Source organism: Tachyglossus aculeatus, chromosome 5, assembly GCF_015852505.1.
Source record: "Tachyglossus aculeatus isolate mTacAcu1 chromosome 5, mTacAcu1.pri, whole genome shotgun sequence".
Taxonomy (NCBI): Eukaryota; Metazoa; Chordata; class Mammalia; order Monotremata; family Tachyglossidae; genus Tachyglossus; species Tachyglossus aculeatus.
Window position 1 is genome coordinate 102,664,582 of NC_052070.1, and position 144,179 is coordinate 102,808,760.

The 144,179-nt window shown below is 46.9% G+C and overlaps 2 protein-coding genes across 2 annotated transcripts; one reads left to right on the plus strand and one right to left on the minus strand.

Moving 5' to 3' along the window:
* Window positions 1–70,015: 70,015 nt before the first annotated feature.
* LOC119928843 (olfactory receptor 14A16-like) lies at window positions 70,016–78,484 on the minus strand. The gene is made up of 4 exons (XM_038747358.1): window positions 78,138–78,484; window positions 77,815–78,033; window positions 71,025–71,039; window positions 70,016–70,154 (listed from the first exon to the last, which is right to left on the minus strand). Exons 1-4 carry the CDS (start codon window positions 78,482–78,484, stop codon window positions 70,016–70,018), a joined length of 720 nt encoding a protein of 239 aa, XP_038603286.1.
* A 2,691-nt stretch (window positions 78,485–81,175) lies between these two features.
* LOC119928844 (olfactory receptor 14A2-like) lies at window positions 81,176–116,572 on the plus strand. The gene is made up of 4 exons (XM_038747360.1): window positions 81,176–81,288; window positions 92,588–92,659; window positions 115,857–115,982; window positions 116,167–116,572. Exons 1-4 carry the CDS (start codon window positions 81,176–81,178, stop codon window positions 116,570–116,572), a joined length of 717 nt encoding a protein of 238 aa, XP_038603288.1.
* The last annotated feature ends 27,607 nt before the right edge of the window (window positions 116,573–144,179 follow it).

The window sequence follows — 144,179 nt, forward strand, 5'->3', positions numbered from 1 at the left end:
CTATATTTATTTATTTATTTTACATGTACCTATCTATTCTATTTATTTTATTTTTTTAGTATGTTTAGTTTTGTTCTCTGTCTCCCCCTTCTAGACTGTGAGCCCACTGTTGGTTAGGGACTGTCTCTACGTGTTGCCATCTTGTACTTCCCAAGCGCTTAGTACAGTGCTCTGCACATAGTAAGCGCTCAATAAATACGATTGATGATGATCATTGAGAGACGTTAGCAATTAACAATCGATGGGAATAATAAAATAAGCAGACGATGACATCGCAGAGAACAGTTAACAATTAACATGTCGAAGCGACCATGAATTGTCAATAGATCAGTCAAATCAGGTCAAAGAGGTTAATGGCAAGCAGAATCCCGGGGCTCTTGACAACCTTGTCTCGGAGGTGGAGGAGCATGGGGTCCTATGGATGGCAGTTCTAGAGTAGGCTGGAACTGTTAAGGGGGGTCAGGAGCAGAGATGCCTGCAGAGAGAAGTGAACGGCCAAATAACATGGAAGGGATGAGTAGGTGCGAATGAGGTTGTTGTTAATGTAACTTGGTGATAACAAGGGCCTTTTACCCGGGGGCGGGGTTGGGAGGGGGAAATCAGTTAGGTCTGAACCGGGAAGGTGGATAATTGGGGGCTCTTCAAGGATGGTCCCTTAAGCGGTGGGGGTGTGTGGAAGCAGGGGGACACAATTACCCACAGACGAGCAAGGGGATACTATGATTCGTGAACAAGCAGGGGGAAACAATATTCCACTATTTAGTAGCGGGACACAATCTCCCGCGATCCCAGTTGGCTACTTGGACACAGTGGAGGTGGCTTCTAGGGGTGAGTGTAGCGATGATGAGGGGGTGGGGGCCCACGCCAAGGCCCTAGGTGTGGTAGGGAGGGGATGTAGATGCGCGGGTGGGGGGCCGCCAAGAGCACGGCCGCGAGTCATATGCACCCGATAGCGGGCTGCTGGGGGACGGACAGACGGAGGGTGAGGGTGGGGGAGCCCCGGCCCTCCCGGCGGCGTCCGGAGGACAGGATCCTTCCGGGAGCAGCGGGGCTGCGCGTTGTGATGCTGGGCGGGCCTATTGGGAACGGCGTCCCGTGCTTCTATGGCGGCGCTCTGCGGAGAGGATCCTACTGGGAGCAGCAAGGCCGCGCGGTGTGATGGCGGGCGTACCTCTCGGGAACGGAGTCTCGGGCGTCTATGGCGGCGCTCTGAGGAGAGGATCTTTCCGGGACCAGGGCCACGAGGTGTGATGTCGGGCGAGCATCTCGGGAACTGAATCCCGGGCTTCTATGGTCCTCGGAACAGGTTATCTTCAACAGGGAGGGGATGTCACAGAAAAACTGCTGAACAATGTTGGACCCGCAGAAGGACAGGGAAAAGGCCGAAGCTGAAAGCAAGACTCCAAGCAGGCCCCCACTGAGCCACAAGGTGGCCGCCATCTTCCCACAGGCCATTCTGTTCATGATGACCTCGTAGCGCAGGGGGAGGCAGATGGCGGTGTAGCGGTCAAAGGACATCACCATGAGGACAAAATATTCTGTCTTTCCAAAGAAAACCACCGAGAATACCTGAGTGGCACAGCTTAGGAAAGAGATGGATGTACGGTCGTTCAGGGAGGTGTGGATGGATTTGGGGACGGTGACGGAGATGTACCAGACTTCGAAGACCGACAGGTTCCTGAGGAAGAAGTACATGGGGGTGTGGAGGTGCCGGTCGAGGACGGTGACGGCGACGATGAGGAGATTCCCCGACAGGACCGCCAGGTAGACCAGGACGAACAGCGCGGCGTGGACCAGCTGCATCTCCCGGATCTCCGAAAATCTCAGAAGCAGGAATTCCCTCACTGTGGAGTTGTTGGGCATGTTCTGCAAGATGTCCTTGGGCATCATGATAGGACCTGATTTCAGACAGAGATTAAAAAGATTCAGGAAGAAATTCTCAAGGCAAGATAATGCCTTTGTCGGGGGATGAACCTCAATCAATCCATTAATCAATCAATGGTATTTATTGAACTCTTACTATGTGCGGAGAACTGTACTATTAGCACTTGGGAGAGTTCACTACAACAGAGTTGGTAGACACCTTCCCTGCCCACAACCAACTTCACTCTAGAAGGGGAACCTAATTTCGTCATTTCGCCTTGCCTTCTGTCTTAATTCAGGACAAAATGGAAGATTTCCACGTCGATGATGTCTGTTTTATTGTGAAACATCAGCAGAGATTGTGTCCAGTGTTCTGCACACGAACACTGTGTGCAGTCAAAGTGTTCCACTGACTGATTTGGGCTATGAAAATCTAGAATGCAGGGGTTGCATAATCACAAAACGATTTATTTAAGGAAGGCTGGTGCTGAACAATTCACTTTGTCAGACACTTTACACACAAGCCATTTCTTCGTGCAACACAGCACACTGCATCCCAAGAGACTCGTAGTGTAGACTGGAAGTTGGCAAATTCTCAGACGGCTTTCTAGGCAAAACACGTTCCAGCCAAAACAAAATTGAGTCTCTCAACAAGCTATTACTCTCGGAATCATTTATGGTATTTGTTAAGGGCTTACTATGTGCCGGGAACTGTACTAAGCACTGGGGTGGGGGGGGCGGGGGGAATAGAAGCAAATTGGGTTGTACACAGTCCCTGACCCACATGAGGCACACAGTCTTAGTCCCCGTTTTACGGATGAGGTAACTGAGGCACAAAGAAGTTAAGTGACTTGCCCAAAGTCACACAGCTGGCAAGTGGCAGAGGCGGGATTAGACCCCGGTCCTCTTGATTCCCGGGCCCGTGCTGCTTCCACTAAGCGACCCTGATTTTAATTTAGATAAATTGTGACGCTGACCTTGGTCATCCCAGTTCCCCATTGAAATTTCCCTCACCTTTCCTCTGCTCCTCTCCGGACTCACCGGGCCTGTCCTGGGCTGGAGAGCGCCGACCTCTGCTGAGAGAGAGGCTAGCTCCATCTCGTCGGTCCTGGACGAGGGTGGAGGTGACAGGAAGGTCAGGGCGAAGGGTGAGATCTGTCAGGATACTTCCTCCCCCTCTCAGATCTCCGGCTGGCTGCGCTGTCCCCTCAGACGACAGCCGGATTATTTCCTGGGAAATTCCCCGTGGGAGGACGGGCCCAGAGTTCCGCTGAGGCGGCTGACTGTCCGGGGATATCAGAAGCCTGGATCGTGGGCTCCCTTTGGTCCCGGTCCCCACATCTTAAATAACTGACCATTCCCGTGTGGTTCCCGCTCTGGGACTCCTTCCATGACAACATTAGCAGACTACCCATCATTCCCTTTCAGTGATTAATAATAACGTTCTGTTTAAACTCTGAGATTTGGAGCTTCGTCACATTCCAGGGCTTGGGACCATCTAAAATCTGCAGCATCCAACTTAGACATTCCCCTCTAGCCTGTAAACCCATCATGGGAAGGGAATTTGGCTACCAAACCTGTTATATTGTTATATCGTACTGTCCCAAGCGCTTACTACCAAGGTCTGCACATATTAAGCGCTCAATAAATATGATTGACTGTTGTGCATTATTTTCCCCTTCTGAATTCCTATCTGCATTCTCCATTCCTCCCAAACCCACCATCTCACTGTGCCTCGTTCCCAACTCCCCCCATCAGACCCCTACCTCACCACCTTTCCCCCGCTTTGAATTCCCTCTCCCTTCATATCCACCAGACCACAGGATTTCCCATCTTCCAACCTCCTTCCTGAAATTCTATTAAATCCACGGGACCTTCCCTGATTATTTTTTTCATAATGGTACTTGGTAAGTGTTTACTATTTTCCAGGGACCGTCTAAGCACTGAAGTACCCACAAGCTAGTCAGACTGGACAGAGTCCCTGCCCCGCATAGGACTTCCAGTCTGAATCCCCATTTTACAGATGAGGTAGTTGAGGCAAGAATTGAAGTGACTTGCCCAAGGTCACATGGCAGACAAGCGGTGGAGGCGGAATTAGAATCCGGTTCCTCTGACTCCCAGGTCCTTGCTCTATCAAACTGGGCTATGCTGCTTCCTTGTGTTTCCCTGTCTCAGGGTGCTTAATTGTCTCGGTCTGGGCCTGTGTAAAAAGCCCCCCTCCCTTCTTAATAATAATAATAATAATAACAATAAGAATAATGATAATTGTGATACTTGATAAGCCTTTATTATGAGTCAGGCACTGTACTAAACGCTGGAGTGGATACATGTAAATTTGGTCAGACAAGTCCCTGTCCCACATGGGCTCACAGTCTCAACTCCTATTTTACAGCTGAGGGAACTGAGGCACAAAGGAATGAAGAGACTTGCCCAAGGTCACATGGCAGACAGGTAGCAGAACTGGGATTAGAATCCACGACCTCTGACTACCAAGCCCCTGCTCTGGATGGATGGATGGATAGATGAATGGTTGGAAGGATGGACGAATGGAAGGAAGAAAAGATGGATTGATGGGAGACGATGGATTTGACAAGACAGATAGAGTTGCAGTCATCCTTTCTTCCCTTTTCCAACTTTCATTCCCACCAGAGTCATGCTAAATAGCGAATCATTATATTTTCATAGTCATTACTAATAATGATATCATTATTATATTTAGTAAGAGGTTGTGTGCCTAAATTGTTCCACCTGCTGGAGTAGAAACAAAAGAATCAGTTCAGGCACAATTTCATTCCCACAGGGGCTCAGAGTGTAAGAGGAAGAGAGATCCGAGGGATGTTAAGTCACTGCCCCTAGGTCACAAAGCAGGCCAGTAGCAGAGCAGGCATCAGAACTCGTCTCAATCAATCATATTTATTGAGGACTTTCTCTGGGCCCAGCACTGTACTAAGCACTTGGAGAAATTCAATATAACAAAGTCGGTAGACATGTTCCCTGCTCACAGTGATCTTACAGTCTAGAGCGATTCACATTCCTTTAGGCCATGATAAATTTTTTTAAAAATATGGTATTTGTTAAGCACTTGCTATGTGCCAAGCATTGCCCTAAGGACAGTGGGGTATATACAAGGTCATCGGGGTGTCCCAGGTGGGATTCACAGTCTTAATCCCCATTTAACAGATGAGGTAACTGAGGCTTGGAGAAGTTAAGTGGCTCGCCCAAGGTCACACAGAAGAGAAGTGGCAGAGTAGGACTTAGAATCGCCCCCAAACAGGATTTACTAGTTGACGAAGTACTAAACAATTGGGAGAGTTCAGTTTACCAGAATTGTTAAATGCATTCCCTGCCCACAGTGAGTTTACAGTCTTCAGGTACTCCCCTTCCTTTAGGCCATGATGTTTCCCCAAAACTGGATTGTCAGTCCTATTTCAGCCTTGGTCGCCTCCCTCCCAGACTTTGACAATTCATCAACGTCCAGCGTTTTTTGTGAAACCTGTAGGACAGGTAAGTATCTGGCTAGGTCCAAGGGCAATTCATTGGTTAAGTGGTGGGGTGAGATGATTTGCAAAGGAAGGAAACATTTTGTCCTAGAGCAGAGGCCGGGTGAGTGACCCTTTTAGGATCCTGCCCATGGCGGCCTTCATGTCCAGGTTCCTCAGGCTGCAGATGAGGGGATTCAGGGTTGGGGGCACCACAGAGTAGAACAAGGACACCAGCAGATCCACGATCGAAGAAGAGTCTGAGGACGACTTGATGTAGGCACGTTCTGCCGCCGAGATGAAAGCAGTGATGACGGCGAGGTGGAGCAGGCAGGGGGAGAAGGCTTTGGCCCGGCCCTCGGCGGCCAGCATCCTGAGTACGGCCCGGAAAATGCGTACTTACGATACAATGATAAGAATCAAGTAGGCGACGGCTTGCACTACCCCAGCGGTGACGCTCACGTCGACGGCGACGTATTCCTTGGAGCAGATCTTCAATAGGGAAGGGACGTCTCAGAAAAACTTCTGGATGACGTTGGACCCACAGAAGGACAGGGAGAACGTCCCAGCTGAACACATTACTGTAAACAGGCCCCCACTGAGCCATGAGGCGGCCGCCATCTTCCCACAGGCCATTCTGTTCATGACGACCTCGTAGCTCAGGGGGAGGCAGATGGCGGTGTAGCGGTCATAGGACATCAACGCGAGGACAAAATGTTCTGCACCTGCAAAAAGAATCACCAGACTGACCTGAACTTCACAGCCTAAGAAGGAGATTTCTCTATGGTCCGTCAGGGAGTTCTGAATGTATTGGGGAGCAGTGACGGAGATGTAGCAGAGATTGGCCACGACAGGTGCCTGAGGAAGAAGTACATGGGAGTGTGGAGGCACCGGTCGATGGCGGTGGAGGCCACGATGAGAAGATTCCCCATCAGGGCCAGCAGGTAGACCAGGAGGAACAGCTCAGAGTGGACCAGCTGCAGCTCCCGGACCTCTGAGAATCCCAGCAGGACGTCCCTGATTCCTTTTTCCAGATTGCATTTATCCTCCAATCGCTCTGAATAATCAAAAACCGGCAGACTACCAGAAAGATGAACCCCAACACCATTTGCCAGTTCAATAGCAGAGGAGATTTTTCTTTCACGTTGAATAACACTCAGCATGATGGACGGTCGCACATAAAAGAGGCCATAGAGGTAAACCAGAGCTACCCCCCTCTTGGACGCCCTGACCTTGGGCATCCCCCCGGGGAAGCATCCGGGGCCGTGGAGTTGGCAGGGCCGCTCGTGGTTTTCTGTACAGGATAAACACCAAGTAGCGGCTGGGATTAGAACAAAGGACCCTCTGAGTCCCAGGCCCATGTTCTAATCTGCTGTATGATCTTGGTCAAGTCTCTTTACTTCTCTGGGCCTCAGTTACCTCATCTATAAAATGTGAATGAAAACGGTGAGCCCCATGTGGGACACGGACTGTGTCCAACTAAACCGTCTGGTATTTATCGCAGCAGTTAGTACAGTGCCTGGCACATGGTAAGCGCTTACAGATACCATTAAAAATCTATTGAACATTAAAAGTACCTTTTACACTCGAAACCATCAGGTTGAGCATTGAGCAGGGAACAGGCGCTGAGATGTCTTCTCTGTTTTCCGGCAGCTTTGTGTGTCCCGACGAGAGGTGGAAATTCCGATTCTGTGGGAAGAAGAGCAGTCTTGCATGTTCTCAGTGTTCAGAGGGAATCAGGAAGGAAGCAGATTTATTCATGGGCTGGAAAAGCAGAAATCTATCTGTTAATTGTATTTATTGAGCGCTTACTTCATCCAGCTAAGCACTTGGAAGAGTACAATATGAGAGAATTGATAGACATGTTTCCTTCCCAAAAACAAGTGCCTTAATTCATTCAATCGCATTTATAGAGCGCTTATTGTGTGCAGAGCACTGTACTAAGCGCTTTGGAAGTACAAGTCGGCAACATATAGAGACGGTCTCTACCCGACAACAGTCTCACAGTCTAGAAGGGGGAGACAGACAACTAAACAAAACATGTAGACAGGTGTCAAAACTGTCAGAATAAATAGAATTATAGCTACATGCACATCATTAACAAAATAAATAGACTAGTAAATATGAACAGGCAAAATGGAGTAATAAATATGTACAAATATATACAAGTGCTGTGAGGAAGAGAAGGACGTAGGGCGCTGTGGGGGGATGCGGAGGAGGAAAAGAAAATGGGGGCTCAGTCTGGGAGTCCGAATAGCCCTGGGAGTCCAAATCAGTGAGTCGGATTTATTGAGTGCTGAATGTGTGCAGAGCACTGTACTAAATGCTTGAGAGAGTCCAATGTAACAGCAAACAGACATTTTCCCTGCCAGACCTGGGTCCTAATTCTGGCTCCACCACTTGTCTGCTGGGTGGTCTTGGAGAATTCACTTAACTTCTCTGTGCCTCGGTTTCCTCACTTGTAGAACAGGTATTCAATGCCTCTCCTCCCTCACCCTTAGACTATGAGCTCCCTACATGGGGAGAGGGACGATGTTTGACCTGATTACCGCCTATCTACCCCAGTGCTCAGCACAATGCTTGGCTCAGAGTAAGTGCTTAACAAACACATTAATTATCTTCCCTGAAATCAAAACCCTTGGTGTCCCAGTCTTTTGCTTACCGATCTTTATGACCCTGCAGCAGAATGGTGCAGAGAATAGAGCACATGCCTGGGATTCATAAGATCCTGGGTTCTAATCCCCGCTCTTCCGCCTGTCTGCTGTGTGACCTTGGACAAGTCACTTCATTTATCTGTGCCTCTTTTACCTCATCTGTAAAGTGGGGATTAAGACTGTGAGCCCCACATGCGACAGGCACTGTGTCTAATCCAATTTGCTTGTATCCACCCTAACGCTTAGTACAGTAATTGACACATAGTAAACGCTTAACAAATACCATCATTATTATTATGACCCATAATCATTAACCTTTTGTTTACCTCCCACATTGTACCTCTTGCCAATGGATCACATGTTCTTGGGGGACAGAGGCAGGGATTTTTAAAATATTATTTATTAGGTGCTTACTATTTGTCAAACACTCTTCTTAGAGCTTGAATAGATACAAGTCAATTAGGTTGGACACAATCTCTATCCCACATGGAGCTCACAATTTAAATAGGAGGAAGAACGGGAGAAATGAAGCACAGAGAAGTGAAGTAACTTGCCCAAGGTCATACAGCAGAAAAACGATGGAGCTGGGATGGGAACCCAGGTCCGCTGTCTCCCAGGCCTGGGCTCTTTCCACTAGGCCATGCTGCTTATCAAGGTAAAACCTCACGAAAGGCAATGACTATCAAACCCCCATTGACACAAGAGTCATTCGTGTCCACCAATTAGGAAACATTTCTAGCCACTCACTGATTTATTTCAAATGAACGCATTGAGTTAGGGCTGAGATTTAAATTTCAATTGTTTTCAATTTTCAGGATTGAGAACAGATTAAGTGCAAATGAAGTGCTATCTCTCCGTCATTGAAACTTGAGTCTATTAATGAAATCGGTATCGTGAACAATATTATTATTATCATCATCATTAATAAGAAGAATAGTAATATTTACTATTTACCAGCGCTTAGGACAGTGCTTGACACATAGTAAGTGCTCAACAAACGCCATTAAAAATTATCCTGCACTTACTATGTGCTAAGCTCTGGGGTAGTTACAAGGTTACGAGATTGGAAATAGTCCCTGGCTCACACGGGGTTCACAAAATCTATCTTAACCCCATTTTACAGATGAAGAAACTGTGGCCCAGTAAGGAAAAATGACGTGCCTAAGGTCACACAGTAGACCAGAGACTTGAACAAGGGTCTCTTGAATCTCATGTCCACTAGGCAACACTATCAATCAATCAATGAGTCACTGGTATTTATTGAGTGCTTACTGTGCACAGAGCACTGTACTAATTACTCGGGAAAGTCCAGTGGAACATAATTCCTAATATTTTCTGTCGTACTATTTCTACCCTTTCACTGAGTCTCACCACTAGCACGTATTGCCAGGATATTCACCCCGATAGCTACATTTTTAATAATTATAATGATGATGGCATTTGTTAATCGCTTAGTAGGCACCAAGCACTGTTGAAGCACTGATCATTTTACCACTAAGGATCATTTTTCCTAACAGTGGCATATAATAACCTCATCCAGGCTTACCTACTGTAATCAATCAATGATCAATGATATTTATTGAACACTTACTGTGTGCAGAGCACTGTACTAAGCACATGGGAAAGTACAATACAACAAAGATGATAGATGCGTTCCTTGTCCACTACAAGCTAAGAATCTTCAGGGCAAGACAGGCATAAAAATAGGCTGCAGAAAGGGGAAATAGTACAGTATTAAGGGTATTTATAGTAATCAGTTAATCATATTTATTGAGCGCTTACTGTGTGAAGAGCACTGTACTGAGCGCTTGGGAGATCACAATAAAACAAAGTTGGTAGACATATTCTCTGCCCACACCAAGTTTACAGTCCAAAGGGGGAGACAGAAATTAATCTATCCATCAATGGTATTTATTGAATGATTACTGTGTGCAAAGCACTGTACTAAGCACTTGGGAGAATAAAATATAACAGACACATTTCCTGTCCTCAAGGATCCTGCAGTCTAAATGGGGAAGCAGGCTTTAATCATAGCGAAGGTGGGAAAGTTGACTAATACACATCCTGTAGCATAGAGTTTCTCATCAATGGATACATACGTATATGTATACGTAATTCAGGATACGAAGCTTAGGATTCCTTGGCTGTGTGCCCCCGGGGGTATTTTAGAGAAGCAGCCTGGCCTATTGGAGAGAATATGGGCCTGGGTGTCAGAGGACCTGTGTTCTAATCTTGACTCTGCCACTTATGGGTAGTGTGACCTTAGGCAACTCACTTAACTTCTCCACGCCTCAGTTCCTCGATACCTGTTCTTCCTTCTACCTAGACTGTAAACCCTATGTGGGACCTGCTTATCTTGTTAATAACCCAGCGCTTAGTTCAGTGCTAGGAACGTGGTAAGCGCTTAACGGATACCACAATTATTCTCACTGTCTGATTCTTGTCCAGATATCTGTTTTCCTTCAGTGGAGAGTTGCCTATTTTAGCTGTTACCTTTCCCGCCCTTCTCCAGAACTCTAGACCAATATGATTCAAGATGTTAGCCCTTTCTGAACTTTGGTCTTTTCCCAGAATCCTCCTTACCTCCTCCTTCACGTCCTTGTTCCTCAGGGTGTAGATGGGTGAGTTGAAGAGGGTGAGGAACTTGTCCAAAGTCCCAGAGAAGGAACTGTTGGGTCAGATGTAGACCGCCCTGATGGACCTGTAGAAGAGAGTGACCACCAAGAGGTAGGACCCGCAGGTGCCCAGGGCCTTCCTCCAACTCTGGGGCAACTTGATCCTCAGCATCTCCCAGGAGATGGATCTATAAGAGACCGTGATCATGCTCAAGGGCAGGAGATTCAGGACCAGAGTGCCCACGAAGAGCTGGATCTCTTTGGCACGGACGTCCACACAAGCCAGCTTGAGTAGGGCGGGTATCTCACAGGTGAAGTGGGGAAGTAGCTGGTGTCCACAGAGGGGCAGGTGGAAGATGACGGTGGCCTGAATCGCGGTGTCCCCCACCCCACACATCCAGGACCTGGCAGAGCCACGGGTGCATGTACAGTGCTCTGCACACAGTAAGCGCTCAATAAATATGATTGATGATGATGATGGCAGTGGTGTAGTGAAGGGTTCGGCAGATGGCGGCGAGACTGTCCAAGGCCAAAACGGCCAGAAGGATGCATTCCGTCGACCCCAGGACCAGGACGACGTAGAGCTGGACCGCACAACCGACCACGGCGATGGTCTTGGAGGGCCTCCGGTGGTTCCATAGAAGTGGGGGACGATGCCAGTGGTGAAGCAGTGGTCCTTGAGGGAAAGGTGAGACAGGAAGAAATACATGAAGACGGAGATCCAGGCGGTGTTGCCCACCAGGGTTAAGAGAGAGAAGATCAAGACAACCACGAAGAGAATCTTCTCTATCTGGGGCTGAGCAGAGAAACCCACCAAGCCAAAGTCATCTGCAGCAGGGTCATTCGGCATCATCCTCATCCTTGTAGGAAGAGCGAAGGAGGCAGAGAGGGAGAAAGGATGAGAGAAAGAGGGAGATGGGAAGAGAGGAAGGAGGAGAGAAAAAATAATAGAGTGAGGGAGGCAGGGAGAGAGAGAGGAGGATGGGAAAAGGGAGTAGGAAAGAAGAAAAGGAGGGGAAAATGAGAGAGAGGGAGTGAAGAAAGAGAGAGGAAGGAAAAGGTGAGAGAGAGAGAGCGTGAGGGAAAGAGTCCAAAGGAGAGAAAAAGTGAGAGGGAAAGAGAGAGAGAGAGAGAGAGAGAGAGAGAGAGAGAGAGAGAGAGAGAGAGAGGAAAAGGAATGATTGAGAGAAAGTGTGAGGGGAGAAAAGGCCAGACAAAAAGTGAGGGAAAGAGAGCGCGAGGGCGAGAAAAGGCAGGACTGAGAGAGAGAGGGAAAAAGATCATGAGGGGGAGAAAAAACAAGAGAGCAAGGGAGTTTGAAATGGAGAGAAAAAGAAAGAAGTAGGAAACCGAGGAAGTGGGAGATAAAGGTGCGAGGGTGAGAGGAAGAGAAAAACAAGACAGTGAAGGGAAAGGCATAAAGGACAGAAAAAGCAAGTGAGAGAGAGGGAAAGCAAGTGAGAGAGAGAAAACGTATGAGAGAGAGTGGGGGGAAGAAAAACACAAGGGAGAGAAAAATTGAGAGAAAAGGGAAAGAAGGAGAGGGAGAGAAAATGGGACAGAGTGAGAGGGAGAAAACAGTGTGAGAGAGCAAGAGAGAGAGAAAACAAGAGATGGAGAGAGCAAGGGAATAGAGTGGGAGAGGGAAAGAAAAATTGAGAGTGGGAGAAACAGAGCTAGAGGGAGAAAAAAGTGCAAGAAAGAAAGAGAGGGAGAGAAAAACGAGAGGGACAGAGTGATAGAGAGAAAAATAGCAAGAGTACGAGAGAAAAAATGAGAGCGAGCAGGAGGAAAAGAGAGGAAAGGAGAAAATCGTATGAAGGAATGAAAGGGAGAGAAAAACAGGAGAAAGCGAGTGAGAAGGAGAACCAGAGAAAAAGCAAGTCAGTAGTCGCAGTAGTAATAATAACAATAATAATAATGGTATTTGATAAGAGGTTATTATGTGCCAAGAACTGTTCTAAGCGCTGGGGTAGATACAAGGTAATCAGGCTGTCCCACGTGGGGCTCACAATCTTCATCCCTGTTTTATAGATGAAGTAACTGAGGCACAGAGAAGTTAAGTGACTTGCCCAAGGTCACCCAACAGTAACACTGATGGAGCCCCCTGTGCAGATTCAGTGATGTAGTAGGAATGGTATTTGTTTCACTCTTGCTATGTACAAAGCAATGTACTGAGGTCTAGGAGTGAAATAGGTTGGGTCATTGGTCTCCAAGGAGCTCCGATTCTAAGATAATAATAATAATAATAATAATGAAAGTAATATTTGTTAAGCACTTACTATGTGCCAAGCGCTGTTCTAATCACTGATGTAGATACGGGGTAATCAGGTTGTCCTACGTGGGGCTCACAGTCTTAATCCTCATTTTACAGAAGAGGTAACTGAGGCACAGAGAAGTGAAGTGACTTGCCCAAAGCCACACACGTGGCAAGTGGCGGAGCTGGGATTAGAACCCATGACCCCTGACTCCCAAGCCCGGGCTCTTTCCACTGAGCCACGCTGCTGTCCTGAGTCCCCTTCTGGACACCCCGGCTCCAGAGAAAGGTGGTAGGATGTGGAGAGTGGTGAGAAAAGGGGAGAAAATTCGATCTCTCGAAGAAACATGAAACTCTTTGAATACTTACGCTGGAGTGGAGAATCTTCCAAGAGTTCTTCTCAGCTCAGAAAGGGAAGGGCTTTCATTCTGTCTCCTCTTGAGCCAGGATAAGAGTCAGTAGCTGACCCTGAAGCAGGAAGGATTGAGGGTATATTCCTAGAAGGAATTTCTGGTGGTGTAATACTGAAAAGGGAGAAGTAGGATATGGTCTCTGTATCCCAACAGGTTCGAACAGAAATAGAGAGAAACTCGATTTTCTATCCATATTTCCAGCGTGTTCCCTCTCTGTCCCTCCTTCTAATCCTCCTCTGTTCCCTACCTCGTTTTCTGGGGACCAATATGTCTACCAGGTCTGCTATATTGGACTCTCCCAAGCAATTAATACAATGCTTTCTTCACAGCAAGTGTTCAATAAATACCACTGATTAATTTGTTCTAGCTCGTTCGCCCATTCATTCGTTCAATCATATTTGTTGAGCGCTTACTGCGTGCAGAGCACTGTACTAAGCGCTTGGAAAGTACAAGTTTGTCACAGATGGGGACAATCCCTACCCAACAACGAGCTCACAGTCTAGAAGGGGGGAGACAGCCAACAAGACAAAACAAGTACACAGCAGTTGTTATGTGCTTACTATATGCCAAGCACTGTACTAAACGCTGGGGTAGACAAAAGATGATCAGGTCCCACATGAGGCTCACAGTCTAAGTAGGAGGTAGAACATGCATTGGATCCCCATTTTGCAGATGTGGAAACAGAGTCATAGAGAAAAGGAGTGATTTGCCCTAGCATTACACAACAGATAGCAGACAAGTGGCTGAGCCAGAATTAGAACCCAAGTCCTTCTGACTGCAAGCCCACGATACTTCTCACCCCTCAGCACTTCCTTAGCGCCTTCCACCCCTCAGCTCCCCGAGATCGATGGGAAGCTCAGCTCACACTATTTGTTCCCTTAACTCTCTCCCAAGCAACTTCTGGACTTACATTTAGAATTGGGTCATCTCTGGCTGGGTCAGGGCTCGTAATTGTGGGCTAGTGATGGCCTAGGTTTTCTCCCTGATTTATTCAGCATCTGGGATAATAATCTGAATAAGCATCTGAATAATCCACACAGGGAAAACTAAACCATATGATCCTCATGAGTAGGGACCCTGCCCAATGTTGCACTTTCCCCTGCTCTGCACAAAGGAATGCTCAATAAATAATCTAGATTAGTAGCCCATATAACCAAATTCCATTTTCCTAAATACCGTCGAGGCTACAGATTGTCCGGGGTTGGGGGAGTGTGGGGGTCTCTGTTTCACCCCTAATCACCAATCCTGGTGCAAAGAAAAGGCAAACAGATTCTCACTCTGTTTCGGAGAAACGATTCCACTGGATGGGCTGAGTAGGACTCAGTGTTAGAGATTCAATCCTCAATCTCGTGAGTGATAAAGTGAGAAGGAAGCTGAGCTGGAAGCAGCTGAGCTAGGAGGCAGAGAAAGGATTATCTCCCAGCCCCTTTTTCCAAATCTCAGGAGTGGGTGGCCGGTGGAAAGAAGGTCAGGGATCGGGCCGACGTCCGAGGAAATTTAATTCCTACCGTCGCCTCTGCTCTACAGCTCATCATTATTCCAGGGCCCTACTGCCCTTTCTGTAGGATCTTGGGGAATTGAGAGAGGCAATCAGGAGATAAGGACCGGAAAGTCTCTCCAGGTGCTCTTCACATTTGAGGCTTGAGGGGACCAATATTTCTGGAGCACGGGATCGCCCGATTTGTTGGCACAGATCGTGAGGGCCTCCCTGGGATTCTCCCACCCTCCAGATGTAACAATTAGTCAGGCACAGAGGCGACCAGTGCAGGGACTCCTGGGAGAGAGTCTTGGGGAGAGAGATGCCTTAGCTATCAGCTTCTGAGCACTTCAAAGCATTCTCATATTCATTAATACCGGTTCTGCCACTTCAGCTGTGTGACTTTGGGCAAGTCACCTAACTTTCCTGTGCCTCAGTAACCTCATCTGTAAAATGGGGATTAAGACTGTAAACCCCACATGGAACAATTTGATAACTTGGTATCTACCCCAGCACTTAGGTCAGCGCTTGGCACGTAGTTAGCGCTTAATAAATACCATTATTATGATTTATTACTATATATGATTGAGTGAATGAATGAATAATGGCGTGGATAGCGTAACAAGTGTCTTCTCCTTGATCATCATCCTTCATTCATCCATTCATTCAATCGTATTTATTGAGCGCTTAGTGTGTGCACAACACTGTACTAAGCGCTTAGAAATTACAATTCAGCAATAGAGAGAGACAATCCCTGCCCACACAGGGCTTACAGTCTAGAAGGGGGAAGACAGACATCAAAACAAGTAAACAGGCATCAATATAAATGAATAGAATTGCATATATATATATATATATATATATATATATATATATATATATGTATATATAAATTAGAGAAGCAACATGGCTCAGTGGAAGGAGCACGGACCTGGGAGTCAGAGGTCATAGGTTCGAAACCCGGCTCCGCCACTTGTCTGCTGTGTGACTTTGGGCAAGTCACTTAACTTCTCTGTGCTTCAGTTACCTCATCTGGAAAATTGGAATTCAGACTGTGAGCCGCCTGTGGGACAACCTTGTATCTACCCAGCGCTCGGCACATAGTAAGCGCTTAACAAATACCAAAATTATTAAATTATTATTACTATTCCTCTACATCTTTTTGCTGGACCTCAATCTTTCTGAATTCTTCCCCCTACTGCTCCTGCTAGATCACAATTCTTATGGCTGCAGGCTCTCTTTCCCTCCTTGGCTCTTGTTTCAGCTAACATTGGCAGAACTGTGTAGGATGTGTGAAGTTCTGGGTGCACTGCGTAAAGTTTATAGTCTCTCCATTCAATTTATGGCTTTAGTTTCTGCTAAGACAACGGCCATTCTGTTTACAGACACACCCTTGACTGCTTCTGATTCGTTCTCCTGCTTCTTCTTGTTGTTGTTACTAAGCACTTAGTATGGGCCAGACACTGTCCTAAGGGCTAGGGTGGATGAAAACTAATCAGGTTGGATGCAGCCCCTGTCCCACGTTCGGTTCACGGTCTTAATCTCCATTTTTCAGATGAGGCAACTGAGGCTTGGAGAAGTGAAGTGACATGCCCAAAGTCACACAGCGGGCAAGAGGTGGAGCCGGGATTAGAACTCAGGGCCTTCTGACACCACGCCCTGTGCGCTTTCCACACTTCACACTGCTACTCAGGCGTGTATGCATTGCTCTAGAATTACAGGTCTGGGTGGTTTAGTTCAGGGGATTCTGCTTACATATTTTGTGAGTTCTGTGTGGGCGGGGAACGTTTCTACCACAAGGGTTGTATTGTCCCAAGTGCTTAGTACAGTGCTCTGCGCAGTGCGCGCTCACTAAATAGAATTGATACCGTCAAATGGAGTTTGTTTCAGGGTTCCACTAACGAACTGGGAGTGATTACCATGTGGGACAGAGACTGTGTCCAACCTGATGAGTTTGTATCTACCCCGGCGCTTAGTTCAGTGTCTGGCACATAGTAAGTGTTCAATAGCTACCATTAAAAAAATGATAGTTGAATTGAGTGATTGCCTGAACCTTCACTAGACGAAGAGAAGAGAAGAAGCGTGGTTTAGTAGAAAGAGACCGGGCTTGGGAGACAGAGGTCGTGGGCTCTAATCCCGGGTCCACCATTTATCAGCTGTGTGACTTTGGGCAAGTCACTTAACTTCTCTGGACCTCAGTTCCCTCATCTGTAAAATGGGGACTAAGACTGTGAGCCCCACGAGGGACAACCTGATGACTTTGTCTCTACCCCAGCGCTTAGACCAGTGCTTGGCACATTGTAAGCGCTTACCAAATACCAACGATATTATTATTAAGAAGGTGACATGCTTCCTACAGGATTTTCCCCCCAAAGGTACCTGTCCCTAGGATGAACTTCATGTGTCCCTGTTTCTCAGAGCCATCCTCTCACTCCCAGCATCCTCCTCAGGGCGGCATTCACATCCCGGCTCCTCAAGCTGTAGATGAGGGAGTTCAGGGCGGAGGGGCACCACCGCGTAGAGCACGGACACCAGCAGGTCCAGCGTGGAGGAGGAGTCTGAGGGCGGATGGTGGTGGGCGACACTTCCCGTGGAAATTAATAAAATCACCGCAACGTGGTGGGGCAGGCTGGTGTAGAAGGCTTTGGTCCGGCCCTCGGGGGCCGGCATCCTCAGCACGGCCCGGAAGATGTGCACGTGCCAGACGACGATGGAGTCGAGACATGAGATGTTCGGAATGGCTGAGAAGACCGTGACTCCAATCTCCTGGAGGTTCCCACTGGGGCCCGAAAGTTGCATCATTTGGGGAGTGTCACAGAAGGAATGGTGGATCACGTTGGGCCCGCCGAAACCGACGGAGAAGGTGGTGGCCGCGTGCGTGGCGGCGCTAACGGTACCACCCAGCCAGGAGGCGGCGGCCATCTTCCCACAGGCCCCTCGGTCCATGATGACCTCGTAGCGCAGGGAGAGGCAGATGGCGGTGTAGACGTCTTAGGACATCGCCGTGAGCCGGGCCTCCTGGACACCCGCAAGGGTGATTTCTAAAAAACTTGAGAGATGCAACCCGGGACAGAGATTTATCTGCGGCTGGTCAGGGAGTTGTGGATGGATTTAGGGACGGTGATGGAGATGTAGCAGAGGTCGAGGACGGACAGGTTCCTGAGGAAGAAGTACACGGGGATGTGGAGGCGCCGGTCGAGGGCGGTGACGACGACAATGAGGAGATTCCCGTCAGGTCCGCCAGGTTGACCAGGAGGAAATCTGGTCCGTCACCTCCGTGGCGTTGGCCATTTCCTTCCCAGAGATAAGATGTCCTAGCTGTGTAGGAGAAAACGATTTTTAACCATTACAAATGTGTCAAATCATCCCACAGCAAGCTCTTTGTAAATACGTTTACTACTATTCCTACTTCTACTGGTGGACAAGATCATGGTGACACATATTTTACTCTCCCAAGTGTTTAGTACACTTCTCTGTACATGGTCAGCGCTCAATACATGCCATTGATTGATAGCTGGATTAATAAATGGCTGCTTCCCCTTCTAGACTATGAACTCCTTATAGACAAAGGAAAATGTCAACCAACTTTGTTGTACTATACTCTCCCTAGTGCCTAGTACAGTGCTCTGCACGTAGTAAGGTCTCAATAAATACGGTTAATTGATAGCGCTCAATAAATACCATTGATTGATCGATTGATTGATGACACACAGCAAATTTGAGGTTACCCATTTTCTATTAGACTGTAAATACCATAATAATAATACTATGTTCGATTCACCAGATCTGAGTACTATTTGTGGCATTTGTTGAGCGAGCACTGGAATGGATAAAGTCTAATCGAGGCTCCGTGGAAATAGCTCGGGCTTGGGAGTCAGAGATCGTGGGTCCTAATCCCAGCTCTGCCACTTCTCAGCTGTGTGACTTTGGGCAAGTCACTTCACTTCTCTGTGCCTCAGTTACCTCATCTGTAAAATGGGGATTAAGACTGGGAGCCTCACGTGGGAAAACCTGATTACCTTGTATCTATCCTAGTGCTTAGACCAGTGCTTGGCACATGGTAAGTGCTGAACAAATATTATTATTATTATTATTATTATTATTATTATTATTATATTATCATCATTACATCAGATGCAGTTCCTCTCCCACATGGGGCTCATAGTCTAAGAGAAAGGAAAACAGACATTTTAATGCCTATTTTATAGATGAGGAAACTGAGTCATAGAGAATTTAAGTGATTCGTCCAAGATAACACCGCAGGGAAGTGACTCCCAGCCCTCTGACTCCCAGCTCTCTGCTCTTTCCACTAGTATACACCCTTTATCCCCAAATCAATATCGACCAACAAATGGTATGTATTGAGCGCTCACTCTGTGCTATACTAAAGACTTGGGAGAGTACAACAGAATTGATAGACGCATTCCGTGACCTCACTGAGCTTATCTTCCCTCCTACTTAAACTGTCAGCCCTATGTGGGACCAGCACTGCATCCAAACAGATTCACTTGTATCTAAGAGAAGATACAAGAGCCAAGAGAAGCAGCATAGCTCAGTGGAAAGAGCCAGGGTTTCGGAGTCAGTGGTCATGGGTTCAAATCCAGGATCCATCAATTGTCAGCATGACTTTGGGCAAGTCACCTAACTTCTCTGTGCCTCAGGTACCTCATTTGTAAAATGGGGATTGACTGTGAGTCCTCCTTGGGACAACCTAATCACCTTGTAGCCTCCCCAGCGCTTAGAACAGTATTTGCACATAGTAAGCACTTAGTAAATGCCATCATTATGATTATTATCATTACCCTAGTGCTTAGAACAGTGCTTGACACATGGGGAGTGCTTAATAAGTAATGAATGAATAAAAATAAATAGACGATCATGCAGTCTAGAGATACATGGAGACTCTCTGGATACTTTCAGGAAAAATGTATTTTTATGGAATATGTTTAACACTTACTATGTGCCAGGGGCTATACTAAGCGCTGGGGTAGATTCAAGATAATCAAGTTGGACACAGTCCCTGTCCCACATGGGGCTCACAGTCTTAATCCCCATTTTACAGTTAATGTCACTGAGGCACAGAAAAGCCAAGTGACTTGTCCAAGGCAGACAGCAGACAAGCGTCGAAGTCGGGATTAGAACCCAGATCCTTCTGGCTCCCAGGCCCGGGCTCTTTCCAATAGGCCACACTGCTTCTCCGCTGTGGCCGCTATACCCCACACGGAACACTTTTCCTGACAACCTGAAAAGTGATAGAATAGCACATAGGGTTCTCACGTACGGGTTACCAACTGAGACCGGAGGAATTGAGTCGACCAATCTCGTACGCCTCCTCTTCTCCGAGCGCTGGAACCCTAAGAGAAATCTCTCATTTTCACCTCCTCTTCCTTCGACGAGAGGCCGGAACGAACCGAGCCGCGGAAGGTGTGGGATTTTTGATCCCTCTCCTGTTGGGAGGTGTTTCGGGGCATCTTTGTGTCACTATATCTACCCCCGTCACCGCTTTTACTAGTTGGGGTGCTTCTCCAGGGAGAGCCAAGGAGCTCAGAGACAGAGTGAAACCACCTGAAACACTGCACTTCCTGCCAGGCCTTTAATCTCCTGGCACACCTAGAGTTTATTTGTTTGTTTGTCTTTATGGAATTTGTTAAGCGCGCGTTTACGATAAGTAAACGTTTACGTTTATGTTAAGCGCGTGTTTACGCTATAGTCAAACGCTATTCTAAAAGCTATTTGAAGAATCCACTTATCCTGTGGTCCAGGAATTCACGTTCAGGTACATAGTACAAGTCATAATTGCATTCATTAAGTGTTTACTGGGTGCAGAGCACTGTACTAAGCTCTTACTGCAGTGCTCTGCACATAGTAAGAACTCAATTAATACGACTGAATGAATAAGAGAAGTAACATGGCTCAGTGGAAAGAGCCTGGGCTTGGGAGTCAGAGGTCGTGGGTCCTAATCCCGGCTCCACCACCTGTCAACTGTGTGACTTTGGGCAAGTCACATCTTCTCTGGGCCTCAATTACCTCATCTGGAAAATGGGGATTAAAACTGTGAGCCCCACGTGGGACAGCCTGATTACCTTGTATCCCCCAGCGTTTAGAACAGTGCTTGGCACATAGGAAGCGCTTAACAAATGCTATTATTATTATTATTATTGTCATTAATGATAGGAGAATGTACACGGGTGAGTAATTAGCACTGTACTAAGCACTTAATTCCTTAGTAAATACCATTGATTAGCACTGTACTAAGCACTTAATTCCTTATTAGATACCATTGATTGATTGATAGTTGTCCTTCATCCGCAAAGATTCCATAACGACAATAAGAATATTGTGAGTGCTTACAAATGTCATAATAATGACATAGTGAGTGCTTAACAAATGCCACAATAATAATAATATAGTAAGTGCTTAACATATGCCATAATAATGATATAGAGCATGTTTAACAAATACGATAATAATGTAGTAAATGCTTAACAAATGCTTCAAAATAATATTTGAGTGCTTAATAAATGCCATAATAATATTATAGTAATTGCTTAACAAATGCCATAGTAAAGACTAGTGAGTGCCCAACAAATACCATAATAGAAATATAGTAAGTGCTTAACAAATGCCGTAATAATAATATAGTGAGTTCTTAATAAATACCATAATAATGGTTTAGTAAGTGTTTAACAAATACTGAAATAATAATATAATGAGTGCTTAAAAATCCCATAATAATATTAAGATAGTGAATGTTTAACAAATCCCATAAGATAGTGAGTGCTTAACAAATACCATAAGAATAAAGTGATTAACAAATGCCATAATAATGATCTAGTGAGTGCTGAATATATACCATAATAATACCAGAGTGAGTGCTAAACACGTATCATAATAATATAGTAAGCGCTTAACAGGTACAACAGCAATGATGATAATATTAATAATTACGGTAAATCTAGGCGGATAAATCTAGGTGAACCAATCTCTCCCTTCGATTTTGCAATTTTTCTACTTCTAGAGTGTGAATGTAACTGCCCACTGGGAATCCTACCGTCTGTGAGCAGGCGAGATACCCAGGAGATGGGAGAAGATGAGAGTCGTACGTTTTTCAAGAGTTCATGAAACCGGTTCCTCTGTTTCTGCAGCACGTTGTTCTGAAAGTATTGCATCAACCTTCTCCCTTATCTCCCATCCTCCTGTCTCTCCCCACTTCAATCCATATTTCACGCGGCTGCCCGGATCATCTTTGTGCAGAAACGCTCTGGACATGTTACTCCCCTCCTCAAAAATCTCCAGTGACTACCAGTCAACTTACACATCAGGCAAAAACGCCCCACCCTTGGCTTCAAGGCTCTACATCACCTCGCCCCCTCCTACCTCACCTCTCTTCTCTCCTTCTACAGCCCAGCCCGCACCCTCCGCTCCTCTGCCACTAATCTCCTCATTGTGCTTCGTTCTCGCCTGTTCCGCCGTCGACTCCCGGCCCATGTCATCCCCCTGGCCTGGAATGCCCGCCCTCTGCACATCCGCCAAGCTAGCTCTCTTCCTCCCTTCAAAGCCCTACTGAGAGCTCACCTACCCCAGGAGGCCTTCCCAGACTGAGCCTCCTCCTTCCTCTCCCCCACCTCCCCTCCCCATCTCCCCCGACTTACTTGCTTCCCCTCCCCACAGCACCTGTATATATGTACACATGTTAGTACGTATTTATTACTCTATTTATTCATTTTATTTGTACATATTTATTCTATTTATTTTATTTGGTTAGTATGCTTTGTTTTGTTTCTGTCTTCCCCTTCTAGAGTGTGAGCCCACTGTTGGGTAGGGACCGTCTCTATATGTTGCCAACTTGTACTTCCCAAGCGCTTAGTACAGTGCTCTGCACACAGTAAGCCCTCAGTAAATACGATTGAATGAAAGACCATCAAAGATCTAGAGTAGTTTCTGGCGAACGAGAGTGCGGTGGCTGAGACCAGGGCAATTGTGAGAGCTAAGGAGAGAATCCATCAATCAGTGGGTGATTACTGGGTGCATAAGACTGCACTAAGCGCTTGGGAAAGCACACTAGTACAGAGCACGTAGACACGTTCGCTGCCCACTGCCTGTCTACTTGTTTTGTTTTTGCCTATCTACTTGTTATGCTTTGTTGTCTGTCTCCCCTTTCTAGACTGTGAGCCCGTTGTTGGGTAGGGATTGTCTCTATCTGTTGTCGAATTGTACTTTCTAAGTGCTTAATACAGTGCTCTGCATACAGTAAGCACTCAGTAAATACGACTGAATGAATGAATGAACGAGCTTACAGTATAGAATTGGAGGCAGACGTTAGTCAGAGAATCAGTGGTAGCATCCAGCGTTCAGTAAGTGAAGAACACTGAACGAGCGATTGGAAGAGTCCAATATAATAGAGTTGCTGGACCTGATCCTGGCCCAGTGAGCTTACAGTGTACATGGGGAGGCAGACATAAATCAATCAGTCAGTCGAATTTCTTGAGCGCTTGTGTGAAGAACGGTTAATTAAGCTTCTGGAAAAGTATAATATAACAGAATTCGTAATAATAATAATAATAATGTCATTTGCTAAGCGCTTACTACGTGCCAAGCACTATTCTGTAGACACATTCCCGGTCAACAACGAGCTGACCGTCTAGAGGGAGCGAGCAAAGCTCTCTCATTTCATTCCAGACCTGATTCTAAGAAGACGCGTGAGGAAGGTGAACTTGATTTCTCTGATTTTAAAAATAAGCTGAGGAAATTGAGAGAAGCGAAGTGGCGTACCCAAGATCACACAGCAAGCAAGCGGTAGAGCCGGGATTATGCTCTTTCTATTAGACCACGGTCAGGGTACTGTTTACAGAACACGGGTTGACTAGGCTGGGGAGAAATGTTCTGGTCTGAAGCAGGGACTGAGAGCGGAGAGGTTTTTTATGATGATGATGGTATTTGTTAAGCGCTTACTATGTGCCAAGCACTGTTCTAAGCGTTGGGATAGACACAAGGTCCTCAGGTTGCCCTACGTGTGGTTCACAGCCTTCATCCCCATTTTACAGATAAGGGAACTGAGACACAGAGAAGTGAAGTGACTTGCCCAAAGTCACAGAGCTGGCAGGTGATGGAGCCAGGATAAGAACCCAAGACCTCTGACTACCAAGCCCCGGCTCTATCCAGTAAGCCACGCTGCTTCTATATGTTACGATACCATTATCATCATTGCCATATAATTATTCAGCGCTTAGAACAGTGCTTGGCACATAGTAAGTGCTTACAAAATACCATCATCATCATCATGCCTTCCCTCTCCCTGACTTTCCCATTAGTGTAGATGGCACTATCATCCTTCCCATCTCACAAACCCGCAACCTTGGTGTCATCTTCGACTCTGCTATCTCGTTCACCCCACACATCCCATCTGTCACCAAAACCTGCCGGTCTCACCTATACAACATTGCCAAGATCAGCTCTTTCCTCTCCATCCAAACCGCTACCTTGCTGGTTCAATCACTCATCCCATCCCGACTCGATTACTGCATCAGTCTCCTCTCTGATATTCCATCCTCCTGTCTCTCCCCACTTCAGTTTGTACTTCACGATGCTGCCCGGATCATCTCTGTACAGAAACGTTCTGGGCATGTTACCGCCCTCCTCAAAAATCTCCAATCGCTGCCTGACAACCTACGAACCAAGCAAAATCTCCTCACTCTCGGCTTCAGGGCACTCAGTCAACTCGCCCTCTCCTAACCTAACCTCCCTTCTCTCCTTTTACAGCCCAGCCCTCACCCTTCGCTCCTCTGCCGCTAACGTCCTCAATGTACCTCGTTCTCCCCTGTCCCGCCGTCTACCCCCGGCCCACACCCTTCCCCTAGCCTGGAACACCTTCCTTCCACACATCCGCCAAGCTAGCTCTCTTCCTCCCTTCAAAGACCTACTGAGAGCTCACCTCCTCTAAGAGGCCTTCCCAGACTGAGCCCCTTTTTTTTCTTCTCCTCCCAATCCCCCCGCCCTACCTCCTTCTCCCCCCCACATCACCTGTATGTATATTTGTTCAGATTTATTACTCTATTTTACTTGCACATATGTACTATCCTATTTATTTTGTCAATGATGTGCATATAGCTTTAATTCTATTTGTTCTGACGATTTTGACACCTGTCTACATGTTTTATTTTGTTGTCTGTCTCCCCCTTCTAGACTGTGAGCCCGTTGCTGGGTAGGGACCGTCTCTATATGTTGCCGACGTGTACATCCCAAGCGCTTAGTACAGTGCTCTGCACATAGTAAGCACTCAATAAATACGATTGAATGAATGAATGAATCATCATCATCATTATTTTGGTATAATATTACTACTATTATTCTAATTACTGTTCTATTCTACTGTTGTACATTCTGGGCTTTTCCACTGTTCTATTATTACTCTTCTAAGAGGTGGAGTAGATTACAAGTTGATTAGGTTGGAAACAGTCTCTGTCTTGCATGGGGCTCACAGTCAAAGTAAGGGAGAGAAGAGGGGAACTGAGGCACAGAGAAGTTAAGTGACTCGTCCAAGGTCACACAGCAAGCAGTTGGCAGAAGCAGGAGTAGAACCCATCTCCTCTGACCTCCAGGCCCATGGTCTTTCCACTAGGGCATGCTGCGTCTTCCAGGCCCGGTAGTTTGAAGGTCCCTTGAAGGCTGCAGAAACCTTACTCTGAGAAGCTCTCCATCAGCTTGGCTTCAAGGCTCTCCATCGCCTCGTCCCCTCCTACCTCACCACCCTTCTCTCCTTCTCCAGCCCAGCGTGCACCCTCCGCTCCTCTGCCGCCGCTCACCTTCTCACTGGGCCTCGTTCTAGCCTGTCCCGCCATCGACTCCCGGCCCACATCCTTCCTCTGGCCTGGAACGCCCTCCCTCCATACAGCCGTCAAATTAGTTCTCTTCCTCCCTTCAAAGCCCTCCTGAGAGCTCACCTCCTTCAGGACGCCGTCCCAGACTGAGCCCCCCTTTTCCTCTGGTCCTCCTCGCCTCCCCATCGGCCCACTTCCCTCCCTCTGCTCTACCCCCTTCCTCAATAAATAAAACTGAATGAATGAATGAAGTCTTAACCTGCCCTCCATCCTGCCGTGGCCTGTGATATGGTGCCTTGTACCATATTTATTTATTTATATTAATGTCTGTCTCCCCCTCTAGACTGTAAGCTCATTGTGGGCAGGAAACATGTCTGCTAATTCTGTTGAATTGTACTCTCCCAAGCATTTAGCACAGTGCTCTGCAAATAGCCAATAAATACTACTGATAGATTGACTGATTGATTGGCAGGAGCAGCATGGCTTAGTGGAAAGAGCGTGGTCTTGGGAGTCAGATGTCATGGGTTATAATCCCGCCTCTGACACTTATTAGATGTGTTACTTAGGGCAAGTAACTTAACTTCTCCGTGCCTCAGTGACCTCATCTGTAAAATGGAGATTAAGACTGTAAACCCCATGTGGGACTACCTGATTACCTTGTATCTACCCCCAGCCCTTAGAACAGGGCTTGGTACATAGTAAGTGCTTAACAAATACCATCATCATCATTATTATTATCATTATTATGAAAACTGGAGGAGCTTTGGTTCAGCTATAGTTGCAGCTTTCCTCGTTTTGGAGAAAAATTAAAGTTACTGGGATTTTTCTCAAATGTTTCCCTTCCTGGGCAGCGTGTCCCAATAGTCAATCCATCAATCAATCAATAGTATTGATTGAATGTCTTTCATCTGTAGATGTCACGCCCTGGGTAGAGGGGAGCAGAGGAAAAAATGAAAAGGAGGAAAGAGTGGAATTTAATCCTCATTTTACAGTGGAGGTTACTGGGGTCCAGAGAAGTGAAGTGACTTCCCAAGGTCACACAGCAGACACATGGCAGAACCGGGATTAAAGTCCAGATCTTCTGACTCCCAGGCCCGTGCTCTAGTGACTATACCACACTGCTTGGAAAACTTAATATTTTCACCTCCATCCATCCCACAAGACCCTATTTCTCTTTTTCCCACAAGAAAGAAATGGTCAACCACACGTTGGTGAGGGAATTCCTCCTCCTGGGATTCTCGGATGTCCGGGAGCTGCAGCTGGTCCAGGCCATACTGTTCCTCTTGGTCTGCCTGGTAGCCCTTATAGGAAATCTTCTCATCGTCCTCGTCACCGCCCTCGACCGGCGCCTGCACACCCCCATGTACTTCTTTCTCAGGAATCTGTCCGTCCTCTACATCTGCTAAATCTCCGTCACCGTCCCCAAATCCATCCACAACTCTCTGACCTACCGTAGATCCATTTCCTTCCTAGGCCGTGCCGCCGAGGTCTTCTCAGTGGTCCTGTTTGCTGCCTCAGAGGTGTTCCTCTTCACGGGGATGTCCTACGACCGCTAAGCCGCCATCTGCCTCCCCCTGCTTTACGAGGACATTAGGACCGAGGGGTCTATGGGAAGTTGGTCGCCGCCTCATGGCTCAGCGAGGGGCTGAACGGAGGCATCCACAGCTCCGTAACTTTCTCCCTCCTCTTCTGTGACACCAACACCATCCGCCAGTTCTTCTGTGACATCCCTTCCCTCATTCGGCTCTCCTGTTCCAGATGCTACAGTGCCACAGTTGTTTCGTCTGCATCGTCGTCTTGTACGCGCACATTTTGCGGGCCGTGCTGAGGATTCCAGCCGCCGAGGGCCGGGACAAAACCTTCTCCACCTGCCTGCCTCACCTTGTCGTCTTCATTCTGTTTCTCTCTAACTACTTCTTTGCCCATCTCCAGTCTCCCTCAGACTCCCGCTCGACGGTGTTCCCCCCACCCTCAACCCCCTCATCTACGTCCTGAGGAACCGGGACATGAAGGCGGCCCTGGGGAGGGTCCTGAGGTGGAAATATTTCACGTAGAACGGAATGCCTCTTGTCTGTTCAGAAGTGGAAGATCAGCACTGACTCTATCCACCAATCAATCAGTGGTATTTATTGAGTGCTAACTGTATTCAGAGCACTCTGCTAAGTGCAGACCCATTGGAGGACAGAGATATGTGCAATAGGAATATTTTGGCACTTAGATATTCTATTAATCGTATTTATTGAGTAGTTCCATTTTTCAATGATATTTGTTAAGCTCTTACTATGTGCCAGGCTCTACTCTAAGCACTAGGCTAAATGAAGCTCGCAGTCTTATTCCCCATTTGACAGATGAGGTAACTGAAGCATGGAGAAGTTAAGTGGCTTGCCCAAAATCTCACAGCAGACAAATTGCATAGCCGGAATTATAACTCTTGTCATATTTACTGAGTGCCAAGCACTGCACTCAGAATAAAAAATACCCTCCTGCTAGATTAGGATAGATAGAGGTAGACAGGGAACATATGTATCACTTATTTTGCAATGTCCTCTCCTAAGCGTTAAGTACAGTGTTTTGCACACAGTAAGCACTTAATAAATAGCATTGATTGATTCAAGTTGTACAATTTGTGCCTCGATCTTGTCTATCTCACCTCCAACCTCCTCCTCACTTACTGTGTGCAGAGCACTGTATGAGAAGCAGCGTGGCTCAGTGGAAAGAGCGTGGGCCTGGGAGTCAGAGGTCATGGGTTCTAATTCCGGCTCCGCCACTAATCAGCTGTGTGACTTTGGGCCAGTCACTTAACTTCTCTGTGTCTCATTTCCCTCGTCTGTAAAATGAGGATGAAGACTGTGAGGCCACGTTGTACAACCTGCTTTTCTTGTATCTACCCCAGTGCTTAGAACAGTACTTGGCACATAGTAAGTCCTTAACAAATACCATCATCACATCATCATCCCTGTACTAAGAGTGGCTCAGTGGAAAGAGCCCGGGTTTGGGAGTCAGAGGTCATGGGTTCTAATCCCGACTCCGCCACATATCTGCTGTGTGACTTTGGGCAAGCCGCTTAACTTCCCTGACCCCAGTTACCTCATCTTTAAAATGGGGATTAAGGCTGTGAGTCCCACGTGGGACAACATGCACATCTTGTATCCCCCAGCACATAGAACAGTGATTTGCACATAGTAAACGCTTAACAAATGTCATTATTATTATTACTAAGCCCATATCCTTCCTCTGGCCTAGAACACCTTCCCCCTTCATATCCAACAGACTATCACCCTCCCCACCCTCAAAGCCTTATTAAAATCCCATCCCCTCCAAGAGGTCTTCCCTCACTAAGCCCCCATTTCTCCTGCTCCTTCTCCCTTCTTTGTCAATCAATCAATCGTATTTATTGAGCGCTTACTGTCTGCAGAGCACTATACTAAGTGCTTGGGAAGTACAAGCTGGCAACATACAGAGACAGTCCCTACCGAACAGTGGGCTCACAGTCTAGAAGGGGGAGACAGAGAACAAAACCAAACATACTCACAAAATAAAATAAATAGAATAGGTAGGTACAAGTAAAATCAATAAATAGAGTAATAAATATGTACAAACATATATACATATATACAGGTGCTGTGGGGAAGGGAAGGAGATAAGATGCGGGGGATGGAGAGGGGGACGAAGGGGAGAGGAAGGAAGGGGCTCAGTCTGGGAAGGCCTCCTGGAGGAGATGAGCTCTCAGTAGGGCGTTGAAGGGAGGAAGAGAGCTAGCTTGGCGGATGGGCAGAGGGATGGTATTCCAGGCCCGGGGGAGGACGTGGGCCGGGGGTCGATGGCGGGACAGGAAGGCTGAGTAGGTGCGAATGAGGTTGTCGTTAATGTAACTTGGTGATATCAAGGGCCATTTTCCCGGGGTGGGGGGGTCCGGGGAGTCACTCAGGACCGGACCGGGAAGGGGGGTTGGGGGGCACTATAAGGAAGGTCGCTTAAGTGGGTGGGGGTGAAAGCAGGGGGCGTCTATGGCGGCGCTCGGAGGAGAGGAGCCTTCCGGGAGCAGCGGGGGCCACGCGGTGTGATGGCGGGCGGGCGGTTCTCTCGGGAATGGAGTCCCGGGCGTCTATGGCGGGCCTCCCTGGCGCTCTGAGTAGAGGATCCTTCCGGAAGCAGCGGGGTCCATGCGGTGTGATGGCGGGCTGGCCTCTCGGGAACGGAGTCCTGGGCGTCTATGGGGGCGCTCTGAGGAGAGGATCATTCCTGGAACAGCGTGGGCCATGCGGTGTGATGGTGGGCGGGCCTCTCAGGAACGGAGTCCCGGGCGTCTATGGCGGCGCGTCTGAGGAGAGGGTCCTTCCAGGAGCAGTAAGGCCGCGCGGTGTGATGGCGGGCGGGCGGGCCTCTCGGGAACGGAGTCCCGGGCGCCTGTGGCGGCGCTCTGAGGAGAGGATCCTTCCGGGAGCAGCGGGGTCTATGCGGTGTGATGGCGGGCTGGCCTCTCGGGAACGGAGTCCCGGGCGTCTATGGGGGCGCTCTGAGGAGAGGATCATTCCTGGAGCAGCGGGGGCCATGCGGTGTAATGGCGGGCGGGCGGGCGGGCCTCTCAGGAACGGAGTCCCGGGCGTCTAAGCACTGTCATCTATGCACTTGGATCTGTGACCTTTGGGAATTTGATATTCCTTTACTCTGTTGAGCACTGGACTAAAACCCAGCCCACACACTTAAACCCTCTAAGGCCAACCTTCTCATTGTACATGAACCTCGTCTATCGCGCCGATGACCTCTCGTGCACATCCTGCCTCTGGCCTGGAACACCCCCCCTCCTCAAATCCAACAGACAATGACCCTGGCCCCCTTCAAAGCCTTACTGAAGGGACAGGTCCTCCAAGAGGCCTTCCCTGACTAAGCCCTCATTTCCTCTTCTCGATCTACCTTTTGCCTTGCCCTGATTTGCTCCCTTAAATCACCTCTCCCCCAGCCCCACAACTCTTATGTCCATATCTGGAATTTATGTATTTATGTCAATGTCTGTCTCCTCCTCTAGGCTGTAAGTTTGTTGTGGGCAATGAATGTGCGTGTTATTCACAGGAGATGCAGCATGGTGTAGTGGATAGAACACAGGCCTGGGAGTTAGACGGTCATGGGTTCTAATCCCGACTCTGCCACTTGTCTGCTGTGTGATCTTGGACACGTCCCTTACCTTCTCTGTGCCTAAATTACCTCATCTGTAAAATGGGGATTGAGAATGTGAGCCCCATGTCGGATAAGGGATTGCCAATTTGTTTTCATCCACTACAGTGTCTAGAACATAGTAAGCGCTTAACAAATACCATAATTATTACTATTATTATATTGAACTCTCCCAAGATCTGTATACTGTAAACGCTCAATAAATACTATTGACTGACTGAATGACTAAATGCTTGGGAGAGTACCGTTGAAGAAACTGAGGTACGAAGAGGCTAATTAACTTGCCCAAGGTTATAGCAGGCAAGAAGCCAAATTAGGCTTCCCAATCCAGTGCGCCTTCCAGTAGACTGCCCCGCTGAGACCCTCTTTCCCACCCCATAAGGTACAGAGTCCAGAGAGGCCAATCAGACCTTTCAACTTCCCCCTCCTCCCCTACACCAACTCTCCTCACGTCTGTGGGGCTACGGGGACTACCCAAGGTAGTCACCTTGGGCAAGCCACTTCACTTCTCTCAGCCTCATTTCCCTCATTTTAAAATGGAGATTAAAATGTGACCCATATGTGGGACATAGACTGTGTCCAACATGATTAGTTTGTATGTACCCCAGCACTTAGTACAGTGCCTGGCACATAGTGAGTGCTTGACAAAGACAGTAAAATGGAAAAGGACAGCACAATCACTGTCATAACCGTTTCATCCTCCTCATGCATCTCAACACTCTGGGGAGTTTGGAGGCGGTAGAGATCTGAGAGCTGATGTCAACCATTCCCTTCCCCAGTTTCTAATGCCACACAGATATGCATTCTGGGCTCACTCCGGGGATGCCAACCGCCTTGTCCCTGAAGTCTCCTGGGTAATAAAGTCCAAAGACTCCCCCGTGCCTTGAGGCTCCCAAACAACAAGACACATCTACGGCTGTCCATCTTTGACCAGCCACCTTTTCCAAATGGAGGCAGGAGCCTTGCAGAATTTACCCAGCAGAAATAGGTGAACTATAATTTTATTAATTATCGCTAAAATTATATTTATTATAGCTATAATTATATTTAATTCTGACAGCTTTGACACTTGTCTACTTGTTTTGTTTTGTTGTGTGTCTCCCTCTTCTAGACTGTGAGCCCGTTTTGGGTAGGGAGCGTCTCTATATGTTGCCGACTTGTACTTCCCAAGTGCTTAGTCCAGTGCTCTGCATACAGTAAGCGCTCAATAAGTACTATGAATGAATGAATGAAAGGTGAGTCCAGCAAACTGCACCTGCCACCTATCATTGATCATTCGATTGCTTTATTAAACTTTTAATGTGTGCAGGGCACTCTATTAAGCGTTTGGGAGAGTAATAATAATACTACTAAAAATAAATATAATTATAATATAATAATAGAGTAATGATAATAATAATTATCGTATTTGTTAAGTGGTTACTATGTGCCGAGTACTGTTCCACAATATAACAGAGTTGGTAGACGTATTTTCTGCCACAAGTATGCTTATAGTCTAGAAGGAGAGTCAGACATAGACATAAATAAATCAATTCTGGATGTAATCCATTAATTGTAATTTAGTATATAATAAAATACAATATAATGTACTATTATCTAATAAATCTGTGGATATAATGCACTTAGATTTGCACCCTTTATTTGCCCCTCCCTCAGCCCCACAGCATTTATGTGCATAGATTTAATTTGTATGTTTATACCAATGTCTGTCTCCCTCTCTGGACTCTAGCTAAGCTCCTTGTGGGTAGGGAATGTGTCCAACCAACTCTGCTACACTGTACTCTCCTCAAGCGCTTAGTAAAGTGCTCTGCATACAGTAAACACTCAGTAAACATGACTGATTGATTTATCGGAATATACATAGGTGCCAACTCAATGGCACTTAATAATAATGATGATAATTCCACCACTAGATTGTAAGATTCTTTAGGGAAAGGATCACGTCAACTTGTTCTATCGAACTCCCACAAGGACTTAGAACAATTCTCTGCACACAGTAAGCACTCAAATATCAATGACTGATGTATTCTATTTTATTAATGATGTGTATATAGCTATAATTCTATTTATTCTGCTGGTATTGACACCTGTCTACTTGTTTTGTTGTGGGTTTTTTTGGTCTGTCTCCCCCTTCTAGACTGTGAACACGTTGCTGGGTAGGGACTGTCTCTATATGTTGCCGATTTCTTCTTCCCAAGCGCTTAGTACAGTGCTCTGCACACAGTAAGCGCTCAATAAATACAATTGCATGAATGAATGAATGTTGGCCTATGCTAAGTGCCTATTTACTTGGCTGTTTCTCCCAAGCTTCTGGGGGACAGGTGTGGAGATCCAGATCCCACCAAACGTTAGAGTAATTGTATTCTTCTATCATGTCCTTGAAAATGTAGCAGCCTAGGTTTTCAACACTAGCATTGAAATAAAAAATCCGGGACACGTATCGGGAAACCAGCCCATGCGGCCTGAGACAGCACTTTAGAACATCTGGTTATACACATAACAACTAAATAGACAGACTTTTTCCTCATGCGTCCTTATGATACCGTGCCTCGTTCTCGCCTGTCCCGCCGTCGACCCGTGGCCCACGTCATCCCCCTGGCCTGGAATGCCCTCCCTCCGCACATCCACCAATCTAGCTCTCTTCCTCCCTTCAAGGCCCTACTGAGAGCTCACCTCCTCCAGGAGGCCTTCCCAGACTGAGCCCCCTCCTTCTTTACCCCCTCGTCCCCCTCTCCATGCCCCCGTCTTACCTCCTTCCCTTCCCCACAGCACCTGTGTATATGTATATATGTTTGTACATATTTATTACTCTATTTATTTATGTTACTTGTACATATCTATTCTATTTATTTTATTTTGTTAATATGTTTGGTTTTGTTCCCAAGCGCTTATTACAGTACTCTGCACACAGTAAGCGCTCAATAAATACGACTGATTGATTGATTGATTGATTGATGATACACTTATGTCACATTATGTTACATAACAAATGTGATCTAGGGGACACATAAAGACAGAGTGTTCAGGTAAGACAGGTCCATCAAGCTCGGGCTTGGGAGGCAGAAGACGTGGGTTCTAATCCCGGCTCTCCCACTTGTCAGCTTTGAGACTTTGGGCAAGTCACTTCACTTCTCTGGGCCTCAGTTCCCTTATCTGTAAAATGAGGATTAAAACTGTGATCCTCCAGTGGGACAACCTGATCACCTTGTATCTACCCCAAGGCTTAGAATAATAATAGTAATGATGGAATTGTTAAGTGCCTACTATGTTCAAAGCACTGTTCTAAGCGCTCGGGGCATACAAGGTGATCAGGTTGTCCCACGTGGGGATCATAGTCTTAATCGCCACTTTACAGATGAGGTAACTGAGGCTCAGAGAAGTTAAGTGACTTGTTAAGTCACACAGCAGACATGTGGCGGAGCTGGGATTAGAACCCATAACTTCTGATTCCCAAGCCCTTGCTCTTTCCACTTAGCCATGCTGCTTCCCGTGAAACAGTGCTCAGCACATAGTAAGAGCTTAAAATACCATCATTCTTCTTCTTATTATTAATGAGTGCTCACTAAGTTACTAAACTTACTAAGTGCTTACTAAGAGTACAGTACAACAATGTTGGTAGACGCAATCACAGCAATCAGTAGTATTTATTAAGCACTTGCCGGGAGTGCTTGGGAGAGAACAGTACAAGCAAGTTGGTGGACACATTCCCTGCACACGAGCAGCTCCAAGTCTAGAGCGCAGAGACAGTCATTAAAATAAATTACGTCTATAATAATAACGGCATTTGTCACACAGCAGACATGTGGCGGAGTCGGGATTCGAACCCATGACCTCTGACTCCCAAGCCTGTGCTCTTTCCACTGAACCACGCTGCTCCTCCCAAGTGCTATGGAGCTGAAGGTGAGGTGATACAAATCCAAGTGCATATTTGACACAGACGAGGGAGAGAAAGTCAGGAAAAGAGGGCTTATTTGGGGAAGGCCTCCTGGAGGAGATGTAACTTTATTAATGTTTTGAAGGTGGGAAGAGTGGTGGTCTGGTGTATATGGAGAGGGAGAGAGTTCCAGGTTAGGGGGAGGTCTTGAAAAAGGGGTTGGCGGCGAGATAGATGAGATTGGGGCCCAGTGAATAAGTTGATGTTAGAGGAGTGGAGTGGGAAGATTGACCTGTAATAATAATAACAATAATGAAAATGATTCATTCAATCAATTGTATTTATTGAGCACTTAATGTGTGCAGAGCACTGTACCACGCGCTTGGGAAGTACAAGTAGGCAACATATAAAGGCGGTCCCTACCCAAGAACGGGTCTAGAAGGGGAGAGAGACAACAGAACAAAACATGTAGAAAGGCGTCAAAACCGTCAGAATAAATAGAATTACAGCTATGTGCACATCATTAACAAAATAGAGTAGTAAATATGTACAAGTAAAATAGAGTGATAAATCTGTACAAATATATACAAGTGTTGTGTGGAGGTTGGGGAGGAGGAGAGGAAAAAGGGGGCTTAGGCTGGGAAGGCCTCCTGGAGGAGGTCAGCTCTCAGAAGGTCTTTGAAGGGAGGAAGACAGCTAGCTTGGCGGTTGTGTGGATGGTGGACATTCCAGGCAAGGGGGAGGACGTGGGCCAGGGGTCGACGGCGGGACAGGCGAGAACGAGGCCCCGTGAGGAGGTGAGCGACGGCAGAGGAGCAGAGGGTGTGGGCTGGGCTGGAGAAGGAGAGAAGGGAGGTGAGGTAGGAGGGGGCGAGGGGATGGAGAGCTTTGAAGCCGAGAGTAAGGAGTTTTTGCTTGATTCGTAAGTTAACAGGCAACCACTGGAGATTTTTGAGGAGGGGAGTCCCATGCTCAGATCGTTTCTGTACAAATAATAATGATAATAGTGATGGCATTTGTGAAGTGCTTACTATGTGCGAAGCACATTCCTAAGCTCTGGGGGGATACAAAGTGATCATCTTGTACTATGTGGGTCTAACAGTCTTAATCCCCATTTTACAGATGAGGTAACTGAGGCTCAGAGAAATTAAGTGACTTGCCCAAGGTCACACAGCAGACATGTGGCAGAGCCGCTGACTCCTAAACCCGGACTCTTTCCACTGAGCCACTACTCCAGTCAGCGGAATGAAGCGTAGACTGAAACGGGGAGAGACAAGAGGATGGGAGATCAGAGAAGAGGTATTTGTTAAGCGCTTATTATGTGCCAAGCACTATTCAAAGCGCTGGGGTAGATACAAGGTAATCGGGTTGTCCCATGTGGGGCTCACAATCTTAACCCCCATTTTACAGATGAAGTAACTGAGGCCCATTGAAGTTAAGTGACTTGCCCGAAGTCACACAGCTGATAGATGGCAGATTCGGGAATAGAACCCACGATCTCTGAATCCCAAGCCCAGGTGAGGTAATGTTAGGAATTGCCTAGTACCTCAGAAGGCACTATTACCTTCTGAGGTAAGAAGGGAAGAATAAATAATGCCTACAAAGACCTGCATATTACTTGGAAAATAATCCCACTTTACATCTCATTTTCTACTACCCTCTCATCTTACCAGGGTGGATAAAAACATCTTCCAGAAGGAAATGGCCAATCACAGGGAGGTTTCGGAATTTCTCCTGCTGGGTTTCTCGGAGGTTCAGGAACTGCAGCTGGTGCACGCCGCACTGTTCCTCCTGGTCTTCCTGGCAGCCCTGGCTGGGAATATCCTCATTGTCGCCGTCACCGTCCTCGACCGGCTCCTCCACATCCCCATGTACTTCTTCTTCAGGAACCTGCCCGTCCTTGACCTCTGCCTCATCTCCGCCATCGTCTCCCAGTCCATCCACAACTCCCTGACCGACGGTAGAGAAATCATCTCCCTGGGCTGTGCATTCCAAGTGTTTGGGTTCATACTCTGTGCCGGTGCCGAGATTCCCCTGCACACGGCGATGTCTTTTGACCGCTACGTGGCTAACTGCCTCCCCCTGCGCTACGGGGCCATCATGATTGATGGGGTCTGTGGGAAGATGTTGGCCACCACGTGGCTCTTTGAAACACTGAGCGCCATGACGCACCCAATCGCCACTTTCTCTGTCCCCGTCTGGACGTCCAACGTCCTCCCCAAGTTATTCTGTGACATCCCTCAGCTCATCGGTTTCGCGGGACCCAGTGGAAATCTCCAGGAATTTGTGACAATAACCGTCTCAGTCGGCCTCACCTTTAGTTATTTCCTCGCCAGCTTCGTCTCGTACGTCTATATTTTCCCGGCCGTGCTGAGGATGCCGGCCGCCAAGGGCCGGGCCAAAGCCTTCTCCACCTGCCTGCCCCATCTCACCGTCGAGACTTTATTCGTAGCAAATGGCGCCTTTGCCTACCGCAAACCCGTGTCTGACTCCCCCTCGACCCTGGACCGGCTGGTGTTCATGTTCTACACCGTGGTGCGACCCCCATCCCGAATCCCCTCATCTACAGCCTAAGGAACCGGAACATGAAGGCCGCCTTGAGGAGAATGATATCGGGGAAATGCCTCTAAAATGGCGGCAGAACACTCTTCTAGCCCTAATAAAGGCGCATCCCCACTCCTTGGCATCGGTTTCACGGGACTCTCTTGTGGAGAAAAATGGCAGGACTGCTTACTGAGACCTCAGGCTCAAGGTCCTCCATGCCTGAATTAATTACCACGCCAGCCGTCTACAGGCAGTGGTGGCGGTGGAGATTGGCTATTTGTCTGTAGTATTTGTAAAGCTCTTATTACCAATCAATCGATCGTATTTATTGAGCACTTCCCATGTGCAGAGCACTGCACTAAGCGCTTGAGAGAGTACAGTACAACCGTGAACAGACACTCCCTACCCACAACAAGTTTATCGTCTAGAGAGGGAGGTAGACATTACTAAAAATGAACAAATTACAGATACTAACGTAAGTGCAGGGGGGTGAGAGCGGGGTGAATAAAGGGCGCAAATCCAAGTGCAAGGGCAACACAGAAAAGAGTAGAAGAAGAGGAAATGGAAGCTTAATCGGAGAAGGGCTCCTGAGGAGAGGTGTTCTTAATAAATCTCTAAAGGTGGAGAGAGTGAGAGCTCAGAGGAAGGTCGTATAATTACTGAGTTTGTCAGAGTCTCATTCGTTATGGGAATATCTCTAAATTTTAAATTCACTGTGAGCGGTGAATTTGTCTTTTTATTGTATTCTATGCCCCCAAGCTTTTATTACAGTGCTTCACAAGCGCCAAAGACGATTGAGTGAATTTGTGACCACGGGTATTCTCGTGGGCGAGGAAGGTAACATTAGTGGTACAGTCTGAGCCCTGCTGAACGTCGGAGATAACGTCACCTCTGGACTCCTGAGTCTTCCAGCTAACGAGTCCCTCGGGACGATGTCGGGGCTGTTCCGTCCAGGGGAATCCCCTCCCCTCGTCCCACCCAGAACAGCGGCTGCTGTCTTTGAGGAGCCCGGAGCACTGGTTTTATGCCACACTCTTTCCCGTCCCGTTCACAAATCCGAAAGAGGAGACTAGGAGGAGGAACTCAGCATCCCCAACCCTGGACCACCCGGGTGAATCAAAGTCAATCGCTAAATCCATCCATCGTAGTTATGGAGCATTTATGGGGTGCAAAGAACTGTACTGATACAACTGAGTTGATAGACAGGATCTGCGCACACACTAAGTACTTGGGAGAGTCCAGCACAACAGAATGAGTAGACACAATGTCAGCCCTCAAGAGGCTTACAGTCTAGTGTGAGAAATAGATATTAAAATGAATTACCGATAGGGGAAGCATCAGAGTATAAAAATATGTCCATGTGTGAGAAGCAACTGAAAAGTAGCGCGGCCTAGGGGAAAGACCACAAGCCTGGAAGCCAGAGGACATGGCGTTCTAATTCCGGCTCCACCCCTTATTCGCTATGTGACTTTGAGCAAGTCACTTCACTCCTCTCTACCTCAGTTACCTCATCTGTAACATAGGGATTAAGACTGTGACCCCCATGTGGAACATGGACTGTGTCCAACCCAATTATCTTGTATCTATCCCCGCACTTAGTATACTGCCTGGCACATAGTAACCTCTTAATAAATATCACCAAAAAAGGGTAGGTGTTGGAGCTGGGATCAGAATGCAGGTCCGTGCGCTTTCCATTTACGTTATGCTGTATCCCAATCACAGACCAGAATGGAAGATACAAAATACAAGTTCAGGTTGTAAAGAAGGGCTAGATAAAAAGGAACGAAGGCAGAGAAAATGGAAAGGGAAGGCTAGGTGTGAGAGGAGTGGCCAGACGTAGGATGTGGTTGCAAACCAGTCGCTGTGGAAAAGATACTGATCGCCCGAAGAATAAAAGTCTCTGAGTTGGGAGGCGTGGATTAATAATAATTACGGTATTTCTTAAGTGCTTACTATGTGTCAAGCACTATTCTAAGTGCTGGGGTAGATACAAGGTAGTCAGGTTGTCCCACATGGGGCTCACAGTCTTCAACCCCACTTGACAGATGTGTTCACTGAGGCACAGAGAAGTTAAGTGGTTGGCCCAAGGTCACACAGCAGATACGTGGCATAGCCGGGATTAGATGCCCGGGCTCTTTACATTAATCCACGCTGCTAACCTCTAGTTGAAACCGGTCGAGACCAAGCTGCCAGGATCCCAAGAGGTCATAGGACAATGAAACTGAGGTTAGAATAGTCTGGAAACTCGCTGCTGACAGGGATTGGGTCTAGAATCCAGCTGCCTTCCCAGAATTGATTCCCAGTGCTTGGGAATATTGCAATGTAATACTTGGGGTGGTTGGATTATCTAGGTTTCCCTCACCTCCTCCGACCCTATTTATTCACCGTCCCTTCTGGGTTGCCTGGACTCCTAGGTCTTTGCCCCCAAGTACTAGCATACTCGCCCTACCCCAGCCTCATAAGGATTATGTCCAATTGTTTACACTCTTTTGCTTCCTGTCTGTAATTCACATCAATGCCTGCCTCCCCCATAAAATTGCAAGCCCCTTGAGATAGGAATTCTGTTTAACAAACCTAGCGTTTTCTCCAAGGGCTTAGAAGAGTGCTCTGGTAGTACTCACGAAACAGAGAAGCAATATAGTCTAGCAGAAATACCCTGGGCCTGGGAGTCAGAGGACCTGGGTTCTAATCCCCTTTCCACCACTTGTCTGTTCTGTGACGTTGGTGAAGTCACTTCTCTGTGGTTATTTTCTCATCTGTAAAATGGGGATGAAGATTATGAGCCCCATGTGAGACGGAGACTGTTGTTCCATTTGATTAGCTTTTGTGTTGTACAGTTCTTGACACATAGTATTTGTTTAACAAATTCCACAATTATTATTACTATTATTATTATTATTATTATTATTATCTTTAGTGAATAAGAGGACAAAAACACAGACGGAGAGAGGAAAGGGTTGGTTAAGGGGGTATCCTAGATCATAAGGAGGGAATCAAAAAGAGACTCTTGATCACAAAAATGATTCCAGATGACAGAAAACGAACCTCTGAGGAGACATCTTAGAATCTATAAGGAGATAGTACTGATAAAAAAAATCATACAGCCTCCTCCACTTAAGGCCCTCAATCATCAATCATCACCATCAATGGTGTTTATTGAGCTCTAACAGTGTGCAGACCACTATACTGAGCCCTTGAGAGAGTACAGTATGCCAGAGAAGCAGAATGGCATAGCTCTCTTCCTCCCTTCAAAGCCCCACTGAGAGCTCACCTCCTCTAGGAGGCCTTCCCAGACTGAGCCTCTTCCTTCCTCTCCCCCTCCTCTCCTTCCCCATCCCCCCCCGCCTTACCTCCTTCCCCTCCCCACAGCACCTGTACATATGTACATATGTTTGTACATATCTGTTACTCTATTAATTTATTTACTTTATTTGTACATATGTATTCTATTTATTTTATTTTGTTAATATGTTTTGTTTTGTTGTCTGTATCTCCCTTCTAGACTATGAGCCCGCTGTTGGGTAGGGACCGGCTCTGTATGTTGCAAACTTGTACTTCCCAAGCGCTTAGTACAGTGTTCTGCATACAGTAAGCGCTCAATAAATACGATTGAATGAATGAATGAATGAATGGATAGAGCATGGGTCTGGGTTCATGGGTTCTAATCCCTGCTCTGCCACCTGTCTGATATGTAACCGTGGGAAAGTCAATTCATTTTTCTATACCTTGGTTACCTCCTCTGTAAAATGGAGATGGGGATTTTGAGTCCCACGTGGGACAGGGACTGCGTCCATCCCAATTTTCTTGTATTCATCCCAGCGCTTAGTACAGTACTTGGCACATAGCAAGTGCTAAAATAATACCATTTTCATTATTATTATCATTATTTTCATTACAATATAGCAGAGTTGTTAGACACTTTTCCTTCCCACAAGAAGCAACAATTCTAGAAAGGGAGACAAGCATTAATCTAAATAAATAACGTACGAAATATACAATCTATAATTTATAAATATGAAGTTCTGTGGGGTTGAGAGTAGCTTGAGTATCCTCATGGCAAAGCCAGGATGATTCATCCATTCGTTTATTCAATCTTATTTGACAGCACAGTAGATTCTGGGGGCTTTCAGGCACGATGTCCCTCAGAACAAAACAGGAATCCTGCTTTCTCCCGAGGGAAAAGAGAGGACACGTGGGAAAGATTACAAATTGCCGCTCGGGAGGAGCACAGAATGTGAAAGACACCATCTTTCGAGAACCCCTCAACAAGAGAGCAATGTCTCCGCCCGGGTGCAACCAGCAATCACTTAGTGGGATTTATTGAGCGCTTACTATACGCAGGGCATTGGACTAAGAGCTTGGGAGAGTACAACAGAGTTGGGAGATTCGTTCCCTGGCCACAATGAGTTTACAGTCCAGAGGGGGAAACAGACTTTAAATAATCCATCAATGGTATTTACTGAATGCTTTTTATATGCAGAGCTCTGGACTATGAGCTCGGGAGAATGAAACATAAATAACAAGAGACAGGTTCCCTGACCACAACAAGCTTGACGTCTAGTGACAGAGGAGCTGAACAGCAAAAAGGAGAAGCTTTTAAGTATGGGAGAAATGTGACGAGAAATCGCCTGTTTCCATCCATTGGTAAGTGCCAACGTCCATCAGGAAATTCATTTCAGTGACCTTCAACTGTTTCATTGTTCATGTGAGTTCCTGCCTGATCCTTGTCTTCCTCTAGCTTGTTAATCACTTACTATATTCCAAGCACAGGGCTAGGCTCTGGGGTAGATACATAATTGAACAGAGTCCGAGTTCTAGATGGGGCTCACAGTCTAAATTGGAGAGAGAACAGGTATTTTTATGAGTACTTGTTAGGCACTTAGTGTGTGCCTTGTAATAGTAGTAACAATAATAATAATTATGCTATAGGTTATGCACTTACTAGGTGCCAGGCACTGTACTAAGCACTGGAATTGTTCTAAGTGATGGAGTTGATACAAGATTGGACATAGCCCATGTCCCACATGGAGCTCCCAATTCTAAGTAGACTAGAGAACCGGTATTTGTTTTTACTGATACTTGTTAAGCACTTAAGTACGTGCCTAGTACTGTTCTTAAGCACTGGGGGAGATACAAGATAATAATAATAATAATGATATTTGTTAAGCACTTACTATATGCCAGGCACTGTTCTAAGCACTGGGGTAGATACAAGATTATCAAGTTGCCTCATGTGGGGCTCACAGTCTTAATCCCCAATTTTCAGATGAGGTAAGCGAGGCACAGAGAAGTTAAGTAGTTTGCCCAAGATCACATAGCAGACAAGTGGCAGAAGCGGGATTAGAGCCTATGTCTTCTGACTCCAAAGCCGGTGCTCTTTCCACTAAGCTATGCTGCTTCTCTAATAATCAGATTGGACATAGACCCTCTCCCATGTAGGGCTAGCAGTTTACGTAGCGGGAAGAAAAGGTCATTAATCACTATTTGCAAATGCAGGAACTGAGGGGGGAAAAGTTATGTGACTGGACCACAGCAGCAGGCCACACTCCAAGCTAGTAGCAGAGCTATAATTAAAACTCTGTCTCTTGGTCTAGGAGTCTCCTTGAATTTTGTTTGGTCTCTGTGCTTCTGTCTCCCTGTCTCTGTTTCTCTGCATCTGCCTGCCTTTACATCTACCCGCTGTTTCGTGTTTACCTTTGTGTTTATTTGGGAGAGGAGAGTGGTGGTCTGTCAGATATGAAGGGAGAGGGTGTTTCAGGGCAGATAAGTTAGGGTGACTAGATAAATAAGAGGAGTTGCAGTATCTCAATCGTTACAAACATTTAAGACAAGGGAAGGTTCCCAAAATAATAAATCAGTTTGAGTGCTTGTCTTCATTCCAGGCCAAAGGCAAAAGAAAGGAATCTGAGAGGTCCGATGCAACTTAACAATTTCACTTTTCCTATGTTTTTCTCAGTGATACTTAACCGTTTTCTTGTTACACTCAGGTAACTTTCAGAACACATGGCCAATCACACAGTTGTGACAGAATTCCTCCTGCTGAGTTTCTCGGAGGTCCGGGAGCTGCAGCTGGTCCACACCGCGCTGTTCCTTCTGGTCTACCTGGCGGCCCTGACGGGGAATATCCTCATCGTCGCCGTCACTGCCCTCGACCGGCGCCTCCACACCCTCATGTACGTTTTCCTCAGGAACCTGTCCCTCATCGACCTCTGCCTCATCTCCGTGACCGTCCCCAAATCCATCTTCAACTCCCTGATCAACAACAGGTCCATCTACTTCAGATACTGTGTGGCCCAGCCCTTTATGGCGGTTCTGTTTGGTGGTTCAGAGCTGTCCGTCCTTACGGCAATGTCCTATGACCACTACATTGCCATCTGCCGTCCCCTGCGCTATGACCTCATCATGGACCGAGAGGCCTGTGGAAATATGGCCGCCGTGTCCTTGCTAAACGGAGGGCTTTTGGGGGTGAGGTACTCAGTCGGGACGTTCATATTAAGCTTCTGTGCGTCCAACGTGATCCAGGAGCTCTTCTGTGATGTCCCCTCCTTACTGAAGATCTCCTGTTCGGAAATACACGTTGTCATTGACATCGGTGTAACTGTGGGTATCGGATTTAGTTTCCTCTCCTTCGTCTCCATCGTCATCTCCTACATCCGCATTTCCTCGGCCGTGCTTAGGTTCCCGTCCACCGAGAGTCGGGACAAGGCCTTCTCTACCTGCCTGCCCCACCTCGCCGTCGTCACCCTTTTTCTCTCGACTAGACTCTTCACCCACCTCAAACCCGTGTCAGAATCCCTGTCGAAGCTGGACCTGCTGGTTTCCGTGTTCTACACCGTGGTGCCCCCAACCCTAAACCAGCTCATCTACAGCCTGAGGAACAGGGACATGAAGGCAACCTTGAGGAACGTTTGTGACTGAAATCCATTTCTCTTGCCCGCTCTCCCCTCTGCTTCGACCCTGAAATTGATTGTGTACCCCTTAAACACTTTGTTACTCACCCCAGCCCCACGATACTTGTATAAATAGTCTCATGCTCTACTATTTTCCCTAACTCTGATCTACTTTAATGTCTGTCTCCCCCGTAAACTGTAAGCTTCCTGAGGGCAAGTATCATGCCTAGCAACACCTTTGCGTTGTACTCTCCCAAGTGGTTAGTACAGTGCTCTGCGAACAGTAACTGTTCAATAAAAAACAATTGATTGATTGATTGTGGTCCCAATCCCCAAGTATGCATGTGGACAGGGAACCACAAAGTTCAGAGGGGACGATGGGAGTGACAAAGAAGGTGGAGAAGTGCGATGGGCAGAGAGAAATAGGGCAGATACCAGAAACCAAGGGTGGAGCGGTCAGTGGATGGTGAGAGGCTGTTGTGGGGTTGGTGGTGGTCCCACAAAGACAGGACAGCCGGGGGTAGGGATGTAGAGGAAGAAGATTACCCAGAAATCATTGCTACAGGAAATGGGCCACAATCAGACGTAATTAGAGGACCAGGTAGAACAGATCCTGGGTCATAATTGTCTAGGGGAAAGCAGGATCTGGAGGGAAAGAATATGACCCTAATTTTTTCAGCAGTACTTGTTAAGTGCTTATTGTGTTTTAAGCACAGTACTACGTGATGGGATAAGAGAAGCATGGTCTAGTGGGTAGAACACAGGCCTGAGAATCGAAACGAGGTGATCTGCCACTTGTCTGCTGTGCGATCTTGGCCAAGTCACTTCACTTCTCTGTATCTCAGTTGCATCATCTGTAAAATGGGGATTAAGACTGTAAGCCCCATATGGGAAAGGAACTGTGTCCATCCTAATTAGATTTTGCCTGACCCAGGGCTTAGTACAGTGCCTGGCACATGGTAAATGTAAAACAAATACCTTTAAAAAGATATTAATGATAAATAGATATCAAGTCACTGAGCAGACAGGTGGTGGAGCTGGGATTAATAATAATAATGATATTCATTTATTCATTGATTCCATTATATTTATTGAGAACTTTGTTCAGAGCACTCTACTAAGCGCTTGGAAAGTACAATTACTGTAATTACTTTACAGGGAGAGAGACAATCGCTGTCCACACAGGGCTTGCAGTCTAGAAGCCTGACATCAAAACAAATAAACAGACATTAATATAAATAGAATTATAGATATGTACATATACACACAATTGCTTTGGGGCTGGGGGTGGTGGTGAGTAGAGCAAAGGGAACGAGTCGAGGTGGCGGGGAGGGAAGGGGGAGCTGAGAAAAAAGGGGGCTTAGTTTGGGTTGATAATGATGATAATATTTGTAGTATTTGTTAAGTGCTACTATGTACTAGGCATTTTATTAAGTGCTAGGATGGTTACAAGTAAATCTTTCTAAATCACCTTGCCCCTGTATTCCTACTAAAACACAGCCCATGCACTCCGTTCCTGTAATGCCAGACTAGTCACTGTACCTCTATCTCATCCATCTCCCCTTCTACCCCTCACCTACATCCTGCCTCTGGCCTGGAACGCCCTCTCTCTTCATGTCCAACAGACAATTATTCTCCCCACCTTCAAAGCCATAATGAAAGCGCATCCCATCCAAGAGGAATTTCCTGATTAAACCCTCTTCTTCCACTGCCTTCTGCGTCGCTACTGCAGTTGGGTTTGCAACCTTTATTCACACCATGCTCTGCCCCACATCACCTATGCCTATATCTGTCATTTATTTATTGGTATTAATGTCTGTCTCCCCCTATAGGCTGTAAGCTCTCTGAGGAGAGGGAACATGTCTACCAACTCTGTTATATTGTAGTCTCCCAAAATGCTTAGTATATTGTCTTGTACATAGTAAGTGCTTAATAAATATGATTGATTGATTGATTGCTACCACACCCAAAATGGCCACCCCTTGTTGCATCCTAAAGTGGGTTTTGTACCAGATCTCTCAAAAATGGTTTATGGTCATGCTTCCCACGAGAGACTGCAATAAAGTTCTGGAAGGTCATACAGTGCCCATCCACTGACCTACTGCTGTTACTTAAAACAAGACCCATGAGCAGTGCAGCCAAATTAGATTTCATTCCTACAACCATTCTCTGCTTCCCTCCTCTACCCTCCCCCCATTTTTAAAAAATGCAATTTGTTAAGTGCTTACTATTTACCAAGCACTATATTAAGCATTGGGGTAGATACAAAATAATTAGAGCCCACATGGGGCTCACAGGTATTGAGTCCCCAGTTTTCAGAGGAGGGAACTGAGGCACAGGGAAGTAAAGTGACTTGCCCAAGGTCACACAACTGACCAGTGGCAGCCTTGGGATGAGAACCCAGGTCCTCCGACTCCCAGACCAGGGCTGTTTCCCTTAGGCCACGCTGCTTCTGATGAAATACTCAGATGTTCCTAATTCCTGACTTGAAATGAGGTTCAAATACCCAAGGTTTTCATTAATTTCGGAAAGGGAATGATGATTAGTCCGTTGATGTTGTTCAAGGAAGGATTCGCAAAGTGGGAACCACGTGGGACTGGACAGTTATTTAGGTTGTGAGGGCCAGTACTATAGGTAGCCCACTATCCCGGCCTTCCGAGATAACCGACCCCTCAGGTGTCTCAGCACAGCCCAGGGCCTGTCCTCCCTCGGGGTATCCCCTAGGAAATAATCCCACCGTCATCTGAAGGTACGGTGCAGTCACCCGGAGAGCCAAGAGGGGGAGGGAGGATCCTGACAGTTCTCACCCCTCGCCCAGACCTTCCTGTCACCCCACAGCATACAGGACCGACGAGACAAAAAGAACTGTGCTACCTGCTAGGTGATAAGTATATCCCAAGACCTGGTGGTGACTGCTGTGGTAAATATAAGACTGTAACTTCTTTCTGGGCAGGGAAAGTGTCTGCTAACTCTGATGTATTGTCCCAATCATTTAGTACAGTGCTCTGCACACAGTAAACGCTCAATAACTACCACTGATTGATTTAATCAAGAAAATCAAATAAGAAATAGTCTGAGAGGATACAGTAAAGAGGTTTAGATATATGCCTATATCTTTATAGCCCTATGAAGATAAGTAATATTAGTATCAATCAATCAATCAATCAGTGGTATTTATTGAGCACTACTATTCACAGAGCAGTGTACTAAGCCTGTGAAAATTATAGCTGGTAAACACAATTCCTGACCAAAAGAACCTTACATTCTAGTTATCTCTTTCTCCCGCTCCTTATGGGCAGGGAATGTGCCTACCAATTTTATCGTATTGTATACTCCCAAGTGCTTAATGCAGTGCTTTGCAAATGGTAAGTGCTCATTAAATACCATTAGTTGATTGATTGTGAGAGGCAGACATTAAAGTAAATTGTGAAGAGGGGAAACAGTAGAGAATAAGAAAATGGGTATAAGTGCTGAGGTGCTGGGGTGAGTATTAAAGTGCTTATGGATGTGAAGGGGGAAGGAATGCCAGCGAGGTACAGTGAATAAGTTGGTGTTAAAGGAGCAAGGTGTATGGGCTGGGTTGTAGTAGGAGATTAGTGAGGTCAGATAGAAGTCAGATAGTTCGTAAATTCAATGTGGGCAGGGAATGTGACTGTTTATTTTTACATTATACTCTCCCAAGCGCTTAGTACAGCTGTGCACACAGGAGGCGGTCAATAAATACAACTGACTGGCTGATTACAGGGAAAGAGATTATTTGAATGCCGTAAATCTGAAGGTAAGGAGTTGGTGTTCAATGTGTAGAGGGAAGGGGAATCACAGGAAGTGTTTGAGGAGAGGGGTGTTGGGTGGATATGACAAAGGAAGCATGAGGTTCTGTGTAGTCATGGTCTTTCCTGATATCTAAGAATAAAACAGGCATCTTGGCAGTCGAAAAATCGTAGTTTTGTCCTGAATCAATACAGGAATGACAAGATGAAACTCCTTCCACCGTGGTGCCCCGTTGCACAATCAACCAGTGGAATTTATTGAGAGCTTACTATGTGCAGAGCACTGTACTAAGTGCTTGGGAGAGTAGAATGAGAGAAGCAGCATGGCTTAGTGGCAAGAGCATGGGCTTGGGAGTCAAAGGAGGTGGGTTCTAATCCCAGTTCCACCACTTGTCAGATGTGTGACTTTGGGCAAGTCATGTAACTTCTCTCTGCCTCAGTTCGTTCATCAGCAAAATGGGGATTAAGACTGTAAACCCCACATGGGACAACTCAATTACCTTGTATCTACCCCAGCGCTTATAACGGTGCTTGGCACATAGTAAGCACTTAACAAATACCATCTTCATCATCATTATTATTACCATTATGATTATATTATTTCAGTGAGAGAAGCAGCCTGGCTTTGTGGCAAGAGCACGGGCTTGGATTTCAGAGGACATGGGCTTTAATCCCGTCTCCGCCACTTGTCTGTTGTGTGACCTTGGGCAAGCCACTTCTCTGTGCCTCAGTTACCTCATCTGTAAAATGGGGATAAAGACCGTGAGCCACACAGGGAAACTCAGTTACCTAATATCTACCCCAGCGCTTAGAACAGTGCTTGGCACATAGTAAGCTTTTAACAAATACCATTATTGTTATTACTATCATTATTATTACAGTACAACTCGGAATTAACAAACACGTTCTCTGCTTGTAATGATCTTACAGTCTCTAAACTTCTCTCTGAGTATTTTCATCCTTGTCTTTATTCACCCCTTTATTCTCCTCTCCATCAGCCCCACAGCATTTATGTTCGTATCCACAATTTATTTATTTATATTAATGCGTGACTCCTCCTCAAATCTATAAGCTCATTGTGTGCAGGGAACGTGTCTATAAACTGTTACAGTTTGTATCGTACTCTCCCAAGGGCTTAGTACAGTGCTCAGCACACAGTAAGTGCTCAATACATATGACTGGTGGATTGATTGATCGATTGTATGCAATCAGGTTCTATCACAAGATACCTAAATGCATCCCGCCGGACGTCTCCAATGTGTTTATGGTGACAGGATTCCTCCTGCTGGGATTCTCCGAGATCCGGGAGCTGCAGCTGGTCTATGTTTGTCTACCTGGCAGCCCTGACGGGGAATCTCCTTATCGTCGCTGTCACCGTCCTCGGCCAGCACCTCCACACCACCATGTACCTCTTCCTTAGGAATCCCTCAGTGGACGATGTCTGCTACATCTCCGTCACCGTCCCCAAATCCATTCTAGTCACTCTGTCGCAGTGCCATTCCATGTGCTCCCTGGGCTGTGCGGCGCAGGTCTGTTTGGTGATCTGGTTTGCGAGCTCTGAGTACTTCGTCCTCACAGCCATGTTCTATGACCGCTACGCCGCCATCTGTCTCCCCCTGGGCCATGAGGTCGTCATGGTCCCAGGGACCTGTGGGAAGATAGCCGCCACCTCATGGCTCAGCGGGGGCCTGATGGAGTCGTGTTTTGGCTTCGACCTTCTCCCTGAGCTTCTGTGGGTCCAACGCCGTCCCTAAATTCTATTGTGCCGCCCCATCCCTGATGAAGATCTCCTGCTCCGAGGCCCACATCACCATCGAAGTGAGCATCACCGCGGCAGTTTGCTTGCTTCGCTCTGCTTCGTGCTTATCGTCGTCTCGTACGTGCACATCTTCCGGGCCGTGCTGAGGATTTCGGCCGCCGAGGGTCGGGCCAAAGCCTTCTCCACCTGCCTGCCCCACCTCGTCGTCGTCATTCCCTTTGTCACGGCTTGTTTCTGTGCTTTCCTGAAGCCACCCTCAGACTCCCCCTCAGCTCCGCACTTGTTGGGATCCGGGTTCTACATAGTGGTGCCCCCCGCCCTGAATCCCCTCATCTACAGCCGAGGAACCTGGACGTGAAGGCCGCCATGGTTCTTCTCCTTGGAGAAATCTCTTCCATCTTGAAGAGAAAATGCCCATTCCCCCCATCAGACTGACGGTGGACACTGGTATATGACACCAGGTAGAGTAATGGTAATACTAATAACAGTGATTTTGTTACATGAGCCGAGCACTCTAATAAGCAAATGGGGCTGATACAAGGTGATCAACCCATGGAGGTTTCGGTTTAACTAAGAGGGAGAACAGGGATTGAATCCCTATTCGGTGGATAAGGGAACTGAGGCACAGAGAAGTAAAGTGACTCACCCAAGGTCACACAGTGGGTAGGTGGCAGAGCTCCCAGGCCCGTGCTCTTCCTATTAGGCCGCAATGCTTTCCACTGGTTAGGGATCTTTACACCTTAGTGTGCATTCTCCCCCTTCTAGACTGTAAGCTCGTTGTGGGTAGAGAAAGTGTCTACTAATTCTGTTGCACTGTCTTCTCCCAATTGCTTAGTGCAGTGCTCTGCACATAGTAAGCACTCAATAAATGACTGATTGATTGATTGATTACTCCTTCTACATGATGCTTGGGAGGGGTAATACATCAAGCCGGTTATTGGATGGGGATTGTCTCTATCTGTTGCCAAATTGTACTTTCCAAGCGATTAGTACACTACTACTCACAAAGTAAGCCCTCAATAAATATGACTGAATGATTGAACTAAGCGTTGTAAGCAGGAGACCCTCGTTTACACAGACCAAACCAGTCAGTCAGGCCGGACACTTTTTTATGGTATTTGTTAAGCACTTACTATGTGCCAGTCTCTGTACTTAGAGCTGGGGTAGATTCAAAGTAATCAGTTTGGACACCGTCCCTATCTCAAATGGGGCTCACAGTCTTCATCCTCATTTTTCAGTTGAGCGAACTGAAGCCTAGAGAAGTGAAGTGACTTGCCCACAGTCACACAGCAGACATGTGACGGAGCCAGGACTAGAAGCCAGGTCCTTCTGACTCCCAGGCACGCGCTCTACCCACTAGGCACTTCTCCTGTTGGCCATCTTTAGCCTTATGCCACACGAGTGACCCAGGAAGTAACATCTGAAATCAGAACAGTTTGAGCTGGAATTGATTTTGCCTCAGGAACAAATCTACCAATGATATTTTCACTCGAATTACCAGGATTGTGTATTCACTCAATTATCAGTAAATCGATCAATCAATGGTAAACATTGAGCACTTACTGTATGAAGAGCACTGTACTAATCCCTTCAGAGAGTCCAATATAACAGAAACCTTAGACTTGTTTCCTGCCCACAGTGAGCTTACAGTCTAGAGGGGAGAAAGACATCTATGTAATTATAAATATAAATCAATCAATTTTTTTTATTTAGCACTTCCTGTGCACAGAACACTGTATTTTTCACCATCTAGAATGTAAACATGTTATGGGTAATCAATCAATCAATGGTATTTATCGAGCGCTTACTATGTGCCAAGAACTGTTCTACATGATTGGGAGAGCACAAACAAGAGAATAAGCACAAATATTCCCTACCCGTAATGAGTTTGCAATCTAGGGAGGGAAGTCAGGGAGCATATCCCTAATTATGTTGTACTGTACTCCCCCAAGAGCTTTGTGCAGTGTTGTGAATATAGTAAGTGCCTAATCAATAGATGTAAAATGGAGTTAAAGTATCTATATCAAATCAGAGAAGCTCCACTGTAGTGAGTCGTGAGAACAAGGTTGTAAGGTTCTTGAGAGAAGGGAATGTGTCTCCCAACTTTATTGTATTATACTCTCCCATGCTCTTACTACAGTGTTCTGCACACGGTAAAGCCTCAATAAATACATTGATAAATAAATTTAACAAACATTATTTGCCTGAATACACAAGGGAAGTAGTGTTGTCTACTAGATAGAGCACGGGCCTAGGGATCAGAAGAGCATGAACTCTAATCCCAGGTCATCACCGTGTCTGCTGTGAGACCCTGAGAAAGTCATTTAACTTCTCTGTACTTCAGTTCTCACATCTGTAAAATGGAGATTAAGACTTTGAGCCCCATGTGGGAGTCATGGACTGTGTCCAACCTGATTAGCATATATCTAGCCCAGAACTTAGTACAGTTTCTGGCACATAGTAAGCGCTTAAGAAAAAGCATAATTATTATTATTACAGTCTAGAATACAATACAATAGAGTGTAGGCAGGTTTCATGCTCTCAGGGAATTTACTATTAGTCAGGGCAACAGACTAGAAGAGATAATAGAAATAGGTGAAATGGCGGAGTATAAGGATTCATTCGTTCAATCATATTTACTGAGAAGTACTGTGTGAAAAGCACTGTACTAAGCACTTGGGAGAGTACAGTATCACAATAAAGAGACACATTCCCTGCCCACAAAGAGCGTACAATCTAGAGGGGGAGACAGACATTAATATAAATAAATTAATTAATTACAGATATGTAATTAAGATATAGACATAAGTCCTGTGGGGCTGGGGTGAATATCAAAGTGTTTAGGGGACAAAGGCTCAAGTACTTTGGTGACACAGTAGAGAAAATCTAGGATGGAGAGATGAGAGATTAGTTCAGCGTGACTATAATATAGTGTTTTTGGTACAGTCTCTGCACACAGTGAGTGCTCAGTAATCAATCAATCATATTTATTGAGCTCTTACTGTGTGTACAGCAATTTGTACTAAGTGCCTGGGAGAGTACAATATACCAGAGTCAGTTGAATAAAAATGATAGTAATAAGAATTTTCGTTCTTGTTAAGCACTTACTATGTACCAAGCACTGTTCTAAAAGTTGGGATAGATACAAGTTAATCAGGTTGGACACGGTCCCTGTCCCACATTGTGGCTCACACTCTTAATCTCTATTTTACAGATAAGGTAGCTGAAGCCCGGAGAAGCGAAGTGACTTGCCCAAGTTCACACAGCGTAATGGTGGTGGAGCTAAGATTAGAACCCAGGTCCTATCATTAAATACCATTGAGAGATTAGTCAGGGAAAACTTTCTAAAGGAGATGTAATAAGCAGAAGCCGGTGATATAGTTCCTGCCATAAAGAACATATGGGCCAACGTGACTATGCATTCAATCATATTTATTGAGTGCTGACTGTGAGCAGAGAACTGTACTAAGTGCTTGAAAGTACAATTTGGCAACAGAGATAATCCCTACTCAACAACGGGCCTACAGTCTAGAAAGGGGGAGGCAGACAACAAAACAAAACAAAACAAAACAAAACGACAGGTATCAATAACATCAATATAAATAAATAGAACTGTAGATATATACACATCATTAATAAAATAATTAGAATTATATATATGTACAAATATACACAAGTGCTGTGGGGTGTGGAGGGGGTAGAGCAGAAGGAGGGAGTCAGGGTGATGGGGAGGGGAGGAGGAGCAGAGGAAAAGGAGGGCTCTGTCTGGGAAGACTTCCTGGAGGAGATGAGAAGGTAGGGTATCCAGGGTCACCCCAAAACGACTCCAATAGGAGATGAGAGAAAAGAAATACTAAAGACCCTCCCCAAAGGTACCAAAATTCCGGTTGACATAACACAAATAAAAAGGGAAAGAAAAGTGAATGAAGGCAAGGAAATTGGCTTCTTCAAAAACATTAGAATTCTCCCCATCGCCGCCTTCATGTCCCTGTTCTTCAGGCTGTAGATGAGGGGGTTCAGGGTGGGGGGCACCACTGTTTAGAATACGGTCAACAGCCGGCCCAGGGCCGAAGTGGAGACCGAGGGCAGTTTTAAATACGCAAAAAGCCCAGTGGAGAAAAGCAGAGTGGCGACAACGAGGTGCAGCTGGCAGGTGGAGAAGGCTTTAGACCTGCCTTCTTGGGAAGAGATAGTCCTCACTGTAGAGAAGATGTGGGCATAGGAAATGACTATAAAGAGGAAGCAGAAAAAGTTTAAAGTCGCACTGGCAATGAGCAGGAACACCTCCCTGAGGGCACCATCGGAGCGGGAAAGGGCCAGTAACTGGATCAAGTCACAGAAAAATAGGCGGATCACGTTCGAGTCACCAAAAGACAAGGAAATTGTATTGACAGTATGCGTGAGGCCCAAGAAACCACCCCAAAGCCGGGAGGCGGCGGCCATCTTCCCACAGGCCCTTTGGTCCAGGATGACCTTGTAGCTCAGGGGGCGGCAGATGACGAAATAGCGGTCATAGGATAGCTCTGTGAGCGATCTCCAGTGAAGCAGAACAAATGAAGAAATGGAGTTGAGCAGCACAGCCCAGGAAGGAGATTGATCACTTGCTGGTCAGCGAGTTGTAGATGGATTTGGAGACGGTGACTGAGATGAGACACAGATCACTGAAGGACATGTTCCTGAGGAAGACGTACGTAGGGATGTGGAGGCTCAGGTCGAGGGTGTTGGCGACGATGAGGAGATTCCCCGTCGTGTCCATCAGGTTGACCAGGAGGAACAGCGTGGCATGGACAAGCTGCTGCTCCCAGATCTCCGAGAAATCCAGCAGGAGGAATTCTCTCACCGTGGAGACATTGGCCTTGTCCAGCGGGAGGCCTTTAGACATCTTGTGATAGGACCTGATTTCAGACAATCAATCAAACAATTAAACAATTATATTTATTGAGCGCTTACTTGGAAGAGTACAATCTAAACAAACAGATTGAAAGACACGTTCCCTTCCCACAAGGTCTATAGGGTGTTTGAATCAATCAATCAATCAATCCTATATTCATTTATTCATTCATTCATTCGTATTTATTGAGCACTTACTGCGAGCAGAGTATTGTACTGAGCGTTTGGGAGAGTACAATACAGCAAAACTGATAGACACAATCAAATCAATCAATCAATCAGTGGTATTTATTGATTGCTTACTAATAAGCAATTGGTATTCTTTGAAAACTCACCATTCATTCATTCATTCATTCGTATTTATTGAGCACTTACTATGTGCAGATCACTGTACTAAGCGCTTGGAAGCGAGAAGCAGCATGGCTCAGTGGAAAGAGCACGGGCTTTGGAGTCAGAGGTCATCGGTGAAATCCCGGCTCCGCCAATTGTCAGCTGTGTGACTTTGGGCAAGTCACTTAACTTCTCTGTGCCTCCGTTACCTCATCTGTAAAATGGGGATTAAGACTGTGAGGTCCCTGTGGGACAACCTGATCATCTTGTAACCTCCCCAGCTCTTAGAACAGTGCTTTGCACATAGTAAGCGCTTAATAAATACCATTATTATTAGTAATAGTAGTATTGTTGGAAAGTTCAATTCGGCGACCAATAGAGACAATCCCTACCAAACAATGGGCACTATGTGCGGAGCACTGTACTAGGCACTTGGGGAAATACAATATAGCAGAGTTTCCTGCCAATAAGGAGCTTAAAGTCTAGAAGAGGAGACAGAATTTACCAGTCTACAGTGTTCACGACACGTTTCCATCACGGGGGACTGAACCCAGACTCGGAAACTGGAACTCAGTTCAAAACTCCCATTTCCATGGCTGCCCCATCTGATTCCCCCCGCCCCCAACCCCCCAACTCAAAAGAACACATAGACCTTCTTACTCACTACTTGGTCTTCAGGAAACTGCTGTCCACTGCTCCGTTACTGTTCAGGTGCCCGGAAGCATGAGTGATATTTATCGAGCACTTACCGTAGACAGAGGGAGAGCACTATACTAAGCGCTCGGCAGAGGACAATATAATAGTGTTGAAAACCTTCCCAGCCTTTAACTACTTCTGGGAAAAAAAAGTCAGTTTGCTTGGCCGGAAGCAAGAGGCTGCTGAGCGTGGATTCATCTTCAGACCTCCAGAGTGGACGGTGAGGGGATATCTGCTCCGCGTGCCGAGTCCTATCCTTCCCCAAGGTCACAGGAAGGAGTTCCGACAACGGTCTGGGAGGTCAGCGTCTCAGATGCTTTATGTCATCACGGCCTCTCCATGGGGAGGAATACGAGGGAACGGCCCCCCAGAAACTGGGGTAATTAGCTACCGACCCATCTAACATCCACTGATGCCCTCCAAGGAAGAGGGATTGGGAGACTGAAGAAAACTGTTCTTCCCCTCTCTCTGACTTCGATTCACAGACAGGTCCCTGATCTTTTCCTCTCTGGGACCCTGATTCCCAGAACTTTTCCTGATTTTCTCTTCTCTAAGATCCTGATTCCCAGATATTTCCCTGATCTTTTCCTCTCGTAGACCCTGATTCACGGACCCATCCCTAATCATTTCCTGTCTTGGAACCTGATTCACGGAGAAGTTCTTAATCTTCTCTTCCCTCTACCACGGTTGACAGACTGTTCCTGGATCTTCTTCTCTCTTGGGCCCTGTCTCTTCTGGAAGGTCACATCTCCTTCAAGAGGCCTTCCCTGATTAAGCCCTATGTACACAAGCCTTCCCACAGCAGTCACGTGCATATTCGTCATTTATTTAGTCATATTAATGTCCATCTCCCCCTCTAGACTGCAAGCTCATTGAGGGCAGGGAATGTGTCTACCAACTCTGTGATATTACTGTGTTGGATTCTCCCGAGCACTTAGTACAGTGCTCTGCATACTGTAAGTGCTCAATAAATACGATTGATTGATTGATCTCTACCCACAATGCATTTACAGTGTAGGGGGGAGACAGACATTAATATAGAGAAATTACAGATATGAACATAGGCTCCGTGAGGCTGACTGTGGTGTGAATAAGCACAGAGGCATAATGGAAAAAGCCTCGACTTGGGAGTCAGTGGTTGTAGGTTCTAATCCTGGCTGCTTCCTTTTAACAGCTGTGTAACTTTGAGCAAGTCAACTTCTCTGGGCCTCAGTTGCCTCATTTATAAAGTGGGGAGTAAGACTGTGAGCCCCACATCGGACAACCTGATTACTTTGTATCTACCCCAGTGCTCAGAACAGTGCTTGGCACATAGAAAGCACTTAACAAATACCATCATTATAAAGGGTGCAAATTCAAGTGCAAGAGTGATGCAGAAGGGAGTGGGAGAAAAGGAAATGAGGGCTTAGTCAGCGAAGATTTCTAGGAGGAGATGGACCTTCAATAAAACCCAGAGGGGGTAGGTCCGATGAGTACGGGAAGGGAGTTGTTGGTAAGGGAGAAAGCTTGATTCATTCACTCATTCATTCATTCAATCATTCATTCGATCGTATTTACTGAGCACTTACTGCGTGCAAAGTACCTTCCTAAGTGCTTCGGAGAGTATAATATAACAATAAACAGACTCATTCCCTGACCACAACAACCTTACGTTCTAGAATGGGAAACAGATATTCACATCTATAAATAAAATTACAGAAATGTACATAAGTGCAATGGGGCTTGGAGGGGGGATGAATAAAGAGAGCAAGTCAGGGTGATGCAGAAGGGATGCACAAAGCCTCCACCTTGTGACTTTTGGGGGCACAATTGGGCTGAAAAGGGGGAAGGGAAATGATGCTATGGGTGGCACATCATAGTAAGGACAGGAAATGATAAGATCTCAGTTTTTTTGCACAGCAGCTTTACATTTCCAGAGCATTCTCATGTCAGTGATCTCATTTCAGCCACACAGGAGACTGGAGTCAGAAGGACCTGTGTTTTAATCCCGTCTCTGCCTCTTGTCTCCTGTGTGATTTTGGGCAAGTCAGTTCACTTCTCGGTGCCTCAGTATTCTGTAAAAATGCGGATTAAGATTGTGAGCCCCACGTGGGACTGGGACTGATTCCAACCTGATTATTTTGTAACTATCCAGGCACTTAATACATTGCTTGCCACATAGTAAGCAATTAACAAATACCACCATCATCATCATCATCATTTATTCATTCATTCGTAATTGTTGAGCGCTTACTGTGTGCAGATCACTGTACTAAGCGCCTGGGAAGTACAAGTCTGCAACATATAGTGATGGCCCCTACCCAACAACGGGCTCACAGTCTAGAAGGGGGAGACAGCCAACAAAACAAAACATGTAGACAGGTGCCAAAATAGTTCAGAAAAATTGGATTATAGCTAAATGCGCATTATTAACAAAATAAATAGAATAGTAAATGTGTACAAGTAAAATAAATAGAGTAATAAATCTGTACAAATATATACAAGTGCTATAGGGAGGGGAAGGAGGTAGGGCAGAGGGGGGTGATGAGCAAGAGGAGGGGGAAAAGGGGGCTCAGTCTGGGAAGGCCTCCTGGAGGAGGTGAGCTCTCAGTAGGATTTCGAAGGGAGGAAGAGTGCTAGCTTGGCAGATGGGTGGAGCCAGGGCATTCCAGACAAGGGAAGGACGTGGGCCGGGGGTTGACGGAGGGACAGGCGAGAACGTGGCACAGTGAGGAGGTTAGCGGCAGAGGAGCGGAGGGTGCGGGCTGGGCTGTAGAAGGAGAGAAGGGAGGTGAGGTCGGAGGGGACGAGGTGATGGAGAGTCTTGAAGCCGAGAGTGAGGAGTTTTTGTTTGATTCGTTGACAGAAAACCACTGGAGATTATTGAAAATGTCCAGAGCGTTGCTGTACAAAGATAATGCGGGCAGCAGAGTGAAGTATAGACTGAAGCCGGGAGAGACAAGAGGATTGGAGATCAGAGAGGAGGCTGATGCAGTAATTCAGTCGGGATAGGATGAGAGATTGAACCAGCAAGGTAGCGGTTTGGATGGAGAGGAAAGGGGGGATCTTGGCGATGTTGTGGAGGTGATGGCAGATTTTAGTGACGGATTGGATGTGTGGGGTGAATGAGAGAGCAGAGTCGAGGATGACACCATGGTTGCGGGCTTGTGAGACGGGAAGGATGGTAGTGCCGTCTACAGTGACGGGAAAGTCAGGGAGAGGGCTGGATTTGGGAGGGAAGATAAGGAGCACAGTCTTGGACATATTGAGTTTTAGGCAGTGGGCAGATATCCAGATGGAGATGTTCTGAAGGCAGGAGAAGATATGAGTCTGAAGGGAAAGAGAGGGAACAGGGGCGGAGATGTAGATTTGGGTGCCATCAGCATATAGATGCCAGTTGAAGCCGTGGGAGCGAATGATTTCACCAAGGGAGTGAGTAAAGATGGAGAACAGAAGGGGACCAAGAACTGACCCTTAAGGAACCCCTAAAGAAGGGGGATGGGAGGAGGAGGAGGAGCCCTCGAAGGAGACTGAGAATGAACGGGCAGAGAGATAAGAGGAGTAGCAGGAGAGGACGGAGTCTGTGAAGCCAAGGTTGGATAGCGTGTTGAGAAGAAGGGGATGGTACACAGTGTGGAAGGCAGCTGGGAGGTCGAGAAGGATTAGGATAGAACAGGAGCCATTGGACGTCGCAAGAAGAAGGTCATTGGTGACCCTGAGAGTGTAGGGGACGTAATCCAGATTGGAGGGGGTCTAAGAGAGAGTTGGAGTTGAGGAATACGAGGCAGCACGGGCAGACGACTCGTTCTAGGAGTTTGGAAAAGAAGGGTAGGAGGGAGATATGGCCATAAAGGGAAAGGGCAGTGGGGTCAAGAGCCGTTTTTTTAGGAAGAGAGAGACATGGGCATGTTTGAAGGCAAAGGGGAAGGAACCAGTGGAGAGCGAGCGGTTGAAGATGAAAGTTAAGGAAAGGAGGAGGAAAGGGGCGAGATTTTTCATAAAATGAGACGGAATGGGGTCCGAAGCACGGGTCGATGGGGTGGCACTTGAGAGGAGGGAGATCTCACCTGAAGATACTGCTGGGAAGGAAGGGGAAGTAGAGGAGAAATTTGAGAGCCGGGGGGATGGAGAAGGGGGAGGGGTGACTTTGGGGATCTCAGACCTGATGTTGTTACTTTTATTCATTCATTCATTCAATCGTATTTATTGAGCGCTTACTGTGTGCAGCGCACTGTACTAAGCTCTTGGGAAGTACAAGTTGACAACATATAGAGACGGTTCCTACCCAACAGCGGGCTCACAGTCTAGAAGGCGGAGACAGACAACAAAATAAAACATATTAACAAAATAAAATAAATAGAATTTTTTTTTTTTTGGCAGATGATGTAGGAGGCCAGATCGTTGGGGGTGGGAGGTGGGGGGGGAGAGGAATAGGGGGCCTGAGGAGGGAGTTAAATGTCCGGAACAGCTGACGGGGGTGATGGGCATGGGTGTCAATAAGGCAAGAAAGATAGTTTTGCCTGGCAAAGGAGAGGGCAGAGTTAAGGCAGGAAAGGATCATCGCTGGAATCACCTCTTGCCTCACACTCCAGGTTCCTCAAACTGTGAGTTTCAGGTGGGAAAGAAAGTTTATCCAAAGTGATTAAGTTGTCTCTGCCCTAGAACTGGCAATCGGCATATCTCTGTCTCTGTCTCTCTCTGTCTCTGTCGCTCTCTGTCAATCTCTGTCTCTCTCTGTCTCTCTCTCTCTCTCTGTCTCTCTCTCTCTCTCTCTCTCTCTCTCTCTTCCTCTCTCTCTTACACAAATACCCACACGCTAGACCCAAAGGCATCACAGAGCGTCCCCCAGGCTCAACCTCAACCCCAGAGTGCAGCCCGAAGCGGCTTCTGAAGACACTGCTGTTGCGGGACACCTCCAACCTCCGTCCTATCGCAGCTTGGGATGGACCTTAGTGCACCGTGTTTCCTCAACACCTTGGTATTTGGGGGGGGTGTTGTTCCCCGCCCCCATGCCCCCAGGTCACGATGTGGAGACCAACAGAACGTTGGAGGAGGGAACAAGAGTGATGAACGGGGACCACTGAGCAACTAGGGATGCCACTTTCGTGCTCAACCGCCCAGGAGAAAACACGTAACCTGACGGACAGTGCGACGACTAATGAGGGTTCCCTCCTGTGGGAGTATCTTTGGGAGGGCCAAGGGGAGCTGCCTGGGTTAACTCGGAGCGGGCTTAGGCAAATGAAAGGACATGTTCAAACCACGCCTGTGTAAGGGGCCCGCAGTCAGTACGTGAATCCGGACCCGCTGGTGCCTGGACCGGTGCGGATTTGTGCTTAACCCAAGGCGGGAGGGAATAGGGTTAAAAGTGCCACACTTGGAGCGAGTTGGGGGTCGATAAAGGGTGTTCTTTGTGCCGAACGCTCTACATCACCTTGAGTGGTGGCGAGGATGTAACAAACCCCATGATGCCTAGAATTAGGAATGGGAAAACGGACTGACTGAGCAACCACCTACTGCGCTCCGCTCCGCTCCACGGCCGTCAGCCCCTCCGCGGGGCACGACGGGAGTGGTAGTTCAGGAAGCGGAGCCGACATCTGTCAGGAGCGAGCGTCAGACTACGGCTCCCTGGAATCTTTGTGTCCCGAGCCGGAAAGGCCTCCCGCCCTCCCCTGGCAACCAGGGCTGATTAACGAAGTCCGTGCCTGGGCCGGGGACGTTAGTCCCCGCATTACTGCGGGGGTGTTGGTTCAGCGGTTACTCGACATATCGCTGAGGTGGGGACCCTTAGATCAGAGCATAGGCAGCCTACCTCCCATACGGGTCTCCCACACTGAGGAAGAGAGAGAACGTGTAGTTCAGTCCCAATTTTCACAATGAGGTAACTGAGACACAGAGAAGACAAAGAGTCTTTGCCCAAGGGCACAAGTCACGAAAGTGTCGGAGCTGGGACTAGGACCCAGGTCACCCAACTCTCAGCCCTGTGTAGTTTTCACTAGTTTCGCTGCTTCTTGACGGTTGTGCGGGGTCTTTGGGCCGGCAGCGGGGCCGGAGGAATCCAGAGGAGCCGGCCGTGGCCAAAGTGATCAGGACAGCTGCGTTTGCGTGGCAACGCCGCGGTTTGACTTCAGCGCTCAACTGATGCATCAGTACTCTAGGACTTCGTCATCCTCTATGACCTTCTCCTACCCGGAACATACTTTTTGTCACTCCTCGTATCTAGCTTGGAAGGTTCATATGTGTTGTCCACCTTAGCCGCGTACTCCAGCGGAAGCTGTATTGACTACATTTTCCCTATAGGCTTAGCATAACCGACTCCATTGTATGCAGGGTATGTGAGGAGTAGGCCCCGGCCTCTCGGAAGATCCTGTAATCGAGGAGGACTGACACTGATCAAAGTGGCTACGCCCTGTCTGAGTTGACTCATCCTGTGTGGGCGATGTCTCCTGCTAACATCTCCTGTTAACAGGGTGCCAAGGTTTCGCGTGCGCAGGAATCCTTTGTGTAGCTCCGATGGGGAAACCAAATAATAGGGAAGAAGCGGCTGGAATCCAGGTTGTTGGTCACTCGTACCTCTCGGGAGGTGAACGGGCGAGCAGTCAGCATTCCTACCTCTCCTGATTTATCTGAACTCATGTCTCCGAGTCATTTTTCCTACCTGTGTCACCACCTTGGGTTCTCGAAACCTGTGGCCGATTTACACCGGTTAAAGTATTTTGCCCCCTGCTTGTCGATAACAGTGTGTACTATATATCGCCATCACATCAAATTAGAAATGTCCAATAACAGAAAACTTTCACGCCCCTTTCAAATCCTTTCTGGGCACCTGTCTTTTTTTTCTTTTTCTTGGTGTTCATTAATAAGGCTTTACTAATTGCTAAGCACTGAACTAAATGCTGAGATAAACTCAAGCTAATCAGGTTGTACAAAGTCCCTGCCCCAGATGTGGCTCACAGTCTTAACCCCACGTTTTACTGATGAGGTAACTGAGGCCCAGATAAATTAAGTGATTTGCTCAGAAGGTCAGTAGAAAATGGGAGAGCAAAGTCAAGATTAGAGCACAGGTCCTTCTGACTCCCAGGCCCGTTCTCTATTCACTAGGCCATGCATCTCCTCTTTCCCATCGCTGTAGACAATACTCCCTTTCGCCCTATCTCACAAGTCTGAATCCTTGTGTTGTTCTAGACTCAATCAATCAATTGTATTTATCGAGCGCTTAATGCTTGCAAAGCACTGTATTAAGCGCTTGGGGGAGTTAAACCCGACAATATAACAGACACATTCTTTGCTCACAACGAGCTGACAGTCTAGAACAGAAGACGGACACCATGGCAAATAATTACGGCTATACACACAGGCCGTGTGGGGCTGGGCGCGGGGTTTGCTACGCACCCCTCATCGAAGGCGCAATTCTGTCCTTCGCCAGTCATTCATTCAATCATTCATTCATTCAATCGTATTTATTGAGCGTTTACTGTGTGCAGAGCACTGTACTGATTGCTTGGGAAGTACAAGTTGGCAATAGATAGAGACGGTCCCTACCCAACGGCGGGCTCACAGTCTAGAAGGGGGAGACAGACAACAAACAAACATATTAACAAAATAAAATAAATAGAATAAATATGTACAAGTAAAATAAATAAATAGAGTAATAAATATGTACAAACATATATACATATTTACATATATACAGGTGCTGCGGGGAGGGGAAGGAGGTAAAGTGGGGGAATGGGGAAGGAGAGGAGGGGAAGAGGAAGGAGGAGGCTCAGTCTGGGAAGGCCTCCTGGACGAGGTGAGCTCTCAGTAGTGCTTTGAATGGAGGAAGAGAGCTAGCCTGGCGGATGTGGGGAGGGAGGGCATTCCAGGCCAGGGGGAGGACGTGGGCCAGGGGTCGACGGCGGGACAGGCGAGAACGAGACAGAGTGAGGAGGTTAGCAGCAGAGGAGCGGAGGGTGCAGGCTGGGCTATAGAAGGAGAGACGGGAGGTGAGGTAGGAGGGGGCGAGGTGATGGAGAGCCTTGAAACAGAGAGTGAGGAACTTTTGCTTGATGCGTAGGTTGATTGGTAACCACTGGAGATTTTTGAGGAGGGGAGTAACATGCCCAGAGCGTTTCTGCACAAAGACGACCCGGGCAGCAGCGTGAAGTATAGACTGAAGTGGGGAGAAACAGGAAAATGGGAGATCAGAGAGGAGGCTGATGCAGTAATCCAGTCGAGATAGGATCAGAGATTGAACGAGCAGGGTAGCGGTTTGGATGGAGAGGAAAGGGAGGATCTTGGCGATGTTGCGGAGGTGAGACCGGCAGGTTTTGGTGATGGATTGGATGTGAGGGGTGAACGAGAGAGCGGAGCCGAGGATGACACCAAGGTTGCGGGCTTGTGAGACGGGAAGGATGGTAGTGCCGTCAACAGTGATGGGAAAGTCAGGGAGAGGGCAGGGTTTCGGAGGGAAGATAAGGAGTTCAGTCACAATTCCCCGACTCCGTGGTTTCTGCGCTCCACCCAATGGCCACGAGCCCCGTGGCGGAGCACGATGGGGTAGGTAGTTCGGTGGGAGGAGGAAAACGCTATCCAAAGCGACCATCCGACTACGACTCCCAGAGGGCTTTGTGTCCCGAGCCACAATGGTCTCCTCGCGACAAGGTCCGATTGGCTGTGTCGGTGACTGGCCTAGGCTAAATTAGTGCCCGCATCACACACGGGGCTCCCAGGATAAGGAAAATGGATAACAGGTAGTTATCTCATCTGTAAAAGGTGGGTAAGACTGTGAGCCCCATGTGGGACAGGAACTGTGAACAACCTGATTAGCTTGAGTATATTCCAGCGCTTAGTACAGTGCCTTGCACATAGTAAGCCCTTATTAAAGATTACCAGAAAAAAAAATACAGGTCCCAGACAGGGTTTGAAAGGGAAGAGCAGGAGTTCTGTTTTGGACATGTCTATTTTGAGGTGTTGGCGGAATATAGTAAAGATGATCCCATAGTACACATGACTAGGGTTATGGTTAGGGTTATGTTCAGAGCTAAGGCTAGGCCTAGGGATGGAGTTATGGCTAGGGTTAGGATTGGGGTCAGAGTTAAGGGTACAGCCAGGATGAAGTTTAGGGTAAGGATTAGGGCTAGGGTTGAGGTTCAAGTTAGGATTAGGCTTAGGTTTAAGGTTAGGTTTCATGATTGGTTTAAGACTAGGCCTGGGGCTACAGATAGGATTAGGAATATTCATCCCCCATCCTATCCCCACGAAACGTATGTACATATCTCTAATTGATTTGTTTATATTTATGTCTGCCTCCACCCTAGACAGTAAACTCATTGTTGGCAGGGAATGTGTCTGTTTATTTTTATACTGTACTCTCCCAAGCCTTTAGGACAATGTTCTGCATACAGCGCAGCTGTGCTCAGTAAATATAATTGAATGAATGAATGGATGAATGAATGAATGTTCAGTGTTATGACTAGGTTAAGATTATTGTTACAGATAGGGTTAGGTTTAGGGTTAGTGTTATTGTGAGGGTTAAGGTTAAGATTAAGGATAGAGTTAAGGTTATGTTGAAGGTTAAGGTTAGAATTAAGGTTAGGGTTAGGATTACAGTTACTGTTAGGATGAAGGTTATGGTAGGGAAAGGGTTAGGCCTAGGGCTAGAGTTAGAACAGGGTCTTCACTTAGTGTTAGGGTTAGGGTTAAGGTTTAACAGAGGTTTAAGATTAGGGATAGATTTAGGGCTGTGGCTATGCCTAGGTTTTGGGTTAGAGTTAGGGCTAGGCCTGGAAGAGTGTAGTTGAAGCACAATTTAGGAAAACAAGCTAGGTCAATGCGAAGTGGAGACTGAAAACAACATGGAGTAAGGTTGGTTAGGAGTTGGTTTCTAAATTCCCCTCCCCCTACGTTGTACACACACTAACACGAAGCAGATATTAATGCAAGCATATTCATGCAATCTTTTCAATATTTAATAACAAAACACTTCACACATTCCCACTCTTATACAAACTTGAAGGTGCACCCAAACTCAACACATTCACACTATCTTTTCAGCACTTAGAATGGAGATGTTCACACGTCATACTAGGACTCTCGGAGGACAGGAGTCCAGGCGGGAGAAATACAAAGGAAGATTCCCCAGCGAGTTTCATTATTATTTGCTCCGAGGTTTCTCTGAGCCCCCTTCCTTCGAACACCTAACACTGGTCTAAGCCATCTGGTAGGCTTAGATCAGAATTTACTTACTTAGATTAGAATTTACTGAGCAGTGGGTTTCTTCCAGATGCACATCTATAATAAACGAGAAACATGTTTAGGGTAGAATCAGATGTGCAAATAGAATGCAACATCCAGGTTTTTGAGGTTCTTTTTTGCATCGTGGACACGGAGGGTCACGAGGACAAGGGAACACGGAGCAAAGCTGAATGCACTAATCGAAGGGAGAGGAAATATGTTTTATATTGTCATTGTTACTAAGCCCTGGGGGTTAGTAAATTAACAATATAATCACAATGGACACAGCCCATGTCTCACATGGCGCTCACCGTGTTAATCCCCATTTTACAGATACGGGAACTGAGGCACCAAGAAGTTAAATGACCTGCCCAAGGCCCCACAGCAGCCAAGTGGCAGAGCTGGGATTAGACCTCAGGTCTTCTGATTCCTAGGCCCGGGTTCTATGAAGTAGGCCACGCTATTTCCCAGTTTCCTAAAGAAGCTCCAAAGCTAGGACAAAGAGCCCAAGTCATAGTTGGGCAGAAGAACCCACGGTTCATCTGAATCCTGGCTTCCTTGAGCACAGGGGCCATTTACTCATCTTCCGGGCTCATTTCCTGGGGAAGGGCAAGCCCCCGTGAAGCCGGTAGAGCCGACAGAGCAATTACCACAAGTTCATTCATTCAATCACATTTATTAAGCCCTTACTGTATGCGAGGCAGTGTACCTAGCTCTTGGGAGAGTACAATACAACAATAAACAACACAACAAGCTTACGGTCTAAAGGAGAGACCCCCATTATCCTCGGAACCCATAGGTAACCAGACCTGGAATTCCCTCCTCCTTTGGGAAGTGTTTAATTTGAGCTGGGAAAATCCAACCAAGAGGGCAGGGAGATATATGGAACCTGGTGGACAGATAATCAATCAATCAATCAGCCAATAACACTGATTGAGCACTTACCGTTTGCAGAGACCGCACTGAACACTTGGGAGAGTAAATACAATGGTGTTGGTAGGCTTCCTCACCTTCAGAGTCTTACTAAGGACACATATTCTCCAAGAAACATTTAAGCCCTCCTGTTCCCCTAATCCCTCCCCTTTCTGCCTGCGTATCCTATTCTCCTGGATCAATACCTTTTAAGCACTTGATATTCAACCCACCCTAAGCCCCTCAGCACTACGTATATAACTGAATATTATTTATTTATATTAATGTCATTATCCCCCTCTAGGCTGTAAACTCTTTGTGGACAGGGAAGGCGCCTACCAATTCTGTTGCATTGAACCTTTCCAAGTGCTTAGTACAGTGTTCTGCCCAGAGTAAGCGATCAATAAATACCACGGATGGCTTGAGTGTTTTGTTTCTGTGTTCTGTCATATCATGGACCAAAATGTGTGAGTACCCAAAAGCCAAGCAAAGTGCTGAACGTCATCAGGAAGACTACTGATAACAAAAAATGATTTCATCGTGACAACAATGATGGTCTCTCCACACAAGGATATGCGAGGTTATTGGAGAGAGGCAACTAAAATGTTTTTTGTAATGCATTTGTTAAACACTTTTTATGTGCCAGGCACTGTACTAAGAGCTGGGGTAGATACAAGATAATCAGGTTGGACAGAGTCATTTTCCCACGTAGGACTCACAGCCTAAATCCTCATTTTACAAATGAGAAAACTGAGACACAGAAAAGTGAAGTGATTTGCCTAAGGTCACACAGCAGACAAGTGACGGAGCTGGGATTAGACCTCAGGTCCTCTGACCCCCGGGCCCGTGCTGTAGCTACTAGGCCATGCTGCTTCTTAGGTGTCATGGATAGAAAGGAGCTTCTGCAGGAGGCTATTTGATTTTAAAGGTGGGGACGGGAGGCTACCTCCTAAGGAACGTTGAGGAACTCAACCCGCCAGTGGGAAAGTGGAGATGGAGCGGTAGAAGGGAAGAGGCAGGAGGCAACAAGCACCCACAGGTGTGGCAGTGAACACCAGAATGGTCGTCATGACAGTGGACTGGTACTCTGGACTGAAGGAAATCAGACTCCATACTTCGTGACGAAGAGCTGACACAGGAAGCTGTAAGTGACTTTTGATCTCCTCCAGGCAGGAGGGCCGTATCCTCCACGGCCACATCCTAGTTGGGAGTGGAGGTCGGGACCTGTGAACAATCAAAATCATATACTATAAATTATTTTATATTAATTCCTGTCTCGTATGCTAGGTGCTAAGCGTGTGGTGTGCAGGGAATATGTCTACCAATTCTGTTGGATTGGACTCTTCCAAACACCTACTACTGTACTGTGCACACAGTAAGCGCTCAATAAATACCATCGTTGTTGTTAACCGTAACCACAGAGGGGATGAGATGATGATAGAAGAGCTCAGACAAGACCACACCTAACAACCACCCAATCAATATTATTTACTGAGTACTTACATTGCATTTTAATGGCATTTATTATGAGCTTACTACATGCCAGGCACTGTACTAAGCAATGGAATAGGTATGAGATCATGAGAATGGACATAGTTTCTGTCCCACATAGGGTTTACAATCTTAATCCCCATTTTACAGATGAGGCAACTGAGGCACAGAAGTCAAGGGACTTGGTCAAGGTCACATAGGAGACAAGCGGTGGAGGCAGGGTTTAGAACACAGGTTGCTTATTGGAAAAAGCAGGGGCTTGGGAGTCAGAGGACCTGGGTTCTAACCCCGGCTCTGCCACTTGTCTGCTGTGTGACCTTGGGCAAGTCTTTAACTTCTCTTTGGCTCAGTTACCTCATCTGCATAATGGGGATTAAAACTGAACCCCACGTGGGACAACCTGATTACCTTGTTTCTACCCCAGCGTTTAGAACAGGGCTCGGCACATTGTATGCACATAACAAATACCATAATGCTAATAATTCCCAAGCCCCAGCTTTTTCCACTAGGCCTTGCTGTATACCGTATGCGGAGCCCAACACCAACGTCTTGGAGCTGGCCAATAGAAGACTTAGTAGGCCCATTTCTTGCCCACAGTGAGCTTAAGTTCTATAAAGGGAGATACGACAGAAATAGATGGCAGAGATCAGTCAATCAGTGGTAATTATCGAGCACCTACTGGGTGCCTCTGTGCAGAGAACTGTACTAAGCATTTGGGAGAGTACAACAGAGTTGGTAGTCATGTTCTCTGAACCCAGGGAGCTCGGATATGTGCATACGTGCTACAGGGCCGAGGGTGTGCTGAATATCACGTATACAAAAGGTATGAATCCAAATGCATAGAAGAGTCTGAAGGGATCTTGTAACACAAATCAACAGGAGAGAATCAGAAACTCGCTCCTGAGAACAGCAGGACAGAGGATAGAGGAAAATAAAGATGTAGCTGAGGCTGGACACACATCTGGACACTCAAATGACAGGACACATGTTCTGCGACTCCTGACAATAATCCTTGGTAGTTCCCTGAATCTGCATTTTTCCTACTCCCCTCATCAACTATTTTCTTCTGGCCTTTACTAAGCATGGGGAGTCTTTGCAGCAACGTGGTCCAATGGAAAGAGCTCAGGCCTCGAAGTTAGAGGACCTGTGTTTTAATCCCGGCTCTGCCACCTGGTGGCTGTGTGACCTTGGGCAAGTTAATCAATCAATCACTAGTATTTATTGAGTGCTTACTGTGTGCTTAGCACTGTGCTAACTGCTTGGGGAAGTAAAATACAACAGAACTGGCAGTAACGTTCCTGGCCCACAACGAATTTGTAGCCTAGATGTGAAGATGCTTCATTTCTCTGTGCCTCAGGTTCCTCATCTGCAAAAGGGGGTCCAATACTTGCTCTTCCTCCTACTTAGACTGTTTGGGACAGGGACTGTGTCCGACCTTATTAGCTTACACCAACAGTTAGTCACACAGCTTGTCACACAATACACGCTTGGGAAATACCATAGAAAACTTCAGAAAATCTGTCATATGGGGACTATGGACCTTAGGGGGCTCTCCGGTGAGGACAAAGGGGAAACCTGGACTCCTCCAAGCCCATTACGGGAAAGGTAAACTCAGCTCGGTTTTCAGGAGGGGAATCCCAGGGCCAGTACTCTCACTCTGGATTTGGTTTGCAGCAGGAGAGAAAGCTCTCCTCGTCTTTAGAGGCGTGGCCCAGGTGCAGTCAGGAAAAGAAAGGAACCAGAGTGAGCCCCAGGAGAAGACCCACGGATTTTTTACGTTCCCTCAGCTGAGACTCCCTCAAATCCACCTGCGGGTCTCCCAGCCCTCTACCGTCTCCGTCTCCTATGTCACCCACTGACATCTTCCTGTAAATCTTCCACCATGGCCAACGCCCTCGTTCTCAGGGCGCTGGATCCGCACCTAGGCCTGGGTGTCTGTGGACAGGATGGTCAGGAACTGGCCCAACACCAGCAGTTCCAGTTCCGGCCTCAGCCACAGACAGCACAGCTCCCGCAGCTGCCCCAGGGCTTCACGGGATCCGGACACCTCCCATGAACCTCTGGAAGCCCTGGCCGAAATTTTTGCCGTTCTCCTGTTTTACCAGTTTCCAGATTTACTCCCATCCCCCTGAGGGCTCTTCATATGGAGCCTCTCATTCCGATGGAGAGCCTGGGTCCATGACTCCAGGGCTGGTTCCCTCCTCGATTCTGCAATCATCGCCCATTATCTATGGAAGGAGCCACTCCCACACATGCAAATCAACCCTGGAGCTTCCTCGAGCGTCTCCTCAAGACCATGGCCGAGATAATGGATCCTCCTTTCAGAAATTAGAGACACAGGCAGGGAAGAGATCACACCCAAACCCCCCCGTTGAGGGAGGTATTCTTAAGTGAAGCAGATCTGTTTTCAGGAAGAACGCCCAGGCCAAAATGTGGGGAAACAAGGGTGGTCCAAACTATCCAGAAACGAGGGCAGTACGTAGGGAAAATAGAAGAGAGAGGAAGCAGGATCAAGGGTTTGAATGAGGAGGCCAGGACCAGTATTCTGCTCTAACTGAACATAAAAGGGTTCCCCCATTCCTTGGAGGAGCAGATATAGTCACACGATCGAGCAGGCTGCCCTCCTCTGACACGAATTCATATCCAGTAATGCCCAGACAGACAATATTCATTCTCACCCACCCTTGCCCAGAGCTGATTGGTCTGCCATACTTGACTCCAGCCCAGAACTCAGGACTCCCGTGTTCCTTACAGTGGAGTGGAAACTGGTCGTTGGAAGAGCAGCACGGACAGACTGGGCAGAATTGTTTCTGGTTCCACCTGGTCCCTAACCTGCCCAAGGAATCGGACCATGAGGGCAGGGCCACTTACCTATCAGTACCACTGAAGTAGAAGGATCCAGAGGAGGAACAGTGAAATGGAGACGTTACGTCAGCTGGAAGGATCTAAAAGGGAACCAAGGAAGCGAATGGCAATTCAGCAGGGCCGGCTGAGTGGTGGCAGCAGTATTCTGAAAGAACATATCTGATTTCCCTCCATAACATCTACCCAACTCTCCCTCTCTCCATGGTAATGCCAATTTGCCCCCTTTTGTTCAGATCATGCAAACATCCACCCTTCTGCCTCAGGAACTTCTCTTCCATCCACCACGTCGGTATTTAATGAGTGTTGATTGTATACAGAGCAGTGTGTTAAGTGCTTGAAAGCATTCAATACATCAGAGTTGTAACCTGTTGATGTAGGCAGTTTGGGTCACAGTGAAAACGATGTCTAAGCTCAGAGCTGCTCGTGGACTTCGGTGACCCCAGCACAAGACAGGAGAAGCAGCCTTGCCTAGTTTTAAGAGCCCAAGCCTGGGAATCCTGGTTCTGCCATCTGTCTGCTGTGTGACCTCGGGCCCGTCACTTTGATTCTCTGGGCCTCAGTTTCCTCATCGGTAAAATGGGGATTCAATTAGCCTTTTTGGTTTTTTTTTACGGTATTCGTTAAGGGCTTACTATGTGCTCTGGGGAAGATTCAAACTATTTATTCATTCGATCTAATTTATTGAGTGCTTACTGTGTTCAGAACACTGTACTAAGGGCTTAGAAAGTACAATACAGCAGTAGAGACAATCCTTGCCTACAACAGGCTTACAGTCTATAAGGAGGGAAACAGACATCAAAACAAGTAAACAGGCATCAATAGCATCAATATAAATAAATAGAACTATAGATATATGGATATCAAAACTAGTAAACAGACATCAATATAAATACATAGAATTGTAGATATGCACATATATATATATATATACACAAGCGCTGTTGGGTGGGGGGTAGAGCAAAGGGGACGAGTCGGGCAATGGGAGGGGAAGGGAGCTGAGGAAAAAAGGGGCTTAGCCTGGGAAGGCCTCTTGGAGGAGGTGAACCTTCAGTAGGGCTTTGAATGGGGAGAGTGTGATTGGCAGATTTGAGGAGTGAGGGGCATTCCAGGCCAGTGGTGGGATGTTAGCCAGGGGTCAAAGACGGGGCAGGCGAGAACAAGGCAGTGTGAGATGGTTAGCACCACAGGAGCAGAGTGTGCTGGCTGTGATGTAGAAGGTAAGGGAGGTGAGGTCGGAGGGAGCAAAGTGATATAGCGTTTTGCAGACAATAGTGAGGAGTTTTTGCTTGATACCGAAGTTGATAGGCAACCACTGGAGATTTTTGAGGAGGGGGATAACATGCCCAGAATGCTTCTGTAAAAAGATAATCCGGGCAGTAGAGTGAGGTACAGACTGAAGTGGGAAGATACAGGAGGTTGGGAGGTCAGAAAGGATACTCATGCAGTAATCTCGTCAGGATAGCATGGGTGATTGTACTAACATGGTAGTGGTTTGAATGGAGAGGAAAGGGCGGATCTTGGCGATATTCTGAAAGTGAAACTGGCAGGCTGTTGTGACAGATTGGATACATGGGGTCAATGAGAGTGTGGAGTTAAGGATGACACCAAGGATCATACCAATCAGTTTGGACACAATCCTTGTTCCACATAGGGCTCACAGTCTCCATCTCCATTTTGCAGATGAGGTTTCTGAGGTCCAGAGAAGTGAAGTGATTTACCCAAGGGTACACAGCAGACAAGTGGCAGAATGGGGATTACAATCCAGGTCCGCGCTCTATCCACTAGAGCATGCTACTTCTCGAAAGAAACAGAAATTATCTGAAATGGGGAAAAAATGAGGAAAACCAAATAACTGACACCACAAAGAGAAGCTCAGTAGTAGATGTGCCTCAACGTTTCATTTTGAAAACTGGGTGTGTATTGCCCAGGGGAATTATGGGATAAAAGGAAAGAAAAATGGGCCAGTGGGAAAGGATGACAGGGGAGAAGGAAAGAAGCCAAAGAGGCATTAGCATTAAGGGGTAGAAAGAATCATATAAGGGGTGAGGATGTTTTAAGGAAAGGGAATGGGGAGAAGAGACTTTTCTTTCACAAAGCCGGGAAATATGAAAGACAGTAAATCAGAAGCAGCCTCTGACTCAATCAGTGGTATTGGTTGAGGGCTTACTATGTGTAGGGCACTGTAGTAAGCGCATGGGAAAGCACAATACAATAATTAGCAAAGCCGTTCCCTATCCACAACTATCTTACAGTCTAGAGGAGGAGAAAGACATTAATATAAATAAATAAACTACAGATAAGAATATATGTGCTGTGGGACTGAGGGAGAATGAATAAAGGATGCAAATTCAAGAGCAAGCGCGATGCAGAAGGGAGAGGGAGAAGTGGAAATGAGGGGTTAGTTGGGGAAGGCTTCTTAGAGATGTGGTCTTAATAAGGCTTTGAACTGGGGATAGGTAGTCTGTCAGCTATGAAGGGAATGGAGTCAAGACTCAATGCCTCCAGCCACATAAGAAGCAAAGGAAACAAACTACATCTTCCAGATTCTTGCAGACCTCTACCTCCTGTGATTCATCCCTGGCCCTAATTTGCCACGAAGTTCTTACTTGAAAAAAAGAACAAAGTGACTTTAAAGTACTTAGTCACTTAATAATAATGGAACTTGTAAGTGCTTATTATATGCCAAGCACTGTTCTAAACACTTGGATAAATACAAGTCAATCACGTTGGACACATTCCCTGTCCAACACATGTGTCTCACATGGGGCTCACTTTCTTAATCCCCATTTTAAATATGAGGTAACTGAGGTCTAGAGATGTTGAGTGATTTACCCAAGGTCATACAGTAGACATTCATTCATTCACTAGTATTCATTGAGCGCTTTCTGTGTGCAAAGCATTGTACCGAGCACTTGTGAGAGTACAATATAATCACAAACAGAAACATTCCTGTCCACAACGAGCTCACCGTCTAGAGGGGGAGATAGACATTAATATAAACAAATGACTAAATACAGAAATAAATAAATCATATATATATATATATATATATATATATATATATATATATATGCTGCGGGGGTGGGAGGGAAGAAAAACAGCGCAGATTGGAGTGGGAGAAGAGGAGAGGAGGGCTTAGTCAGGGAAGGCCTCTTGGAGGAGATGTGCCTTCAATAGTGTTTAGCAGTGGGGAAGAGCAAGTATCTGATAGATATGAGGAAGGAGGACGTTCCAGGCCAGAGGTAGGACGAGGGGGAGACGTCGGTGGTGAGATAGATGAGACTGAGACACAGTGAGAAGGTTAGCAATAGAGGAACAAAGTGTGCGGGCTGGGTTGTAGTAGGATAGTAGCAAGGTGAGGTAGGAGGGGATAAGGTGACTAAGTGCTTTAAAGCCAATGGTGAGGAGACAAATGGCGGAGCTGGGATTAGAATCCAGATCCTTCTGACTCCCAAGCCTATGCTCTATCCACTAAGCTACGCTGCTCTATGCCTTCTTCTACTTCACCTCGCTTCTCTCCTACTACAACCGCACTCTTCGCTCCTCTAATGCCTCGCACATCCTCTAGACTCTCAGTTCATTGAGGCCAGGGAATGTGTCTGTTATTGTGCTCTATTGTACACTCCCGAGGGCCTAGTACAGTGCTCTGCACACAGTAAGTACTTAATTACTACAATTGACCTACGATCACCCGCACATCCCCCTCATTCATTCATTAGTATTTATTGAGCGTTTACTGTGTGCAGAACACTGTACTAAGCACTTGGAAAGTAGAAGTCAACGTGCCCCGCTCTCTCCAACACCCGGCAGGACGCCCAGACGTGTGTCTACTCCTCGCCTTACCGCTCCACGTGGCAGCGGTAAGAGGCCTCCCCATATTAGTGGTACTTTCCGCTCCGCCCCGCCCTCAGCCTGCCTCCCGGAGACAGTCAGTCAGCCAATCATATTTATTAAGCCCTTCCTGCGGATACAGCACTGCAGTAAGCTCTTGGAAGCGTAAAATATAACAATAAACAGACGCATTCCTTACTCACAATGAGCTTGCAGTCTAGAGTGGGAGACAGACATTATTATAACTAAATACCCGACAGATATGGACATAAGTTCTATGGCACTGGGAGGGGGGATGAATTGAGGAAGCTGGGAGGGGTGGGATGCCGGTCTGGAAGGGTCGCAGACCTGGGGTTCCCCTGCCTCCGTGGACCGCAGCTGCATAGAGCACCTTCATCATCCCTTTCTCAACCAGTCAATCAGTTACTCACTCAATTAACCATTTAGTCAGTCAATCTTATTTATCGTTCCATGTGCAGAGCACTATACTAAGCGATTGGGAGAGTACAACACAGTTAAGTAAGCAAACACGTTCCTTATAAAAGCGGCGTGGCTCAGTGTAAAGAGCTCGGGCTTGGGAGTCAGAGGTCATGACTTCTAATCCCAGCTCTGCCACTTAGCAGCTGTGTGATTTTGGGCAAGTCACTGAACATCTCTGTCTCTAGGTTACCTCATCTGTAAAATGGGGTTTAAGACTGTGAGCCCCACGCGGGACAACCTGATCACCGTGTATTCCCCCCCCCCCCAGGGCTTAGAACAGTGATTTGCACGTAGTAAGCGCTTAACAAATACCATTATTATTATTATTATGAGTTAAGTGCTTACTAGGTGCCAGGCACTGTACTAAGAGCTGGGGTAGATACAAGCTAATCAGGTTGGACACAATCCCTTTCCTACATGAAGCTCACAGTCTTAATCCCCATTTTACATCTTAAGGAACCGAGGCCCAGAGAAGTGAAGTGACTTGCCCAAGGACACACAGCGGACCGATGATGGAGCCAGATTTAGAAACCAGGCCCTCTGACTCAGTTTCTTGTGGGTAGGAAATGTGTCTACCAACTCTGTTGTATTGTATTCTCCCCAGCATTTAGTACTGTGCTGTGCATAAAACGAAGTGATCAATAAATACAATAAATTGATCGATTGATTAACCTATCTCACGTAGCCCACATACTTTCTCTGGTCTGGAAATCCTTTCCCCTTCATATTCGACAGACCACCTTCCTCCCCATCTTCAAAGTCTTATTAAAATCACATCTCCTCCACAAGGCCATCCCTAAATCCTTATTTCCTTTACATACCATCCCCCTTGTATCACCTATGCATTTTGATCTGTACCTCCTAAGCACTTGATGTTCATCCCACAGCAATTTTATACATACTCTCACACTCCATAATTTACTTTAATGTTTATCTCCTCGTGTAGATTTAAGCTCCTTGTCGCAGGCACCGTATCTACAATCTTAATCGTATAGTACTTTGCCAAGTGCTCAGAAGAATGTAGCACGGGCCTAGTAGTCATATGACCTGGGTTCCAATCCCAGTTTTCTGTTGTATGACCTTGATTTGTTTGTTTTATGGTATTTGTTAAGTGCTTACTATGTGCTAGGCATTGTACTAAGCACTTCAGTAGATTCAAGGGAATCAGGTCGGACACAGTCCCTGTCCCACATGGGGCTCACAGTCTTAATCCCCATTTTACAACTGAGGTAATTGAGGCACAGACAAGTGAAGTTACTCGCTCAAGGTCACACGGCAGACACGTGGTTGAGCTGGGATTAGAACCCAGGTCCGGACTCTATCCATTAAGCAACACTGCTTCAAACTTGCTGCTTGGTTAAGACACTTCTCTTTCCCTCAGTTACCTCATCTTCCAAATGGGGATTCAATATCTGTTATCTCTCCTACTTAGATTGAGCACTCCATCTGGGACCTGATTATCTAGTATATTATTATTATTGCTATAACACCCACAACGAAGACCACTGCCCTAAACTATATAACCCTGCTAACTCTATCTGCTTCCAGTGTATTTCAACATTTTCCATACCCACAATCCCCTACTGAGCTGCTATCTGCATTATCCATTCCTCGTAAACTCACCATCTTACTGTACCTTGTTCCCAACTCCCCCACCAGACCCCTACCTCGTCACTTTTCCCCTGCTTGGAATTTGCTATCCCTTCATATCCATCAGACCACAGGGCTTCCCATCATCAAAACTCCTTCCACGCCCACAAAACCCTGCATCCAACTTGCATAGTTGAATCAGCAGGGCAAGGGGTGGCATGTAGGGGGATAGAAATCAGATTTTCTACCCTGGGTCTGGAATGTCAGAGGCTGCTCCTGCCAAGCATATCCCTTCCAAAACCAGGAGAGCTGCTGCTGGGGAAGACTAATCAATCAATCAATCAATAGTATTTATTGAATGCTTACTGTGTGCAGAACATTGTACCAAGTGCTTGGGGGAGTACAATATATCAGAGTTGGTACACACATTCCCTGTGACAAGGAGAATACAGTCTAGAGAGGGAAATCAGACATTAATCAATCTATTAATGATATTATTGATCACTTCCTGTGTGCTAAGCACTGTACTAAGGGCTCAGAGATGGTGAACATGTTACCTGTCCACAAAAAACTTCCAGAGACACAGACATGAATATAAATAAATATTGAAGGAGAGTCCTGGCCAAAGCAGCCCAGCCAAATAATGGGATCTGCCGACTATGATGGGGAAAGGTCACGTGACATATTTTTTCTTTTCGAACACTTTCCTGCCCAAGAAGCCTGCTTATAGAAGCCTTAATGTCCTGGTTTCTCAGACTGTAGATGAGGGGGTTTAGTTTCGGGGGAACCATGGCGTATAACACGGACACCAGTATGTCCAGTGCCGAGGGGGTGTCTGATATTGGCTTCAGTTAGGCGAAGAATTCAGAAGAAGTGAAAAGAGTGACGATGACGAGGTGAAGAAGGCAGGTGGAGAAGAAGACTTTGGCCCGGCCCTTGGCACCCCGCATTCACAGCATGGCCCGGAAGATGCACAAATATGAGATGACGATGAGCACGAAGTGGAGGAAACTTAAGCAGATGGCTATGACTAATCTCACATGTTCAGCGATGTGGCTAGCGGAACAGGTGAGCCTCAGCAACTGGGGACCGTCGCAGAAGAACTGGTGGACATCGGTGGGGCCGCAGAAGGACAGGAATAAAGTACTGGCAGTGTACAACACGGCGATCAGACTGCCGATGAGCCAGCAGTCGGCCAGCATGGAGGCACAAGCACCGCGGTGCATGATGATGTCATAGTGTAGGGGAGGCAGATGGTCACATAACGGTCGTGGGACATGACAGTGAGAAGAGCCATCTCCGATCCCGCCAAGGAAATCGCAAGAAAGACGTGGGCAGTGCAAGCCAGCAGCAAGTTGGAGTTGACGTTTGTGAGGGAGTTGAGGGTGGACTTAGGGACAGTGATGGAGATGTAACAGACGTCTATGAAGGACAGGTTCCTGAGGAAGAAGTACATGTGGGTGTGAAGGCGCTGGTCGAGGACAGTGATGGTGACAGTGAGGAGATTCCCTGTCAGAGCCGCCAGGCAGACCATCAGGAAGAGTGTAGAATGGACCAGCTGCAGCTCCCGGACCTTCAAGAACCCCAGTAGCAGGAATCTAGTCACTGTGGTGACGTTGACCATCGGCTGGGAAATGCCATGAGCTGCCTTGAGGAGAGAAGGAGTCATCAGGAAAGGAACAGGCTCCAATCAAGTGTGGCTGCTAGGGCTGTTGGGAAGTTTCTGGAGCAGCAGCGTGGCCTGGACGAAAGGGCACGGCCTAGGGAATTAGAGGACCTGAGTTCTAGTCCCAGCTCCGGCCCTTTTGTGCTGTGTGACCTTGGGCAAGTAAATTCATTTCTCTCAAGCTCCGTTACTTCATCTGTAAAATAGAAATTTAGACTGTGAGCCCTCTGTGGGACAGGGACTGTGTCCAGCCCGATTAGCTTGATGATGATGGTGGCATTTGGTAAGGGCTTACTATGTACCAAGCACTGTTTTAATAGCTGGCCTAGATACAAGATAATCAGGATAATCAGGTTGTCCCACGTGGGGCTCATAGTCTTAATCCTCATTTTACAGATGAAGTAACTGAATCACAGAGAAGTGAAGTGACTTGCCTAAGGTCACACAGCTGATAATTGGCGGGGACAGGTTTAGGACCCACGACCTCTGACTCCCAAGCTTGGGCTCTTTCCACTAAGCCATGCTGCTTCTCTGTATGTACTCTGCTTGTATCTACCCCAGTGATCAGTACAGTGCCTAGTACATAATAAGTACTTAAGAAATGCCAGTATTGATGTTATGGAGAAGAACCATCAATCAATCAATAGATCATATATACTTAGTTCTTACTGTATGCAGAATATTGTACTAAGTGCTTGGGAAAATTCAAAATAACAGAGTTGGCAGACACGTTGGTAGACATCGAACAAATCCTGAATCGTAAGGGCAGAATCCAGGAACCTAGCCCCTGGTCCCTTCCCACTCAATGGGGCTTACTACACACAATAGTAAAGGGCTATTTACTTTTTACAGTCGTTTGGGGGAGAGTGCCATGGGGGTACAAACCTGGAGCACGTTAGCTAATATAGTCAACAGCGACTGGCCTCTGTGCCAGTCGGCTGAGATGCCAGTTACCCGGCCTTTAGCAGCTGTGGTGGGGATAGGCTCGGGACCAAGGAGGACAACGTGGGCCGCTGCTAGGAAGGACACCCACTGACCCTAGTGGCCTGCCGGTACAGGGAGATTGAACTCAGGACAAGTGGCCATATGGCAGAAAGTAAAGGGGTAGTTTCCCTATGGAGAAGCTGGATGGGGTACCCAGTGATATGCTGAGGCTGCTGAGACGGGGAGGGCAAACCAACAGCTCCACTCACTACAGAGCAGGGAGGCTAGAAGGGGGACCCGGCATGCTCTGCCTACAGACGGTGGCCACGGCCCTCTCACAGTCTGGATGCTTCGCATATGACCGTCCAAGTGAATGACCAGCAGGAAATCTCCTTTCTGGTAGATAGTGGGGTTCTTCTGGGATTTTCTCCTGGGTCATATCGTACTTCTGGCCTGGAATGCTCTCCCTCCTCAAATTCACCAGACAATTACTTTCCCTCCCTTCAAAGCCATACTGAAGGCACATCTCCTCCAAGAGGCCTTACCAGACTAAGCCTTACATTTCCTCATCTCCCGTTCCCTTCTGTATCTCCTTGACTTGCTCCCTTTGCTTCCCCCCATCCCAGCCCCACAGCATTTATGTATATATCTGTAATTTTATTTATTTATATTGATGCCTGCTTGTTTGTTTTTATGTCTGTCTCCCCCTTCTCGACTGTGAGCTCGTTGTGGACAGGGATTGTCACCCTTTACTGTAGTTTCCCAAGCACTCAGTACAGTGCTCTGAACACAGTAAACGCTTAATAAATATGATTGAATGAATGAATGTTTAAACCTGCACTAACCAAGTTACCAAGTTTAGGTTTCAGGCACTAATCCCGCCTCACATGAGAGATCAGTGTGTGACACTGCTGATACCGGATACCTAACGTCTCCGTGAAGAAAGGTTCCTGATTATGACCAGAGAACATTTCTATTCTGTTCTAAACTAATGAAAAGATTGTGTGAATGTCTTGGGATTGGGTGTGCCCTCACATGTGTATAAGAGTGTGAATGGTTAGAGTGCTTTGCTTTAAGAGTTGAAAGGATTGCATGAATGCACTGGGATTAAGATCCCCATCATGTTTGCGTGTGTAGAATGGAAGGTGTTTTGGGAACACCAAGAAGTTGAGATAATAGTAATAATAATAATTAAAATGATGGTATTTCTTATGCGCTTACTATGTGCCAGGCACTGTACTAAGCGCTGGGGTGAATACTAGATAATCAGATTGGACGCAGTCACAATCTTAATCCTCATTTTACAGACAAGATAATTGAGGCACAGCAAAGTTGAGTAACTTTTCCAATTTCACACAGCAAACAAGTGGCAGTAATGGGATGAGAACCCATATCCTTCTGATCCCCGGCCTGTGCTCTATCCATTACGTCATGAACCCTCTACATGGAGATTTGAGGTGATGCCTATAGAAAGAATATGTATATGGCTGTGGGTGGAGCAGTGTCAACCGTCGCCCGGGGACAGGTTTGTTCGGGAATCAGCGTGGAGAAAGAGGAGAGGCCAGGGATGGAAAACCTGAGTTTTATATAAAATTTACTCCGGGAGGCGAATTGAATTATTTAATGGTTTAGGAGCAATGAACTGAACTTCCCTTTCGGGATGAATACGATTAATTAGTAATATTGGAGCTTCCCTAATGGAACTCACTCATGCGTAAGTCGCACATGGATGAGGCGGCGAGCTCTCGCCATGCGCTTTCCCACTCGGGAGGAATCTACTTGTGTTCCCCATTCGCAGCGGGGCACCTGGGTGCCACCAACGAGCATTCGCCGAGACAGTCAGCTGTACCGCGGCCCTTTCCTAAGTGGGTTGGTCCTGGCTGCAGAGCAGGCGACTGGCATCCTGGGCAGATAAAGAAACGTGGGCCGACGCTGCTACTGTTGCGGCTGCTGCGCGTCTCTGTGTTCTGCCCAGAAGGTCAGAGGCAACAGGTATTTATATTACCTGTGGCTTGCGCCGTACTGGCTTCCGTCCTCCACTTGCTCAATCTACGCCCCTTTCATCCTCCATACCTTATTTGTTCGGAGGTGAGGGACGCCTATCTTTCCGCCCCGCCCCCTCCAGCCAGAGAAGTTACTTCACAGGTAGCATTTTGACCTTGCGATGGCCGATGCCCAGGGTCACCTTGGCACAAGCAGGAATGAGAATAGGTTATGAAGAAGGAAACAAGTGAAAGGCCTGAAGGTTTATCGCTAAGGAGATAATGTGGGAGTGAATATAGATGAGAGGGAATTCCTATGTCTCAGAAAGGAATGGGAATGTTGAAGAAAGTATTAGACACATCTCCTGGGGGATGGAAATTGACACCTTATTTGATGGGGAGGGATTGGCTGTACCCTGTGTATGTGAAAGTGTGTGTAGAATGAGTTATGTTAGAATGAAAGGGACGGTTGTATGAAGATGTGTATTGTGCATTGTGAAGAGAAATTCCGAGCTGAATTTGGGTAGCTCCACCGGATGGGAGTCGTCTTACTGGTCTGGTGTTTTTAATCCTTTCCCCTTCCCTCAGCTTCTTGAAGTCACTCAGTTAGTTGCAGGAAATCTAGGGGGCTGGAGCTATCAGATTGGAAGATTCAAAAGGATTTTGTTTGAGAAAAAGCACCTCCCTCAAGAAAAGGGTTGCTTCCCTTAAGTAAATTGTTGCCTTCCTCAATTGGGAGAGGATTTTCAATTGCTTTCTATTCTGAAATTCTACTGCATTAGATTTTGCTTCAGTTGATAAAAAGAGGTAAATAGGCAGGTGAAAAACAAACTATACAGCAAGCCACACGGCCTAGTAAAGAGAGCCTGGACCTGGGAGTCAGAGGACCTGGGTTCTAATTCCACCTCCACTACTTGTCTGCTGTTTGACCTTGGGCGTCACTTGACTTCTCTGTGCCTCAGTTGCTTCATTTGTAAAATGGAGATTAAAACAATGAGCCCCATGTGGGACATAGGCTGTGCCGAACCCGATTTGTTTGTATCTACCTCAGCGCATAGTACAGTCACAGGTAAGCAGTAAGCGCTTAACAAATTCCAAAATCATTATTATGTTTTCTCCTCACAATGAGATTAAAGTCTAGAAGGCGAGACAGACTTAATATAAATAAATCCATTAAAGATATGGATATAACTGCTGTGAGGCTGAGGTTTTGGTGGATAATGCATACAAATCCAAGTTCCAGGGTGATGTAGAAGAGAAAAGGAGAAGAAGAAAAGAGGGCTTAGTCGGAGAAGGGCTCTGAGAGGGGTTAATAATTAATAGTAATTATAGTATTTGTTAAGCGCTTACCATGTGCCAAGCACTTTACTAAGGGTTAGGGTGGGTGCAGGCAAATCGGGCCGGACGCAGTCCCTGTCCCGTGAGGTTTCCACAGTCCCAATCCCCATTTTAAAATGAGGTAACTGAGGCACAGAGAAGTGAAGTTACTTACTCAAGGTTACACAGCAGATTAGTGGTGGAGTCAGGATTAGAACCCATGACCTTCTGACTTCCAGGCCCGTGCTCTATCCACAACACCATCGGATTTTCATAAGGCTTTGAAGGTGGGGAGACTGGTCATCTGCCGGATATGTAGGGGGAGAGTATTTCTAGCCAGAGACAGGATGTGGTCTAGGGGTGGTGGCGAGATAGATGAGATCAAGGCAAACATTTGTTAAGCTCTTACCATGTGCCAAGCAATTTATTAAGTGCTTGGGGTGGGTACAAGCAAATCGCACTGGACGCAGACCTTGTCCCGTGAGGGTCCCAGTCCCAATCCCCATTTTACAGATGATCAAGGTGAGTAGTGCTGGCGCTAGAAGAGCAGTGTGTGTGGTCTGGGTTGTGGTAGATCAGTGAGGTGAGGTAGGAGGGGGCAAGGTGATTAAGTGCTTTCAAGCCATATGGTAAGGAGTTGCTGTTTGATGCGGAGGTGGATGGGCAACCTCTGGGGGTTCTTGCGGAGTGGGGAGACACGTACTGAACGAATGAAGTATGGACTAGAGTGGGGAGAGACAGGAGGCTGGGAGGTCAGTGAAGGACCAATGCAGTATTTAAGGCAATGGCTGATTGCAGAAAACTTCCTGTTATCATGGGGGAGAGAGGAGGGAGGTGGGCATGCCAGCACAGTCACAACAGCAAATACGAATGCAGGCACAACCCAGCGATATTTCCATTCCAGTCAGTCACCTCGGAGCCATTTGCTCTCTACCGATGCCATTCAGAGCTATGCCATTGAGAGATACCTTCTCGCTAGGGTTACCCAAAATGGGAAGGTCTAAACTGAAGCATGAGGCAAAGTTGTTTCACCTGTGCGGGGTGGCAGTAGCATGGGAAAGAGTCAAAGAGACTCAAGTTTTTACTATGTGGAAGAAGGCAATGGTAAACCATTTCCATATTTTTACCAAGAAAGCTCTATGGATAGATATACCAGAATGACTACAGATATAGTGAAGATGTGACGTTCTGGAGAAAATATATCCATTGAGTCGTTATGAATCGGTAACCGACTCAATGGCAATTGATGATGACGATGTGCCACCCTTTGTCCTCTGAGGATGGGGTTGATGGTCCTGGCCTGGGTCCTGGGCTGAAGTCGGTCAGGGTAAAACCAGCCAGTTTTGGAAGGAGGTGGATGAGAGTGAATGCTGTCTGTTTGGCAAGATGGAGATCACACAGTCGAGCAGGATGCTCTCACCGTCTATGGAAACTGCAAGACAATTTACATGGTCTAGTAAAAGAGCCCGGGCCTGAGACTCAGAAGACCTGGGTTCTGATCCTGGCTTTGCCATTTATTAAAGGTATTTGTTAAACAGTTATGGTGTGCCAGGCACTGTACTAAGCACTGGGTAGATACAAGCTAACCAGTCATGGGTTCCAATACTGACCCTGCCACTTGTCTGCTGTGTGGTCACGGGCAAATCACTTCACTTCTCTGGGCCTCAGTTTCCTCATCTGGAAAATGGGGACTCACTACCTAGTCTCCCTCCCCCTCACACTCTGAGACCAGTGTGGGATAGGGACTGTGTCGGACCTGCTTGTACTGCATCTACCCCAGTGCTTAGTTCAATACTGGGAATATAGTAAGTGTTTAAAAAATACCACAGTTATTATTATTAATTTTCAAGTCATTTTATTTCATCCTACCTCAACAAAATAATTGTGGCAGTTTTTGTCCATCACAGTACTAAGCACTTGGATAACTACAAGATAACCAGGCCAGACACAGTACCTGTCCCACTTAAGGCTAAGAGTGTGAGGGGAAGGGAGAAAATGTAGTGAGTCTTCGTTTTCCAGATGAGGAAACTGAGGCCCAGAGAAGTGAAGTGATTTGCCCAAGGTCTCACTACGGACAAACGGTGGAACTGGGACTACAACCCAGGTCCTCTGATTCCCAGGCCCGGTCTCTTTCCAACAGGACACACAGCTTCTCTCATCTCTAATGTCGGCGCAAAGTAGATCTAATCATCTTGAGGGACTGCTCCATTTCGAACTTCCCTCTGGACCTTAAGCTCAGTGTGGGCAGAGATCATGTGTCTACCAACACTGTTAAACTGTATTCTCTCAAGTGCATATTACAGCACTCTACATACAGTAAGCACTCAAAAAATGGAAGCAGAGTGGCCTAGTGGAAAGAATTGGGCCTGAAAGTCAGAGGACCTGGGTACTAATCCCAGCTCTGGCTGTGTGACCGTGAGCAAGTCATTTAACCTCCTCCTGCCTTACTTAACTCATCTGAAAAATAGGGGTTAAATTACCCTCCCCTCCCACTTAGGCTGTAAGCCGCACATGGAACAGGGACTGTGTCCAACCCGATAAAGTTCCATCTATCTCAGCACTTAGAACACTGCCTGACACATAGTAAGTGCTTAAGAAATGCCATACAAAGCCCACACTGATTGACTGATTTTGTACTTGGACCTGAACCCTTTATTCACCCCACCTTAGCCCACCAGAGCTTAATATACATATCTGTAATTTATTTATTTCTATTATTGCCTGTCTCCCCTTCTAGATTGTCAGCTTGTTGTGGGTAGGGAATGTATCTACGAATTCTGTCATATTGTACTCTCCAAAGTGCTTATTACAATGCTCTACACCTTGTAAATTCTCAACAAATACCACTGATTGATCGATTGATTAGACCTTGAAAGAAAATCTCAGTTTCTGGCTGGAGAGCAATTGACATTAGGAGAGAATTTCCTCATTCTGTCTGATGGTCCACGCCTAATCAATCAATCAATCAATCAATCGTATTTATTGAGTGCTTACTGTATGCAGAGCACTGTACTAAGTGTTTGGCAGAATAAAATTCAACAATATAACAGACACTTTTTCTGGCCACAGTGGATGAATATTAATGAAAATAAATAAATTACAGATATGGACATTAGTGCAATGGGGCTGGGAAGGAAGCAGGGGCAAAATATATAATATATATTATATATAATATATATAATATATATATATATATTTGTATAGGGAACAAATCAGAGTGGGATTGGGAAAATCAAATCAAAAGGGATTGGGAAAAGAGGAAATGAGGGCTTAGTCAGTGAAGGTCTCATGGAGGAGATGTGCCTTCATTAAGACTTTGAAGGTGGGAAGAGCAATCATCTGTCGCATATGAAGAGGCAGGGCATTCCAGGCCAGAGGCAGGACATGGGTGAGAGGTCAGCGGTGAGATAGACGAGATTGAGGTACAGTGAATAGGCAGGTATAGAGGAGCAATGTGTTTGGGCTGGGTTATGATAGAGCAGCGAGGTGAGGTATGAGGGGGCAAGGTAATTGATTGCTTTAAGGGAAGGCTCTTGGAGAAGCTGTGACGTCATTAAGGCTCAGGGGCCAAAGGCAGGACTCTCCCAGTACTCACTGAAGATATTGTGGTTGTCCCAGTGCTAAGAAGAGTGCTTAATTTAGAATGAGCCCTTGATCAAAACCATACATTTCATAATGAACTCTCTCACTTTGAGGGGACTGGTGATTATCGGTCCATACCACGTTCTCTTGTTCTTTGGTTGTCTGTTGGTCCGGGGTGCATCACTTACAACTCTCGCTGAGGTTTGTGGACTGTGAAATAACTTTGATTTTAAGCCTGGGAGAAGCGCTGCCTGGGGCTGAACCTGGCCCCAGCTTGGCCCCAGCCTGTCCACTGAGAGCAGCCCTGGAAAGGGGCGGGGCAATGGGGACTTCTGTCAATAGGACTGTGCCCAGAGTAGGGCCGAAGAGCCTCGTTAGGTCTGAGAATCATGACCGTTTCCAGGTGATCTGCCAAACTAGGTCTTCTGGGCAACCGTGCATACTCTAGCGGCTTTAGACTCTCGGTTGCTTCCTCAGCACAATCAAGGAGGAATAGCTTCTGGCATTTCAATGCTCTGGAGTTAAAGGGACCCGAGCAAGACTAAGAAACAACTGGGAGAGGGTAACAATGCTTCTTGTAGGGCATCTTTCCACTCAGTCCACTCAGGTTCCGCCTGGATCCAGAGCCACTCTAGGGCATTGTGTCCAGGCCTGGATCCATATCAGAGAATTGTGTCCAGAACCGGAGCCAATCTAAGGCATAGTTTCCAGAACTGGATCCATTCTAGAGTATTGTGTCGTGAACTGGAGCAACTCTAGGGCATGGTGTCCAGAACAGGGCTTCCAGAACCTGATCCACTCTACTTAATAGTGTCCAGAATCGGACTTTTAAAAATGTATTTTGTTAAGTTCTTACCATGTGCCAGGCAAGATACAAGTTAAACAGGTTGGACACAGTCCCTGTACCACATAGCATTCACAGTCTTAATCCCCATTTCACAGATGAGGGAACTGAATCCCAAAGAAATCAAGTCACCCTCGGCTTCAAGGTTCTCCATCACCTCGTCCCCTCCTACCTCACCTCCCTTCTCTCCTTGTACATCCCAGCCCTCACCCTCCGCTCCTCTGCCGCTAGCCTCCTCACTGTGCCTCGTTCTCGCCTGTCCCGCCGTCGACCCCCGGCCCACGTCCTCCCCCTGGCCTGGAATGCCCTCCCTCCGCACATCGGCCAAGCTAGCTCTTTTCCTCCCTTCAAAGCCCTACTAAGAGCTCAACTCCTCCAGGAGGCCTTCCCAGACTGAGCTCTCTCCTTCCTCTACCCCTCTCCCCCCCATTCCCGCTGCCTTACCTCCTTCCCCTCCCCACAGCATCTGTATATATGTATATATGTTTGCACATATTTATTACTCTATTTGTTTATCTAGTTTATTTGTACATATTTACTCTATTTATTTCATTTTGTTAATATGTTTTGTTTTGTTGTCTGTCTCCCCCTTCTAGACTATGAGCCCGCTGCTGGGTAGGGACCGTCTCTATATGTTGCCAACTTGTACTTCGCAAGCGCTTAGTACAGTGCTCTGCACACAGTAAGCGCTCAATAAATACAATTGAATAAATGAATGAATGAATAGCAGGCAAGTGGCAGAGCCGGGATTAGAACATAGGTCCTTCTGACTTCCAGGCTCATGCTCTACCCATTAGGCCAAACTGCTTCTCACTTGGGAGAGTACAGTTTAACGTAGTTGATCGACACATTCACTGCCCCCAGTTATCTCACAGTCTAGAAGATATTAGGGAAGGAATATGGCTTAGTGGATAGAGCACGGGCCTGGGAGTCAGAAGGACCTGGATTCTAGTCCCAGGTCCGCTATATGTCTGCTGTGGGCAGCAGGTCCCTTAACGTTTCTGGGCCTCAGATACCTCATCTGCAAAATTAGAATTAAGACTTTGACCCCCATGTGGGACAGGAACTCTGTCCAACCTGATTAACTTGTATCTACCCCAGTACTTAGAACAGTGCTTGGCACATAGTAAGTGCTTAAGAAGTATCATTAGTATCATTATTATTATTATTATTAGTGGACTGTTGGGAGACCGCCATGGTTAAGTGGTTAGTACAATGCTCTGCACATAGTAAGCATTCAATAAATTCCATTGATTGATTAATTGATTGATTGGAAGGACCAGCCAGGTGGGCAGTAATAGGAAGAGCTTTCTTGTGTGAAAATTTCCTTAATTAACCCATGGCATTTGTTGAGCACTTACTGTCTGCACAGCACTGTACTAAGCGCTTGGGAAAGTTCAATACAACAGAATTAGTGGATACATTCCCTGCCATACCGAGCTTACAGTCTAGAGGACAAAGTTACAAGACCAAGATGCTGAGCAACTCATTTCACTTCTTTGGGCCTTAGTTAAATCATCTCTGAAATGGGGATTAATACTATGAACCCTATGTGGGACAGGGACTGTTTCCAACCCAATTATCTAGTATCTACCCCAGTGCTTAGTAAAGTGCTCTGCAAACATAAAGTACTTAGTGTTTACCATTGGTTGATCAATAGTGGGGAAAGAGCTGATTGAAGAATTTAAAGCCAGTAGCCAAGGGAGTCTGATAATGTCCATGTGGCCCAAATCCCTAGCGGAGACCAGGAGTCCCTCACCCTCTTCTCTAGACTATAGGTTCGTTACAAACAAAATGTGTTTGTTGTTATATAGTACTCTTCCAAGGGTCTCGTTCAGTGCTTTGCACATATTAAGCACTCAATAAACACAACTGAATGTACAGGTGCTGCAGAGAACTTTCCAGGCTCAGAACAAGGCATTGCCTCCCTCCGCCCCCTGGACAATGAGAGGGTTTTGGTTGTACCACTTGGGCGTGAGAGTGGAAGCTTACTTGGTTGGCGTGGTGGGTGTCTTGGAGCTGCACTGGTCCCTGCACAGAGCCCCTGGACTCTCTTCCTCCTTGCTAGCGTTGGAGAGCTGCTCAGCTTGCATTAAGGCAGGAATCTCATTCCAGAAGGAGTGGGCACTCCCTCTAGGGTGAAATGGGGGCTAGAATCAAAATGGTATAGGATGGGCAGTAGAGCCGGCATGGTCTGGCGTCATCTACAGGACCCTGCCTCCCCAAGCTTTCCCAACTCCCTTGGTGGTCTTGTGGTGGTCGATGTCCAGCTCTCCCATTCAACAGAGGACCCCAGACCAGCTGTTTGTGCTGATCGGTGCTTGGGTAAGGGCGGGCGTCTGACTCTCCCAGTCCCAGTGATGATGGTCCAGAGAGAGAGAGAGACATCAGCAGGCCTCAGTCAAGCAATCCATCGATGACATTTACTGAGTGCTTGCTGTGTGAAGAGCATTCTACTAAGAGCTTGGGAGACAGCAAGGGCTTGGGAGAAATGTAGAGCCTGGGCCTCGGAATCGGAAGGCCCAGAGAAGCAGCGTGTCTCAGTGGAAAGAGCACGGGATTTGGAGTCAGAGGGCATGGGTTCGAATCCCACATCCACCACATGTCTGCTGTGTGATCTTGGGCAAGTCACTTAACTTCTCTGGGCCTCAGTTACCTCAACTGTAAAATGGGGATTAAGACTGTGAGCCCCACGTGGGACAATCTGATCACCCTCTATCCTCCCCAGCGCTTAGAACAGTGCTTTGCACATAGTAAGCGCTTAACAAATGCTTATTATTATTATTATTATTACTATTATTATTATTATTATTATTATTATTATTATTATTATTATTATTATTATTATAAGGGTCAGCCTTCTAATCCCAGCCCTGCGTAAAGCAAGTCACTTCACTTCTTGTTGTCTCCTTTACCTCATCTGTAAAATGGGGGTTAAGACTATGATTCCCCACGTGGGACACGGACTGTGTCCATCCTGATTATCTTGTATTTACCCCAGTGCTTAGTATAGTGGCAGGCAAAAAGTAAGCACGTAACAGATACAAAAAAATTGGCAGTTAGTAATAGTAATAATTGTGGTATTTGTTAAGTGCTTACTAGGTGCCAAGCTCTATACTAAGCACTGGGTTATTAAGAATTACTGTGTTATTTGTGAATTACTATGTGCCAAGCATTGGGGTGGATACACGATGATCAGGTCTCACAGGGGACGTACAGTTTAAGTATGAAGAACAGATTTGAATCCCCCAGGGACTGTGTCCAACCTGGTAAACTTGTGTATAGCCCAGCACCTATAACAGTGCTTGACAACTAGTAGACTACAGGCTCATTATGAGCAGGGAATGTGTCTGTTATATTATTATATTGTACTCTGTCCAGTAGTAGTAGAGTTCGGACCCAGTCACCGCCCCTCTCTCCACCTCCGTTTCTCCATTTATAAAATGGGGGCAGGGAGGTGCCCACCCAAGGCAAGTTGCTTAACCTCTCTATGCCTCAGTTACCTCATCTGCCAAATGGGGATTCAATCCCTGTTCTTCCTCCTACTTAGGTTTTGAGTCCCATATGGGACCTGATCATCTTGTATCTACCCCAGCGCTTAGTTCAGTTGTTAGTACATAGGAAGTGCTTAACAAATACCACTATCATGATTGGTCTCTTCCCCCACCTAGAGTGTGAGCCCGTTGTGGGCAGGGATTGTCTCTATTTGTTGTTGAATCGTACTTTCCAAGTGCTTAGTATAGTGTTCTGTACACAGTAAGCTCCCAATAAATACGACTGACATGAATGAATGAATTATTATTTTTATTATTCTGATTGTCACCTCCATTTCCTTCACATCCAGAGCACTTACACCTCCTGTCTACCTCATCATCAATGGCATTTATTGAGTGCATACTGTGTGCAGAACACTGCACCAAATACCTGGGAGGGTAGAACATAACAGAGTCGGTAGATATGTTCCCGGTCCACAACGAGCTTACAATCTAGATGGGGAGACAGAAATGAATATAAACAAATAACTTATATAATTTAAAGATACGCACAGACGTGTCGTGGGATTGGGAGTGGGGCAGATAATAAATACCCACACATCACAGATCCAAATGCATTGGTGGTGCAGAAGAGAGAGAGAGCCAGGGAAAAGAGAGTTTATTTGGGGGAGACCTTTTTTAATAGATGCACTTTTAATAAGGTTTTGAAGGTGGTGAGAGTGGCTGTCTGGTGCATATGAAGGGGAGGGAGTCCCAGGCTAGCTAAACCTGAAGCTCACTTATGCCAAAATGGAACTGGAGGTAAAAACATGAGCGGTTCTGGGGAAAAAGAGAGCTTCGTCTCCTACTCATGGCAGGAGAACCAACTCTTCCTTCCTGAACAGTAGAGGGGAGAACTGATTTGATGATCTAGAGAGAAGCAGCATGGTCTAGTGGAAAGAACCCTGCCCTGGAAGTAGGAGACCTGAGTTCTAATTCCGTTTCCACCATATGCCTGCTGCGTGACCTTAGACAATCACTTAACTTCTCTGGGCTTCATTTCGCTCATCTGCAAATGGGTGTTCAATGTTTGTTCCCCTTCCTACTTAGACTGTGAGTCCCATGTGGGAGTTGCTTTTCTTGTATCTACCCAAGCGCTTAGTTCAGTGCTTGACACATAGTAAGCGCTTAATGAATATTAATTGATTCAATCATATTTATTGATCACTTACTGCGCGCAGAGCAATCAATCAATCAATCAGTCGCATTTATTGAGCGATTACTGTGTGCAGAGCACTGTACTAAGCGCTTGGGAAGTACAAGTTGGCAACATATAGAGACAGTCCCTACCCAACAGTGGGCTCACAGTCTAGACAGAGAACAAAACCAAATATATTAACAAAATAAAATAAATAGAATAGATATGTACAAGTAAAATAAATACATAAATAGAGTACTAAATATGTACAAACACACACACACACACACACACACACACACACACATATATATATATATATATATATATATATATATATATATATATGTACAGGTGCTGTGGGGAAGGGAAGGAAGCAAGACAGGGGTGATGGAGAGGGGGACGAGGGGGAGAGGAAGGAGGAGACTCAGTCTGGGAAGGCCTCCTGGAGGAGGTGAGCTCTCAGTAGGGCCCCGAAGGGAGGAAGAGAGCTAGCTTGGCGGATGTGCAGAGGGAGGGCATTCCAGGCCGGGGGATGAAGTGGGCCGGGGGTCGACGGTGGGACAGGCGAGAACGAGGCACGGTGAGGAGATTAGCGGCAGAGGAGTGGAGGGTGCGGGCTGGGATGTAGAAGGAGAGAAGGGAGGTGAGGCAGGAGGGGGCGAGGTGATGGAGAGCCTTCGGTCAAACGATAATTAAAGGTCCTTTATAAAGAAGCAGGCAAACAGTGCCGTTTCCCAGATACAAGAACGTGTGGACGGTGCCCCAGAACACTGGGGTCATCGTCCGGACACAAACGTCAACCATCCAAATGTGAGGTTGCAGTCCACAGGACCAAATAATGGACGGGTGGTCTTTACAGCTTCTCTAAATCAGAGAGTAATTCTTGTTTTCAGCACTGTACTAAGCGCTTGGGAGAGTACAATGCAACAATAAACAGGCACATTCCCTACCCACAAAGAGTTTACAGTCTAGAGCTGAGGGAGACAGACATTAATACAAACAAATAAATTACAGATATGCACCTAAGTACTGAGGGCCTTTGAAGGGGGAAGAACAAAGGGAGCAATTTCAGGGCAATGAAGAAGGGAGTGGGGAAAAAAGGAAAGGAGGGCTTAATCAGGGAAGGCCTCCTGGAGGAGATGTGTCTTCAATAAGGCTTTGAAGGAGGGGAGAGTAATTGGATTTGATGAGGGAGAGCATTCCAGACCCGAGGCAGGACTTAGGAAAGGGGTGAGAAGTGAGATCGTTGAAATAGAGGTACAGTGAGAAAGTTGCCATTACAGGAGTGAAGTGCGTGGGCTGGGTAGTAGTAGAAGAATAGCAAGATGAGGTAGGAGGGGACAAGGTAATGGAATGCTTTAAAGCCAATGGAGCAGAGTTTTTGTTTGACTCAGAGGTAGACGGGCAACCCTGGAGTTTCTTGACGAGTGGAGAAACATGTACTGAACGTTTTTGTAGAGAAATGATCCGGGCAGCAGAGTTAAGTATGAACTGGAGTGGGGAGAGGCAGCAGGCCTGGAGGTCAGCAAGGAGGTTGATGCAGTAATCCAGGCGGGTTAGGATGAGTGACTGTGTTAAGGTGGTAGCGTTTGGGTGGAGAGGAAAGGGTGGGCTTTAGCGATATTGTGAAGGTGGGACTGACAGGATTTAGTAATGGTCGAATAGGTGGGTTGAATGAAAGAAAGGAGTCGAGGAAAAAAGAGAGTTATAACATGGTTGAGTTCAGAGGCCAGAATGGCAGCATTTTTCCTGCCCTGAGCACAGTAAAACGTCACCAGAAAGGGATGGAAGTAATGACCCCTTGAGGTTGCTTCAGGAAATGCAATTCTATTATTTGATTCCCTGCCCTGTCTAATTGAGCTTCTCGCCTCCTGGATCTCTGGGGACCAAAAAAAAAAAATGCCAACAAGTCAGCAGCACCTCCCTCTTCTCCATCCCTCTGCTCCCCAAAACCACCACCCCAGAGAGACGTTTTCAACTGCATTGTCTACTGGGTCTAATCAGAGTTTTGCTTTTTGCCTTTTTCCCCAGAACCCCAGTTAACTTGCCCTAACATTTCACCTCCGACCCTAGTCTGGCCTCAATACTGAGATGCAGAAGCCAGGAAAGAGCCCTTCGTCTCAGTCCTGCCTCTCCTCGTAATCGGGAGGGCGGATTCCTGATTTACGGCCTTCAATTCCACTATTGGGGTAGGATCGTAATGTCCCGTCTCGGATCTGCAGCTGCTGTACTCATTCTACAGATGGGGAAACTGAAGCCCGCTGAAGGGAAGATGCATTGCTACGGGAAACCGGTTATGCAGCCTACTTGGGTTCACCATTTCGATTTCCGGCTTCCTTCCAAATTCCAGCTCTGCAGAATGTTACTCTGGGGTACGGATGCCAGGTAGGCTGTTGGTTTTGTAGAGAGGATGAGGTAGGATCAGGCGTGGGCAGGGAATGTCAGTCCTTTTACCCAGAGTCCTTTGAATGTCCAGGCCTACTGCAGCTGCCCAGTAGCTGGACCAGCCATTGTGGGTGTTGTAGATCACCTAATGCCAAAAGATCCTTTCCTGTCTTCATCTAAGTGAGCTATTTTTTTCATTGTTTTTGTCCCGTGCTACCTGTTTAGTGCTTACTATGTTACAGACACTGTACAAAGCAGTGGGGCAGAATCCAGGTAATTATGTTGAACACGGTCCATGTCCAACATGGGGCTCACAGCCTTAATCCCCATTATACAGATGAGGTAACTGAGGCACAGTGAAGTGAAGTTACTTGCCCAAAGTCACGCAGCAGACAAGTGGTGGAGGAGCTCTCTCAGACTGTGAGCCCCACGTGTGACAGGGACTATGCCCAGTTTGATTGACTTGTTCCTACTCCAGTGCTTAGAACAGTGCTTAACACATAGTAAGTGCTTGACCTAGGGGAAAGAGCATAGACCTGGGAATCAGAACGATCTGGGCTCTAATCCCAGCTCCACCACATGTCTGTCGTGTGACCTTGGGCAAGTCACTTAACTCCTCTGGGCCTGGGTTACCTCATTTAAAAAATGTGGATTAAGACTGTGAGCCCCATGTGGGACAGGGACTGTGTCCAACCTGATCAGCTTGTATCCACTCCAGCCCTTAGAACAGTGCTTGACTACTAGTAAGTGTTTAACAAATACCATTATCATAATCATTAACAAATATCATAAAAAATATTTATAAGGCTGGGTCACATAGTCATGTATGTGACTAAGGACCATTTTTCTGGAGAGGTGAAGGGGTCTCGGGAGCCCATGTTCCAAGATCTTTTCATAGATATCTTCGTTTGGTCATTTTAGTTTATTCTTCTTGTAAACTCCTTGTCCACAGGGAAAATGTCTATCAACTCTGTTGTATCATACTTTCCCAAGCGCTTACTATTCATTCAATCGTATTCAATCATATTTATTCATTCATTCATTCACTCAATCATATTTATTTAGCGCTTACTGTGTGCAGAGCACTGTACTAAGCACTTGGGAAGTGTAAGTTGGCAACATATAGAGAAGGCCCTACCCATCAGCGGGCTCACAGTCTACAAGGGGGAGACAGACAACAAAGCAAAACATGTGGACCATCAGAATAAATAGAATCATAGCGATATACACATCATTAGTAAAATAAATAGAAGAATAAATATGTACAAATATGCACAAGTGTTGTGTGGAGGGGAAGGGATAGCGAAGAGTTGGGCAATGGGAAGGGGAGGATGAAGAGCAGAGGAAAAGGCGGGCTCAGACTGGAAAGGACTCCTGGAGATGGTGAACGCTCAGTAGGGCTTTGAAGGGAGGAAGAGAGCTGGTTTGGCGGTTGTGTGGAAGGGGGGCATTGGGCAGTGGGCTCACAGTCTAGAAGGGGGAGACAGAGAACAAAACAAAACGTATTAACAAAATAAAATAAATAGCATAAACAGGTACAAATAAAATAAATAAATAAATCGAGTAATAAATACGTACAAACATATATACATATATACAGGAGTTGGGGGGAGGGGAAGGATGTAAGGCGGGGGATGGGGAGGGGGAGGAGAGGGAGAGGAAGGAGGGGGCTCAGTATGGGAAGGCCTCCTGGAGGAGGTGAGCTCTCAGTAGGGCCTTGAAGGGAGGAAGAGAGCTAGGTTGGCGAATGTGCGGAGGGAGGGCATTCCAGGCCAGGCGGATGACGTGGGCCGCGGGTCGACGGCGGGACAGGCGAGAACGAGGCACGGTGAGGACATTAGCGGCAGAGAAGCGGAGGGATCGGGCTGGGCTGTAGAAGGAGAGAAGGGAGGTGAGGTAGGAGGGGACGAGGAGATGGAGAGCCTTGAAGCCGAGGATGAGGAGTTTTTGCCTGATGCGTAGGTTGACTGGTAGCCACTGGAGATTTTTGAGGAGGGGAGTAACATGTCCAGAGCGTTTCTGAACAAAGACAATCCGGACAGCGACGTGAAGTATGGATTGAAATGGGGAGAGACAGGAGGATGGGAGATCGGAGAGGAGGCTGATAAAGTAATCCAGACGGGATAGGATGAGAGCTTGAAGGAGCAGGGTAGCGGTTTGGATGGAGATGAAAGGGCGGATCTTGACAATGTTGCAGAGGTGAGACCGGCAGGTTTTGGTGACGGCTTGGATGTAAAGATGGAGATGTCCTGAAGGCAGGAGGAGATACGAGCCTGGAGGGAGGGAAAGAGAACAAGGGTGGGTTTGGATATTTGGGTGTCATCAGCGTAGAAATGATAGTTGAAGCCATGGGAGCGAATGAGTTCACCAAGTGAATGAGTATAGATGGAGAACAGAAGGTGACCAAGAATTGAACCTTGAGGAATCCCTACAGTAAGAGAATGGGAGGGGGAGGAGCATCCTGCGAAGGAGACTGAGAATGAACGGCCAGAGAGATAAGAGGAGAACTAGGAGAGGACAGAGTCTGTGAAGCCAAGGTTGGATAGCGTGTTGAGGAGAAGGGGATGGTCCACAGTGTCGAAGGAGGCTGAGAGGTCGAGGAGGATTAGGATAGAGTAGGGGACATTGGATCAGGCAAGGAGGGGATCACTGGTAACCTTTGAGAGGGTAGTTTCGGTGGAGTGTAGGGGACAGAAGATAGATTGGAGGGGGTCTAGGAGAGGGTTGCAGTTGAGGGATTCGAGGCAGCGAGTGTAGATGACTCGTTCTAGGAGTTTGGAAAGGAAGGGTAGGAGGGAGATAGAGCGATAACTAGAAGGGGCAGTGGGGACAAGAGAGGGTGCTTTACGATAGGGGTGACGTGGGCATGTTTGAAGGCAGAGAGGAAGGAACCAGTGTGGAATGAGAGGTTGAAAATGGAAATTAAGGAGGGGAGGAAGGAAGGGGCAAGGGTTTTCATAAGATGAGAGGGAATGGGGTCCGAAGCACAGGTGACTGGGGTGGTTCTTGAGAAGAGAGGGGAGATCTCATCTGAAGATACTGCTGAGAAGGATGGGAAACTAGAGGGGAGGGCTGAGAGCCCGGGGGATGGAGAGGTGGGTGGGATGACTTTGGGGAGCTCAGACCTGATGGTGTTAATTTTACTAATGAAGTAGTTGGCCAGATCGTTGGGGGTGAGGGATGGAGGAGGGAGTTGAATGTCCGGAACAGTTGATGGGCGTGATGGACATGGCAGAGGAGAGGGCAGAGCTAAGACAGGAAAGGATAAATTTAAAGTGAACAAGGTTGGCTTGGTGTTTAGAGTTTTCCCAGCAGCGTTCAGCAGCTAGAGCAAAGGAGACAAGGAGGCAGACAGTGGCAGTGACCCAAGGCTGTGGTTTAGTAGTGCGAGAGAGCGAAGTGAAAGGGGAGCGAGAGAGGTGAGTAGAGAGGGTGGAGTTGAGAGTAGTAATCTGGTCAACAGGGGTGGGTAGAGAGGGTAGGGAGGAGAGGTGGGGTGTGATGCGCTGAGAGAGATGAATGGTGTCGGGAGAGTGGAGGTCCCTGTGAGGGAGTAATATAGATTTACAGGGGGGAGGAGTGTGAGAGAGGAGGCAGTTTGAGAAGGTTACGATCAGCGAGAGGGATTTCAGAGTTTGTGAGGGTGGAGATAGTGCGGCGGTAGAAGATGATGAGGTTGAGGGTGTGTCCAAGTTGGTGAATGGGTGAGGTGGGGTGGAGCAGGAGGTTGGCAGAGCCAAGGAGAGATAGACGTCGGGCGGCAGAAGAGTCACCGGGGACATCCATGTGGATGTTGAAGTCTCCGAGAATCAGAATAGGCATGGGAAAAGAAAGAAGGAAGGTGAGAAAGGGGTCAAAATGGTTAAATAAGTGGGGCCAGGGAGGTGGTAGATGACGGCTACATGAATCTGGAGGGGGTGGTAGAGGCGAATAATATGGGCTTCAAAGGAGGAGAAGGAAAGGGAAGAGGGAGGCGGGGTAGTGCGAAAGCGACATTGGGGAGCGAGAAGGAAGCCGACACCTCCTCCTTTCCCGGTGAATCTGGGGAAGTGTGAGAAGAGGCCTCCGCTGGAGAGTGCAGCAGAAGGGACCGTGTCATTGGGGATAAGCCAAATTTTGGTAAGGGCGAGGAGGAGGAGGAGTAGGAGACAGCGCGATAGGAACAGGTCAAGGATGAAAGGGAGCTTTCCTATAATGGAGCGTGGGTTCCATTTGCCACACCTGGCAGCAGCTGTGGAGGAAGGGGCGGGAAGGGGAAGGGTACGAAGGGTGGGGATGGTTTGGATTGAAATGAGTTGGCGGGGGCCTGGTTGGGGAGAGGGGATGAGGGACAGCGATGTAGATGGAGAACTGGGATGGGGCAAGGGCGGGGAGGAGGCAAAGGAAGGGGTTAGAAAGGAGGCGTTGGGGGTTGGCGCTGGTACAGAGCGATTCTAGGGAGGGGGTGGGGATGACTGGTGAGGGGTGGGAAAAAGAGGGAAAGAGCTGGGTGGGAGAGGGGAAGGTGAAGGTGAGGACTGGGAAGGACAGATGGGAGCAGGGGAGTTTATAGTTCATGGTGAGGTCAGCGCGGTAAATGACAGCACAGCGAGACGTTAACAATTAACACGCAATAACAACAATACAATAAGCAGATGACATCACAGAAAGCACGTAGCAATTAATATGCAATAGCAACAATAAGATAAGCAGATGACGATATCACAGAGAGCAGTTAACAATTAACATGCAATAGCAACAATAAAATAATCGGATGGCACCCGGAGCAGAAGGTTCAATTGTCCATGGATCAGTCAAATCAAAAGGACTAATGGCAAGGACAGTCCAGGGGCTCTTGTCAATATATTTATTTACATTAATGTCTTTCTCCCTTTCTAGACTGTAAGCTTGTTGTAGGCTGGGAAGGTGTCTGTTTATTGTTGTATTATACTCTCCCAAGCGCTTAGTACAATGATCTGTACACAGTAAGCACTTAAAGAATACGATTGAATGAATGATTGAATTAATGAATGAAGCAGAAGCGGCATGGCCTAGTGGACAGAGCACGGGCCTTGGAGTTCTAATCCCATCTCTGCCAATCGCCGGGTGGGTGACCTTGGGCAAATAACTTACCTTCTCTGAGCCTCAGTTTCCTCATCTGTAAAATGAGGATTCAATACCTGTTCTCTCTCTCACTAGAATGGGTGTTTCAAGTGGGGCAAGGAATGTGTCTATCCTAATGAACTCGTACCTACCACTGTAGCTTGGCACAAAGCTCTCAGTGGACAGGGAACCTGGCTACCAACTCTGTTACGTTGTAGTGTCCCAAATCCTTAGTATAGTGTTCTTCCCGAAGTCGATGCTCAATAAATACCACTGACTGATAGAGTAATCAATACCACAATTGTTATTAATGTGCAGAAACGCTCTGGGCATGTTACTCCCCTCCTCAAAAATCTCCAGTGGCTACCAATCAACCTACGCATCAGGCAAAAACTCCTCACCCTCGGCATCAAGGCTTTCCATCACCTCGCCCCCTCCTACCTCACCTCCCTTCTCTCCTTCTACAGCCCAGTCCGCACCCTCCGCTCCTCTGCCGCTAATCTCCTCACTGTGCCTCGTTCTCACCTGTCCCGCCGTCGACCCCCGGCCCACGTCATCCCCCTGGCCTGGAATGCCCTCCGTCAGCACATCCGCCAAGCTAGCTCTCTTCCTCTCTTTAAAGCCCTACTGAGAGCTCACCTCCTCCAGGAGGCCTTCCCAGACTGAGCCCCCTCCTTCCTCTCCCCGTTCTCCCCCTACACATCCCCCCTTCCTTGCCTCCTTCACCTACCCACAGCACCTTTATATATATTTGTACGTATTTATCACTCTATTTATTTATTTTACTTGTACATATCTATTCTATTTATTTTATTTTGTTAATATGTTTTGTTCTGTTGTCTGTCTCCCCCTTCTAGACTGTGAGCCCGCTGTTGGGTAGGGACCGTCTCTATATGTTGTCAACTTGTACTTCCCAAGCGCTTACTACAGTGCTCTGCACACAGTAAACGTTCAATAAATACGATTGAATGAATGAATGAATGAATTATTAGTAGTAGGAAAATTGTATCAGGATAAAAAGAGCTGAATAAATCTTTAAATAAAATATGAAAATATGGATAAGCGAATAAGAGCTAAAGTTAGGAATGCAATCTATATTAAGCAATGGGCAGGAGAGATTGGGATCCTATGTAGTCATCAAGGGAAGATTTCTGAGGAAGAGGGATTTGACATTGGGGAGAGTTGTGGTGTTGGATTGGGAGGTGGGAAGGAAGGCGATCAGACTATTAATGTCTTCTTAAGTAATCTGGAGAACTGAGTGAGAAGCAAAAGTTCTCACCTGCAAAATGAGTTTTCTTAACTGTAAAGTGGATTTCAACTCTGTTCTCCCTCCTACCTAAGCTGCGAACCCCACGTGGGACGGGGACTGTGTCCAACTTGATTAACTTGTATCTACCCCAGGCTTAGAACAGTGCTTGGCATTCAATTCAGTCATTTTTATTGATGATGATGGCATTTTTTGTTAAGCGCTTACTATGTGCAAAGCACTGTTCTAAGCGCTGGGGAGGATACAATGTGATTAACTTGTCCCACGTGGGGCTCACAGTCAATCCCCATTTTACAGATGAGGGAACTGAGGCTCAGAGAAGTTAAGTGACTTGCCCAAGATCACACAGCAGACATGTGGTGGAGCTGGGATTCGAACCCCTGACCTGTGACTCCAAAGCCCGTGCTCTTTCCACTGAGCCACGCTGCTTCTCTAAGCAGCTTCTCTCTGCACACTTCTCTGTGTGCAGAGCACTGTACTAAGCACTTGGGAGAGTATAATAAAGCAATAAATAGTCATGTTCCCTGCCCAAAACGAGCTTACAATCTAGAGGGTGATAGAATAAAGGCTTAGGGCACATGGTATGTACTTAGCAAATGACATTATCATCACCAAAATGTCCAAGAGGACCCTAATTTAGCTTGGAGCTGATTTTCTCATATAAATACATGTTCTAAATTAGAATTTATTCCAGAACCTATGGAAAAAGAATATGAAATTCCACTTTGTTCTATGTTCTCTAACATTGACATTAAACTACTGTTTAATCTTTATTAAAGTAGCTCATAGCATGAGGAGTTCTATTATTGAGACACAATGTGGCCTAGTGGGAAGAGCCAGGATTGTGGATTGTAAACATGGATTGTGTTCAACTTGATTAGCTTTTATCTACCTTAACATTTAATACAGTGTCTGGCACATAGAAAGCCCTGTACAAATGCCATTTATAAAAGGAGGATACCGAGGGTCCTGGAAGCTGGTGCTCAGCAGGACTCCGGAGGAAACGGACATCCGTTTGGTCCAGAGCACAATCAGTAGTGGCTAATGGCTATGTGGTCAGAGTATTTATTAAAGAATTTACTATGTGCTAAGCAGTATGCTGTGTTGGGAAAGAACAACAGTCTTGCCTAGTGGGAAGAGCATGGGCCTGAGAGTCAGAGGACTGGGGTTCTAATTCTGGCTCCACCACTTGTCAGCTGTCTGGCTTTGGACAAGTCACTTCACTTCTCTGCGCTTCCGTTACTTCATCTGTGAATTGAGAATTAAGATTGTGATCCCCATGTGGGTCACCTGGTTAACGTGTATATACTCAGTGCTCAGTGTGTAACCTGGTACGTAGTAAGGACTTAACAAATACCATAGAAAAAACACCAGTGAGAATTAGAAAGGACCCCTGGCCCTCAAGGGGTTCATAGCCTGATTAACGTTTATCTACACCAGCCCTAAGAACAGCACCTGTCACATAGTAAGTGCTTAGTTAGAGTAACAGCATGGTCCATTGGAAAGATCCCGAGCCTGGGAGTCAGAGGTTCTGGGTTCTAATCTTGACTCTGCCTCTTGTCAGCTGTGTGACCTTCGGCAAGTCACATCAATTCTCGGGGTATCAATTACCTCATCTTTGAAATGGAGATTATAACTCTGAGCTCTGGTGGGACATGAATTGTGTCCCACCTGATTAGCTTGTATCGACCCCAATGCTTAATACAGTTCCTGGCATATAGTAAACATTTAACAAATACCATGACGAATAAAAGAGAGGGAATTTCTTCATTCATTCGATCGTATTTATTTATTCATTCATTCATTCAATCGTATTTATTGAGCACTTACTGCATGCAGACCACTGAACTAAGGGCTTGGGAAGTACCAGTTGGCAACATATAGAGACAGTCCCTACACAACAACTGGTTCACAGTTTAGAAGGGGGAGACAGACAACAACACAAAACATATTAACAAAATAAAATAAATAGAATAGTAAATATGTACAAGTAAAATAGAGTAATAAATCTGTACAAACGTATATACAGGTACTGTGGGGAGGGAAAGGAGGTAGGGCGGGGGGATGGGGAGCGGGAAAGGAAAGAGGGGGCTCAGTCTGGGAAGGCCTCCTGGAGGGGGTGAACTCTCAGTAGGGCTTTGAAGGGAGGAAGAGAGCTGGCTTGGCGGATGTGCGGAGGGAGGGCATTCCAGGCCAGGGGGAGGATGTGGGCCGGGGGTCGACGGCGGGACAGGCAAGAACGAGGCACAGTGAGGAGGTTAGCTGCAGAGGAGCGGAGGGTGCAGGCTGGGCTGTAGAAGGAAAGAAGGGAGGTGAGGTAGGAGGGGGGGCGAGGTGATGGAATGCCTTAAAGCCGAAAGTGAGGGGTTTTTGTTTGATGCGTAAATTGACTGGTAGCACCTGGAGATTTTTGAGGAGGAGAGTAACATGCCCAGAGCGTTTCTGCACAAAGGTGATCCGGGCAGCAGCGTGAAATATAGACTGAAGAGGGGAGAGACAGGAGGATGGGAGATCATATGGGAGGCTGATGCAGTAATCCAGTCGGGATAGGATGAGAGATTCAACCAGCAGTGTAGCGGTTTGGATGGAGAGGAAAGGGCGGATCTTGGCGGTGATGCGGAGGTGAGACCGGCAGGTTTTGGTGGTGGATTGGATGTGAGGGTTGAACGAGAGAGCAGAGTCGAGGATGACACCAAGTTTGCGGGCTTGTGAGACAGGAAGGATGAATAGTGCCGTGTACAGTGATGGGAAAGTCAGGGAGATGGAAGGGTTTGGGTTGGGGGAGATAAGGAGTTCAGTCTTGGACATATTGAATTTTAGGTGGCGGGCAGGCATCCAGATGCAGATGTCTTGAAGGCAGGAGGAGACACGAGCCTGAAGGGAGGGAGAGAGAGCAGGGGAAGAGATGTAGATTTGGGTGTCATCAGCGTACAGATGATAGTTGAGGAAGTGGGAGCGAATGAGTTCACCAAGGGAGTGAGTGTAGATAGAGAACAGAAGGGAACCAATAACTGAACCTTGAGGAACCCCTACAGTAAGGTGATGGGAGGAGGAGGAGGAGCCTGCAATGGAGACTGAGAATGAATGGCCGGAGAGATAAGAGGAGAACCGGGAGAGGACGGAGTCTCCGGAGTCAAGGTTGGATAGCGTGTTGAGGAGAAGGGGGTGGTCTACAGTGTCGAAGGCAGCTGAGAGGTCGAGGAGGATTAGGACAGAGTAGGAGCCGTTGGATTTGGCAAGCAGGAGGTCATTGGTGACCTTTGAGAGGGCAGGTTCGGTGGAATGTACGGGACGGAAGCCAGATTGGAGGGGGTCGAGGAGAGAGTTGACATTGAGGGATTCGAGGCAGCGAGTGTAGACAACTCGTTATTGAGCGCTTACTTTGTGAAGATCACTGTACTAAGCGCTTGGGAAACACAAGTCGATAAAATATAGAGACAATCCCTACCCAACAACGGGCTCACAGTCTAGAAGGGGGAGACAGACAACAAAACAAAACATGTAGACAGATGTCAAAATCGTCAGAATAAATAGAATTTTAGCTAAATGCTCATCATTAACAAAACAAATAAAATAGTAAATATGTACAAGTAAATATACAGAGTAAAACATATGATTGCTTGCTTGAGGAGAACACGATAACATAGAGTAGGAGTCATTGGATTTGGCAATAAAGACTGAAGAATGGAAAAGTGTTGAGGGAGGAGGAACAATAAGAACGCTCTGTCCTGTAGACCAGTGAGACTAGACTCTTCCTTTAATAATGATGGTTGTACTTACTAAGAATTTACTACGATCTTTACTAAGCATCGGGATAGATACAAATCATCAGATTGGACGCAGTCTCGGTCCCACATAGAATTCACAGTCTAAATAGGATGGGGAACAGGTCCTGAATCCCCTATTTGCTGATGAAGGAAATGAGGCACAGTGAAGTGATCAAGGCCCAAGATCACACAGCAGACAAATGGCAGAGACAGAATTAGTAATCAGGTCCACTGCCTCCCAGGCTCAGGCTACTCACTTCTCCATGTTCCTTCCCTCAGATGGATCCATCCGTCCTCCTCTAACCCCAGCAAATAGAGAGTCGGTTTATCCCGGAAATGAAGTTGCTGGAGAAGATCTTCCCCAGGACGGCCTTCATGTTCTTGTTCCTCAGGCTGTAGATGAGGGGGTTCAGGGTCGGGGGCAGCACTGTGTAGATCAAGGACACCAGCAGATCCAATGTAGATGGTGAGGATGAGGGCGGCTACAGATGGGTTAAATAACTCATGAAAAAGTACAGAGAGACCATGGCGAGATGTGGCAGGCAGGTGAAGAATGCTTTGGCCTGGCCCTCCAGGGGATCTCAACCTCCATGAGGCACAGACAAGTGAAATGACTTAATCAAGGTCACACAGCAGGCAAATGGAGGAGCCAGGATTAGAACCCAGGATGATAATAATAATAATAATAATAATGATAATAATAATAATAATAATAATAAAGGTATTTCTTAAGTGCTTACTATGTGACAGGCACTGTAGTAAGAGCTGGAGTAGATGCAAGCAAATCGGGCTGAACAGAGTCCCTTTCCCACGTGGGGCTCACAGTCTCAATCCCCATTTTACAGATGAGGTAGCAGAGGCACAGAAAAGTGAAATGACTTGCCCAAGGTTACACAGCAGACAAGTGGCAGAGCTGGGATTAGAACCCATGACCTTCTTTGACTCCCAGTCCCATGCTTTTTCGAGCACACCACATTGCTTTTTAAACTAATCAGTCTTATTTATTGAATGCATACTGTTCTAAGGCCTGGAGCATGCAATATAATAATATTATCAAGTTGGTAGACATGTTCCCTTACCACTATGAACTTACAGTCTAGAGGGGATGACAGCATTGAAATAAAAACAGGTGGAGAAGTGTTTACTCCCCATTTGACAAAGGAGCAACCTGAGGCACAGGGAAGTTAAATGACATGCCCAAGGCTGTGGGGAAGGGAAGGAGGTAAGATGGGGGGATGGAGAGGGGGGCGAGGGGGGAGAGGAAGGAAGGGGCTCATTCTGGGAAGGCCTCCTGGAGGAGGTGAGCTCTCAGTAGGGCCTTGAAGGGAGGAAGAGAGCTAGCTTGGCGGATGGGCAGAGGGAGGGCATTCCAGGCCCGGGGGATGACATGGGCCAGGGGTCGATGGCGGGACAGGTGAGAACGAGGTACGGTGAAGAGATTAGCGGCAGAGGAGCGGAGGGTGCGGGGTGGGCTGTAGAAGGAGAGAAGGGAGGTGAGGTAGGAGGGGGCGAGGTGATGGAGAGCTTTGAAGCCCAGGGTGAGGAGTTTCTGCCTGATGCGCAGATTGATTTGTAGCCACCGGAGATTTTTGAGGAGGGGAGTAACATGCCCAGAGCGTTTCTGGACAAAGACAATCCGGGCAGCAGCATGAAGTATGGATTGAAGTGGGGAGAGACACGAGGATGGAAGATCAGAGAGAAGGCTGATGAAGTAGTCCAGACGGGATAGGATCTATCCAAATCAATCCAACAATGTTATTTATTGAGCACTTTGCGATTGGGAGAGTGTAATATTGCAGAATTGAAGGACATATTTGCTTTAGACGGGGGGTTTACAGGATAGAGGGGGAGACATAAATTGAAATAAATTTCAAATATGTACATAAGTGCTGTGGGGATGAGAGTGGGGCGAATGAAAGGTACAAATCTAAGGGCAAGGGCAAGGCAGAAGGGAGAGAAAGTAGGGGAAATTAGGGCTCAGTCGGGAAGGACTCTTGGAGGAGATTTGATTTTAAGAAGTCTCTGAAGGTGGAGAGAGCGATGGTCTGTCAGAGTAGACAGTGAGGTCTAGTGGAAAAAGCAAGGGCCTGAGAGTCAGAAGGTCCTGGGTTACAGTCCTGGCTCTGTCCCTTGCCTGCTGTGTGACATTGTGCAAGTCGCTTCACTTCTCTGTGCCTCAGGTCTCTCATCTGTAAAATGGGCATTAAGCTCATGAGCCCCATGTGGAACAGAAACTGAGCCGGCATGATAAACTTGCATATACCCCAGCGCTTAGAACAGTGCTATCAAATACAATTATTATTATTATTAGTATATGAAGAGGGAGGAAGTTCCAGGCCAATTAAAGGATATGGGCTAGGGGTCAGTAGCGGGATAGATGAGACCAAAATGCAGTGAGTAGTTTGATTTTAGACGAGCCAAATGTGTGCACTGGGTAACCATGAGAAGCTTCCCCTCTTAACCTTCAACCTTCAGGCAGAAAGAAACCAGAATCAATCAATCGATCAAATATGTTGACCACTTAACTATGTGCACAGCGCTGTGCTGACCGCAACCAAATAAACCATATCTCACCAGATGTAGCCTCCTGTTTCATGGCAAATCTGGGGTAGGAGAGCCTTTTATTTCCCGTGTGAGCTTAACCATCATCTAGTTGTCACTGCACTCTCTAAGGACCGTGTCTAATGAATTGTTTTCTTGCTCAGAACTGGGTACGGTGCTCTTCAGATAGCAGGTGCTTGGTAAACACCACTGAGACGCAGATATTACCAGCTCTGACCATGCTTCCCCACTCCTCAAGAAACCGCAGTGGTTGTTCATCCACATCTGCGTCATACAGAAATTCCTCACCATCATCGCTAAAGCTCACAATCACCTCGCTCCCTCCTATCTTACCTCGCTACTATTCTACTACAAGCCAGCCCACACACTTCACTCCTCTAATGACAATCTATTCATCGTACCTCCATCTCATCTCTCCCACCAACCACCTCTCGTCAACGTTCTGTCTTTTGCCTGGAATGTCCTCCCTCTTCATATCCGACAGACATTCACTCTCCCCGCCTTCAAAGCCTAATTAAAATCACATCTCTTCCAAGAGGCCTTCGCCGACTAAGTCCCGATTTCCTCTTCTCCTACTCCCATCCGTGTCGCCCTTCACTTGAATTTGCCCCCTTTCTTCACCGCTTTCTCGATCCCATGTCGCGTCTGTATGGATACATCATTTATTATTATTGCCATAGCATGTTAATTGTTAACTACCCTCTGTGATGCCATCACCTACTTATATCATTGCCAGTGTTATTGTTTTTGCATTTCAATTGTTAACCTCCCTCTATGCTGTCATTTACCTTGTTGACCTCACCGTGAACTATCAATTCCCTTGCTCCCAACTGCCATTCCCATGCCTCACCTTCCTCGTCCCCTCTCCCACCCAGATTTTACCCTCCCTTTCCCCCACCACCACCCCTCCCCCTCACCCCTTACCCAGGATCCCTCTGTACCAGAGAAAACCCTTAACTCCTCCCTCCCAGACCCCTCCCTCCCCTCCTCCCCGCGGCCACCCCATCCCAGTTCTCCTTTCTCATCGCCACCCCACTTCCCACTTTCCCCGCCTAGGCCCCCGCCAACTCATCCCAATCCAAACCCTCCCTACCCCCCTGCACCCTTCCCCCTCCCTCCCCTCCCTCCACTGCTGCTGCCAAGTGTGGCCTCTGGAACCCCCCGCTCCATTATAGGTAAGTTCCCTTTCATCCTGGACCTATTCCTTTCCAGCTCTCTACTCCTCCTCGCCCTACCTGAAACATGGTTGTTTCCGGACGACAGAGTCTCTTCTGCTGCTCTCACCAGTGGAGGCCTCTTCTCCTCCCACTCCCCCATACTCATCGGAATAGGAGGAGGTGTCGGTTTCCTTCTCGCCCCTCAATGTCGCTTTCGCACTATCCCTCCTCCCCCATCCCTTTCCTTCCTTTCCTTTGAAGCCCACATTACTCGCCTCTACCAACCCCTCCAGATTCTTGTAGCCGTCATCTACCGCCCCCCCGGCCCCACCTCCAACTTCTTTAACGATTTTAACCCCTTCCTCACCTTCCTTCTCTCCTTTCCCATGCCCATTCTGATCCTCGGAGACTTCAACATCCACATGGATATCTCTGGTGACTCCTCTGTCACCTGCCTTCTATCTCTCCTTGACGCTGCCAACCTGTTGGTCCACCCCACCTCGCCCACTCATCAATTTGGTCACACCCTCGAACTCATCATCTCCTACCGCTGTACTATCTCCACCCTCACCAACTCTGAAATCCCTTTCTCTGATCATAACCTTCTCACCTGCCTACTCACTCCCACTCCTCTCCCCTGTAAATCTATATTACTACCTCACAGAGACCTCCGCTCTCGAGACCCCATCGATCTTTCTGAGAGCTTCACACCCCACCTCGCCTCCCTTTCCTCTCTATCCAATCTTGATTATCAGATTACTGCTCTAAACTCTACCCTCTCTACTCAGCTGGACTCCCTCGCTCCCCTTTCCCTTCGCCTCTCTCGTACCACCAACCCACATCCCTGGATCACTGACACTGTCCGCCTCCTTCGCTCTTATGCTCGAGCTGCTGAACGCTGCTGGCGAAAGTCTAAACACCATGCCAACCTCGTTCCCTTCAAGTTTATCCTTTCCTGCCTTAACTCTGCCCTCTCCTCTGCCAGACAAAACTATTTCTCCTCCCTTATTGACACCCATGCCCATCATCCCCGTCAACTCTTCCGTACATTTAACTCCCTTCTCAGGCCCCCTGTTCCTCCCCCTCCTCGTTCCCTCACCCCGAAAGATCTGGCCCCCTACTTCATTAATAAAATTAAGTCCATCAGGTCTAAGCTCCCCAAAGTCACTCCTCCCCCTTCTCCAACCCCCAGGCTCTCAACACTCTCCGCTACTGTCCCATCCTTCCCAGCAATATCCTCAGATGAGATCTCCTCCCTCCTCTCAATTGCTATGCCGGCCACCTGTGCTTCTGACCCCATTCCCTCTCATCTTATGAAATCTCTCGCTCAGTCCCTCCTCCGCTCCTTAACTTCCATCTCCAACCGCTCACTCTCCAGTAGTCCTTCCCCTCTGCCTTTAAACATGCCCACGTCTCTCCCATCCTAAAAAAGCACTCTCTTGACCCTGCCTGCTTTTCTAGTTATCGCCCTATCTCCCTCCAACCATTCCTTTCCAAACTCCTTGAACTAGTCATCTACACCCGCTGCCTCGACTTCCTCAACGACAACTCTTTCCTCGAGCCCCTCCAATCTGGCATCCGTCCCCAACATTCCACGTAAACTGCCCTCTCGAAGGTCACCACTGACCTCCTGCTTGCCAAATCCACGTCCACTACTCTATGCTAATCCTCCTCGACCTTTCAGCTGCCGTCGACACTGTGGACCACCCCCTTCTACTCAACATGATATCCAACCTTGGCTTCATAGATGCTGTCCTCTCCTGGTTCTCCTCTTATCACTGCGGCCGTTCATTCTCAGTCTCTTTCGCGGGCTCCTCCTCCTCCTCCCATCCCCTTACTGTAGGGGTTCCTCAAGGGTCAGTGCTTGGTCCCCTTCTGTTCTCTCTCTACACTCACTCCCTTGGTGAACTCATTCGCTCCCACGGCTTCAACTATCATCTCTACGCTGATGACACCCAAATCTACATCTCTGCCCCTGCTCCCTCTCCCTCCCTCAGGCTCGTGGTTCCTTCTGCCTTCAAGACATCTCCATCAAGATGTCTGCCCGCCATCTAAAACTCAATATGCCCAAGACTGAACTCCTTATCTTCTCTCCCAAGCCCTGCCCTCTCCCTGACTTTGCCATCACTGTTGACGACAGTACCATACTTCCTGTCTCACGAGCCCGCAACCTTGGTGTCATCCTCGACTCTGCTCTCTCGCCCACCCATCACATCCAATCCGTTACCAGAACCTGCCGGTCTCACCTCTGCAACATCGCCAAGATCCGCCCTTTCCTCTCAATCCAAACTGCTACCCTGCTGGTTCAATCTCTCATCCTATCCCGACTGGATTAATGGATTAGCCTCCTCTCTGATCTCCCTTTCTCCTGTACAGACAGTCCCCACTTTAATCTGTACTTCACGCTGCTGCCCGATCATCTTTGTGCAGAAATGCTCTTGGCATGTTACTCCCCTCCTCAAAAGTCTCCAGTGGCTCCCAATCAACCTACGCATCAGGCAAAAACTCTTCACTCTCGGTTTCACGGCTCTCCATCACCTCGCCCCCTCCTCCCTCACCTCGCTTCTTTCCTTCTACAGCCCAGGCCGCACCCTCCACTCCTCTGCCTCTAACCTCTTCACTGTGCCTCATTCTCGCCTGTCCCGCAATCGACGCCCGGCCCCCTTCCTCACCCTGGCCTGGAATGCTGTCCCTCCGCACATCCGCCAAGCTAGTTCTCTTCCTCCCCTCAAAGCCCTACTGAGAACTCACCTCCTCCAGGTGGCCTTCCCAGACTGAGCCTCCTCATTCCTCTCCCCCTCCTCCCCTTCCCAATCCTACCCGCCTTACCTCCCTCGTTTCCCCACAACACCTGTATATATGTTTGTACATATTTATTACTCTATTTTACTTGTACATATTTATTTTATTTTGTTAATATGCTTTGTTTTGTTGTCTGTCTCCCCCTTCTAGACTGTGAACCCGCTGTTGGGTAGGGACCGTCTCTATATGTAGCCAACTTGTACTTCCCAAGTGCTTAGTACAGTGCTCTGTACACAGTAAGCGCTCAATAGATACGACTGAATTAATTAATTAATTAATTAATGTTTGTCTCCCCTTCTAGACTGTAAGCTCCTTACGAGCAGGGAATATGTCTACCAATCGTATAATTTACTCTCCCGAACACTTAGAATGGTGCTCTCCACAAAGTAAGTGCTCAAGAAATGTGATCTATTGGCCACCCAGAACGTTATTCACCGATCCATCCCCGTCCATCTCCGCCACCCACCCAATAGATCCAGCCGGTTAAGAGCCATGGAGATGCCCAGGGGAGAGATTGGTTTTACGCATGGAGACGTGAGAAGATTCTAGTTCTCTGCGGCCACCGTCTCCCCTGAAAGACCCCAACCCATCCGTGTTCTCCCCGGCCTAGACTCACTAGTCAGACTCGAGTGAGAGGGCTCTGGTCTCTGTTGTCCTTCAACAGTTCCCTCAGCTCACGGACGTCGGCCACAGGAGGATCTCCGGGAGGTGTGGGGGTCCTGGCTCTTCTTGCTTCCTGCTTGGAGCGTTTCGTGCTCTCGGTGAAGCCGGACCTTTCCGGAAAAGCACGCTGCCTCTCCTGCGGGACTCCCCTCGGTGGACGGGTCACACGTTGGGCTGAGGGGCCTCATTATGTCCTGTTCGGGACTGGCTCCCCGAGGGTATAGCACCTCTGGAGACCTTGCAGACCTTGGGTGGGGTTGCGGCCTTGCCCTACGTGACTACCCCACTGGGGACCATGTATCCCATAACACTGCCATGCGTCGCACGGGGAGAACCTCCAGAATAACTGTGGAGATGATAATGAGGTGTGCATCTTGGTTTTCTGTCAGTGACCCACTCCTGATCCCACTCGCTATCCTCCCTGCCCTCCCTACGACTACGCTCCTTCTGTCAACTGCCATCACCCTCACTTCTCCCCACCCTCCTACCCACAGTTCCAGTCACTGTTCTGCCCCATGCCCTCCACCCCTCTTGCATCTATTTATATTGTTATTATTATTATTATTATTATCATCATTATTATAGTTCTTGTTAAGCACTTATTATTTGCCAAGCACTGTTCTAAGCGCTGGGATAGATACAAGTGAATCTGGTTAGACACAGTCACTATCTCACTAGCCGTTCACACTCTTAATCCCAATTTTACAGATGAGTTAATTTAGGCACAAAGAAGAGAAGTGACTAGTCCAAGGTCACACAGCCTTAACTTCTTCGTTGCCTTGAGAATTTTGGTGGGTTTAAGGATATCCAAGTGCAGGTAGGTACAGACTTCCAGCTCTCTCTGGGGGTTATTTACACCTGACTTTCAAGGTCAAGGCTGGACATGCACATCCAATCAGCTGTAGGGAGACCATAGATTAGTGGCAAGAGCACGTGCTTGGGATTTAGAGGACATGGGTTCTAATCCCGGCTCCGCCACTGGTCTGTTGTAAGGCCTTGGGCAAGCCACTTCACTTCTATGTGCCTCAGGTATCTCATCTGTAAAACTGGGATGAAGACTCTGAGCCACACATGGGACACTCTGATTACCTTGTATTTACCCCAGGACTTAGAACAGTGCTTGGCAACATAGTAAGCAAATACCGTTATTATTCTTCATATTATTTTTATGATCCTGTTGCATAGAATCCTTCCCTGACTCACAATCTCACAGTCATGACAACCTAGCCAGTTGCTTTATCACTGAGGTATTCAATTCTCACCCTCACTGTATATCTTCAACTCCACATAGTTGCTACATGTTATGCACATCTCCTCCAAGAAGTCTTCTCCAGGTAAGCCCCCATTTCCTCTTCTCCCACCACTTTCTGCATCACCCTGATTTGCTACTTTTTCATCCGCCCAGTCCCAGAACACATACATATATATCTGTATTATATTTATTGATATTAATGTCTGTCTCCCAGTCTAGATTGTAATTTTCCTTAGGGAGGAAATGAGTATATAATATTATACTCTCCCAGGTGCTTTGTACAGAAGACCTCCCCCCCATCTCTTCTACTGGCCTGCTGTGTGATCTCGGGAAAGCCGCTTAATCTTTCTGTGCTCCAGTTTCCTCATCTGCTAAGTGTTAGTACAGTGTCTAGTATCCGGTAAGTGCTCAACAGATATCATTGATTGATCAATTATTCTGTAGTTTTCATTCAAGCATCATAGCTTTCGGGAAGCATCGTGGCCTAGTGGATAGAGCACGGGCCTCTAACTCAGAGGACCTGGCTTCTAATCTTGGCTCTACCATGTGTCTGCTGTGTGACCTTGGGAAAGTCACTTCACTTCTCTGAGCCTCAGTTGCCTTATTTGCAAAATGGGGAATAAGAGGGTGACCTCCGTGTGGGACAGAAACTGTGTCCAACCTGAATAATTTGCATATACCCCGGAGCATAGATCAGTGCTTGGTCCATAGTAATACTATTGTTATTATTCCCTGTGTTTTAACTCATATGTTTACTGGAACCTTGGTTTCTTTCATACACTGTGGGCGGAGATACAACAATCCATTATACTGTAAACTCCTCGAAGGCAAGTATTTCATTTATGCTCTCCCTCTCTCTTAGACTGTAAGCGTCAGGTAGAGCAGAGACTGTGTCCAACATAGCTATTCCAGTGCTTGGCGTACAGGAGGAGCAAAATGGGAATACATGAGTTCTCCCTTCTACTGGTACTGGGGACCCTAAAAGGGACCTGATTATCTTGTATGTACCCCAAGACTTAGTATAATGCTTGACACATAGTACGCGCATAACAAATGCCACAATTATTGTTATTATATTATCTATATCATATATTAATATATCTCTTCTTATTATAGTGTTTATAAAGTACTCTAGGTATCTTACTGATTTACGAATTGTAAAGTAAGGAAAAGTGGCAGGTTTGAGCATAGGGTGAGGGATAGAAATAAGTTAAACTGCTCTCTAGACTGAGAGGTCACTGTGGGTAGGGAAAACATTTACCAATTACGTTTTATTGTCCTCTCCCAAGCTCTGAGTACAGTGCTCTGCACACAGTAAGCACTCAATAAATACCATCGACTGATTAAATGTGGGTAGGGAACGTGTGTATCAACTTCGTTGTATTGTCAAGCCACTTAGGTCAGTGCTCTGCACACAGTAAGCACTCAGTAAATGCCATTGATTGACTAATTGAATGTGGGCAGGGAAGTTCTTTGCCAACCATGTTGTATTGTACCCTTCCAAGTGCTAGGCACAGTGTTCTGCACTGTAAATGCTCAATAGGTATCACTGATTGATTAATGTTGTCTTCTGGTTTTAGACAGGTTTAGGGATAAGGAAGAAGTCATAATTAAGTGCTGGCCTATGGGAAGCACTAGACCAGTAATGGCACATTCCCTGCCCACAAAATGCTTAGACTGATCAATCAATCAATCAATGATATTTATTTAGCGATGACTGGTTGCAGAGCACTGTTCTAAGCACTACGAAGAATACAGTAGAGCAGAGCTGCTAGGCCTGTTCCCTGCTCATAAACGTACAGTCAGAAGGGGGAAGCAGACATTAGTAAAAACAAAGGAAAGTGGAGATAGACTTAGAAGTATCTACAGCAGAGCAACCTAGAGAGGTGGCTGTTCAATGGAGTAAAACAATATACATGCCTAAGAAGAGTATCAGAAGGTCCATGATGTGTAGAGATGGTGGATGGGTTTGTCTGCCTGAGAGTTAGCTGTGAAAAGCTCATTGGAGGGGATGGGCTCTTGTGTAGAAATTGGAACGTGGAAGGATTGTGGTTTGTCAGGAGGAGCATCATGGTGGAGTGGATAAACCACGCTTCGGGGAGTCAGAAGGTCCTAATCCCGGCTCTGCTACTTGTCTGCTGTGTGACCTTGGGCAACTCACTTCACTTCTCTGGGCCTCAGTTACCTCATCTGGAAAAGGGAGGTTGAGACTGTGAGCCCCGTGTAGGACCAACCCGATTTGCCTGCATCCCCCCAGCGGTTAGTACAGTGAGTTACACATAGTAAGCGCTTAGCATATACCATAATTATTATTTGAAGAGGTGGGAGTTCTAAGATGGGGGAACAGACCGAGAGAGGGGATCGACGTGGGAGTAATGAGTGTGAGGCAGAGCTAGAAGTTTGCCCAGGTATGAATTTAAATAATATGTTGGGGAATAGAAGGTGAGGCAAATACATATGAAAGGTAAAGGAGCTATTGAATACGCATAAAAAGATAGGAAATGATTTGACTAGTTAATAATAATAATAAGAATAACAATAATGGTATTTGTTAAGCATGCACTACGTGGTAAGCACTGTACTAAGTGCTGAAGTAGATAAAAGTTTATCAGGCTCCTCATGGACCTCAGAGTCTAAGTAGGAGGGTAAATAGGAGGTAAACTGAGGGAGATGAACTACGTAATTACTTGTAGCTGAATACAGTGCTTGGTACGCATTGGGAGCTTAACAAATACCATAAAATACCCCAAAATCTGAGATTTCCCTCCAACCCAAAGATTTTCTCCTCTTCTGTGAACTATTCTCTGGATTATTATTATCGTCCCTATTTGAATCTACTTCTGCTTTTTAAATGGCCTTAGGCAGTCAGTGTCAATTCCCAGAAAGTGACCAGTGTCACTGTGAAGACAGAACTCCTGCTGCTGGGATTCTTGGAAGCCCGGGAGCTGCAGCTGGTTCACGCTGCGCTGTTCCTCCTGGTTTACCTGGCGGCCCTGAAGGGGAATTTCCTCATCGTCGCGGTCATAGTCCTCGACCGGTGCCTACATACCCCTATGCACTTCTTCCTCAGGCACCTGTCCGTCCTCGACCTCTGTCTCAACTGCCCCAAGTCCATCTACAACTCCCTGAGCAATAAGAACCCCATTTTCTTCCTAGACTGCATCGCTCAGCTTTTTCCTGTGCATCTTGTTTATGGGTTCTGAGTATTTCGTCCTCATGGTAATGTCCTACGACCGCTAGGCTGCCATCTGCCTCCCCCTGCGCCACAACGTCATCATGGACCGAGGGGCCTGTGGAAAGATGGCCGCCGCCTCATGGCTCAGCGGAGGAGTGATTGGGGTCTTGTTTTCAGCTTCATCTTTCTCCATGTCCTTCTGCAGGTCCAACGTTGTCCCACAGTTCTTCTCTGACGTCTCCACTCTGCTGAAGATCTCCTGCTCCCAGGACCAAGTTGCCACGCATGTGAACATGTCCACTGCGGTAGCGTTAGCTGTCGTCTGCTTCATGGTCATCATCGACTCGTACCTCCGCATTTTCTGGGCCTTACTGAAGATTACGGCCACTGAGTGCCAGGCCAAAGCCTTCTTCACCTGCCTGCTTCAACTCACCGTCTTCGTTGCTTTTTTCTATACCTGGACTTTCGCCTATCTCAAACCTCCCTCGGACTGCCCCTCAACGCTGGACCTACTGACATCCGTGCTCTACACTGTGGTGCCCCCCGCCCACAACCCCCTTATCTACAGTCTGAAGAATAAAGATATGAAAACTGCCCTCGGGAGGTCCTAAAGTGTACACTCTTCCAGCACCCTCTCTGGCCTAAAATGTCTGTTTCTCCGTGCCAATGATCCCAGAAGTTGTCAGAGGGATTATCCAAGGATTTGTCCGGATTTACAGCCATCCTTCGGGTCTAAAGACAGTGTTCCGACAGGGAAGGTTTTCCTATGTGTTCTGCTGTGGCTGATATGGCCCTTCTTCCTGTTCAGGATTTAGAGACCTTTCCTTGATCCCTGTTAGATTTGAATGGGAGAAATGCAAGGTACGCCAGTAGATTTTAAGCTCCATGTGGGCAGGGAATATGTCAACCAATTTTGTTGTATTGTACTCTCTCAAGCACTTAGAATCATGTCCTGCACATAGTAAGCACTCAATACTTACCACTGATTGGTCTATTGTTTTGTACAGTGCTCCACAGAGAGTAAGTGTTCAATAAATATTATTGACGGATTGTCTGATTGATTGATTGCTTAATATCTTTATCTTCCTCTAGACTTGCTAGTATACTGCTCTAGATTTGTAAGCTCATTGTGGGCAGGGAATGTGTCTGTCAACTCAGTTCATTCATTCATTCATTCATTCAACCGTATTTATTGAACACTTACCGTGTGCAGAGCACTGTACTAAGCGCTTGGGAAGTACACGTTGGCAATATATAGAGACAGTCCCTACCCAACAACGGGCTCACAGTCTAGACGGGGGAGAAAGACAACAAAACAAAAGGTGTAGACAGGTGTCAAAATCCTCAGAACAAATAGAATTAAAGCTATATGCACATCATTAACAAAATAAATAGAATAGTAAATGTGTACAAGTAAAATAAATAGAGTAATAAATCTGTACAAGCATATACAAGTGCTGTGAGAAGGGGAAGGAGGTAGGGCAGGGGGATTGGGAGGAGGAGAGGAAAAAGGGGGCTCAGTCTGGGAAGGCCTCCTGGAGGAGATGAGCTCTAAGTAGGTCTTTGAAGGGAGGAAGAGAGCTAGGTTGGTGGATGTGTGGAGGGAGAGGATTCCAGTCCAAGGGAAGGATATGGGCAGGGGTCGGTGGCGGGACAGGCGAGAACGAGACACAGTGCAGAGGTTAGCGTCAGAGGACTAGAAGGTGCGGGCTGGGCTGTAGAAGGAGAGAAGGGAGATGAGGTAGGAGGGGGCGAGGTGATGGAGAGCCTTGAAGCCGAGAGTGAAGAGTTTTTGCTTGATGCGTGTGTTGACAGGCAGCCACTGGAGATTTTTGAGGAGGGGAGTAACATGTCCAGAGCGTTTCTGTACAAAGATAATCCGGGCAGCACAGTGAAGTACAGACTAACGTGGGGAGAGACAGCAGGATGGGAGAGCAGAGAGGAGGCTGATGCAGTAATCCAGTCAGGATAGGATGAGGGATTCAACCAGCAAGGCAGCGGTTTGGATGGAGAGGAAAGGGCAGATCTTGGCGATGTTGCGGAGGTGAAACTAGCAGGTTTTGGTGACTGGCAGGTTTGGATGTGTGGGGTGAACGAAAGAGCGGAGTCGAGGATGACACCAGGGTTGCAGCCTTGTGAGACGGGAAGGATGGCAGTGCCACCTACAGTGAGGGGAAAGTCGGGGAGAGGGCCGGGTTTGGAAAGGAAGATAAGGAGTTCAGTTATACTGTATAGTTATACTCAGTTATACTGTACTCTCCCAAGTGCCTAGTACAGTGCTCTGTTTGTGGAAAGTGCTCAATAAATACCATTGACTGAGTGATCGATTGATTAATGTCTCTATCCCCCTCTAGCCTGTAAGATAAATGTGGACAGAAACCCTATCTACCAGCTATGTATTACAGTAAAATCGCAGGATCTTAATACAGTGTTCTGCACACAGTAATCGCTCTACAATGACCATGGATTGATTGACTGATTATTTGATGAGCTGGGTGAGTGGGGACAGAGAAAGGCGGTATAGAAGCAGGTGCCAAGGCCCAAGAGACACAGTTGCCTTTTCCCCAATTCCTGGAAGTCTGCCCCAAGCAACTCACAACACTTTAACTGTATCAGATCAACAGTTACCCTTCATCCCGATGTATGCTTATACAGTCCCAATTCTTACCTATACATAGATTACCAATTGTATATTCGGTTAGTAATGGATCTACTTCATCCTGGCATTGGTACCCCTCCCTGTAAAATCCTTACATTCTCTGATGAGAATCGCTGGTGTCTACTCTCTTCACTAAATTGTGAACTCCCTGAGGCCAGAATGTGCATGTCTTCCCTTTTATGGAATTTGTTAAGTGGTTAGTATGTGCCAGGCGTAGTACTAAGTGCTAGAGTAGATACAAGATAATCACTCACTCAATTGGTCAGTTGTTTTTATTGAGTGCTTATTGTGTGCAGAACACTGTACTAGGTACTTAGGGGAGTACAATAATACAATATAAAAGACGCATTCCCAGACCACAACGAGTTTACAGGCTAGCGGGAAAGACAGACGTTAATGTAAATAAATAATGGATATGGGTATAAGTGGTATGGGGCTGGATGAAAGAAGGGAGCAAATCAGGATGACACAGAAGGGAGTGAGAGAAAAGGAAATCAGGGCTTATTCAGGGAATGCGTTTTGGAGGAGCTGTGCCTTAAATTAGGATTTGAAGGTAGGGAGAGTGATAATCCATCAAATATGAAGATGGAGGGCACTCCAGCTCAGAGACAGGATGTGGATGACGGGTAGGCAGTGAGATAGACTAAATCGCCATACAGTGAGTAGGTTAGCACTAGAGGAGTGAGGTGTGCAGGCTGGGTTGCAGCAGTGAGGTGATGTAGGAAGGGACACGATGATTGAGTGCTTTAAAATCAATGATAAGGAGTTCTGCTTGATGCGGAAGTGGATCAGAAACCACTGGAGGTTCCTGAGGAGTGGGGAAACATGGCCTGAACATTTTTGTAGTAAAATGATCCGGGCAACAGAGTGAAGTATGGACTGGAATGGAGAGAGACAGGTGCCAGGGAGTTCAGCAAGGAGGTTGATGCAGTCATCAAGGTGGGACAGGATAAATGATTGGATTAATGTGGTAGTTTGGATGGCGAAGGAAAGGAAATTGTTTTATGTACTTCAATATTTAAGTACTAAGTCAATCATATTTAAGTACAACATAAAGACAAGATATATTATTTTCAAATTAGGAGCTTACACTTAACCAAAGTTTTACAGGTGCTTGTGAATGCCTGAGTTCTAAAATGACAGATGGCAAAACGAAATTTAAATCGAAAATCCTCCTGGATGAGGTGGGCTTCCAAAAGGGCTTGAAAATGGGGAGAAATGAGGCTTGGCAGGTTTGACGGAGGGAGAGTGCACCAGGAAGGAGGAGGGATACACTCCAAGGGTTGTAGGCTGGGAGGTTCAGAATGAGACACGGTAAGAACGTCAGGGGGCATTGGAGACTGTACGTTGGGGTGTGGTGGGAGAAGAGAAGTGGGAGCTGGGGTGCAGAGGGAGTAGGTAAGAGAGAGAGTGCTGATTTAAGATGGTCCACGGTCATGGCCTGATATATTTCCAATCTCAAGAGTTGAAACAGAGAGCAATTATTAATCACGAAAACGGATGAGTCCATTATTTTTGTTCTAGGGAGGAGTCCCAGAGTGGGAACCACGTGGGACTGGGCAATCATTTAGATTGTAAGGGCCGAGACCACAGGGAGCCCACGAATCCGGCCTTCTGAGATTCCGGACAGTAAACTGCCTCAGCCAAGCTCCGGACCCGTCCCCCCATGGGGAAACCGGCTGTCGTCTGAGGGAACAGCGCAGACATCCGGAGAGCAGAGAGGGGGAGGGAGGATCCTGAAAGCCCTCTCCCCTCTCCCAGACCTTTCTGTCACCCCCACCAGCGTCCAGGATCGACGAAGTGGAATGAGCCTCTTTCTCAGCAGACGTCGATGCTCCCCAGCCCAGGACAGGACCAGTGATTCTGGAGAGGAGCAGGGGAAGATGAGGGGCAGGGAAGGGAAATTTCAATATAAGCCCAGGATACAACAGGGCTTTTCCTGTTTTTTTCTTAATAATAATTATTGTGGTATTTGTTAAGTGCTTACCATGTGCCAACACCATACTCAATGCTGAAGTAGATATGATATAATCAGATTGGACACTGTCCGTGTCCCACATAGGACTCACCGTTTTAAACCCCAATTTACCTATGAGGAAGTGGGGCTGGCATGAGGGTCATGCTGCCTGACAGAGCTTCAGGGATAGTCCAGATCCAGGTCAGACTGGACCAGTGTGTTTCCCTTCTGAGACCAGCAATCCAGCAATTTGTGACTCAGCTGCAGGAGCTAATATCCAGAGGCATTTTAAGGAGCCCAGAGAGGGGCTCAGTGAGGAATCTGTTCCGCATGGGAGGCTGAAGCCTCAAATCCTGGGATTATTGAACTCTCCCAGGCCCCAGAGTATGCAAAACCGTAATGGCAAGGGTAGGCGGTCTGATTTGGCAAGGAAACAGGACTAGGAATGTCATCGATACTCTCACCCCAAGGCCCAGTCTGTCCCAGACTATCATCCCAGTCAGTGAGTTGTGGGGGTATATTGATCATGGCTGTAAAATGGGCAGGGACATCAGTTCTTCTGCCACACAGGAAACTCTGCAGGCAACCCCACACTCATCCTGGTATTCCTGGTGAGAAAGAGAGTTGGAGGTCCATGTAAATCCCAGGGGAGGGGAGCCAGGCTGGATGGTGGGGGGGGGGCGGTATTCCTCTACAAGGTGAGACCCTCCTAAGGTTGAGGGGTCCAGAGCCTGGGCGTTCAACTTCTTTCAGGGTCTCCACCAGTCCCCAAAGCACCTGGGAAATGGGATCAGGTCATCACAGCTTCCGCAGACATTCCGACCTGCATTTGATGTTTTCTGCATGCAACCAACGTTGTTGAGAGGCTGAGGGTAATGCCCTGGCCTAGTGAAACAGGTAGGTGAGACCTACAGAATGCTAGAGGGGATGCCCAAATATCATTTCTTAGAGACAAAAAAGAAGCAGAGCCAGGCTACTTAGAAAGCATGATATTTGTTAATCCCATGGACAGCTAACCATGGGGAAGAGTTAGCACAGGCAAAGGAATAACTGATCAGAAGGAATAAGTGTGTTTTTTGGGGGGAGTGGCCGCGACAGGAGGGGTGTTGCCAGGAAACAAGAAAAAAAAGGTCTAAATGGTAAGGAGATAGTGGGAATTTTAGGAGCGCAGATGGAAAGTCTGAGTTCCCCCAGATCCGCGGGCCACAGACCTAAGAAGGGGCTGAAGGTCTTTGAAGGGAAGTAAAGAATGGGCCTTTGGCTTAGGAGGAGAGGGGAAGTTGCCGCCTGGCTCAGGGATCACTTACAGGATGACTCAACTGCTATATTTGAACTTTCCTGTTTAAGTAGGAAATGTCACCTTATTAAGTGTTTGTGTTCAATTAAACCCTCTTTTATCTAGTTATCTTGCAGTGTATTTTATGCGGGAGAGGGAGGAGGGAGATGATCTAGAGAAATTTGGGTTCCCAGGAAGGGAGAATCCCCCATCAGTCATCTCTTCCCTCCACCCCTGGCCCCCCAACTCTCCTGGATCAGGTGCTGTATGGAACAGTGGTGGCTGTGACTGGAGAAGGAGTGGAAAGATAACTTGGAGGGGCCCTATGGGAGGGGCCCTTCAGGTAGCCTCATCTCAAAAACGTAAAACCATGGAGGATCTGAAAACCTGGGCTTGCCATGGCTCCCGAACATTAACAGGGACCACATGTGCTCATAAATGGGGCCTTTGGTCCGTGTCTTAGTGGATAGAGCACAGGTCTGAAAGTCCTGGGTGGGTTAGTACGTGGGTTCTAATCCCGGCTCCATCACTTTGCTGCTGTGGCTTTGGGCAAGTCACTTCACTCCACTATTCTTCAGATCTCTCATATGTACGATGGGGATTAAAACTGTGAGCCCCATTTGGTACAGGGACTATGTCCAGCCTGGTTACCTTGTAGCTACCACAGTGCTTAGAACAGTGCTTGGCTTGTAGTACGCACTTAAAAAAGCACTTAACAAATACCATCATTAGGGACGGTAAGGGAGGGAGGAGTCTCCGGTTGGGATCAGACTCTGAAGCTGGTGGCGGCCACGAGGTGCAGAGACCAGCCACTGGGGGAGGCTCTGCGGGGTTTCCACCTCGCTTTTGAGGCCTTGGATGGATCCTTAGGAGAGGAAGTAAAGGGGCTCCTGGCATGCTGCCCTTCTCGTGGCTGGAGAAGCAGCGTGGCTCACTAGAAAGAGCAGGGTTTTGGAGCGAGAGGTCATGGGTTCCAATGCCAGCTCTGCCATTTATCAGCTGTGTGACCTGGAGCAAGTCACTTATCTTCTCTGTGCCTCCATTACCTCATCTGTAAAATGGGGATTAAGATTGTGAGTCCCACGTGGGACAATCTGATCACCTTGTATCCCTCCCCAGCGCTTAGAACAGTGCTTTGCACATAGTAAGCACATAATAAATGTCATTGTTGTTATTTTATTATTATTATTAGTAGTATTAGTATTAGTATTAGTATTAGTATTAGTATTAGTATTAGTATTAGTATTATCTATCCTCATCGTGCCTCGCACATCCCCAGGACCACCGATAATGGAGAGAATCTACTAAAACAATTGAAGTTACAAATAAGCACAAGGAAGCCACTATGCAAAAATGAGATGGTCACCTCCGCCTCTTCATTTGGGCCTTCTAAGAAGCAAGTTCATTTTTCGGAAATTACCGTCCAATGTGCATAGCTGACCCTGCTGACCCTTGGGCAGGCTGAACCTGCCAACAGGAATCCATGTCTGGTTCTCCCACTGATGTAGCTTCTTTCAACTGTCCAAGGTCCCTCACTGCAGCAACTGGTTCAAAGCACTGCTCTGTCTTAGAGCCTGCAGCCTGGAAACATCCTCACTGATTACTGATGCCTCCACACCGGTGTCTTGAGTGGCTCGGTCCCCTTCCCCATCAGACAGAGTGCGCAAAAGGCTGTCGTTTACATAGGTTGGGAAGTAGTACCTGGAACACAAGCACACAAGGGCTGGGCCTGGCCGCCAGGTGTCCCAGGCCCTTCAGACCTGTGTGATAAACCATGCCCTAGTACGCAGAATCTGCAAATCTTCCATCAGTCAATCAATAGTTTTTATGCAGCATTTACTTTATGCGGAGCACTGTACTAAGGACTTGGGAGAGTACAACAGAATTAGCAGAAACATTTTCTGCCAATAACGAGTTTACAGTCTAGAGAGGGAGACGGTCATCAATATAAATAATACATACTTTAAGATATGTACACAAGTGTTACGGGGTTGGGGTGGGGCTAATATCAAATGTCCAAATCCAAGTTCATACACGATGCAGGAGAGAGAGAAAGCCAGATGAAAGAGGGCTAAATCGGAAAAGGCTTCTTGGTGGAGATGTGACCTTTGTAAGGAGATGATTCAGTCTGCCTCATCCCTGATGCTTTTTCCTCCACAATTTCCCAAATCTGCCGATCTTCTTTCCCTTAAATGGCCACCACCTGGTTCAAGCTCTCAGCGCCTCTTGACTACTTTCTCAGCTACTTCCTGATCTCCCTGTCCCCGACATCCCCTCTTCAGTTGATCCTGTCTTCTGTTGCCCAGATCATCTTCGTAAAAAGCTATTTAGAATCCACTATTCATCCTCAAAATCCTCAAATTGTTACCCACCTCCCTTCACATCAAACAGAAACTTCTTACAATTGCTTTCCAAGTTCTCCACCAGTGTTCTCCATCTTACATATCTGATTTCTTCACTTACTACACCCCATACTCCAATCTTTGCTCCTCTCGATGTGAACACCTAACTTTACGTCGCTCTTGACTCTCTCATCTCTGACTCCTTGCTCATGCCTTTCTCCTAACCCAGAACATCTTCCCCTTAAAAACCATAATTTTACTGGTTTATTTTACTGTCTGTCTCCCCCTCTAGACTGTAAGCTTGTTGTGGACAAGGAATGTGTCTTTTATATTTTTATATTGTACTCTCCCAAGCGCTTAGTACAGTCTCTGCACACGGTAGGCACTCAATGAATACAAGTGACTGACTGACTAACTGCTGGGGTTTTCACCTGCCTGAAGGGTGAAAGGGAGGGCTGAGAATCAATTTCTCCACCTTGGTCCCCGGCACAAAGTATCATACTGTCTCTGAGAAAAGGGTGCTGGGGACTGAGGCAGAGCTGCCCCAGCCAATGGAGACTAGACTGTGAGCCCACTCTTGGGTAGGGACCGTCTCTGTATGTTGCCAACTTGTACTTTCCAAGTGCTTAGTACAGTGCTCTACACACAGTAAGCACTTAATAAATACGATTGATTGATTGATTGGAGGAGCTAATGACCAGTCAATTGAGGAGCCCAGTGAAGGGTCCAGTGAAGGGCTCAGAGAGGAACCCAGTGAGGTGCCCAGCGGGTAACCCAGCAAGGAGCCCGGTCCAGAAGGGTGGTTGTAGCCTAAACCTCTGGGACTACTGAACTCTCCCAGGCCCGAAAGTATGAAAAAGCTTGGTGGCAAGGGTGAGTCCTCCTATCTGGCAGGGAAACAGGACCAGGATACTGCACAGGCTTGGTGCTGGGAGGGGATGGTTCAAAGGGCAGAATCTATCACAGCTGCAGGAAGTTCTGCTCTGTAAATCCCATCTGGATCCTGAAGCCCTGCTCAGGCTCTCCCGAGACATTCAGGCCTCCCAAAATATGGTGGAGGCAGAGTCTCCAGAATGGCTGGTTTAGCTGCCTTGAAGGCTCAATGGCCAGCTCAGTGGCTACTCTCTTGCAATCTGGCACTGGGGAGCCTAACCCAACAGGGCCCAGTCAGTAACCCTGAGTTGGGTTAGCTCCTGGGTCAGACCAGACTGGGCCCCTTAAAATCTAGGTGGGTGTGGAGCCCATGTCAGTCCCATGACTCTCCTGTGTAGCTCTCAGATGGTGACACAACTGGAGGGAAAGGCCTTGCTCCCCTCAGGTTCCTCCTAGTGCTACACGGTACCTGGAATGATTAGAAACAGAGGTGGAGTGGGGTCTCCCATGGGAGGAAAGCATAAATGGGAAAACAAGCACTCACTGAGGCTGGTCCCAGGTGTGCTGCTCTGGCAGCGACAACAGGTGTCCGGCCTCCTGCATGTGGCCCCTCTGGTCGGCCTTGGAGCCGAAGCTTTTCTGGCAGCTGTAGCATCGCCTCTGGTGTGCCGCCCGCTGGATAAAGTTGACCGTCTTCACTTGTTGGTAGATTTGTTTTATGGCATTTATTAAGCGCTTACTATGTGCAAATCACTGTTCTAAGCGCTGGGGAGGTTACAAGGTAATCAGGTTGTCCCACGGGGGGCTCACAGTCTTCATCCCCATTTTACAGAGACTATGGGTAATGGAGGCCCAGAGAAGTTAAGTGACTTGCCTAAAGTCACACAGCTGACAATTTCCGGAGCTGGGATTTGAACCCATGACCTCTGACTCCAAAGCCCGTGCTCTTTCCACTGAGCCACGCTGCTTCTCTAGGATGTTTAGACCTATGACCTAGTGGCAGAGGGCAGAGTGGACAGGTGATCACGGAGCTATCAGGAATGGCCAGGTGTTTAGCAGGAATGTTTGTCTGATCTGACCCACCTGTGTTGGAAGGCTCTGCTTGAGCCCTCCTGGGTTCACACCATCCTCACCCCATCCCTCCCTGCAGCACTGCTGGGGTCATGTTGTCAGGTCAGGGTTGCTGCCCATTGCCTCCGATTACATACCTGATGGCTTGAGCAGTGCGGGTGCTGGGCACCTTCCTGTCCAGTGTCTCTGTCCCACCAAGTGGGATGCCCTGTCCTCATCCTGCCTGGGTTATGGGAGGATAGTCTTTGGGTGGCTATGAGGCCTGCGGGACCACGTTGGGAGGCCCGGTGGCTCCTTCCAACACAACCAGGCCAAGCACGACTCTGGAAGGTCTGGGTGGATGCCCCCTCACCCCCTCGAGCACAGAGCTGTGCTTCCAGCCCCATCCACACATGACCTGGCTGTGGGACATGGAGCTGGTGACTGCTGGTCACGCCTGAGGTTCAGGGCCTGTCACCCCCTGGTCCTGGCAGTTAAGCCTCAAAAAAGACATAGTTATAAACACCCAAACCGTCCTCTGAGCCCTCTCCGAAAGAGCTCCAGAGGATCCCAAAAGTCAGTCTTCTGGCAGTCTCTGAGACAGGCAGTCCCTTCATGAGCATTGTCCCCAAGGATGAACTCACCAAGCTTAAACTTGATTTTTTGGAGTTCGAATATATGGATATCTTGCAAAATAACACTTCAGGATCAGGAGGACCACCTCCTTCCTCTGGTAGAGATTGAGGAGTGGATCCTGACCAGGCAGCTGAAGTCTGTGGAAACCCAGCTTTATTTTCCCCTTTTCCTTTACTCAGTTCCTGCACCTCTTAGAGCAGGTTGGCTGTTTGACTGAAGCAGTTCCTGTGAACCAGCACACATTCTCACTTGTCAGCCCCTTGCCTGCATTTCTGTGAGCCAGCCAAAGGAATCCATAGTCACTAACTGGAGTCCCCACTTCTGTCCTAAGAAGTCTTCACAGGCAAGTCTCCATCCTATGTTTTAATTTTCTCTCAAACAAGTCTAACAGAGACCACCTGGTCCTCAGCCCCCAACAGCAACCCTGAATGAAACCTTCACTTTGCTTCCGTTTCTGTTCCATCCATGCCCAGCTGATCAGTTGATGTAAAAACTCTTCACGCTTATTCTTTGGGACCATGCATCCCACCGTATTCCTCATGAAACCCTTACTCCCTAATGACTCTCTAGAACCTCCCCCAACCCTAGCACCCTCACTAACGCCCACGCACATCCTTATATATGCACAAATGCATGTACACACACACACGCACACACACCTTCCACCACCAGCAGATAGCTTTATTATCCAACAACTTCAAATTAACATTATTCTGGGATTTAAGTTGAGAATTGTTCCCCAGACTCAATCCATTCCCAGACCAGCTGCCACATTAAGAGCGGATCCAAGAAACCAGTAAAAACTGTTTGGAGGGCTCCTCTTCCTTTTAGTGAGTACCACAAGGCTGAGATTGACAGGTGGTCACTACCCAAACGTATCCACAGCTCTCCATTGGCGGGCCTTCCCTCTTGTGCAGGGAATGGAGAGAGTGCTGTGTTGTGTCAGTTTGAACAGAACTGACAGAAGCAACACCCGAAGACCCTAGCTGCAGGCCAGCTTACAGGCTCGCCTGCCTTGAAGGAGGAAGGGGATTCTGGTGAATGTGACAGACAGGTACTGAGGGTGGTCTAGGCCTAAACAGCTCCAGAGAGTTCACTGGTTTAGAAGAAGTGGAATGGGTCACCACTACTCTGGAATGTAGCGGCCCGCCTTACCTATGTCAGCACTGATGTCAGCTTCGAGGACCCTCTGCTCCCATCAGTCCACCAACATCTAATTTGGAAACTGCTGACCTAGACCATCGAGACCCTAAACCCAACCACATGTGTAAAGGTACTTCACAAACACACAGGACGATGAAGGAAGAGACCATGGCAGTTCAACTGTTGGGCCTTGGCCAAGTAACGTACCTTCTCTGTGCCTCAGTTTCATAACCTGTTAAATGGAGAGAAAATACCTGTTTTTCATCCCTCTTAGGGAATTCCTAGACCAAGAGCCTCACGTGGAACGGCACTGTGGCTGATCTGACTATCCTACATCTGTTCCAGTGCTTAGCATAAGACTTGGCACCTCATAGGCACTCAGAAAATATCACTATCATTATTTTTGCTATTATCTTTATTATTATAACTGTTATTAACTCAGGAAGCGCTACTTCTCTGGAAATGTTCGGGAATAAAAGGGCAGGCAGCACAGACAGGCCACATCCTGGGAAGAGGGGCCAGGAGAATAGGCTAGAGCCTAGCAGGCATCATCCCCTTTCCCTGCCCACATGCTTACTCATAGGGGTGGACACCCGAGATGCCCTATTGGGGGAAGGGATTACATTACGTTGGCCCTGATGAGGAAGGTTCCCCCTTTCTAGGGGCACAGCTCCACAAGATACTAGCAGTAAAGTGGAATGTGTTTAAAGCATTAAGAAGACCTTGAAATAATGCAGAGAGGAACATGTTGTATCAACTGGGCATTGAGTAGGAGCCCAGAGAGATGTGGGCAGGGCTGGCCACTGGGAACTGTCCTGAGGATTCTCTGAAAGTGACCAGAAATGTGTCATGGCAAAACGGAAGGGTTTACTTAGGGAGAGTCTTATTCTCCTCACTCTCGGCTTCAAGGCTTTTCATCACCTCGCCCCCTCCTACCTCACCTCCCTTCTCTCCTTCTACAGCCTAGCCTGAACCCTCCGCTCCTCTGCAGCTAACGTCTTCACTGTGCTTCTTTCTCGCCAGTCTGGCCATCGACCCCCGGTGCACGTCCTTCCCCTGGCCTGGAATGCCCTCCCTCCACACATCTGCTAAGGTAGCTCTCTTTCTCCCATCAAAGCCCTACTGAGAGCTCACTTCCTCCAGGAGTCAATTCCCAGACTGAGCCCCCTTTTTCTTCTTCTTCTCCTCCTCCCAATCCCCCCGCCCTACCTCTTTCCCCTCCCCACATCACTTATACATATTTGTACAGATTTATTACTCTAGTGTACTCATACATATTTACTATTTTATTTATTTTGTTAATGAAGTGCATACAGCTTTAATTCTATTTGTTCTGACGATTTTGACACCTGTCTAGATGTTTTCCTTTGTTGTCTGTCTCCCCCTTCTAGACTCTAGCCCCTTGTTGGGTAGGGGGCGTCTTTACATGTTGCCGACTTGTACTTCCTAAGTGCTAGGTACAGTGCTGTACACACAGTAAGCGCTCAATAAATACAATTGAATGAATTTGAGTAATTATGCCACACATATGGAACATGCAAATGTTTGCTAAACCTGTGTGAATGATGGTGTGAGTGGAGAAGAAAATGACCAACATCGCTCTGCCCTCTGAGTGGTGCTCATGCGAATCTCGGGGGATAAAAAATAGTCCTGGAAAACCCCCCTACAGCGGGTTTTATAAAAGGATTTTTTTTACAGCATCATTTTTCGGGTCATTCCGTTGGGGGCGGACAAGGGTCCTCGGGGCACCCAGGCAATAATCTCAGCTCTATTCTCCTAAAGGGCTTGCTTGCTGTTGGACAACTTAGAGCTGCCTTGGGACAGTAGCCGAACACTACTGGTGTTGCCTGAGGTTTCGAGTTGGGGAGGAGTCTTTTGGGGTCCTGGCTAGCACGCCCCTACCCCGGGGCAGTTCTCTTGTGGGGAGGGGAAATGGGAGAAAAAGAGAAGTGTTCCTGGACACTCTTGTGAACAGGTGCCAAATTCATCCTTGGTCGATCCAGGCTGTCCTTCCTGTCTCATGGTCACATAGGACCCACAGCGGGATGGGGCTTAGGGCATAGAAGGATTCAGAGGGGGCATGTCTCACCTGCCTCTGGCCGTGTAGCTTTTCAGCGATGTCGGCTTGCTCCTGACAGAACAGACAAATAGCATAAACCGGACGCTCCTCCCAATCAGATCAATCCTTGTGGGAGATACGGTGGAGGGCATGGTCAGCCAACTCCAGGAAAAGACTGGGCTGAAGTCGTGGCCAGCACCAGGTCTGGAGCATCTCCTCCTAGGAACACCCATCCGCCCTCACCAGGTGCAGAGGCGATTTTGTAATAACTAGTTGTGAAACGGATAAGTTATATTGTATTAAGGGCAGGGCTAGGGCAGTGAGTGGAGCTGAGTCTCTATTTGCGGCTGGTAATAATTTCTGTCTTAGCTGCAGGAATGTTCTTCCACTGCAGGATAGAAGGAAACTTTCACTTTGTACTCTTTCTGCAGTTACAGCAGCTCCCGATCATCTTCTGACTACCCTTCTTCCCAGGAGTTCCCAGGTTCCTGAGCAAAGTAGACATTAGAGGCAGAAGGTGATGTTAGGAGGCCAGAGAAGCCTGCACAAACAAAGTGCCAAGATGGCGGAAGTGGAGAGGGGAGGGGAGACCAGGAGGTAACAGCAAGAGAGACCCTCATTATCCCAGCAATCACTAATAGGGTTTGTGTATTGTGGGGTCTAGCCCAGAGGTCTGGTCAGCTAAGCAAATCAGTGTCCGTTCTCACACCATCCATTCAAAGTGGCTGTAATAATAATAATGGTGGCTTTAATTAAACACTCTACTAAGCATTGAGGCAAGCAATCAATCATATTTATTGAGCTCCTACTGTGTGCTGGGCACTGTACTACGTGCTTGAGAGAGAAGAACACAACAATATAATGGACACAATGCCAGCCCACAACAATCTTACAGTGTAAAAGGGGGGCAGACATTAATATATATAAATGAAATTACAGATATATGCAGAAGTTCTGTGGGGGTGGGGGAGGGAATGGTGAATGAGTAGGTCAGGGAGATGCAGAAGGGAGTGGGAAAAGAGGAAATGAGGGCTCTGTCAGGGAAGGCCTCTTGGAGAAGATGGAAATGAAAAGGGAGTGCATTCCAGACCAGAGGCAGGACGAGGGATAGATGTCAGTGACCCGTTAGAGGATATCAAGGTACAGTGAAAAAGTTAGCTTTAGGGGAGCAGAGTGTGCAGGCTGGGTTGTAGTAGAAGAGCAACAAGGTGAGGTAGGAGGGGCAAGGTGATTGAATGCTTTAAAACCGATTGTAAGAAATTTCTGCTTGATGCGGAGGTAGATAGGCAACCACTGGAGTTCCAGAGGAGTGTGAAAAAATGTCCTGAACATTTCTGTAGAAGTATGATCCAGGCAACTGGGTAAATATTAGACTGGAAAGGGGAGATGCAGGAGGTAGGGAGGTCAGCAAGGAGACTGATACAGTAATCAAGATGGGATAGAATAAGTGCTTGGATTAATGCGGTTAGCAGTTTGGATGGCAAGGAACAGATAGATTTTAGTGATGTTGTGAAGTTAGAACCGACAAGAATTACTGATGGTTTGAATATGTTGGTTGAACGAGAAAGAGAAGTGACGGATAACACCAAGACTATGGGCTTATGAGACAGGAAGGATGTTGCCCTCTACAGTGTTGGAAAAGTCTTGGGAAGGACACGGTTTGGTGGGAAGATAGGGAGTTCTGCTTTGGACGTATTAAGCTTCAGGTGATGGTGGGACATCCAAGAAGATACATCTTGAAGGCAACCCATGTCCTCTGATTCCTAAATCCATGCTTTTGCCACTAAGCCATGCTGCTTCTCTAAGATAATCAAAGAATTGCAAGACTGCAAAATAAACAAAGAAGCAGCATGGTCTAATGGGTAGGGTACGGGCCTGGAAGTCAAAAGGACCTGGTTTCTAATCCCAGCTCTGCCACGTGTTTGCTGTGGGATCTTGGGCAAGTCTCATAGCTTCTCTGTGCCTCATTTTCCTCATCTGTAAAATAGGCATCAATACTTTGAACCCCATGTGGTACAGGAACTGTGTCCAACCTGATTAGCCTGATTAGTATCTATCCCAGCTCTTAGTACAGTGCCTGGCACATAGTAAGCTCTTAAAAACACCATTAAAAAAGTCAGACACAGACTCCGCCCTATATGGGCTCACAGTCCAAGTGGAAGAGGGTAGAACGGGTATTGAATACTCATTTTACAGATGAGGAAACAGAGGTACAGAAAAATTGACCTGCTGAGATCATAGAGCAGATGAGTGGCAGAACTAGATAGAACCCGGGTCCTCTGATCTGCGGACTCAGGCTATTTCCACTAGGCCGTGCTGTTTCTCGTCCAGTACTCAAGGAATACAGATGAATAAATGAATAAAAAGGATGAGCAATGCTAATCCATCTGTGGAATGTAGAAGAGGCTACTTGGAGTAAGGAGAGGCAGGGAAAGCAATAACCAAATTAGGCAAGCTCCCTCGGTGTGTATGACACAGGGAATGGGGGCTGCATCTCTCTTTCTCAGAGAGGGCAGTTCTGCCACTCAAAAATCCCTGAGAACCCCAGGCACAGCCTAGGACCAGCAACTACGGGTTGGGTTTACAGAAGGTAACTGATCTTTCATGGGAGAGGATGCGGGGGGGGGGGTAGGAAAAGACGTTGCCTCAGTTTCCTCCTCAGTAAAATAGAAATAACATCACCTTCCTATCTCATAGAGATTTCGTGAAAATAAAACAAGATCTAGCTGTGGAAATGTTTTGGGAAAAAAACAAAAACAAAATCCCTTATTAATTCGAGGTCTTATCACTAATTACTGTGTCTCTATTGCTGAACTGTAGTTTTCAAGCAATTAGTACAGTGCTTTGCACACAGTAAGCGCTCAATAAATACAATTGAATGAATGAGCCCCTCCTCACCTCTTCAGAGTGGGTTATTTTCCTGACACATTGGAGGTACCGGGAAGGTTGTGGGTAGGCAAGGGGAATAAGCTCTGAAACTGGGGAATACTCTATGCTGGGTGACGATCTGCTTTACCTGAATTCAATAATGAGCCAAAATAGCTGCTTTGGAAACACCAGTACTGCCAAAGAACTAATCCCGGATAGGTCCTTGACTCAGGTTTGGGTGGAGGGAGGGCCTGGTATGGAGGACCAGAGATGGTTAGGCTGAGATTTCAATCAATCAATGGTATTTATTGAGTGTTTACTGGGTGCAGAGAACTGGTCTCAGTGCTTGGGAAAGTACAACAGATAAAGAGTTGGTAGGCACATTTCCTGTCCACGAGGAGCTTACAGTCTAGGAGGGGAACGGATATGCAAATAGATTACAGATGGATATGTGTACATAAGTGCTGTGGGGCTTGATTTGGGGGGATGGTGAATATCAAAATGTTTAAGGGGAACAAAAGATCCATTTTCAGAGCTCTTTGATCACGTTGGGAGAACGTCTTACCAAATAATTGATAACATAAAATCGGGCATAGTCCCTGTTCTTCACGTTTATCTGGCGGGGCGGCTCTTTCGCATGTGATCTTTCAGGGTATTTTTGTCTCAAGGATTTTTTATGGTATTTCGTAAACACTTAGCATGAGCCAGGCACTGTAATAAGCGCTGGGTAGATACAAGCTAATCAGGTTGGACAAAGTCCATGTCCCAGTGGAGCTCATAGTCTTAATCCCCATTTTACAAATGATCTACCTGAAGCACAGAGAACTCAAGTTACTTGCTCAAGGTCACACAACAAAGTGGCCGATCTGGACAGGACACAGTTCCTTCTGACGCCCAGGTCCGGACTCTACTAACTCTGCCTTACTCTCTTAAGAGGTCGGGGTCGTGTTCTGCATCAATCAAGTGCAGATTCTATGGCTTGATTGGTTGACTATTTGAGTAGGTTCTAAATTAGTGATTTTGATTAATTGATTTAATGTTTGGCTTATGAGTGTACCGAAGTAACATTGAGATCTATTACCTACAGAACGGCAGCTGTAGGAAAGGGAAAATATTTCTCATCAAACAAAGACCACACAATCATCCCACTATTTCTGATGGCTCTCTAGGGACTGCGACTCGGCATGCAGATATAGAAGAGAATTTTGTGTTTCAGTCTAGTTCCACCTCTTGGACACACGGTAGCAGCCTCTACCTCACCCAGGTAAAATTTCAGTGTGGTGGTGGTCAGAGTGGGGTGAAGAAAATCTCTCCCAGGCTCTTCCAGGGGAGACCTCTCCCTGGGTTTTTCCAGAACTCATCCAGGACCCTCTGAAGCTCTGCCGGCTGTTGCTTTTGGGACCATATCCCCGCTGTCGGTATCATCCGGGTGGACCGTGGTTTGTACAGATGAAGGAGTCCTACTCACTGAGCAGGCAATCGAGAGATTCTGAAGGCCCAGAGTCAGACTGCCTTTATCTGCTCTGTTCGCGATGGGCTCTGGGGAAACAGAGGCCAGGAGCCACAGCTGAGCTGTGGCAAGCCGTGCTCAGGAGTACTAATGAATCTACACTGTTAACCACAATTGAAGACGACAGAGACTGGGGCCCTTGGGAAACACAGAACGGAGAGCAGAAACAGGTGCTCAGAGCATAGAGGAGAGGCGAGGGCTGCTGGGACTCAGCCTGGAGATCCCTGGCTAGGTTCTTCCCCTGGGAGAGGTAGAGACACAGGCTTTAACCTGGGGTAGGGGGCGGGAAGGGGAGTGTTTCCAAGAGCTCAAGTTAGCCCCAGAAATATTTCCAGGAAAATGTGCATGTTTTCTCTCCTTTCCCTTTCCTTCAATTTTCTCCAAAGTTAATCAGTGATAGGAAGTTCCAAAGTGACGGTCTAATTTGGGTCAGAATTTTAGGCTACACCTAGCACTTCCCTTCCGCGATACTATCTAGAGTATCACGAGAACATCGTCATGTTGTTACCTAGAATAATACTAGAGTATTTCTGTCCCTCTGATTCCACGGTATCCAGTACTGGATCCAGAAGCAGGGGGAATGGGAATGGTCCAAAGTGCAGAGATATATGGCCTGAGAGTCAGAAGACACAGATGTCCACCTCTATCGAACAATCATTTCTATTGAGCATTTACAGTGAACAGAACACTGTACTAAAGGCTTGGGAGAGTACAACACAACTCTATAACAAACACATTTCTTGCCCACAACGATCTTACAGTCTACAGGGGAGATGGACATTAATATAAATAAATTCCAGATATATACATAGTGCTGTGCTGTGATACTTGGTGGGCCGTGGTAAATCAAAGGAGCAAGTCGTAGTTGGGTGGGGGGGGGGGGGTGGTAAATAAAAGAAGCAAGTCATGGTAACGCAGAAGGTAGGGGGAAAAGAGGCAATGAGGGTTTAGTCAGGGAAGGCCCCTTTCAGGGGATGTGTCTTCAATAAGGCTTTGAAGGTGGGGAGAATGATTTTCTGTCGATTATGAAAAGGAAGGGTGTTCCAGGCCAGAGGCAGGACGTAGACGAGAGGTCAGTGGCGGGGTAGGGGAGATTGAAGTACAGTGAGTACTTTGGCATTAGAGGAGCAAAGTGTGTGGACTGCGTTGTGGTAATAGTGTTATGACGTGAGACACACGTTCATACATACATACACAGAAATACATTCTTTTCTTTCACTTCCTCACTCCCTACTGCTTTTTCCATGGCCTCTTGAGTGACTAGAGATTCCTTGCTGCCAAGGATCGTTCATTACAATGCATCAGCTCTGATCATTCCAGGCAACCCTCAAGTTTGAAGACAGAAAGGAGAAATTAAAATCATATACAGTAATTGCATTGGTTTTTTTCAAAGTTGAGTTCACTTTTCCTGTGAAGAGCAGTGATATCATCATTCTCTTCGCAGAACAGTTACTTTTTCCTGTTACAGAAACGAAGAAGGCAATACTGTTCCACCAAGGCAGAATCACGAATTTTGGGAACATCATCTGCGATCATCACTTGGCAATGACCAGGATTAACGTTTTCTCTCCAATTTAGACTGTGGGTACAATGTGGGACAGGGACCTGATAGACTTGTATCTGCCCCAGTGTTTAAACAATGCATTTTAAATTTATTGATGACTCCCTCCCCCTCCAGACTGTAAGCTTATAGTGGCCAGGGAATGTGTCTGTTTTCTTGTTGTATTGTACTCTCCCAAGCGCTTATACACTGCTCTGCACACAGTAAGTGCTCAATAAATACGATTAATTGACTGACTGACTACTTCACTCGTAGTGAGTGCTTATCAAATGCCATATGAAAAGAAGTAGATTACACTCCGAGGGCCCTAGAGGTTACTTAACCCGTTTTACCTTTATCTGGGTCCATCATGATGGAAGTGGGGATTGAAAAATGATTTGGAGGAAAAGGAGTTATCTTGGCTGACATGGATGGAGAAGACGGTCGATTATCTAGGGTATTTTTCCCCAGCTCTGTCACGGGTCTTTTGACCACCTCGGGCAAGTCATTCAAATACGAATCACAGTAGCACTCACAAAATTTACAAGTACACGACTAAAAGAGAAGAAATACGCAAGGTAGTGATAGTGGCTAATGGAACATCCCAACTGGGAAGGGAGATATCAATCAAGTAAGGCTTCCTGGCTTCACCCTGAAGGAGGCTTCTGATGTTTTCTGGCTGAGGGAAGAGAGCAGGGTGTTTTCTGGAGTGGGAAGGAAGTAGGATATGGAATAATGCAGGACTGTAAGCGAGGTACATTTGCAAGGTTTGCTTGGGAAGAGGAAAGGCCACAGTCTGGGTAGGAAGCTTGGGAGAAGAGATTAGATTGGTATCGAGAGTCAGTATGACAATCCTAAAGCCAACAGAGAGGCTTTCTCATTTGATGTGAGTAGAAATGGTTTGGTGAGAAAAATGTAACACATTCTCAACCCACGAGGAGATTCCACTGAATTGGGAAAGATAGAAATATAATATATTTATTAATGGAGTGATCAGAACAAGTTATTCAGTGTTCATTGAGATTCCCCGCTCCACTTGCCTGCTGTGTGACCTTGGGCAAGGCACTTCACTGTTCTGTGCCTCGGTTTCCTCATCTGTAAAAGGGGATTAGAACTGTGAGCCCTATGTATGACAGGGACTGTGTTCAACCCGACTATCTTGTATCTACCCCAGCGCTTAGAACTATGCCTGGCACACAGGAAGTGCCTAACAAATACCATATTATAATTCATTAATAATCATTCATTCATTCATTCTACTACTTCTGGAAATACGTCGGCTGTTACCCAGCGCTTAGGACAGTGCCTCACACAGTAAGTGCTTAACAAATGCCATCATTATTACTATTATTACTACATCATTATTACTTATTATCTACTATGACTACTTCTATTAGTGTTACTTCTTCTGCTGCTACTACTGCTGCTTTTCTGCACCTATCAATCAATCACTCATTTATTGAACACTTGCTATGTTCTAGGCATTGAACAGTGCGTTTGGGAGAGTACAATATAGTGAGTAGGTAGTCATGATCCTTGCCTATAAGGAGATTACAATCTAAAGAGGGAGACAGCCGCTAAGATAAATTCCGGATGGTTATGTACATGAGTGCTGTGACACTGAAAGAGGGATGAATATCAAAGTGGTTATAGTATACAGATTCAAGTCGGTAGGTGACACAGAAAGGAGGGTTTAGTCAGGGAAGGGTTTCTGGAGGAGGTATGATTTAGTAGGGCTTTGAAGACACAAATCCTCCAAGAGGCCTTCCCTGACTAAGCCCTCCTTTCCTCTTCTCCCAGCCCTTTCTGCTTCGCCCTGACTTGCTCCCTTTATTCATCCCAATCCCAGCCCCAAAACATTCATGTACAGATCAGTAATTTATTCATTTATATCGAAGTCTGCTTCCCCCTCTAGAATGTAAACTCTTTGTTATCAGGGAATGTGTCTGTTTATTTTTATATTGTACTCTCCCAAGAGATTAATACAGGGCTCTGCACACAGTAAGCTCTCATTAAATACGACTGAATGAATGAATGAATGAAGTGGAGGTATTGGTGGCCTGTGAGATATGAAGGGGGAGGGAATTCCAAGCCAGAGGCAGGATGTGGGCAACAGGTCTGTGGTGAGAAAGAAGGAATTGAGGTACAATGAGAAGGCTGGTATTAACGAAGCTACGTGTGTGGGTTGGGTTGCAGCAGATGAGGGAGGTGAGGTAGAAGGGGGAGAGCTGATTAAGTACCTTATAGCCTATAGATAGGTTTTTCTATTTGATTCAGATAGATGGCCAACAATTGGAGGTTTTTGAGGAGAGGGGAGATATGGACTGAACCTTTCTTTTAAGAAAAATGATCCCGGCGGCAGAGTGAAATATGGACTGAAGATGGGAGAGACAGAGAATAACTATTACTACTACTTTTTATTTATTTATTCAATCTTTCTTTCAATCGTATTTAATGAGCGCTTACTGTACTAACCACTTGGGAAAAGACAATACAACAATAAAGAGTGACAGTTCCTGCCCACAGTGAGCTCGCAATCTGGGTTAAGGGGAGACCAAAATACAATTCAATAGAAATAAACGGAAACCAATACGAAAAATAAAATGATAGATATATACATACCTGCTGTGGGGCTGGAAGAGGGGAGAAGAGCCAAGGGAACAAGTCATGGCGATGTAGAAGGGAATGGAAGACGAGAAAAAGTGGAACTTAGTCTGGGAAGGCCTTTTGGAGGAGATGTGCCTTCAGTAAGATTTTGAAGAAGTGGGTGGAGAGTAATTGTCTGGAGGATTTGAGGAATGAGGGCGTTCTAAGCCAGAAGCAGGATGTGAGCTAGGGATCGGTAGCGAGGCAGGCGAGAAGGCACAGTGCGAAGGTTAGCACTGTAGAAGCGAAGTGTGTAGGCTGGATTATAGAAGGAGAGAAGAGAGATGAGGCAGGAGGGGGCAAGTTGATGGAGTGCTGTAAAGCCAATTGAGAGGAATTTTTGTTTGTTATGGAGGTGGATGATGAGCCATTGGAGTTTTTTGAGGAGAGGGGTGACGTGTCCAGAACATTTTGGTAGAAAAATGATCCGGGCAGTAGTGTGAAATATGGACTGGAGTGGGGAAAGATAGGAGGCTGGAGGTCAGCATGGAGAGACTGATGCATAATCCAGGCGGGATAGGATGAGTGATTTTATTAGCGTGGTAGCAGTATGGATGGAGAGGAAAGGGCGGATTTTAGCGATGTTGTGAAGGTGGGACCTCAGGATTTCATGACGGATTGAATTTGTGGGTTGAATGAGAGAGACGAGTCAAGGATAACGCCAAGTTAAAGGGCTCGTGAGACAGTAAGGATGGTGGTGCTGTCTACAGTGATGGGAAAGTGCTACTACTACTACTACTACTACTACTACTACTACTACTACTACTACTACTACTACTACTGCTACTACTACTACTACTATTCTGAACCCCATGCAGGACAGACATTCTGTGCAACCGGATTTCCTTTTATCCACCCCAGCGCTTAGTACAGTACCTGACACATAGTAAGTACTTAACAAATACCATAATTATTGTTCTACTGATGATATGATCACAACTAGTTTTAATGCTTTTCGGAAACGGATGGGGTAGGTCTATTGGACAAAGTGGTGGGTGGCTCAGATTTGGGAGTGGAAACAGAAAAAGAGTATGAAGAAGGAAGACCTGAGTGAGGAGTTGTAAATCCGTCCTCACTAAGGAAAGCTTTGGCCATTCGATTTCATTTTATGTTACGGAATCACAAGCAAGGGTCTAAAGCCTCTTATTTCTTCTGTACACAACACTCTCATAGGTTCTTAGGGAAGCAGCATCAATCAATCAGTGTTATGTATTGAGTGCCTACTGCATACAGAGCACAACATGGACTACAGATCCTGCCTGTGGGGATTTTACAATCTAATGGGAGAGATCAGCAGTAAAAAGTAGCTATTGAAGAATTCACCCTGATGTTTTAACCCAGAGGTAGGGGAGGTCATCAGTCTCGTCTGCCATCTCCAGGCAGAGCTGGGATTAAAACCCCAGATATCCCAGAGCTGAGAACCATTAAAGGGACCCGTAGCAGGGTTCCAGACCAGGATCTCCCTGGTGAAAAGGAAACAATCCCAATCCCTCAGAGATCGATCCAGCCAGCAAAAATACCAACCAGCAGATTCCTTTCCAATTGTCGCTATCTCCTTCCGTGCCCAAATCAGAAAGGTCAGATATGGGACAGGAAAAACCAGTAGAGATCAGATTTCGGGAGAACCTAGATACTTAAGGAGGAACATGTACTTACTTTTCTGACACTCTTGATGGTTTTCGTAAGGGTTTTCACCATGAATATTCAGTTTGTTCGTTTGAAAATCCTAATCGACCCTCCTCCTGTTTTCAGGAAGAATTTCATGCCATTTAGGCAGCACAAATCTCTCCCCATTTTCGTGGTGCACTGCCAGGCAGGACGGAATCTCACTTAACCTCCTCCATTTTCCCCAACATGATGTAGTTTGAGGAGGGGAGAGGAGTTGGGGTCCTGGGCGACTCCCTTTCTGCCAAACTATCTGTGGGATGTAGAAAACTCTGTTCTAAGGGAAGGAAAGACAGGATAGCTGAGACTGCAGAAAGCACGCTGCTTCCTAAGAGTCACAGAAAGGAGATTTGACATTATTCAAAGCAGAGAAGCAGCATAGCTCAGTGGAAAGAGCACGGGCTTGAATGTCAGAGGTCACGGGTTCAGATTCTGGCTCTGCCACCTGGCAGCTGTGTGACAGGGTAAGTCACTTCATTTTTCTGTGCCTCAGTTACCTCGTCTGTAAAATGGGGATTAAGACTGTGAGCCCTACGTGGGGCAACCTGATCACCTTGCATCCTCCCCAGTGCTTAGAACAGTGCTTTGCACACAGTAAGCACTTAACAATTACGATCATTATTATTATTATTATTCCTCTCTCTCTCAGCCCTTATTTTACAGGGACAAGGTTCAGCCCCTTTTATGAGTTCTTCTCAATGCAGATGGGGAGGGCTGTTTTGATAACAAAAGAGACATTCCCTGGAGATGCCTATTGCAAGGCACTAAGGAACTCGGCTCTCAATCCCCCCTGAAGAAAGAATTTTAAATTGGGTGGGAAAGAGGCAGTGCCAGGAAAGACCCGGAGGAAGAATGATGGAGATCTTGAAGGGTTCTTTGCTGGAGCTGGGACTGGCTTCACCAATCCGCTCATCACCCAATGGTCCCTGCTCCCTGGGACCCGTGGGGGAAAAGTACTGGGGCGCTACTGTATCAGGTGCTGCTGTTGCTCTTTTGTTTTTCTTCTGCTGTTCTCAAGAAAGTGGAAAATATCCCTCCGGTCCTTAGTCCCACTTCATTCATTCAATCGTATTTCATTCGATCGTATTCATTGAATACAGAGCACTGTACTAAGCCCTTGGAAGAGTGCAATATAACAATAAACAGACATATTCGCTGCCCACAGCGAGTTTACAGTCAGTCTAGAGGGAGAGAAAGACATTGATATAAATAAATAAAATTACAGCAATGTACATAACTGCTGTGGGGCTGGGAGGGGTCAGTGAATAAAGGAAACAAGTCAGGACGATGCAAAAGGGAATGGGAGAAGTACCGTGTGACGTACTCAGAAGTGCCTGACCACATCGGGAACGCTCAGAAATTTCTGCAGATGAAGAAATCTTGGACATTTCTAATTTAGTGAGCAACATATCTGTAATTTATTTATTTATATTAATATATGTCACCCCTTCTAGACTATAGGCTCGTTGTGGTCAGGCAATGTGCCTAAAGTAATATTGTATTCTCCCAAGCGCTTAGTACATGTTCTGCACAGAGTAAGTGCTCAATAAATAGGGTTTACTGGAGATGTTCTGTTCTGTGACTACAAGTGACAACTGCTCTCCCTGCTAGCTCTCTGGCAATGCGGGCTGCGTGGCAGTAGGTGCGAGGGGTCGAGGTCGGGGGAAGAGGCGAGAGACTGTGAAGGTTCACTGCATTGCAATCACCACCGTTACACACAGTAGCTGCTCAAATGTCCGTGATCTATATCAGGAACTGTCTCCTTTGCTGGACTATTGTTATTATTATTATTATTAATTAGTATTACTGTATTAGTTGGGCGCTTACTATGTGCCTGGCACTATACTAAGCGCTAAGGTGGATACCATAAAATTGGGTTGGACACAGTCCCTGGCCCACATGTGGCTCACAGTCTCTGTCCCCATTTTCAAAATGAAGGAACTGAGGCCCAGAGAAGTGAAGTGACCTGCCCAAGGTAACACAGAAAACAAGTAGTGGATCTGGGATTAAAACCCATGACCTTCTGACTCCCAGGTGCCCTATTCCTTACGCCATGGTGCTTCTCAAGAAAGTGAGATCGTTGAGGGCAGGGAACTGCCACTTCACCATTTTTGTACTTATCACCCCCCACTTATGTCAATACTTTAATACTTAGTGGTTTTCCGCTACATGAAATTTATTTTACTGTCTGTCTCCCCTGTTAGATTGTAAGCTCTTTGAGGACATGGATCATCTTCCCCAACATGGTGTAGTTTATAGAGCATGGGCCTGGGAGTCAGAAGGTTCTAATCACGACTTTGCCTTTTGTCTGCTGTATGACCTTGGTCAAGTCATTTCACTTCTCTGTGTCTCAGTCCCCTCATCTATAAAATGGCGATTAAGGCTGTGAGCCACATGCAGGACAGAAAGTGTGACCGACCTGATTTGCTTTCATCCACCCCAGCATTTAGTACAATGCCTGGCACATAGTAAGTGCTTACCAAATACCACAATTATCATTATTATTATATCTCTACCGTTCTCTTCAAAGCACTTAGTGAAGTACTTTAAACATAGTAAATATTCAATAAATACAATTGATTGTTTGACTACTAATTTTTGAATATTCTCCCAACTGTTTAGGAGTGCTCAATAAATAATATTAATTTGTTAGACCGTGAGCTCCTTAAGGGTAGAGATCATGTCTACTAACTCTACTGTACTCTCCCAAGAACTAATTCATAGCCCTGCATACAGTAAGTACTCAGTGAATTATATTGGTTGACTGCTTTATTAATGGATCTATTATTCGGATTCTAGGGGATATAGGGAGATTTTTTGCTTCACTGTCACACTTAGATGTGAGAGCGGGACTGAGATCACTGCTCTCACCTTCAAAGTATGGAACTTGAAGTATTGGGGGCAAACGTGCTACAAACATTTGGTAGGTACCAGCACTTGGTAAGTGCTTTATCATTCAATACTATTGACAGGAAATTCTGGACATGGCGACCAGGAGGAAGAACTCGGTCTCCTCCGGTAGGATAAAGAAGAACAGCTGTGTTGCACAACTGTTGTAAGAAATGGTCCTGCCCCAATGATGTTTGCAGCTAGGAAACTGGGAATGCAGATGGACATGAAGAAGATTTCCAGGAAGGAGAAAATGTGCAGGAAGAAGTACATTGGAGGGAAGAGACAGGAGTCAAGAAGACAGAGGCTGATGATGGTCATGTTTCTGGTGACGTTCAGCACATAGGTAAAGAGGAGAAAGGGGGACGATCAGAATACATTACTGAGGGTCATGATCTGCTCCAAAAGAATCAACTACAGCTTCTCATGACCACCTCCCAACTTCTACTAGAGCTGCAAATCGAAATTCAAATAATTCTGCCTCAACCAAGAAAACAACCCAAGAACTTAGCTTTGGAAGAGAGGCAGAGATATCTATGAAGGTAATAAAAATGTTTCATAGCCTTCTTTTCCGGACAAATTTCCACTGAATTATTACACCTTCCCCTGCTCCTCTGGAAGATGGACCAACCAACCAACGAACCGATCAATTAATTGAGGATCTATAATGTATAGAGCATAAAGTACTGTGATTGGAAAGAGAGAGTTAGTAGAACGAGCAGATATGATCTCTGCCCTTAAGGAGTTTAGCATGGGAGAACAAGCACTGTCATCAATTAGATAGGGGGCAGAAGGAAAGAGGATTTGTACATGAGTTACGTATACTTACTTAATAGAGTGCATGAGAAGCAGCATAGCTTAATGGAAAAAGCCTGGGATTCAGACGGTCATACGTTCTAGTCCCGGCTCTGCTACATATCTTATGTGTGACTTTGGGCAAGTCACTTCACATCTCTGTGCCTCAACTACCTCATCTGTAAAACGGGGAGTGAGACTGTGAGCCCCACTTGAGACAGGGACTGCGTCCACCCCAGTTTGTTTGTAGCCACCCCAGCGCTTAGTACAGTGTCTGGAACATAGTATGAGCTTAAAAAATACCATTATT

What these genes read in the sequence shown, in the direction of transcription:
- LOC119928843 (XM_038747358.1), bottom strand. Translation starts at nt 78,484, where the DNA reads ATGGTCAACGTCACCACAGTGACTAGATTCCTGCTACTGGGGTTCTTG. An exon ending in ATGGCTCTTCTCACTGTCAT is followed by an intron (nt 78,034 to 78,137) that starts GTCCCACGACCG and finishes GCTCATCGGCAG; the next exon opens with TCTGATCGCCGTGTTGTACA.
- LOC119928844 (XM_038747360.1), top strand. Translation starts at nt 81,176, where the DNA reads ATGGATGAGGCGGCGAGCTCTCGCCATGCGCTTTCCCACTCGGGAGGA. An exon ending in CAAACGTCAACCATCCAAAT is followed by an intron (nt 92,660 to 115,856) that starts GTGAGGTTGCAG and finishes CTTCTTCCTCAG; the next exon opens with GCACCTGTCCGTCCTCGACC. An exon ending in CCTGTGCATCTTGTTTATGG is followed by an intron (nt 115,983 to 116,166) that starts GTTCTGAGTATT and finishes GTCCTTCTGCAG; the next exon opens with GTCCAACGTTGTCCCACAGT.